At 40.1% G+C, this 126,177-nt stretch overlaps 2 protein-coding genes across 3 annotated transcripts in view; both read right to left on the reverse strand.

The window, feature by feature from the left end:
* Window positions 1-23,930, reverse strand: part of LIMD1 (LIM domains containing 1) — a 29,708-nt gene extending 5,778 nt beyond the window's left edge. Inside the window, exons 1-4 of the mRNA XM_027892418.1 lie at window positions 22,695-23,930; window positions 12,352-12,453; window positions 1,703-1,770; window positions 383-445 (exon numbers count right to left, since the gene is read on the reverse strand). Of these exons, the coding sequence (XP_027748219.1) occupies window positions 383-445; window positions 1,703-1,770; window positions 12,352-12,453; window positions 22,695-23,829 (1,368 nt within the window). The 5' untranslated portion in view covers window positions 23,830-23,930. The remainder of the gene's footprint in view (window positions 1-382; window positions 446-1,702; window positions 1,771-12,351; window positions 12,454-22,694) is intronic.
* An 11,410-nt stretch (window positions 23,931-35,340) lies between these two features.
* On the reverse strand, window positions 35,341-120,957 carry LARS2 (leucyl-tRNA synthetase 2, mitochondrial). 2 transcript variants are annotated; one of them, XM_027892429.1, is made up of 21 exons: window positions 120,885-120,957; window positions 117,741-117,991; window positions 115,837-115,965; window positions 106,558-106,649; window positions 103,070-103,130; window positions 95,310-95,399; window positions 91,834-91,977; window positions 80,889-80,996; window positions 79,247-79,406; window positions 75,800-75,904; window positions 72,750-72,865; window positions 71,651-71,934; window positions 68,333-68,431; window positions 65,371-65,508; window positions 56,980-57,083; window positions 55,629-55,811; window positions 52,462-52,631; window positions 51,495-51,572; window positions 49,472-49,583; window positions 41,003-41,130; window positions 35,341-35,704 (listed from the first exon to the last, which is right to left on the reverse strand). In XM_027892429.1, exons 2-21 carry the CDS (start codon window positions 117,972-117,974, stop codon window positions 35,525-35,527), a joined length of 2,715 nt encoding a protein of 904 aa, XP_027748230.1. In that variant the 5' UTR covers window positions 117,975-117,991; window positions 120,885-120,957; the 3' UTR covers window positions 35,341-35,524. The 2 variants fall into 2 exon arrangements, with proteins under 2 accessions (XP_027748230.1, XP_027748240.1); XM_027892439.1 differs by lacking the exon at window positions 120,885-120,957 and adding an exon at window positions 120,497-120,607 and having other exon boundaries at window positions 35,348-35,704.
* Between the last annotated feature and the right edge of the window lie 5,220 nt (window positions 120,958-126,177).

Raw genomic sequence — 126,177 nt, forward strand, 5'->3', positions numbered from 1 at the left:
AAGTGGCTTCAGCCTGAAGGTACATGGGAAGAGAGGCTGAGAGAGCTGCACTGATGCCTCACAGCAAGGGAGCACTGCTGGGATTTCAAATACACTGTCCAGGGCAGCCTGAAAGGGGATGAAAGAGCTCAAGGCTCTGCTTTTCAACAGGCACTGAAAACAGGCGGAGCAAAGTCTCTGCACCAGGCACAGCAGGGTGCCAGCTTCACTTCCTTGAAAAAAATCAACAAAAGGCTTAGTGGATTTCCCTTCTGCTACCAATCTCACACTAGGCAGACTACCAGATGATAACTGACAGTAATGGATATGAATATATTTTGCTTTTGATGCATTCTTCTAAAAAGCTGTGGGAGTTTTTTCTCCTGAGGCAATTATCACTTACCATGTCCATTATCAAATGACCACAAATGAAACACCTGTCAGCTGACTGCTGGAAACCAGAATACTGCAAGGACAAAGAAGAATTTGCTTAAAATTTCGCAAGGCCAGTCAAGCATAAACAACAGCGTATTGTGGGGTGTTATTTGCATATGTGTTATTGGTCCTTTTTTCGTGCTCCTGACACAACCTAAACTTTGCAATGCTTTTTTCATGATATGAAGGTGTGGATGGCTCCCCAGAGGAAATTCTATAAACACACCAGACTGCCCATGTTCAGAAGGAGTATGAGTTCCTGTAACTTCCAAGCCTGAAATTTAAGTTTATTAAGCAGAAAAGTAAATACCATAAATGCAAATGCAAATAAGGCATTTAGTAATAAGAGTTATTGCATGCTTATTTCACCACATGAATCTCCAAGCCAGGAACCAACTTGTGTTTATCCCACATTCATACCACAATATCTGTATATATAGGCTTGGAGAGCCAAATTCTTCTTTTGATTAGACCATTATAGTGCTATTGAAGCTTCTCTGAGGTCAGTGGTATTGTCCTAGCTCCCTGTTAGGATAACAATCAAGTTTGGCAACTTTTTTGCTGCTGCTGCTGAGATCTATCAGTAAGGAACTGTCTGTCGTGTCTATGACATGCACCTCAGGCACAGCACATCATCTGTCAGAATGGTGGAAGTGCAAATTTGAAAAATAAAATATTATAGATACATCAAAATAATCTTTTAATTTTCAGCATGTGTAGATATAATGACTAGAGCAAAGGTTAACTCACCTGTCTCTGATAGAACTACACCAATAAGTAGGCAAATACGACTTTTTCAAGTCTCAGTGAATGCTTAATCTATCAGGACTCGGAGGCAAGGACAGGATTGTGGGTTTGCTTCATGCTCATTTACACCACACAAAATCCATTGAGGGCAACAGAAAGATGTCCATTAAGTTGCCCAAGCAAACCCAGTCCACTGAAAAGGGAAATTCACTCATTCATTCTTCTGCAGCCATTTATCTTGCTTCTACTTCCACAGGATGGCCACAGAGACAAGCTTTTGAAGGAGCCATCACAACAGATTATGGCTTCAGCCAGGGGCTCTGCACCACAAAACCACGGCCTCTCACATCGATACTTCCAGCACTACATGTGGGCAGCCACCATGGCTGGCACTGGCTCTGGGTAAATGTTGGAGCAGAAGGGCCAGGCAGGATGCTGGACTAGAATTATGTGAAACACAGGCAAAGCTGACAGGCAGAATGGCTGCATGTCTGCTGGGGACACTGAGATGTGTCATTACAAGGGTCAGCTGGAGGCTTACCAGGAAATCTTCTTCACAGAACACCTTGCCATTGACAAAATAAAAGGCTTTTCCTCTCAGCTTTCGACCTAAGGGAAAAAAACCACAGAGATAAAAGAAAGGTCAGCAGAGAACAGGGAGAAAATGTGAACAAAACCTGGCTGCTGAGAGGCAAACAACAATAAAGACATCCAAGGACAGCCGCCACACAGCTGGAGAAGCACATCCAACCCCAGCACAGGTCTTCCCAGACTCCAGCCCCCATCTCCTCTTCCACTGGTGGCAGCTGATGAATCCCAGTTGATCCAGACAACAGTCCCACCTCTGGGTAGGAAGTGGTAGCTTTGCAAGCCTGGACCACCTCCTGGCAGATTACCACATGCATTATAACTCTGGGAAGACTGAGGATACTCTGACTCACACTGGAGAACACCCCAGGAGACAAAAAGGAGGAAAGCAGAAAGGGCACGCAAAGAGTGACCCATGCTTGACTTAATTCCTCAAAACATCACAACCTTGCTGTTTCACCGTGAGGTGCCTTCAATCAGCAGCTGCCAGACAAGGCACTGCAATCCCTGACCACCCGTTCCATCCCCAGCAGAGTGCAACACCAGAGCACTTAACAGGCTTCTCTGCTCCCTACCAGCACATTTGTTTCTGCAGCTGCCAACAGAAAGTTTTGAAACCATTAAATTTTTTTTTTTAAATCAGCATGTCGTAACAGAGACAAGATGACAAAGTTTTTCCAAGAAAGGACTCTAAATATGGAGAAGATTTGTATTTTACTGAAGCTTTTGTGTTTATGCCTCACATTCACCGTCTGTTTTCAGTTCCATGTAACTATGGCAATGTATGCTCACGCCACCACCACTCCTAAGCCCTGCCTTCCTCCAAGAGAAAAGGGCTAGGTTTTGTTTACTTATAAAAAGTGGCTCCTACCTCACTGAAGCCCAGTTTACCTACTCAGTCTGGGGTTTGAAATGCAGCCTAGCACTGGAACAGTTCTGTACTGGAGCCACAGGCGTGTGCCAAGAGACAGCACCCAGGGCAGAGGGAGCAGCACTGCTCGGGCACAGCCTGAGCAGGACCTGCTGGAGGCTGGTTTTGGAAGGAAACTGGATCTGAGACACTGTGGCCCAGATGCCTCCTGCTTTATTTGCTGCACATGGCCAGTACCAATGAAAAAGTGATGATCAGCTGCTGTGGACAACACATGGGCCTGGTCTGGGGGTCACATCTTGGTGCTTTATGGCAGGCACCTACCCGGCAGCCCTCGGCAAATAACCATGCTGGCTGCAAAGCGTTAAGAAAAGGAGGAAGCCAAGTAAAAGCACTTCAGTAAACTAACTACAATCTTTATCGTCTCCTGCAAACGCCAGAGGGCACTCTCAGGCTGGGAAACGACTGGGGAAATGGAGATGCTCCGATGAAGCTCTACAGTTCTGCCAATGAATTTAAGACCAGCATTTCACCAGCAGCCCTTAGTGCCCTGCCCAGGTTTCAGCCAGCGAGCCAGACGGAAGACAGGTAGAGGAACAACCCCGGCTTGCATGTGCAGGAGCTTGTTGGTTAAACCGTAGGCACTGCTCAGTCCCGTGTTTACTGGGCAGTGTAGGAGTCAAAAGCACACGGCTCCAGCACACTCGTTGTTCCCCATTCTCTTCTAATCCTTGCTGGGGACAGCCACATAACCTGGAGGCCAGAGATGACCCAGGGCAATAGCCCATCCTTGCACCAGTGCAACCACTGGATAGTACATGCGAGAAAACCAGACAAACCTGAAAGCATCCCACTCTCATTTTTCTTACCCTCCCTGATGTTGCCAAGGTTGCTGACACCAAAACATGACTCAGCCCAAAACATAAAGTGTCTAATCTTGGACATGGTATCTTTGTGGCTCATAACCCAGGGCGTGTATTTGTATGATAACCCCTCCTGTGTGTCTGCCTGTCCACAGGCAAGCCTGGTACATTCACCGGCAGTCGCAGGGTCCCAGTTTCTGAGGAGAGAAGGGAGAGGCATGGGGACACCTGAGATTTGCAGCAGCTTTGTCAAGAACAGTCCTAAGCAATTTAACAACAAGCCTAATGCAGCAAGAAGTACTCCTGAAAATCTCCTTCTGATTTAAATACAACATTGGTATTTGGCTCTCCTAAAAATGAAAAAAAAAAAACCAAACAAAAACATTTAATTTAAAGTATGCTGTAGTGTGAGCTCTGCACTCTCTGTTTAGTGCAACAGGAGGTGCTCAAGTGACTTTGCACCTGTATGCAACATCTCTCCTTAAAGGCAAGTTGAGAGTGGTGAGGAAAAACATACATGTGGGGCCATGGAATGAGGAGAGGCTTCTTTGAGAAAAGGCCCTGGCTGGTGCACGAGCAGCAGCCATTCCAGCAGAAGGGATGAGGTTTGGATCACTGCCACAACATCATTCTTCCACGGTGACAAAAAAAGCATTTACCAGCCATTCTGCACCCAGTGTATTTTTAACTCCGTGACATTAGCAGGTTAAGATTGATGGCAACAGACCTGCAGAGTAGGTGCCATTGCCAGCGTGCTGTGTCTGGGCTCCTGCTGCAAGCTCATTCAGCAGAGGGATAAACCTCTTTTATAAAGGATTTGTAAGTTGGCATTATGTGAGTCTGTGCAGAAGAGCTGACACCAAGAGCACTTCGAGGGAGGGCAGGGATGATTTAATTACTTTTTTTAGGGAAGAGGTGGGCATTTTAACTATTTTTATCTCCTCTCCACGACTCTCTTTAAGCCCCTGGCAGAAATGTAAAAGGAAACTTGCAAAAACCACAAGCGATCGGGTGCTCCTGCAGCCACCCTGGGAGCAGTGCCTGCAAACAGAGCTGATGTCTTCCTCTGCTGTCCTCAGCCTCTCCCTGCCCACTTAGAAATGGACTTCTCCCAGTGCGTCTTTGAGGTGAGGAAGTACCTTCTCATCATAAAACTGGGGAAGCAAGATGCAGGAAAAGCTCACTTCCCCAAGCTGCGCTGGGGACTGTCCCGGTGGAGCTGGGAAATGCATGTTCTGGCTGCGGCCACAGCAGTGAAAGAAACAGCACTGGGACTGCCCCCAGCACAGAACAGAGTGGCAGTGGCTTCTGTCCCTGTGCTGAGCTCCCTGCCATGGGACAGTACCTTAAACTAAACAAGTCCATCTCAAAAGCAATACTTCTGACTGTGCCTGCAGAGGCTGGCACAGGTTTCACTTGAGCACAGAGACGCTGTTGTTATTTTCACCAAAAGGAAGAATTAAGAACTTAAACGGTATATGAGTGATCACATACTGATCACTGCCTACGTTAAATATGCATCATGAAGACTACAGAGAGGATATCTTTTGAAAAACACAGGAATATTAATGCGTGGCTTGCTGCTTTCAGGATCAGTTGCTCTACGACATGTCTTAAACTGCTGGTTCCTGACTGTATTTCACTTTCGCTTCACCCTGAATTTAGCTAATCTCGCACCTGATAAAATTCAGACAATCAAAATTCTTCGGCATTTCAACCTTAATGTCGTCACTTGTTGTTACAAGATACCTTGTTCATCTCTCTAACAGAGTGTTTGAGCCCTGAGTTTTTATGTACTGCTCATCCCTTACACGTCTGTCTAATCTGTTTAGCTGTGAAACCTTCAGGATGACCTCAAGGTCATTTCAGCACCAATTTCAAAATATTTCAAGCTTAGTCACTAGTGCCTTTGTGCTAAAATAAACACACTTTGCTTAGCAGCTGATAATAGGCACACCATCAGGCAGCAATCCCAGGATGCTGATGCCTCTCTCCTTTTGAAGTTCATACAGAGGAGGGATTTACCAGGGACTTGCATTGGCCCAAGGAGGGTCTAGGGAGATGCATGATTTACTTGCTGGGGAGCTGTACTCAACTTTCTAAGCTGCTTTTCTATTTATTTATTTAAAGGACAATGGGATCACAAACCCATGTTCAATGACAAGAGATAGCTCTAAATGCCTACAATGGTACAGGGCCACATCCAGATCCCAGGGCTCTATAAGGATGCAAGACCAGGGCCCTGCATTGCTAGGGAGGCAGTGTGAGGACCTCACTTATCCCTTATCTAAGCACCATGGAACACCCTGTGGTATCTGCACAGCAGATGGGCAAAAATCACTGCTGACTGGCAGCTGCTCCCGAGTCCCTTACACGCTGACAGCCCTGGGCCTCTGTCGTTACAAAAATCAATCCTTTTCAGAGTACCACAGAAATTTGAGATAAATTTGGACATATGATTACTGATTTGAAGAAGCTCCTCCTCAGTCCTGAGTGGCTCAGGCTCAAGCTACAGCCCTTCCCTTGGTTTTCATTCTTCCCATGTGAATCTGTGAGGACATGGACTGAAGAACCTGCTCTGCTCCACGCACACTCTGCAGGCAGTAAAATGGGTGCAGCCAGAGCCCAGAGACCTTGGCTCCTCCCTGCCATCAGTCCCTGATGCCCTCAGTACATGAGACCCACCAGTTTCTGGCCAGCACGTGTGCTTTTGGAGCCTTCCATGGATACCTTGCTGACAGGCAGGGCAGTATGGTGTCCCACCATGCACTGCAGACCAGGCCAAGTATCAGAGAGCTCTACTTAATTTCTACCATCTGTCACTTTTCTGTTGGCCACCATTAAAGCTGGAGGCAGCACTGAGGCTGACACAGAAGTGTCAATACTTCCAATCTGGTCTTGAACTGGGCCTGCACAAAAGGGTCCCTTAAATGCCTGCACATCCTCCATGCTTATTCAAAATCAGGTAAGCTCAGACTGTGATCAACCAGCAGACATCCCAGGACAGACCACAGTCTTGGTGAAAACATGGGCAGGAGGATAGGATATCTCTGAGAAGAAACTGTGCTAGGTCACAGTAGCTCCACTACCATGTAAGATGTTCAGTCTGTCTCTCATCTACATCAGCTGTACAGTAAGATTGCAAAAAGAACCCTCTGTGCTCTTACCATACACTTCAGGCAGTAAAAAAAACAAACAACCCAACCAAAAAAACAAAACTCTGAGAAAAAGATCTAATGCCTGAAAAAGCCAAAAATATGCTCTGGCACACATAAGAAAGGTCAGCTGCCGCTAAGAGCAATACAACCCCTGGTGAGCAAAAACGGATCCCCAGAGGGAAACACACTGCAAAACCACAGCACACCACACAACTGAGCAACAGCTCTGCTGTGCCGGTGCCAAACCGTTGCAGGAAGATATTCAAGAGTTCTTTTTAGAGAAAACCCTTAGAAGCTTCAAAATTCAGAGGTAAGATACAGTCACCCCGGGACAAAGCAGTGCTACGATCCAGGATGTCCCTGAAGGAGTAACTGCTTTTCACCCCAGTGCTCAGTCACTGTGCATCACACCTGGGACTGCTGCCCCGTTCCCCAAAACACACCAAAACCAGGTGGCCATTAAAGCTGGCCTCTCACCCTGTCACCCAGTGACTGCCATCGAAATGCACAGAGCCTCAAAGGAGGAAAGAGGGTGTCTCTGTGATCTTGGTGAATGTAACTCTGCATTGAAACTACAAGAGGGAGCATTTTTAAATTTCTCTAGGTATGGAAGGGGCCTCAGTGATTGCTGAGACATTACTCAGAAAATTACTCATAGGTACCATTGTAAGAAACCTCCTAAAAACTTTACATCATGACTAATCTTAAGCCTGTTCTTAACAGAAAACAGTACTTTGAAGACGACATTATAAAATAAAAAACCGAAAAGACTGGAAATTTATTCCACTGAAGTTTTCAACTTTTTTCTCACACTGTCCTAACGATTTCAGACGTTTTATCCAGCACTAAAACTCATGCAACTGACTGCAACCACTACCATATTGATAAATCCCTGACTGCATTCCCTTGTGAGAGCTGAACACTTGTACCTTTCCATCAAGGGTATCTACAGAGGACACCTGAACCCACGCCAAAGTCCCTTCAGCTCAGACCCCAAAACACCGCTGCCCTGAAATGTGGCCAGGAGAGGAACAAGTACTGTCATCCTTCTGTAAAACCTGCCCTGCTTCTCTCATCTACAGCAAGCACTTCTTATGAACAACAGAATTTTCACCAGTGAGCTGAGAGATGGAAGATAAAAAGTCAGCAAGAGCATAGCAGCCAATTTAGGTTGAGGAGGGATTATTGGCAATGCTTTGCACTCTCCACTTTGAAAATCTACACATTCCTCAAGCATGTCAGTTGGTGTAGTAGGTTTATATCCAATGAAAGGCAGTAAATTCTGCCTCCACTAGAAGAGATGGCAGTTTCTGCATCTGAAGATAAGCATGCACATACATGTGCCACGAGGAAATTCACTTGGCAAGGCTGGCTATCCTGCTATCTGGAATTAAATCACGTGTGCAGAAAAAGGTGACTTTCTACTTGTAGAGTTACTTAGAGGTGCCAAAAAAACCAGGGCCTTGTTGTTCCAGGAGTTACATAGCAATTCAGGACATGCTTATTCAAAATAACTAGCCCAAAGACAACAAGAAGTGCATTGTTTTAAGTAGCCATGCTTTATAATCACTGCAGCAAGACTAATTAGTCCCAGCAGAGGGCTATGCTTGCAGAGAACACCGCTTCAATAGCTTAGCTACCTAGTTCAGTAAATGACCCTTGATACCTCTACACACAACTATGTTGTGAAATGCTAAATAAAAAAAATATATACCCAGAGGGTGGTAAAAGGCAGACAGTTATTTCAAGCTCTGTCACCAAAACAGCAGCCTGTTACCCCCACACAGACATCAACATCAATCTGAGCTTACAAAAAATAAAAAGAAAGTAATGCAGTGATGTTGACAGGTTAAAGGTTGAATTTGGTAATCCGGCAAACGTGCAAGGTCTCCAGCTCTCCGCAGTAAGGGTCCAAAATCTGGTCCTCACTTCGGCCCTTGTGCTGCAGCTCAACATCAAACTTTCCTTCAAACCACCTTGCAATCAGTTCTTTCTTTCTGATTTCCTTCCTTGCCTTCTGATTTCCTTCACAGCCATCTCTGACACTTCCCTTGCGCTTTTTTAGCTTTCAGATTTCCTCTGAGGACTAAGTAGTTCAAGTACAAGTCCCTCATACTCTAAATTACACTGCTAGGAGAGCTAAAAAGGCCTGTTTTCCAGACAACCTGTGGCAGTCAGATATAAGCCTGGCTGAATCCTAGAGAAAACACTAAAACACCCAAGTAAGTTAGAGTGATACTTGTACTTAAATGTAGATAATTTATAAGGTCTCCTTACTCCGAAACAGTAAATAACGTCTGGAAATATTTGTATATGTTGTGTTCTGAGGAGGTATAAAGTAGTTATTTAACTTAAATAGTTAACATCTTACAAACCATTTGACAGCTACAAGTGTTTTTCCAACAAGCTATTAAAAAAAACCAAAAAACAAAAAAACAAAAAAAAACACCCCAAAACTCAAGACGGAAACAGACACTTTGAGCTTGCAGGAAACAGTTGTATGTGTTTTGGGGCCTTTTTTTTCCTAACCTACTTTCATGGCCCTCCTGTAAAGCCAATATCATTTATTACTAATCCTGCAGAAAGAGCCTGAAGTTTTTTTTCTCTCCCTCTCTGCAAAAGGCTGCCTTGTTTGTGCCTCTGCCCTGTAACAAACAAGAAGATAAATGAGACGTTTATGCCAAAGTAATAATTCTAAATCTGTTGTTTTGACCTCTAAGCCAAATTTCTGCATTACATGCCATGGGCTCAGATAAAACAGTACATTTTTTTCCTGCCAACTGAACCCTGTAATGTATGCACAGCTCTGTTCAACAAATTGCTCTATCATTTATCTCTGAACATGTGTATTGGGAAGCAGAGGGTGGAGGAAATTTGGTACTATGAGGTATCACTCCCCCCCACAACCCCTTGCTCCTTAGACCTTCTTGGTTTTCCCTGTCAGAGAAACCAATACACATTTGGACACAAATCCAACTACAAGCAAAATTAGAAATCCTCCCTAAAATGAAAACAGCAGGACAGTGGTTATAAATATCTGGAGGACAATATGCTTTACCTTAATAGGTAATTTTGTATATTTTATTTATTGGAGTAGAGGCTAGTCAGTGTTCCATCTGAGCAGAAATTTTAGGACTGAAATCATGAGCAACCTTGACTTCTCAAAGTCAAGTTTGTCCTGGATGGTGTCCAAGATGAACTCCACTTGACCTTAAAAGCACTACTTACTTTTTAGCTAGAAACCAGAGTTTCCGCCAGACAGGCAACACTGTCCAAACAAATATTTATTTTTCTGGCAGATAAAATGGTCTCATCACATCTACTGCAGCGACACAGACGACAGAAAACCTGCAGAGAGGCATGTGTTCTCCCTGGGTGAACGACAGAGCTGTGTGTCCTTTGTGCCCACAGCAGCTGATGGTTTGTGGGACTGGGAAAATTACTTCAGTCTGCAAAAGGGGGGATTCCCCTCGGATACATTTCCTCCCTGAGCGCAGGGCAGGACGGCATGTACCACCCCAGGCATCATGAGTCAAGCAGCCACAGTGCAGAGGGGCTTGATGAATCAGAACCAGCCAGGCAGCAAAGCCCTGTAGCAACGGGGGCAGTGCAGGAAACTACCCCCAGCTCTGGACCGATTCTTGCAAGCCTTGCTGCCCATAGAGGTGTGTGCACATGAGGCAAACACCACTACTGTGGGGGCCTCCCTCCGGTGACACTCTTCTGAGAGTGCTGGGAATGCCACGCCACCACATACCCTCCCCTCCATCCATCCATGTCACCCTGCTGGCTACCGCTGTTTCCATCTTGGTACAGACACTGCCACAATGGGAAGGTGGTTGCTGGTTGCTCTCCTGCACATAACAAGCTGAATTAGGCTCTATCTTATCGTCCCATGACTTCCATTCCCCTTTTTTATTTTGTATTGGAATACAGTATTTTCTACTCAGAGAAATATTATTATTGCTCCAGGTTCCCCAACCTTTTTTTCCCCTCCCCACCATCTTCCCTAGCTTTATTTTTTAATTCTACTTTCCATTTGAAACCCTTTGTCCCAACACATCTACTCAGCACATTTCTCAATTACAGCCTAGGTAAGAGAGAAAATGGACTTCGCTTTGCTAACCTGAGCTTCTTTCCACCTTTCTACATCTCACCTGACATCCACACCTTTTTGTCTTGCACTGGAAACCTTTTGGAAAGGGCTGACTTTTAGGATAAGCAGGAAATAGCTGTGCTTTCAACCCACCTCATTAGAAATGGGATTAAGCTAATTTTTAACCAAATACAGACAAACATAAACAGAAGTAACCATGGATACCTCTGCAATCACAAGTACCTTTCTAACACTGGTCTCCAAATAAAGATTGTAAAATTCATTCTAAAAGGATTGAAAGAGTTTCTTTCTAAACCACCAGTTGCACAGTAGTAATTTTAGAAATTTAAGACAGCTCGAACCTGCTGCTGGATTATTTTTAACAAGAGCTTTGGGTACAAGGGCAGCTCAGAGGCGTCCCAGCCATAGAGGGTGAGAGGTCCCTGAAGCAAAGCCCTGGTTGCAGCCAGGAATCCTCTCCATGGCAGGAGATTAATGAATTAAGTTTTAATTAATTTATAAGAGAGGACAGAAGAGTGAGATGCTGACTTCCGAGCCTTTAGGAAACTGCCACTACACGCAGAGACCACTTTTTCAATTTTTGGCTGGATGATGGTGAAGTGCTATACTGAAAACATAGGTGAGGCAGGGCAGCTGGTGTTGGACAGCTGAGCACAGTTCAAGGTTCAGCTATTATTAAAAAGCATACACATCTTTCTATATTTATTCCCACTTTAGAGCTCCAAATAAAACACATGCAGTCCTGATGAGTTTACAACTCTAAATACAACCCAGGAGAAAAACCCTAAGCCTCATCTGGGAAAACCAAACTCATATATACAAAAGCAGCAGAAGATTATTTTTTTTTCTGCCACCACATATACAGATACATTTCTAAAAATACGCTACTAGAGCTGGAGTTAAACATAATGAAACAGAAAAAACACTGTCTTACAAACACAGCCACGATTTAAAATCAGGTGGCCTGTTCCTAACCCCAGCTCCATTACAGACTTCACTGAAAAGCCGCTCAGGAGGATCCACACATTGCAGCATGCTGTATGCTCCAGCAAGCTTCACACGGGGGTCTGACAAGCAGCAGGGAGGTCAGGAGGGCCACCTGAACTATTTACTCTGTTTCTTGGGTAGATTTCACAGGGCCCATCATCGCTGCTCCCAGCTCTGATACCTCTGCACAATAACCAGTTCCACCGGCCTTCCCTGGGGTCCTCAGACTGAAAGGCCAGAGTGGTTGTGAAGAACCCTCTATGTGCTAGCTAAGGCATATTCACTGCCACTTTGAAAAAATACTCATGTAAAAAAAAAAAATGTGGTTATAACTGAGAGGCAGAGGAATGAAAACAACCATCCCCCATATCAGAAGGCAGAAGCCTGGCACAATCCAAAATATTTTTTCTACGTGCCTCGCAACAACCTGTTCAAAAACAAACAGCAACCACCGCCAACACCAAAACAAACAGCTGTGGCAGACTCCATGTGGCACGTAATTCAATACCCACCTTCTTTTTTCCCCCCTCTTTACACCAGAAAAATGTTAAGCCCGAAGAGTTAGCTCCAGGGCCTGGCCCCGTGGCAGTACCCCCTGGTACTCACTGCAGGCTCCGCAGGTGAAGCAGCTGTCATGGTAGAGGTTGCCCATGGCCTGGCAAGCCTGGTTTGCTCCATACACCCCTTTGCTGCACTTCACACAGGTGCCTGAAAGAGAGAACAGGGAGACAGAGGTCAGAAGTGGGACCCAAGGGGGCATCTGGGGTCACTGGTTGGGTGACAACACATGTAGTTCACCGTGGTGGCTTGACAGCTTAGGACCATGTGGTTCACTGAAGCCACAAGATGCAGGAGACACCAGTGGTACCTGCCCTGAGAGACACTGTTAACAGTGGTCACGACAGTCATCAAACCTCCACGGCGTAAGACTCTTGCAAAAAAATAAACGGCACAAGAACAGCCCTGTCTGGCTACAGTGAAATCTCCTTCCTTCTCCCATCAACCTTTGTACACATCTAACCTTGTTTAAGGACCCTCACAAAAGCCTGGGTATTAGTAAGTGGTGCTCAGAGCTGTTCACAGACCAAGAGTTTCTGTTACTTATTGTATAAGATAAGCTTGATGGTTGCAACTGATGTGAGGAAAACACACCTCTTCACGTAGCTCCCCCAGTCGTGTCTGCTGAAGGGTCTACAGAAACAGAGCTGGACTACATGACACCTCTCTTCCCTCTGTCAGTCACACAGGTGCTATCTACAAACCACCCGTCTGCAGACATTCCTCTCGTCTCCGGCAGGACAAGGCAAGAAAAAAGTCAGTTTCAAGGAGAGGATACCTGCTGGTGGCAGCAGCAGAGCAGGGCTGACTCTCAGGTGGCCAGTGGGGTGAGGGAGAGCCAAGGAAAGCACAGTCAATCAACTTCTGGCTATAAACTGTCCCAAGTGCAAGCTCAAGCTGTTCTTCCCACTCAGGCTTCCCTGCCACCACCATTACCTAAAGACCAGAGTTAGCTCTGGAGCTCCAGAGGAGGGAGATGACTGTGCTCAGCTCAGCTTCTTCCTGGCACCTTTCCACTAGCACCCACCCTGGGTGTGGGGCTACAGCCCAAAACTCAAGCTGGGCAGAGAGTATAGGATGAGGATTTCCACCTCACGAGGAAGCCTCTGGGACACTCCAGGCCTACCTGGAGGGGCTGGGAATAGAAGCAGTGGAGCAGATGCGCACAGGGGATGGTGGAGAGGGACTGCAGGGAGAAGACTTTAGCACTGCAGGTTTGCAGAGGTTGTTATGTGCTCACCTGGGACTTCTCAAATCTCACCGCAGTTCCACGTGAAACTATTTTGATAACGGAGTAAGAAGCAACAACTTTCATGCCCCCTATGCAGGAAGGATCTGCTCCCTCCACCTTGCAAGGAGAAATGCAGTAAGGGCACCCAAAACCACTAATTTGCCCGAGAGGCAAAGTCAATTACCAAGGAAAATGACATATCAAGCCCACTTACTGACTTCAGCATCAACCCGTGATTGTGATAGATCATTTTTAGAGCAGCATCACCCTTTAACTGCACCTAAACAAGAAACGTTAATTTGTGTTCAAGCAAATAAACACTGATCTACCCAAAAGGGGCAGTGTGAAGGAAAAACAGATGATGTGTTTCTGTCTCTGGTCCATGACAACTCTGATGTGACTTCACCTCTCGGTCTCTCCTTCCACTGCTGACTCTTAAACTCCCTGGGACAAGGGACTGTTGGTCACATCTTGCTCCTACTGGCCCAAGAGGAGGGACAGCATCATCTTGCTGCAGATCCTTAGTTATGCTGTGGTTAATAAAACATGGCTTCTTTTGGGGCACCACAAGCTCCAGAGTAATTGGAAAGGTCTGGAGAAAGTCAGGAAGAAACCCAACATGCTTACGACACTGCTGCAAAGTAACTCCCAACTCTGCCAGCACCACGCTGGCACTCCCAGGGTGAGTAACAATTTCTTCCTGCATCCAACAGCCATGGCCATCAGTTTTCACACTCCAGGGATGAAAACACTCAGGAGTCCTTTGCAGTAGCATACACACGGCTGCTGGAAAGCAGACACTTTATTCTCCTCCATTTTCCCCGAGCAGACCTGGCTCTCTGTGGTGCAGCTGCCTGTGTGCATTCAACCAGCACGCTGAAAGCTGTCCTAGCGCTCTGCCAAGCCCCACTGCACTCGGAGCCAGAGTCCAAACTGACACAAACCTGGACAGAAGGCTGCAGAGAATAATTAGTTACTTTGTTTTGTCCAAATCCAACCCTAACTGAAACGCTACCTTGGCTGCGGGCCCACCCCAGTACACAGACTGGCACCGAGTGAGCAAAACTTGCTAGTTCTTTTTGAACCAAGCAGGTTTATCTCATTTATTGAAAGAAACATTTTAAGAAAGCAAAAGAAAAATCATGCAGGCACTAAAGAAAGATTAAAAAATAAAAAAAAAGGCAAGGTAAAGATAAGAAAATTTGCCTCTTCAAATGGATGTGCTCTCCCAGCAATGCACACATTCAGCAGCAGCCTGAGTTTTTGTGCAATGATCTGACACAAGAACTAAAGACTCAGAAACTCTCTCTTAACTACAGCAATGCTGAGCGCAAAGTTTCGGGACCAGAAAACCAGCCAATTTTCCATGACACCCACCAAGCTTTCCACAGAGCCAGTGTATTTATTGCAGTGCAAGTGCTGCATTTTCCCCTTCTCCGTGCCAATGAGTGGCTGCTCCAGAAAAATTCACCAGCGTGCTCCTATTTCCTCCTTTCCACAAAGCACCCGGGTGACATGGCTATGGATGAGCAGCGAGAAGAAGCAGGAGGCAGAAGGCACAGCGCCCAGTAAAGATGTTGGCAGTCATAAGCCACTACGAAATACGCTAATGCAAACCCCCTGGAGGGCAGAAATTGCCTCTGCTGTCTCCTGTCCATCCCATTAAGCTTCAGAACCTAGGCACTGCCTCTGTGGGTTCCCCAGTGGGATAGATGACAGTCTGGCCAGGCTCCCACATCCATACCAGAACCTTCCTCCACCTCTCAACCCTACACCAACCCCATCACCCTTCCTCCTTCCTTTCGGTACGTACTCCATTTCATACCCTGATTAACTCTTTTGCCCACTTCTTTAAAAATTTAGGCCCCTAAAACATGGGAAATAAAGTAACACAAAGAAAGGGCTTTTAAAATAAATCGACAATGTTGTCTGTAAAAACTATAATGTGATAAATTGCTCAACTATGTAGTAACCAGCCATGCTATAAATATTCATGCATGTCCTGTGCCAAGGCTGACAATTGAAAAATGGCATTATGGCACATCTGTATCTAGTTTATGTTCTTGCATGTATCTGCTAAATCTTATTTGAAAGCCTATTAAATCTCAGTAGCAAGTGGAATTACTCTATAAAGAAGTTTTTGCTTTTTCCAAATACAATATTCTAAAGTATTTTATGCAACATACTTGAGCCTTCATCTCTGATTCTCAGCACACCTCTCTGAAAATGCAAAAAAAAAAAAAGTTGATTTTTATCGACTTTTCATTTCCTTTTGCCTTTTTTTACCATTCACTCCTGCTGTCACAATGATCCCTTTTTTTGGCTTAGGCTCTGCAAGGGAAAAGCAGTACCTGTTGCTGACGGCAGCCAGTCGCTGAGCTCAGCAACACGTGTGTGAAGCCAGCCTGATGGAAGGCGGCGCAACAGGGGCCACCTCCAACCCCATCCCACTGCAAAACAAGCTCTGTGCCCTGCTCCACGCCAGCTCCAGCAACTATTTCCCGAAACAGTGCTGAGTGTGCTTTCTGCTAGCCAGGGCGTAGTGTTAAAATGTCAGCAGCATCAGTCCAGCCCCACATGCCACCAACACTAGTCAGCAATTCTGGGTAATTTTCTTGGCATGGAGCAGCTTTTAGCAGGAACTTCTGTCCTCAGCTCGAAGCAGAGCGATCCTGAGTAGCCACAGCTTAGCAAGATGCCCGATTCCTGTGCTCGATAACTTTGCCACACATAACAGGAGTTCATGCAAGCGTCGATTTGAGCAGATATGCCCTCTGAAATTACAGGTTTGAACCTTAGACGACGTTATTAAGAAGAAATGAAAGGTTTCTCTTTTACCACCAGGATGACAAACCCAGAGCACCACACATGCACTGCACCAGTAGATTCATGCCCGAGTACACGAGCAGAATGGTAGCCAGATCTGGAAAGGGAAAGGGATGGAAACTGCTGATTTCGGTTCAATTTCTGCCGGCAGGGCAGCCGGGCCCCGGACAACAAAGAAATCTCTGTTCCCTTTTGCATCATGCGGCAAGCAACCGCCCGCGCTGCAGCTGAGTGTCTGAACAAAGGGACCTTTGGGGCAGAGCTGGGACCGAAAACATGCCCTGTAAGCCACTTCCCGGCACTTGCCATGCTCCATCTCTGCACTGCAAACCAGGAGGGCTGACACCAGGAACAGCCTCGGCTCACGTGACCAAACAGGTTTGATGCAGACCTCAAGGGCTGTCAGAAATGAAAGTGAACCTGGTGCTCAGTCTGAAATGTCAGTCCCACCCTCAAAGTTCAACAAGCGCATTTCCATTTACCACCAGACCCTAAGATGCTGGAGAAATTTTTTCCTCCAAGTGTTGCTATTTCACACTCAACAAAAGGAGCTCAGTTACTTACTATATCCCACTCACTAAAAATTCAACATAAGCCATGATGAACAGCAGCATTTTCTGGGGCTTGTTGGTAGGATTTATTTCCACATGCCAGACAACATCGATCTACAAACCAAGAACACAGCTGTGGGTTTTTCCAGCAGCACCCCTCTTCTTTTCAGCAGCATCCTCTTCTCAGCAACACCCAGTACATCCCAGCTTTCCTACGCTCCTGGTTGGGTTTGCTAAGGCTGCTGCTTAATTTTGAATGGCCAAATGCAATGGTGTGCTGCTCCCATGGTGAGATTTCCTTGCCATGTCAATTTGGTCCCAGATAAGAGGAATGCAGCAGCAGGATGATTGTGGTGGTGTGGGTTTGCATACGTGGCTAATCCAGAAACAGCACTTGGAAGAGTAAGTCTGTCCTACCCCTTACACATACTCCATGCGAGCCCCATTTCCACAATCAGATTGACTCTTCTCCAACAGATGTAACTGCCTTTTCCCCCTTCCTTACAGAAGACTGGATTTATACTGAAGAACCTGCCAGAGACTCTGCACACAAATACCTCTGGTATCACCATTCCCATCTGTCCACAGCTAATCCAGTAGACTCAGAAGCTGTGCTTTTCTAGGGTCCTCCCCATTAGGATGCTGCTCCAACACTCTGACAGGGAGGACTCTGTGAAGACACAGCTTCTGCATTTCCAGCCTATCTACTTACCCCAGGAGAACCAAACCCTCCACTTGTACACACGTTTCAAAGACAGCTGAGAAAAACCTTCACCCTGTCATACACAGTGTGATGCTCAGTTCTGGTTTTACTTCAGAATTTATCCAGAACCTGAACTCACCTCCCCATGGCTCACCATAACCAAGTAATTTCTGCATCAAATTCTAAGTTACACACATTGCATGCCTTGCTAAGCTGTTATCCACTGCTGTGCCATCGCTCTTGCTGGAGAGGTGATTTCAAGGGGATCTTGAGGCCCGGGTGAGATGAAGTGCGTGGAAAACCTGGCAGTTTGGTTCTGTTCACTACTGTGAACAGTGGTAGCAAAGATGCACAAATACTCTCTGCCCAAAGAACCACAGAGTTGGTAAACACAATTTTTCTGTACCTTTTCTCATGCCATGTTCTTGACCCCAGACCTTGCTGCAGACCTTCATGTACACACTGCCAGCGAAGGACGAAAATGCCATCGAACTCACGTCAGTGACATTTTAAGTACCTTACAGTGCCATCAGAGATTATGATAACTCCAGTGCCACATGAATGAGGCTCCTTATTCCTTCCAATTCCCACTGCCACAGAATCCTGGTTGAAAGACTGACTGCTCCTCTGCCTCAGCTTCTTCCTTTTTCTTTCCTTCTGATATATTTTTCCTTAGCTTGCAAACTCAGCTGAGCTCCCCAGAGGAAGGGAGGAGAAGTGCATACTGCTGTAATCTTGAAGAACCATATTCCAGGCCAATCCTTATTTGCTTGGTTCCTTGCAGGGAGATAAGCTTTGCAATCCGCACACACCCACTAGCCCAAGCGCCGCGATCCTTTCAGCTTTCCTTGTTCCACCAGGAAACTTTCCTTGTCCTCACCCTGCCTATCCCCCTCCTCTCTGCTGCAGGCAGGCATCTCCTCTCAGCTTTGGTATTCTCCCAGGAGCAGGTAGCGAAGGATGCCTCTGCTCATTCCTGGTGGAAATGATGCCTTTATCATCGCCCATTACATACAAAAGAAACTCAGAGGAACCTTCATTTTAACCAGAAAATTCTCCACTTGCCAGCCCTGAAATGCCCTGGTTGCTGCTGAAGCATCCTGGTTGCAGCACCACCAGCAGGGTTCCATAAAGTCCATGGGTGTGTTCAGCCCTAAAGTTAAATGAGCTGCGGTTTCAGCAGTGGTGAAACACAGTGACTGTGCACAACACTCTGAAAGAGCACTGCTGGCCTTTGAGCTGCCCACACCCATTCAAAGGTGCTGGGGCTCCAGGTCTCCACAGGGTTGAGTGATGCAGCTACTGCTCTGCTTCTGCCAAGGCAAAAAAAACAATCTGCAGACTTTGCTGTGAGACCTTCTGTGCCCGACTGTTTGGAAGCATCCCAGTTTTTCACTCCAAAACAAGATGCCCAGGGCCCTCCTAAGAAACACCCACAGCTTATCAGTTCTGCTCTAAGTACCAAGGAAGCCAGAATTCAACACCTAACAAACACTTATAACAAGAAAAAATGTTTTTTAAAAGAGTTCTTGGTAAGGGTGTAGATAATCCCCCATCAGGTGGAGATTTCCATCTCGCCATATGAAATAAGCACCGGTCAAAATGCCATGCAACACGTTACGCCTCTAAAAGCACCCATCTGTGCCTGCAGACCAAGGAACTATGTGGTGCCATGGGATCTGCTGAAACAGTCAAACCTCCTTGCAGACCCCAGCACAGCTCAGCCAGGCCTCTCCTCTAACAAGGAACTTCCAGGCAGTGCAGGCAGATGCGTGGTTTGGTTGTGCACCTGTCTGGCTCTCACCCGAAAACTCATGCAGCACCAGTCCTTATGGTAATGCTTCACTTAACTAAACATCTGGATGGTGCCTAGTGCAGCCGCTGCAACTCTGCCATTCACTCATTTCAGTAATCTTCCATTTCGCCAAGGGAAGATGAAGGCAGGTTCACCCAAAGTAACACCATGGAAAATCAGTGGGATTCAGGCACCTCACTCCTCTATGGTCCCTGAAAACAGCACACCAAAAAAAAAACTGAATAAATCCTAAGCTGGCTTCCAGCAACACCTCCTGGGGACACGGGGCCCCTTCCCTGCATGGGAACCAGCCCCTCCAGGGAGCAACTTCAGGTTTTCCCTCCCCAAGCTTAAGACCTGGATGATACCTGAGACTCCCTATGTACTCCTTGACAGCCCACATAAATCAAGTCAGCACTTCAAAAGCCCTCTTGGGGAACTCAAATTCCTCCAGAGACACGTGAAGCCTATGCAGCTCACACATAGGTCACTATTTAAAAAAAAAAAAAAAAAAGAAAGAGAATTCTTGGCTTTGTTTGCTTCTTTCCTTTCACTTATTACACATACTCTGAGCAGCCAAAAAGCATTTTGCACAGCAAGCTGGTGCTGACACACAACCAGGCTATTTCTCCTCAGTGGAGCATCCTACCTGTATAATGCCTAGCCCCTGGCTTATCCTTTCCTAGGCTTTCATTTACAAACACACATTTTAACATAGTGAAGGAAAAAGCAGCGCCCTTACTGTGATCAGAGTCAATTGTTCATTATAAATATCTGGTTCTGACTGAGACAGACTAAAGGACTGTATGTTAACACAGCAGACAATCTCATCTTCAAAAAAATCTCCTTGTTACAAAAGCAGCACACAAAATCAGGAGAACTGAAAACGTTTTTGATAAAATTGCATTTTTCATTTGCACTTCAGTCCTAGTTTAATTTCCTGGCTCCAGTGTACTGCAAAGCTGCTGCAACAGACTTCCCTTCACTGGGGGAAAATTCTGCAACAAAACAAACTATTGATCCTTTTTATCACTATTACATAAAAGTATTTATTTTCCATCCTAAAGTTGCTTGCTTGAGGGTAGGGCATAGCAAAAACAGAGTCAGAAGGCCAGCTGGGCCCTTTATTCCTACAGAGGAAGTAAGGTAACTGCAAAAAATGAAAATAAAAGTGAGAAAGAGAGTGGGAGGAGGAGGCTCAGAATTAAAATACCTCAGTACTTGCCCCTTCCTGTTCCTTGGTCCTCTGCAGGGCAGATCTGCTGAGCCATCCCCCACAGAGCTGTGGCTCCACAAAACTTTATTTCTTCCTCTGCCATGACTGCATCGTTTCTTTTTTTTCCTCTCCCTCTTTTCCTTCCCAAATTTCTCAGACACTACATTCTGGTGCAAAAACCTCCTGCCAGCAGGATGCCAAAATACCTCACAGCCTCCATCCCTCCTCCCTCCCTAGGGCTCACGGGTACCTCAGCTGCCTGACCAGCCGGACTCTCTGTGCTGCCAGAATTACTCCTGCTTCACTATAAACTGCCCATAGGACAAAAGCCTCTTTTTGCCTCTAACCCTTATTTTGTGGCAAAAATGTAAAAATAATATAACCACTGACCGGGCTCCCCTGCTTCCTCACCCAATCCCCATGCACATTTTGGATGAGGTACGATCCAGATGGTTTACTTGCACCGTGAAGAGAAGACACACGCAGCAGGCTTTGTTGAGAGAACCCTGACACGTCTCCAGCGGACCTGAACGCCACTACCTCCAGAAAACCATTCCCACTTTTGAGCACCGCTTCTCACAAGACTGCTGTCCCAACCCCATCTCCTCTTTGTCCCGGTATTCAGTTGTCCCACTGCCCCAAGGCTCCTTGAGCCCATTCAAACCGCGCGCTGTCCGCACGGAACGGAAAGTGCCAAAACACGTTTCCAGGCCAAAACACTCTAAGTACAGCAACTCAACACATCACTTTTCTGCGACAGGAAAAAATCTGTGCCTGCCCTGCCACGGGGCTGAATCCACTCTCAGATACTAAATAAATAACCCCAGCACAACCCTCTGTGGGCAAGGACTGCCGCCTGATGCCAAGAGACACATTTTGTTACGCAATTTGCAGCTGGGCACTCGGTGGGCCCTCCAGCTACATCCCCAAAGTTTGGTGTGAAGCCCTTGTGTGGCTCAGACTACTGCTGAGCCACCCAGTGATCCCACTGGACAGAATCCTGTGTAACAGCCCCTGTGCAGCCTGAGGTACAGACCCTTCCTGGGCACCAAGATGGAGAGTTTAATCCGTCCCTGCTTCTACTTCTGTGACTGGCAATCTAAAACCATGAGGAAAATTCATACACTAGACCTGCTCCTGTTGTTTGTTGAGCTAACTGTGCAGTTCTTAGCCTTCCCAGCAACTCTGGATTTCCCTCTCCCAAAGGCTGAACTATTTTATCTTCTTGTAAAGTGGCACAGAAGGAAAGGAAACACTGAATTTGCCCCTCACCTTCTGCCATCCTGGCAGGACATTTAATATTTTAACCAGGAGACCCTCGCAGGTAAGTGGTCCCTTTTCACTGCCAAGTGCCAGCGATAACCTCTGGTGGTGGTGTGGACTCCTCGTAAACCCAAGAAATTAGGGAAGAACATGCCACCACCTGTTTTTCTGCCATTTTCAGGATGCACCCGTCCTTTCAGTGCTGATGGGAACAAGTTGCCAATCCTGGCAACTTCGGGAAACCATGACTCTTCCCATCCCCAAGCAACCCCTCTTGAAGAGATCCCCTAAGCATACAGGGCCGTGGCCACCTCAGTGAGTGGGTGGGTGCCACCAAGCCTCCCCTGAGCTCTGTGCCCTTCTCCACGACTGCAGCGCGCACAGGCACAGCTCTTCCGCAGGCTGGATGGCTGTCTTCCTGCCCACACGTGCTCTGGCCACATCCTTTTAATACATGGAGAACCAGGAGTAACTGTCAAGAAAAGTTAAGTGCCTCCCTGCTGGCAATGAAGGGCACTTCAAAATATAGCTGCTCTAGCTTCTTTCTAGCACTGTCCTTCCCCAAAGCTGCTAAACTACCTTTGCTTTAAAATTAAAGAGTTAGGATTAAAGAGAAAGGTGTCACAGGAGGAAGAGCTTCCAGTCCCTGTCATAAATAACAGTTAAATAACAAACCCTCCCTCTGGGCAACTGAAAGAGCACAACCAAGCAGAGGTACAGGCAAATGGCAATCCTGCGGGTCCAAACCGTGCAGCGACACTTTGCAATGACCCCTCCTCCTGCCAACAGGTGTTCTGCCTCCTTACCAAAGTAATCGGCCTTTGGCCGAGCATCCATCTCCTGCTCCAGGCGCTGGGTCAGTGCCTCCAGCTTCAGCTCGGCTGCCGACGGCCCCTGCTCTGGCTGTGGAAGAAGGGTCTGGCAGGGCAGCTTCACCTTTGCTGCGCTGGAGCCATCCAGGTGCCCGGAGTCTGACCGTGGCCCGCTCACTCCCTCCGGACAAAGCGGCTGTGGAGCATTTGGAGCCGCCAGCCCCCGCGAGGCCAGGCGTGAGGAGCCCGGCTCTGGGTTCACGCCGCTGCCATTGGGCTTGTGATTCTGCCCGTGGGCCACGAAGTGGCCCCCTGGGCTGGGGTAGGCAGCGGAGTGCTGGTAGTCCGCGCTGGGGGCAGCGGGTGCGGAGCTTGGCGGGTAGGGCAGCGAGACACCCTGGTACCACAGCTGCTTGCCGTCTCCTCCGGCTTTGGGACCACAGGGCTCAGCGGGGCATGAAAACCCCCGGGCGGGCTGCACCGAGGGCGTCGAGAAGGACGAAGACCGCGGCTGTGGCACGGCCTCCTCTGGCCCTGCCGAGGGTGCCGGGGCGGTGCGGGCGTTCGAGAAGGAGGAGGATCTCTGCCCGGCTGGGGTCGGGTCACGGCCCCCAGCACCTCTCCGGCCCTCGCCGCCGTTCTGCTGCCCGGGGCTCCCGGGCTGCTGCTCCCCGCGCCCCGCGCCAGGCTGCGAGCACCCCGCTCTGGGCATCCTGTCGGGCTCCGCTTCCCAGCCCCGGCGCCCGGCCTGGCTCCCGGCGGCCTCGGCACGTGTCCCGCTCTCTCCGAAGCCGCGCTCCCCTCCCTCGTGGGGCCTCGCCCGGGGCCCCTCGGCGGCGGGGGGTGGCTTGGCCCCCCGCGGCACCGGCGGGCTGGGCCGGGCGGCGTGGAAGGCGGCAGCCCCTCCGTTCATCGCGGCCATCAGCATCTCCTCCTGCTGCTGCTGCTGCTGCTGCTGGAGGTGGATCTTGGCCATCTTCGTGGCGAAGACCCGCCTGGTCTCCTCGAACTCGGGGTTGTTGCCGGCAGCTTTGTCCACCCGAAAGAGACCGTCCTTGGAGGCCTCGTACATGTTGAGGTCCTCGATGAACTTGCTGGCTTCCAGACCCAGGTCGTCGTACTTATCCATCCTGCCTGGCTTAGTGGGGCGACCCCCGCCTACCTCCTCGTTCTCCTCCTGCTGCTCCCGTTTCCCGCCGGGATCGGGGCAATGCCGGCGGCGGCGCCCACTCCGTCCCGCCGCGCTCCCGCCGCGCCCGTCCCCGCGTGGGTGTGGCCGTGGGCGGGGCAAAGAGGAGGGCTCATCACGCCACGCCCTCGGACCCGCCTCCTGGCCACGCCCCTCCCTCCGCGCGCGCTCGTCCCAGCTCCGTGGGGGCCGCGCGTGCGGGAGATCCAAGGGCGTCACGCGCGGCTCCAAAGACGTCAGAGCGTGTCAGATCACGCTTGGGAAGGGGCCGGGTGAGGCAGCAGAGCTGGGAAGGGGGCTTGGAAACCCGTGCACGCCGTGGTTAAAGTCACACAGGTGACCTCGTCCCCCCCCCCCTATAGATAATATTCCTTTTCTCACCCTGCCAGCCCCGAAACCCTCCTGGAAATAATTTGTAAAAAGTCACAGCTGCCCGTCGTGAGGGAAACCAGCACCGCCCCCCATGAAAAACTGTGAGGAAAATCTCCGTAACTGTTGGAGCAATTAGTCTGTACAGTAGGAAATTGTATGAATTTTCTTAATATAGATACACATTCTGTGCTGGATAGTCATGCCTAAGTGAGCACGCCTGAAGGACCTCGGATCGTTGCAAGGAGGACAGCCCCTAACCTGAAGAATAAAGGATACCCCTGGATGCCCAAGGTAACATTGGCATCCCAGCTCTGCTAACGCCTTTGGGAACCTCCCCACCCTATTATCCAGCATCATAGACATGTATCTGCAGCAAGACCAACTCCAGGGACATTAAGTCAGGAAAGAAGCAGATGGATCATGACGTCATAAATTTATAGTAGCTTTGCAATACAGTGGCCTGTGTGTGTTACTTAGGGATGGGTCAAATCATGTTGTTTGAATGCTTGAAGGTATAGGAACAGGGTGTAAAAGTGCATTCGGGGTGCCCCAACGTGATCGGACACCTCAGGCACATGATTAAAGACTTACCCTTGTGATTCTGCACTTTGCATCTCAGGCTCCCTCCTCCGTCAGCATGGGCCAATTGCAAAATTTCCATGGTAAAACACAAGCTGGGGATGCCCAGAGGTCAGGGGAGGAGGGGGCTACAATGGGAACTTCTAGGCTTGGGAGAGATGTGTGTAGGGAGCTGTGGTACCTCCAAGTAAATTTACTAGTGCAGTTGATCCTACGGGCCCAGGCACGTGTCCTGCGTTCCCAGAACTTATTTTTGTAATTCTCCCCCAGGCTCCAGGAGGTAGGGCCAAATGTTAAGGAATGTGGAAATTCGCTGCCTTTAATAATTGTGAATTGGGCTGTGAGCAAAACATGTCAGGGGAAAAAAAAAAATCTTCTCCCCTCTTTAGCAGTTTCCTTACAAAAGCACTCCTGAGTGACTGAGGCCAAATCTAAAATATCCTGACTCGTCCAGTGAGTTTTGGCCCAATGTGCTTAAAAATCATGGCATTGTGAGCCCCTGGAAAAGGTGCCTGTCTTCTTTCAAAGCAACCTCTGAATTGGTTTGGTGCCTCCAAAGAGGATCCGTGCTGGACCGAGGGGCAGGAGGCTTGTCCCTGCAGCAACAGCTTGAGGCTGGAGCTTGAGCTGGTAGGCTGATAAACTTTGGACTCACAAAAGTTAGCCCGGCCACAGCACCAGGTTAGATAAGCGGGTTTATGGTTCCTAGGAAAGAGAGACAGGTGGCTAGCAACCCCAGCACAGGGCAAAGCACAGCAGTGGCGCTCCCCCACTCCCCAGGACCTGGAGAAGAGGGATCTTAGCAAATGCTGCCATTAATCATAGCCTGACACTTTTTTAAAGGATTTATGGTGTTGGGGCTTTTCACAAGATCGGGGAAATGTCCCAACTGTCAAGAAATCCCATCTATCAAACTTTTCCAAGCCTTCCTCTGCCCTGGGGGTGAGGGAAGGAGGGGTGTCACAGCTCCCTTAGGCTGATCCCAACAAGCTCTGTTTCACTTTGGGAGAAGCTGGAGGCTAAATGTTGCCTTGCACAAGCCCTGACAGCTCAGGAGGGTTCAACCTCCATCTGGACGTCTGTCATGCAAAGAACAGCAAGCCCCTGCCTGTGGCAGGGCCCTTTAGACCGGAGTGGAAAGGGTTTGCCTCCCATTTTTGTGGCTGGGGGAGGCCACAGTGGCCCCCAGCAGCTGTTTCATGCCAGGCAGGTGTAGGGTCGAGCCACCAGCTCACTCTCACCAAGAGTGAGAGTGCGGGACTTGACCAAAACCATCGAGTTCGAGGTTAAGCTCAGCTGGGGCAGTGAAAGCCAAAACAGTTTCAGTGTCTGAAGAGCATCCTCGGAAAGGTCTAGTTCAGGTCTGGTTTTGCAACATCCTGGGCTGATGAGGAGAACCACAGAAAGGGGCTGAGGTGTGGGATGCCGCCTCCCTGGCTTCAGGCTGCTTTTGGAGACCAGCTTAGCTGAGATGGTCTGTTTTCAGTATGGCTGCTTTCATTTGAAATGGGGAGGGTCCAAAGCTAAAACAATAGGCAACAAAGTTGGTACTGAGCCATGGGTTGCTTGAGTCAATATTTGTATGGAGAATGACAGAAAGGAAACAGAGCAGCAGGTAGATAAGGATGGGAGTGTGAGCACTTTACTCACCGGAGAAATCTGCGACCTTAGTGGACAAAGAGCAATTGAAAAGGAAATTACACATCGCTCTCGCACCTTCTCGCATCTTTCTCACCAAAGGATGTAAAGTTAATCAAGGGGAGGCACAGTGTGATCCAGTACATCAGAGACTCAGACTTGTGTGTCTGTTGGAGTTTTTTTCTTCAAACACACAGAGATGAGGCTCTTCATCCCTCTAGGAAAAAAACCTTTGGTGTAACAGAAGTGTTTGGGAATAGACGTCTCTGTTTTCAGCTTTCAACAAACAAACCAAGGAAGAATCTGTAACTTCCCCTAGATCGGGGGGTTTTTCTCTGACTTTCTTTTTTAAGGGTCACGCATGCATTTTGTGCTATTACTTTTTATCTGACATCTGTAAGTCCTTTTCCAGCCCGACCCACAGGAGTTCACCACCTTGGGGCGGGAAGGAGCGGGGGGAAGCAGCCTTCTTGCCAAACAGCCGCTCTGGATGCTGCTGACCTTCACCAGCTATGTAAAGTACATTTCCTTCCTATGCCAGAGGATCAAATCAGCTGTCTGCAGAACAATGCTTGTGCGGACGACGTGGAAGAGGCTGCAGAAGCCCTTCGCACAGGGAACCGTCGCGCTGGGCTTGGCCTCCTTCCAGGCTCCTCATGCATGAGCAGACACTTTGATGGCAAGCGCCTTCGAAGGGGGATCGGAGCCAAGCAACTCAAAGGCATTTTGGTGTTGAATTCGCAACGCTTTCAGTGAACGTTAGGCAGCAAAATACCTTTGAAGTTTCATGCTCAGATTTATTCTTTCTGTGAGATTTGGGCCAGAGCTATTCCCGAGTGAGCGGATGATTAACTTGAACTTTCTACTAGACTGGAGATGTAATACTACACTGACTTGCAGACCCTTCTGCTGCGATTAGATATGGTCCCGCATTTTTATAGTTCCTGTGACTTTTACAGCCCATGCCTATTAAGAAATTAAGGGGTCTGTGATTGCTGTTGTAGCACAGGACCAAAATCTACATGCCAATTTGAATCGACTTATTCTAAACTCTATCCCCTGAAGGAAAAAAAAAACACACATTGCTCATTTAATCTGTTTTTGTTCCTGTGGGCAAGGCTTACACACTGCATTTACTCATGCAAAATAACGCTGACAGCTTGTAACTCAGTCCCACTCCACGTGGCAATCGCAGCTGCCCGTGGGGCAGAGGGAGGCAGTGATTTGGGGAGAAGCAGCCCCTAGTGATGTTCCCAGATTTCAGCCCTATCTCAGTGGGGGTGCCGGGCACATCACCACAGCCTTGTGCTGGGGTGGCAAAGCCCTCTAGGGCTGGCAGGCTGGGGCAAAGCACTGCCTGCCTGGGTAAACAGGGAAGTTGCAACTGAGAGCAGGGAGGGGATCATCTGTCTTTATTTTTTGCTGCCACGTTGGGATCCGGACTCACATTGCAGGGAGATGGAGAAAACGTGGAGAAATCCACCCCCCCACCCCCGATCATTTTTCTGTGAGAAAACGCCCTCAGATTTTAAAGCATGACAACAGCCTGGGGCTGTATAGTTTATAGAAAAACACGATTAGGAGGTGTCTGGGTGCCAATTTTTAGCTAGATCTCTCTCTCCCAAAGCAACTATTGCATACTCTGGCTGCCTATTTGCAACCCAACTAGTACAAGGAACCGGCAGCTGGCAGCACACCAGTTTCTTTGTGGACATTTCCAGGTCTAATCCCTGGTGCCTGTGTCTCCCCAGGGACATAGCTGTCCCAGGCAGGTCTTTTCCCACAGGAACCTGGACTATGCACACCACTCTGCAGTGCCTGTGATACACACTCTGTGTGTTTTAGCAGGAAAGTAACAAGGGCTTCAGTGCTAGAATATAAACAGAGTGAGCAATTTATAAGGCAGAAGTATTTCCAGGATGGAGCCTGGCTTGGTTCTTGCAGGAGCAAAGGACTTTCTCAGCTTTTTGCAAGGCAGTGCCACAGCATCTCTGAACCCTCGAGTGAATCACAGGGGGAAATGATGAACGTTCCTTCCAGCTTTCTAACAGAGGTTTTCAATAAATGTGCCATTTATCTGCACCAGCCAGGTGCTCTCTACCAGGAGGATGATGCATCTGCAGAGCTGAAGGGCAAATAAGAGGGTGGAGGAGTAGGGAGGGATGGAGCAAGGCAACTGTAGAGGTGAGCCTGGGGGCTGCAGTGGGTGGGAAAGCTGGGCTCAAGCCGGGAGCCAGGCTGCTGGCTGGGACACTGTAGAGGTGGAGAGGCCAAACCTCAGCCTCTGCCTTCCAAAAGGTTTTCAGGAAACCAGCAGGGCAGGGCTGGGAGATGTTGTTCCTCCCCATGGCTACCCCAGGGGCCCCTGCATTCCTCCAGGAGGCCTGCCCTGCCTGCTGCCTGCTCTGCCAGCCCTGCCTGCAACCTGCCTTGCCTGCTGCCCACACATTTAACCCCCAAGCTGCAGGGGCTGCCTGGAGGCTGGGGGCAGCCCAGGGACCCACCGTGCAGCCTGGGTTGGTGCGTACCCTGCCCCGGGGTGAGGGCAGAAGTGGGTCTGTCCAGACCTGGATGTTTTGCTCCTGCTGTGGTACAAGTGCCTACTACAGGGCATGATCTCTACAGGGAATTATGCTAAGAGTATTAATCAACACTAATTTAATTAACAGTAAGGGCACAGAAGGGCCAAAGCAGTACAGGGACAGCTTTCCACTCTGCTTTTCAGAAGAGGTGTGGATGCTTCGCAGAAAGATTTCAGGGTCACATTCCTTAAATAACTGCACTTGCAAGCATCACTGGAGTGCTGTGGGCCCTGCTCACATGTGGGTAAACTGAGGCAGGGAAGGGGGTGACCTAGCAGGCCACACCCTGGGAAGGTTAGAGGAACCATGGGGAATCACTGAGATCCCAAACAGGAGTCCAGGAAGCAGCACAGAGAGAAGAGGCTGCAGATCCCCAAGCTGCAGCAGTTCTATCTCCCTGAGGAAGGCCAGAGCTGGGTGCCAAGCACTTGGCTGCTGCTCTAGGGCAGAGAACAACCTTTACCTTCCTTTCTTCAGCTTCTCCATGTGCCATCAGTGGTGGTGGAGACACTGCTCTCCCTTTGCTGTCACTCCATGGTGCCAAACACTTGCTTTTGGTGGCTACAGAGCTGCACAAAAATAATTGCTCTGTTGGTTTTCCTTACCCTGCTCAAAAGAATATGGAATGTTTTGTTTTCTCCATTTTCTACTGAAAAGAGGCTTTTATCAGAACAAGAATTTGCCTGGAGAATTTTCCAGCTCTGTTTCCCTGCCTCTTTATCAGTGCATTAACACAAACAGCACTGTGACCTTTTTAACCAACATATGTGGCCTTCAGTAATGCTGGGCTGGAAGCACTCCACAGGTCAGACGACATCCTGCCATCAGTCATCGGCCTCACGTGGCTTGGTGGACTTCAAGTGGGTTTGCCAGATGCAGTCAGTGCATCCACCCTGTTCTTCTGTGCATGTCCTAGGAGAAGCTCTCTGACTAACAGATGTTTTTAAATGCTCTTTCACATGGGAAAATTGGGAAGTATATGTTTTTATTGCACCCTTGCTATTTCATCCAACCACGTGGATCTCCAGGGATGCAGACGTACTTAAGAAAAATATTCACTTTTAAAATCTTCCACAGACTTTTTTTCCCCCAATACTTTTTTGGCTTAGCCAGCCTGGCAATGCACACTTGTATTTCTGTTTTGTGGCAATTAGTAAGATTTGCTAATTACACCGCTGTGTGTTTAAAGACAATTGATTTCCCTTTGTAGCAGAAAACAATTTCCTGTTATGCCAATTCTCTTAATCTTCATCAGAAACGAACCCAGGCTGCTGTTGCCAATAATTTGTCATGTTCCTTTATTAAATCAGTCTCTTCTCTGCCCCGGTTGTGTGTCCTGTGTTTATTATTCCTGATCAGTGGACTGGATCACCTACAGCTGTTATGACTGTACGTATTTCGCTTCACATATTGTTGGCAACAAACAGAGTTATTGAAAAGCAACTCCCCTTGCTCGGCAGCTTGTGTGTCTCTTCTGGCAGCGGGAAGTGGGTGTGCTGGGAGATCCCTGGACCTTTTACGCTCAGTTTTGGCACGTGTAAAAAACTACTGGCAGATAAGGAAGTTCAGAGCCTTAGATGTGAGTATGGGCCGTCCCCTTGCAGCCAGCCCAGAGAGCGTGCCTGTATCTAAGAGAGCAAGCACAAAGGCACACATTTCTGCTCACATAAATGTACAGGTTCTGTTTAGACTTATATTGAAGAAGACCAGGCTCCTCAAATAAAAGAACTTCTTATGCCCAGCACAAGCAGAACGTGAATATTCAACTCATTATACTTAAGCCTGTTCCATTTACATGTTCCTTTGCTGAGTGAGCAAGTCGACAGCCCAAAAGGGAGACCAAATTGGTGTGGCCCAGGCAGGTGAGCATGCAAGGAAATGTCCTCAGTTTTCAATACTGGAGGGTACTTTTTGAGATTAAAACCTCTCACAGTTTTGGGCCATGTTCACCTGTTGACTTTGACCCGAGTTTGCAGCGTCTCATTGCCAACGTAAAGGCTGGCAGAACAAAAGCCACGAGGACTTCTTACTCAAACCAAGCCTGACTTGAGTGAGAGAAGTACCATGAGACTCAAAGGTTGTGTGTGATTCGGAGCCTCCTGGGACAGACAGGGTTAGTGCATTGCAGACTGCTTTGTGGTACCGGAAAGTCACGTTATTCAGGAAAGGGGAAAAAAAATCCCACCTTTACTCCACACATCAAGCAAGATCTCTTTTATCATCTGGACTGCAGATGAGAGCTCTGATCCTGTTCCCTCCTGCACAGAGATAATATTCCAGTTCAGTTCTCCTCCAGCTATGGCAGTGATTTGCTAAAATCTCCCTCTGATCTTCTGTGATCAGCTTCATCCCTCTGAGACACAAACCCCATTTCCATGAAAAAAATTCCAAAACCCACAGTGTAGTTCCAGCAGCATTTTTTGAAGTGAAAGCAGATGTTACCTGGACTGACAGAAGTCAGCGGGCTAGTGAGTATATTCACCGCTCAGGTTCCTTGCTGAGAGACCTGGCTGAACATTGAACACTTGTCCTACAGCAGTCCTTTGATACAAAATCAGCTCAGGTCATAAAAGGAGAGGACTGAAGTAACACAGAATCAGAAAATGCATCCAGGAAAACCAGTGTATGTACTCTTCCAGTCAGTAAATATACATAAATAAAGCAAATCCTGTCTTTGTAAACTGCAGTAAGTATTGCAAAACTACAAAAACCCTCCTAAACAAACAAAACCCAACTCTGTACTCATTTTATAGCCAAGCTTTTAGAAAAATCTCATGTCCTGCAAATCTCCCTAAGAAGGAATGACCAGCAAAGCACTAGTTAACATTCTTTCTGGTTCCTGTTGATTGTAAAAGGTTTAGAGAGCAGGAATAGCTTTTTGTGAGGCTTTACACTGAAGAAGGAGAGGGTGTATGACCTGTATTATCTGTGGAAATTCTCCCTCCAGAAGAAACAAGGAGGCTTTTCAAAGTCAGATCAGAAAGAGCCATCATTAACCAGAAGTCAGTCCTGAGGCATTACTTTAATCTGGTAAGAGAGCTCACAGAGCTTATTTCGCACCAAATCTCCATGTTTGGGCTCTGGTGAAGGACATGAAAAATACATGCCTGTAGAGCAACACCCCTGTATAGGTTTTTTTTTCAAAGCACAGGCGGGACAACCTGGCTAGAGAACTGTCTCAGCTAGTGACCTCAGCTGTAACAGTGCCTGTTAATGTGATGTAAAAAGCCCCACTGCCTTTGCTGTAAAGGAGGACTGGTGTGTCCATGTCACCTCAGTCAGTGAGGATGACTATGAAGCACCCGTGACAGATAACACATTCTTCCACACAGTGGTGTCTTTCAGCACATTTCAGTGCCCCCATCACCCCAGCATCTGAGATCCTTTCTCATGAAATCAGTGGCCTTGGAAAAGTACTTGGTGACCTTTCAGGACTTCGCCAGCTTTTGTTTCTCCAGAATCAGTATCTGAAGGCTGGACTTTCTTGAAATTTAGGAGCATGAACAATTTTGGTTAGAAAATGTGGCAATAATTATTTTTTAAATTTGAAATTACTTAAAATAGAAATTCAGTGCCAGTTGGACCAGTGCAATGACCAATCTTCTATCACCTTGAGCCGCAGGATGATGAAAATGCCCCTTCTGTGTCATGGATCCTTTTCTTGCAGTAGTTTGTCCTGGGTCTATCCCACTGGGTTTAGCAAACCTCCCACATCATCTTTGGCTCATGATTCCATGGAATAAGGTCAGTGGCACCAAGTCCTTTTTAATGTGTGCGATGAACACACTGCAATTCTACTGATCACCCGCTGGCACCTCCCTTCTCACTTCTCAAGTATCCCCCTCCCAGATTTAAAACTCCCATGCTATTTACCCCCTGAACTCTCCAAGAGGACACAATCTGCGGTAACGCCAAACACCACCTTCAGCATAAAGATGCTGTGTGACACAGGTAACGACTGTGAAATAAATGAGACTTCTGTGATAAGTTATTATACAAAGGCTTAGTGACAGGCTACAGCCTGTGTACGATTACCGGGCCCATCTAGGCACAGAGCAAACCTGTGAGTTACAATTATTGTAAGACAAATGGCAGTCGTGCTTCAGAGCAGGTCAACCCTGTAAGAAATGTCAGCAGCTGCCAGGACAGCTCTGCAGCTGGCACCTCTGCCGTCTTTCAAACATACACTTACCGGGGGATTAGGCTCTGTCACACTGCCTGCATCATCTCTCTCACCCACTTTTTCACCGCCTTTTTTGTATCCTCTAGACCACACTGAATTACAACTTACTGTAAACACACTGGCGTGACTTCTGACCGTACACTTTTTGTGCCGTTGCTGTTCACACTACCTTTCCTTTTTTAGCCTGTAGAAATCCATTCCTTATTTTGATTTTTGCCTGAATCACCAAGTGACATCTACAATTCACTTCCTCGGGCAAGAGCAAATACCCACAAGTGCTAACAGCAATCAACACTGTGGGCTGCTGCCCGGCCCTGCAGTGACTGCAGCTTTTGTTTAAAGGCCCCACAGGGCTGCTGGGCTTACAACATCTTTCTTCATCCTTGTAAATTTTAAAAGTTTTTATTTACACCAAACATGTCACCTTTTCCCCGAAGAAAAACTCTGTTAAAATGGTTCCACAGAGTGTGTTAAACTTTTATACAGAAAAGAAAAAAAAAAAAAAAGAGGACTGTGCTGTGCCACAGATTTTACTTTAAAGGATCCCTTTCATAGTCCTTTTAAGGGCTTCTGAACAGGAGTTTTATGAATTTATAACAACATATATGTCAGGCAGACACTGGAATTCAAATTATTTTAACTCCAACTAAAGGCCTGTGTTTGAATGTCTGAATGCATTCCTTTGTGGCTCAGATTTCTGGGTCTTAAAACTGCAAAGACCGTATCTTCATTATAAATATTCCATTTCTTAGTCATTCTTGTGTCGCAGGACTGCTGGAGAGAAAATCTTTACAAGTGTGGTCCAGGAGGAAGCAGAAATCAGAAGGGTTTTGTTGCAGAAGTAGGGATGCCAAATGTGCTTGCTGAGCCTGGCATCTCTGTTATGTAACTACATCTTTGGTACCAAAAATGCATAAAAGCAAAATGAATATTGGCATTGCTTAGCTAGTACCTACATGCGATCTGTCTTGATCCTAGTTGCTTAGGATCTATTGCACTTATTTACTGCTACGTGGGAGATTTTTGTTGGTTTCCTTTTAATCTAATGCAGAGTCTGGATGCCTGCTGGGCTGGAGGGTTACGACAGATCTCTGTATTTGCCTAGCTGGTCATTGCTGCTGACTTCTTAACTGTCAGGATGGCTCATAAACGGCTGGCTTATTGGACTAGTCAGTTTAATGACTGTTAAAGAAAAGACATTCTTTCACAATGAACCCCGTAATTGTTTCTTTGCGAACTCTTTTTCAAGCATTTGCTAAATACAATAAACATTTCCATGTGGATATAACAGCAGTGCAGCGTACAAATAACAGGGTTGGAAGGTGGCATGAGAATGGCTCTGCATTTTATGAAAGTCTGATTGATTTTTAGAGATGCTATTTTCACTTCATGAACCCCTCAGAAAAAAAAAAAATCAAGTTTTACGAGGTAGGCACTACAAGAACTAGTAGAGGCAAAAAGCACACTGTCTGCCTTTCCTGCTGCTGCATTTCTAGCAGCCAACTCAGCCCTTTCTTGAATCCCCCTAAAGTCTCTGAGATGGCTCATGTGTGGGAAGTAACTTTAATTTCATTCCAGGCAGAAACAACCATCAGCACTTTGCTGAAGCTGAACCTTGCATGTATATGCCAACACAAATATGCCAGTTAGGAAGGAGAATCCTGGCAAAAGCAGGGCTTGGCTAAATAATCTGACCTTTTTCTTGGCTTGGCTCTGAAATTTGTGAGAAATGTATTAAACCACCCCATTCTGGCTACCTGCTGTGCCCAAGGCTATTGGTCAGTGCAAAGAAATTACTTTTTAAACTAACACACTGTACTAACGTTTTCTTAAAGCTTAAAATGTTAGTTAAGGGGAGGGTACCCAAACATGAGATACAGGGAGCAAAGCACACCTAATATTTGGGGTAGCACAGACTCATGGCACTTGTTTAGTCCTGGAATCATATTCATTCCAAGCCAACTTTCCAACAGGATATATTCCTGAGCTGACACTAGCCCCCATGAGCTTTATATAATTTACATTCTGTTACAATTGTTTAGTTCTTCTGCACTTTCTTCACATTCTCCCAGAGAATATGGACAAGCAGCATCTTACTATGATACAGTAAGAAACTTTATTTCTGCACGTTTCTCCGCATTGAAATGAAGATTTAGCAGCAACCTGATTTTAATAAGATTTCTTCCCCACCTCTACACGAGATTGAAATAACCATAACTGGCATTTTTGGTTTCACCTCAAAAGGTTCCAGCTTCCTTTTGCAGCCCAGCAGAAACCTTTGCTATTCTTGCACTAAGAAGTTGATGAGGGCAGTTCTGGGAGACAGAAAAGCCTTTTTAATGGTTCGTCCCTGGAGATGCTGGAGTCCAAGTTCGCTTTGAAGAACCAGCTCACGGACTTCTTCAAAATTGCGGGCTGCTTGCTGAGGCACAGAAACTTTGCCGCAAGCTTTGTTATTGATCTGAAAAGCAGACATGAAAACAAGAAAAAACAGAAGTTACTAGACTGATTTCTACAATTTCATTTCCTGGATCCAATCCCCCGTTACACAAGGGGGAAAGTGGAATAAACTCTCTCTCCCTCCAACACCACACTTTCTGAGTAGAGGATAAAATTCTTCCTATCTTCTCTCCATCTATCGTAAAATAAGAAAATGAAACTCTGACTCATGATACTCAAAAAAAAAAAAATTGAAGAAGTGGCCACAGGAAGTCTTAGTTCTGAAGACAGCATGCAGCACATGACTATGCAATGCAGTGATCTTTTAATTTTAAAAGCGTGACAGTTATATAAGCTGGATGAAATGGTTTGTCCGGTGGGAATCCTGGTTTGTACATCCTTCTAGGCAGCAATTTGGATTCTTTACAGCTAAGAGGTGCCTTCTAGAGATTCAAATACAAAATTGATTATTTTTAGAAAAATAGGCTTTAACTTGTTATGTGTTGCCCTTGTACTAAATGCATGACTCATTAATTCAATACCAACCACAAAGATGTCAACCACTCATCAAGTAATGCTTTCCTGGGCTGGGCTGGTTTTCAGAGCAGCTTAAATGCTGGTTTTGCATCAGCAGGGCAGAATCATGGAAGTAAAACTAAGCAAGGCCTTCAGTGGGAATTACCTTAATTTATCAAGCGGTTTTATAAATCCTTTCTGTCATCCAGTAAAAGAGTAGATAATGGACAGAGACTACAGAGCCTGACTGAGTACCTATTTGCAACTGGTGTGAAATTAATTATTACAAAAGCTTTCAGATTTACATGGACTATTTTTAGTGCATTAATGAGAAGAATATCAATCCCACATTTTAGAAAATGAAATAATTTGAATTTTTTAATCTGGTAATCAGATTACTTGCATAAAAATCTGCTGTAGGTACTGCAGATCTCTGACCTTTAGGCATCATTGTAAGGAATTTTCAACCATCTGAAAGAAACATATGTTGCTTCATTCAGCTTGGACATAAAAACGTACATGGCTTGGTTTTTATCTGGATTTTTTCTGGGATACCTGTATGCAACGTATGATAGGTGAGAGAGACCCAGTTCACTTACCTAGTTTGTATTTTATTGAAAATAAAATAATCTGTGCAATTCTCTGAGAAAGGAAGTTGGGACAGATTTTTAAGGAACAAGAAGTCTCAAATGCAGCAGGGATGAGTTACTTCTGCTTTTTGACTAGACCTGACCTTAATTTGTGGTGATAACGTAGGTAGACTTTTTAACTGTTCCTACATGTATCCATAATGTGACATTGTAAAAGGCTGTCTGTCTTAAACTTTGCCTTCAGCACCTGCTGCAAAGTAAAACCCTTGAAAAACACATAGGAGTTCATTTTTAAAGCTTTTTGTGAAAAAGAAATACTAGTAATTCTTCAGAGAAGAAATGCACTCCACAGGAAAAAAAAACCCAGTAAAATCCAAACAGATCCAGTTTTGGTGAGAATATAAAGCAAGCTTCTCAGCTGGCTGCTAGGACACGCAGTCTGCAGTTCAAAACTATGCCTGCTTAGTTAAAATGTCGTTCACTGCCCTCCATCATGCAAATTAATATGTCCCAGTGGATGGATGTTGGCAGGGGGAAATTTTCCACAGCTAGCCTATTTGGTGCTGTTCTCAACAGAAAAGCCAAGCGGTCTAAATCAACTTGGTTAATAAATGACTGCTAGTGGTTGTGTTTTCCTAGAAAGGTTGAGAAGCCTGGGCGACCTGGCACTGTGTACCTTCCCACAGCACGTCTCCACCTTCCCACAGCGTGTCTCCTGATCTTCCCACACTGCCCCGTGAGCTGAGTCTGAAACTCCAATCAAACAGCAGGTTGGTTACGATTTCACCACATTTGCAGCACGGCTTTCATTGCATTGTAGATACCATGAAGCATTTTAACACTACTCTTAAAATAGGCTTCTGCAGATGTAATAGCACGCTGTGTGTAACAAGCATCCTATTCACATATCCTTTCAGACGAGGGCTTAGATTCTCAGCAGGACAAATCCCTTCTGCTATACCTCCATCTCTCTCTCTGTATCTCACTAGACCAGCATAACCCTCAGCACTTCCAGATAAAAGTGGCAGAACAAGAAACTGATTCTGGCAGTTGTGTTTCTCTAAAAAAACATGTCAAACTGCAAGAGGATAAATACACGAATATTTGGTCCTTTCTTCCCCCGAGGAAGGAAGCTGTTGCTTTAGTCTTCTCTTCTTTCCCCTCAACTTTTTTTTTTTTTTATTTTTTAAACATGTGACATTCTAGGCTATTCTGGATCTACAGGGAGCTATTAGGAACTAGAGAAGTTATAGAAGATGAAATAACAAGAGACTGAAAAATAAGCACCTGGAGGCTGTAGAGAGGAATTTTTAATTCAACGCAAATATTTTTTTACCACTGATGCATAATCCTTCTGAGAAGTAAAAAAGAAAATAAATATCTGTGCACTGTTAGGCCTCCCTCATAGGCTACAGCAAAGAAAATAACACCAACTTTTTTTTATTTGTAAAAATATCAGTTTTAAGACCACATCTGCTAACAGTTCTGCACCACCTAGAAAATGCAAGGAATGCTAGTCAGAAGTGTGCTCATAGGATGAAATGCACACTACATTCAGGTCAGATTTTTCACAGTATTAATAACATACAGTACGATTAAAAATACTTGACTTTGCAGTAACATTTAAAGTAACAGATACTGCACATATCCAGTGAATTTAAATGCCTTTCTTGTAGGCAATCTGTATTGTATCAGCCAAGGATACAATGAGTTGGTTGCTTTTGCTGCTTTGGGCTAAATATGGAAAGAAATAACTCCAGCACAGACAGGAAATAATGAAGTATTTTTTGTGAAGAGAAATAAAACCAAAATGCCTCAGCAGGCAAATCCTTGGCAGCCTGAGGCAGTTTGATGTCTTGAGAAGAATAGGGTTGTGGCCCAAAGACTGTACAGCCTTGTGAAAAGACACTGCCTCTTTGCAACTAAGAAATCCCTCCATATGTGGAGTGTTCCTTGGTTTAATGAGGGCAATTTAGTTTTGCAGCCACATAAAAACCTACAGTGTCCACAAGACTTTATAATATTCACATTCCCTGCTCCCCCATATTTCCCTTTTGCCTTGCTCTTACAGTAGAAAGCCAGGCACACTTTGCAGGCACTGTTGTTAGAATTATTCCCAATTGAAAAAAGCAACTTGTCTCTCTAGTCTTCCAGTCACTTTCTTTCTCAGAACTAAGGAAGGTATTTATGTACATCACATTTTTCTATGAATATATGACCAGAACCCAGGGGTTGCTTTTATTACAAGACTATTACACAAGGCTACAGCTTTGACACAGTCAACTAGAAAAAGAAACAAAAGTAATTTTTTGTAATGGCCATTTAAAGGAAATTAATCTTTTTTCTGGTTTCTACTTTTGAAAAGGAAATTTTAATGTCAGCAGAAAAAGTATCAGTGAAATGTTTAGGCATTTTCATGTTTGGTTGTGTAGTCTTAAAAACATTGAGTTCAGAGTCTTCCCTGTATTGTTGCAGTTGTTATTTCAAAGATATATTTAATAACATGTTTGCTTTAACCACAACTGCAAAGACGTTTCTATAATTACACGATTTCTCATACATGACTTCCTTATAAACCGAACACTGGAATTCAAGATGTTTGCTAGCTGTGCTTGGATGTGAAGGTTTATTTAAGCTTGAGCAAAGTGATTATACCTCAGTGAGGATTTTTACCGGTATAAGTAAATGCTTATCACTTAAAGAAAGAAAGAAAGAGAGGGAAGGAAGAGGAAAAAACCAGTTCATCCACAGTGACTGTAAGGCTAAGTCTGGTACTAACCCCAGCTGGCAATTGAGTCCTTCTCCTTAGTTTGGGAAAATATGCCAATTGAAAATTTCCTTCAGAAATACATACTCTATGGCCTCCTTGAAGGGTATATGTTTAATGTTGGAAAAAGTGGTATTTTAGCAACATTTCTCATTCCATTCAAATAGGCTGAGAGATCTGGCAAGATGTGAAATTATTTGCAAAGATACTTTGATTAAGGAAATCTACAGAAACATGACTTCCCTAAATTCAACCAGTCTCCTCCCTCCTCAAAAAACTCAGTTCAACGAAAATAACCCAACTGCCTTGCTCCTTCTCCCAAAGGAGAGAACAGAATAAAAAGCAACTAAAATGCATTGCTTCTTTTTCTCTTACACACATAGAACATGGAGTTTTACATGCCAGTGTCCAGAAACACAAAAAGTGTTCAAGTTGAAGCATTTAATTTAATTTAAAGCATTTAAGTTTAGAATGTCTGCATGGTATATTAAAGTTTACTCTTTGGTGAGCAGTGGAAAAGGCAGGAGTCCTGCAGATCTAATAGTATGCAACTATGTTAATTATAGACTATCATAATGCCTGAACACGAAGACCTTAAAGGCAAGTCAGCTGATGGAAGAGCTGCTTATGGATCCCACACACTTGGCTCCAGGCACTCCCTCTATGGCCTGCAGTGGCACTTGTTGATACTGTGCACTACCTAATGAGTGAACTAGAGACAAGGGAAAAAAGACAGTAAACTACACTGTGCATGGGCACGTAACACATGCCGGAAAATTACAGGTTAACTAAATGGAGTTATATGTCCACTCTTCTACTGAACTGCCAGCTCTTTCCCTAGACCACAAAGGTGTTTGGGCTCAAAGAGAAATTGGAATGCAGTTATAATATTCCCAAAGATACTTGTTTTTCCTCAACCTCATTCCTGCAAATATTCTGAAATGTGCCAGAGATTCAGCCTAAGTCAGATGGGAAACATGGTTTGGCAAAAATCACAGCAACTTAACCCAGTTTATTAGAGGTTCTGTTAGGCAACCACAGCATTACAGTACCACAAAAAATGTCACCTAATTATACTTTTTTGCACAGGGCCGAATTAATAAATGCACTGTCAGGCGAAAAATCTGGAGGGACCTGTATTTTGATCATAGTTTTGACTCTATTGTCCTTGCCCGTGGCTGTTCATTGGTCAGATCTCTACAGGTACTAATATGGAGTCACTCTGAAAGGTTTATCCTTAAGTCATATCCATTTTAGACTTGCTACATTTTTCATTTAGGAAACCATTTTAATTACTCAGCACAACTATAATTGCAGCTTCTATTCTGAACTTTTACTGAGCCATCTAATAAGGGAACTGACTTCCACAAGAGCGGAGACTCCATCATCTTCTGAGCTCATAAAACATTAGTTGGCCACTACTGAAAATCAACCAAAATGCTCTTACCAGTACAGACATCTCCACAACATCTGGTGGCTGAAGGTACTCTGGGTCTACTTTGGGCCAGGACTGATGCAGTACATCAGCATCCCAGTGATGATGAGTACAAAGTTTATTCTGCATATGTGCCAAACCTGGAAAATGAAAACAGTCAAACATTCAGTGGTACAGTAACCAGAACATTCGATATTTGGAATTTGTTTGACAAATAAGATCAGGATAAAGTTGACTTTAAAAGCGAGTGTTGTAGGAGGAAATAACATTGTTTAGATTAGCATACAACACACTATAAACAGAAAGATATACATCTTTGAAGTGTTTGTTTTATACCATGCGTAGGAACGTTAACATGAACAATGTGGGCACATTGTAGATTTGAGTTAATACTCCATAACATTGCCATAAGCACAGAAGACCACTGTTTATTATTTTAAATTGTAATACTGCAACAGAAGCTGACCTCTACTTCTAGAAGTCAATCATAATACTGCATTTATTTTCAGTAATGCCACCAGTCTGATTAAAATTTTACTAACAACTCAGAATGATAAACAATTATGGCCTATTATTTTACCACCTGTAATATGTTGGGTAGTTTCTAAATTTGCAAGTCAAGCGATTTGTAAGATTTTCTAAATTTTGTGAACTATACTTTCTCACAAATTAAAGGTGATACAAAGGAATGCCTTGCACAGCTTACTCTCATTCTTATGATTTTTACATTCTGAAACACTTTATCCTTTGATTTTATTTTTAAAAGCTCCTAAAATGGGTATAAATTATCTCCTTTTATTAAATAGACTATGCTCTTCCCAAGATAATTCATTCCTGATTTGTTTAAGTAATGGGAGAATAGGATGCGAGTAATTTTGAAGCTGCATTCTTTAACAGAATAAAAGTTCCTGAATGGGGTTTATGTTGCTGTTTACTCCAGCTGTACAAAAAAATAAAAAGTTTCACTTAGCAAGAGGCTGTCAAATATCATCAGTATTGATGATGATTGCTCTTGCAATTTTCACAAAGCCAGGGGATTGTTAAATTAAAAACATTCTCTGCGTATGAATAAGAACACTAACACTTTTTATAAGCACATGCTTAGTTCAGAACTGCAAAATGTATGTGAAATCTCAGCTGGTTTAGGGAAACTCCAGCAAAAGCATAAAGAAAACCCACCAACACAAGATTCTCGCTTGATTGGGACCGAGGTACTTGAAGCTGTTCAAATCACAGCACGACGACAGACACAGGAGCAAACCCAACCCATGCACTGTGCATACATGTATTCACTTGGGTGGATTGTTTAGACTAATACAGTGAATAACAGCAAACAAGGACATAAAGAGAATGCAACTTCCTCCAGAAAAATCCACCAGATTTTTGTCAGCGCTTTTTCAGACAAATGGCACAGCCGTGCTATTTGCTGAATGACTCAGAAAGAGGCAGTGGGGCGGGCCGATGGGAGCTATTTCAAATGACAAGCAGAAATGAGCACATTTCCTATTGACAACAACTATTTATTAGGTAAATAACCGATTAAAACACTTCAGTGGATCTGGTTTTGTGTATTTTTTTTCTCTTGCAGCAGTAGCTCAGAAAATGAGAGAACAAAAGGTAGGAACTCAAGATGAAAAAAAAAAATCTTCACATTGATGATTCATTATCACACTGACTTTAAAGACAACAGCTGTTAGATTCTTTCCCTTTTGGCTTTTGAACATCCAGATGAGCTCATTTCTTTCCAACTGATCACATGCCTTGTGGCAAAAGCATGCACACTGGCCACTCCTTATTTTCCTGTTGAAGAGGATTCTTCAAACTATTTAAAACTCACTTTCTAATATAAGAGCTTCTGTCTACAAAAGCAAAACCAGGGTCACTTAATTCCTGTAGAGGCTGTCAGTCCTAATAAACCTCCCAATAAAAAAATAATTAAAATGTATTCTGAAGCAAAGTGTTACTAAGCACAAAGTCAATTTTTTGGTTCATTTTCTTGCTACAAAATGAGCTATGAGTTCATCCATAGAAAAAAGAGAAGTACAAAAGTCAACAGAACAAGTTTCAGAAAACAGTTTGACAGGAAACCAAAATGAAAGTTTTAGTTATGTTGCCTGTTTGGTTTCCTGCCTTAATGCACATTTTGTGAGCTGTAGAACATGGGAAACACAATGATTTGGTTTGTATTTTCAAAATTCAACACTCCAGACCAGAAACTTCATAGGCATGATCCAGAATGGTGAGGACCTAGACAGTATCCTTCTCCAGCCTTCCCACTTGATTCAGAGACACTAGACAAAAGCACTGTTTGAGGTGTTAAAAACTGACCATTTTCCAGATTTTTATTGTGAAAATATGAAAAACCCATTTTGTTGTCTTACTGTACTGGAAACTGTCTAGTGAAGTGCATTTTATGAAGCGACATGCATTTCTCTTCATATTTTTTAATGTATTTTGCTTTTATGGCTACTGATTCTCCTGCAGATGTAGGACAGAGAGCCAACTGAGTACATTTTAATTTACTGTAAGCTGTTTACTTATACATACCCATCTGTACAGGACAGATCAAAGACAATATTTGAGGCTCAATCTGAAGCCCTGATCCTGCTACTGGATCTGCTTCGATGGAGTTCTCCTGACTAGCAAGCTAATGCTAGAACAAGGTTTCCCTAACCAGTAACTCACAGCACTGGAACACAATTTAAAACACCAAGTTAAACGTGTGCTATACTACTGTAAATGACTGAGTTGAGAGGAGGGGATGGACCAGTCTAACAACTTTTCAGCTCAGGGCAATGTTTTACGAGCATTACACGAGTATTTCATAAGCATAATACTTCCCTAAGGTACTACTTGGCAGGGAAGAGCAGATTCTCATTTTAAAAAGATTTAAGAAGGAATACGTGGAAGCAATTGTGTATCAGCAAGGTGTAAGGACAGCCAGGTAACTCTAGTGTTACAGACAAAAAAAAGCACTGTAAAAAATTATCTGTAAAATTCTGGCAATTGTTCAGCTATGTGGACACAAAATTATGTAGGTCAGAGGAAAAGTTGTGATTATGAAGTAAATTGAGAAAGAGCTGGCATGGGACAAGCACTGGCACAGGGAGGCTAAAGCAGAAAAGGGAAGGAGGATAAAAGCCTTAATGGTTGATAAAAGGAAGTTAATGAAAGCATCTGAAACAATGACAGTATCAGAGTTTAGGACTAGGGATTTTCTAACAGAAAATATAAGGTCAGAGGGGAAAGTATAAGGTAATAATGAAAGCACATTATCCAAATGCTGCTAACTTTTGGATTTAGCTAAATCAAAACAATAGAAATCTGTGTTAAGTAAAAATCCACTGGCAGACAAGTAAAAAAAGATTCTAAAAAGCTCAGATCAGGAGTGTGTAAGGGCAAATGGTGATGCATTCCGGGTCAGTGTCTTACTCTACTCTGCAGCCTCTTTCTGGGATTGTTACCATGATATTTTGCTCTTGATATGCTTTTTACTATTTAATGAATCTCCCTATTTGGCAGATTCAGGCAAGCTGCATATCTGAAATACTTTTTTGCAGCTCAGGAAGAGTATGTCTGTCAGTCATATGTGAAACAGTCTGCAATCTCAAAGAAATGATAACAGCTGTTTCCAGACAGCTCTGAGAAAAACTGTATCATACTACTGGTATATTAGTACAGAAATAGGTTGTGAAAAGCCTGGGTTACTATAAGCTAACTCTAGAATGTGTTTTCAACCTAGCAAACTCCACATGAATCCTTTTAAACTTCTAAAAAGGATCTGTCCTCCTCCATTTGATGAAATTGCTATAATTCCCTTTGGGTTATTCTCTTGGAGGAAAAAAAAAAGTTTTTAAAATTCCAAATCGTGTTCCTTTTTGGATTTGTGATTTCCAACTAAAATCCACAACATCAATTAGTTTCCACTCAGCTCTATTCTTTACAGAAGGCTTCTTGAGCGAGGACTGAATTCAAAGGCATTCTTGCAGAAGAGCTGTCATAGTGGCAGTTAAAATACTGCTAAGACAATTACATTATTACAAATTCCAAGAATTATCTTTCATTTCAATATATCCTAAGAAATGTTTATCATCAGTGTACATATCTTTCATGTCCCTTCTCTAATAAAAGTTTAACAACTCACAATAAGCAGTTTCATATCCCTGTCTGAACAGCAAAATATTGTGCTACTACAAACAAACTAAAAGAAAAAGTCTCAAATGGTGTCTGTATATTCCTTAGACACAAGGTTTCAGGAAGGAAACTGATTTCCTCATCCTGTTAGTATTCATAAACTGCCAAGATATCAGCCGGATGAACTCTTCCCACACTGAGGGGTTACAGTTGCTTTTTATGTTATTAAGCAATAAAGCAGTGTATGCACTGCACAGTTAAGACCATTAGGTTGACACACCAAAATACCAAAAACCGTTCCTTCTCTAAACAGGAGAAAGAACTCCTTCACACACATCATGTCAAAGCACTGGGTTGCTACTGTACAGCTGCTGAAAGGTGATGCACTTAGGGAACAGCACTCAAGCAGTTTTTCCCTCATTCAAGCTGGAAACGTTTACTGCCAATGCTGAAGTGTGCTCTTCAACTTGCTCACCGGACTCCTTGTTTCTACTCGATGCATTTAAACAAGATGGCCACATATAAACTAAATCCCACGGGAGAACAATTCTTCAGATGTAGATGAGCAAAAATTGCTGTAGGTGGAAGCTAATTTTACTTTAATTATACTTACAATTTGCACATTACATCAGAATCATCCTTGGGATATCAGACGGCAGTTCTAAGCTTGCAGTTTATCAACAAGCTAACAAAGAAAATACAGTGGACTGAAAAGTGAAAATTTCAAATGAACTTGGATGCAACTCCTGAAAAGCAGGATGGCATCATTACAATAAAATTTACTTATATCACTGATGCTAGTCATTACTTAAAATGTCAAGTAAAGCATCTTTAATTAACACCCTAAAATAATCTTTGCAATTTTCATAATATTTTCATTAGTTGGTAATCATTAAGGTCAACTGATTTGCAGTTAAATCTATATGTAAAGAATATTTTTGCTAACCAAGATGATAACTACATACTTATTTATATACTTAGCCAAGTTTTAATTTTTACAAGCTGTTGTATTAGAAAATATTGATTTATATTTTTATTTTTTACATTTTATTGTGATATGTGTCAAATAGCTTTTAGATTGAAATGGTAGTAAATTATCCAGCATTTTTTGCTGTTTAAATATAAACGCATTCAGAATGCAAATATTTAAGAAAATGTGTCTGATACTTCAAATTTATTGTATCATATTTTGCAGTTAAGCATTATTTTTTGAGCAAAAGGAAAATCTTTTATGCAATTACTGAATAAAAGTATCAGATATTTTTGACATCAGATCCTTCAAGATTTTAATATTTACAGATTATAGCCTCTTTTGCCTAGCTTTCTAGTCCAAAACTAGGAAAGGAAAAAACACAATGGTTAATATTTTTCAATTTCCAGAATACCTGTCATTTAAACTGAAATATTACTATTTGCACCTGCAGAACAGATTCCAGTTGTCAAAAATAATTTTATTACCTCCACACAGTCTCATTCCAGGTTCTTAGCCAGAAAGTTCTATAATTCTGTGGTTTAATTGTCTTCAAATCTTTGGCAGAATCAATATAATAAAATACATTAAGTCAGGGTTTTATTGTAGGTTGTCATTATTTCACACTTAGTTTTAAATTCTATTGTATTTTCTTCTTAAATATATCTTGGCCATAATCAATGATCAGAAAAGAGAGAGATTACAATGCAATTGTAGAAGTATTATTAATTCTGTGACATACAACACAAACAGTAAAAATTATCGAGAATGCTCTTTTCTTCTCTCTTTTAAGATTGTAGTAAATGAGTATTAAGCTTATCTCACTATGGACTCAACACTTTCTAATGAGAAACACTAATAAGAAAGTAAAATCCTTTTTATTCAAAAACCAAGCTTGAACACAAGGAAGTGTGTTGTGGTTCAGAGTTAAGACATGTCAATGTTCCTACCAGCATTCCTATTCAATTGCAAAACTATCTGGTTGACATTAACTAAAGGGCTTCCAAATTTCCCAGTTTCATTTTCCCCTGTAGAAAGAAAAAATGCTGCTTGTTTTAATTACTAAAATGTAAAGAGTTTTAATTACTAAAATGTAAAGAGTGTATACCAGTTATTTTAGAATGAAATATCAATTTTTAGTTCTAAATAGTTTGCTTATGTGTTATTATTGGCATTACAATGGCAGATACAGGCTTCCATCAAAGAGTGAGGGTCCACTGCTATAGGTGCTATTTATAGAGCTAACAATATACAAACTCCTTTTCCTGACTAATTTACAAGACAGGAAGCAGCATTATCCCTACTTTTAGATGTGAAGCCAAGATACAAAAGGATAGACTTACTCTGAGTGTGTATGGAGAATTAAAGCACAAAAAACCCTAAACAGAGTACTTGGAAACCTTAATTTTCATATTGAAATTATTTAAAGTAAGAAAGCATCATTACCTATACATAAAGTTTAAGAAATTGGTTACATCAGAAGTGCAACAGGACTTGGTTGAACCAGAATGCAATTCAAAACATGAATCGGGGAAATCTTTAAGACTATAGTTGGGTGTTTTCCGCCAGAAATCCCAATTCCAAGGCAGATTGGCTACACGTTGGCTATTTCAAAATAATATAGCCTTCTTACCACAATGCAGCAGTTAAATGTGTATGTTCTCCTAAAAAAATTGTTTAATAACTTCTATATAACATAATGATCACCATGACAAAAGAGATTGTGATTTTCAAGTTTAGTAATAAAATTCTTCAGGCAATAATCACCACATGATGATTTTTTATGACTGCTGCACTGAATTACAATGCATAGTCTTTGGACCACACAAGTAAAATTATATCTTTAAATGGAGACAGAAGCCAAGGAGAATACACTTCCAATTTTTTTTAAGCTTCCTTTTCATTCTGATACCACAGGGAGATCCAGAAAATCTTTATCATTCTCATTCTCCAGCGATTTGATTAGTAAGAAAAGACTCCCTTATCTAACATTCAAAATGTTACAGGATTAAGCTTTATGTTTGACAAACTGTTAATTAAGACATCCTAGTATTCTTTGTAATTTTATCAACCATAGTTGATAATTCTGCCTTCCCTAACACATTCAAGTTCAATTCGAGTTCAGAAGGCACTGTATGTGTAAGTAATTATCCTGGATCTCTTCCTCTTCCATCTCAACCAATGTGGAAAACAAAGTCGTGCTAATTTCATTTAGTAGTATTGGTACTTCGCAGTGTAAGAGGACATTGACCAGAAGTAGCTTACTCCAGATGGATCACGTCTGATGCCACTCTTTATTCTAAACACTTAAGCCTCTATGAAGACATTTTAAAACCACTGGAAATGAAAACGCACAAAAAATCCTCAATCCACTCTCCCTAATATATCCTGCTGATTCCATAGTCTCTGCCTCTGTGTTATTGCTCTGAACAAGAATAGTCTTTCCTTGGCAATCAACGTTATTACAGGGCCACGCACAACGCTGAAATATAGTCAGTTTAGTAACACTGCTTTGCAAACACTTGAATGCACAATGTTTTAGAATGACTGTTGAAAATAAAACCATTAAAACAGCATCCAAAAGCTAATATTAGGTCCAAAACCACATAGCAATTTGTGGCCAGCCATAATGCAGAATATAGTCCTATCTTCCCACATACATCTTGGGACTTTTCCCAATAAACCTTAAAAGCAACTGCTGAACTCTGGCATGCACGTCCCTTATTTCACAGGCTTTAACTGTAGCAGCACCACACAACTTAGCCCACTTGGTATTCAGACCTGTACAACCGTGACAGATCTTAAAAAAGATGTCCTGTCTACCATTCCCATTCTTCATGAGAGGTTAATTTGCAGCATAACGATCCTCAGTCTCTGCAGCATTCTACAAGAGAGGGTTTTTATTGAGCACTCCTTTAGTCTTTTTAGCATACAGCCCTCAGACATGGTTCTCTTTGCCTGAATTCCTGAAAGAAAATATTTGTAGTCCAAAGATTCTGAAACAGTTGTTTGAAAAAGGGCTGTTTCTGTCCTGGTGTTCAGCTCTTAATAATGCCATCCATATTCAGGAGCAGCTAGCAGCTGACATATAAATTCCTCATGCAAGTCCTGTCTTGAATTTTTTTTCCTTCTCCCTTTCTCTGCCTTTCAGGGTTTCAAGAAATCCACCTTTGTATGTGAGGAGAAAGAAACTAAAGGCAGAAAAGAGAGATCTGGGACTGCCACAAGTTCCAAGTTTGTTTAGGAATTATGACAGAAAGTGACAAGATAAATGAAGAATTTGGGGATAAGTGACTCATGTACTAACTTGAAGACATTTTTACAAACTTTTTGTATTTTCTCCTGAACATCACTATAAAGTTTATTTCTATAAATACCTTTCCACATTTCTGATGCAATGTGTGGAGCCATAGGTGCAACCATAATGCAGAGGGAAGCCAAGGCATCTTCAAATTCAGTGCTGTGGAGAATAAGAGGCCGAGGAGCTTGCTAAGTGAAAAAACAAGGAAAAGAAAACAAATTATTAACATTCTGAAGTGTGGGGGGGAAGTAGTTTAACTAAGAAGAAAATGCAGTAATAAAAACTAAAATCAATGCCTTGCTTAGGACAGTGTCACACAAAATAAATTGGACACTTATGAAAAGTTCTGGAGAATTAAAATCACAGCTCTTGGTGCTCTCTAACACTTAGAAGCTAATCCTGAAGTGGCTGATGAAGACCCTTGGGGATCTGCTCTAGCACAGGAGTCTGAACACAGACTCATGTGGACAACAGTGGTCCTCAAAATCATTTTGAGTGCTTTCATTTCTAGAAGTGCAATCTTAGATAAAACCAGAGCTTGTATAAGACAGTCACATAGTGCTGGATGCAGCAAGGGTTTTGTTGGGATAAGGTTGGTTGTACAGGATCACAGAGTGGCTTAAAGCTGAATTTAGTGACAAAGTGAGGTCTTAGAGCTGAAGAAAGCTTAGGGAATGAAAAGAACAGCACACTCTTTTACTGTTTGATGTTCTAATTGTTTTAGTAAAGCATTGTTCTTCTCTAGTACAAAAAAACGTTCAATTTCTTGGAAAAGGTACTAGACTGACAAAACTTGAATCTTCATTCCTCTATTGTGACTTCAAAGAAAAGTATAGCACTAAAAGTAGCTGGATGAACTTTTTCTTTCTTTGAGTGAGAGATTACATCCCATGGTAAATTCAGCCACTCCATTTACTTTGTAATCCACCCCTCTAATGAAACAGCACAGAAAAATGTCAGTGTATGTCAGCTTATGAGAATTATTTGGTGGGAGAACACCCATTCCTGTCTACTAGCAAATTGTCCAAAACCAGTGATTTGCTTGGCACAAACCACAAATGTTGTCAGAGGGCATCTTCTTATCACTGATGCTAACAAGGTCAGTGCAAACTATATTTAAATAAGCTACTATCTGCTTTCTGTGTTTAATTATTGTCCACCTCCCCACTTCCTCCTTTCAACTGGGAGTGAAAGAGCAAGTTTCAGTATGCTATATGGAAAGTTGTTCTTCAAAGATACTGCATTGACTTCTTTGGTCAAGAAATATGTCAGTGTTTAAACATCTGGCTGTCTGTAGGACACCAAAAACACCAGAGTATCCCAGGCTCAAGTTATCTTAGTACAGCAGTTATGCAAAATCTACTTAACTTTTTTTTAAGTTTCTTGATTTTGCCAATAACCTCCTTGGAAACCATAAGGTATAAAATGGTATTTCTATAAAAAGTTGAAAGTTTCAAAATTATATTTAATTTCCGTTCTAAATCAGATTACCATTATTTGCCTGAAAGATTCCTCAAACAGATCTGAAAGTATTAACAAAGTAATGATAATAGTTTATTCCATTTTATATATCACCACTGGCTGATAGACAACATAATCTAAATTAAAAATGCTAAAGATTTAGGTTACTTTTACATCTGTTTTAAAAAGAGGAATTTGCAAACTGTCTTACTTGCTGACAGTTCAGTGGTATACACTGTCTTTGAGGAATGTAAAATTATGTGTGATTTTCCTTGCAAAGATAACCCTTCTAAAACCAGAATGTTTGGTAATTCTTTAATATACTATACAGAGCTACCTATGCATCTAGAACAGAACTAAACAAAATGTATCCTTTTGAAATTACAGGATGCAGATGCAAACATCAGAATCTAGTGGCTCTAATATCATCAAGGTCCTCCTGCAAAACCATATATATTTCAGGGTTACAGTGACACTAGAAAGTGCTGCTTTTGAACTGAATGATTCAACAAGGCTCTCGACTCAGTACCATTATTTATGAGAGTCAATAGTTTATCTATAGTTCAGAAGGCTCCTGCTTTGTCCTAAGAGGAACAGGGTGTGAGAGAAAAATACATTCATGAATGCCACATACTTACATGGAGTATATTAGTGAGGCTCATCAATCGGGAAATAGCTGCATTGAACAAATGGTCCTTCGTGAAGTACTCAGTTACCTTGAATCAGAAGAAAAGGTCTGTCACTAATTACTTAAAATTCTAAAACATGGAATATTCGCTTTTTAAATGAAAAAGTATTATTGATAATCAATTTCAATTTGTGATATATGTGCCTGTTACCTCTTATGTGAAAATCACTTTGGTATGCAAACACATTGTATGACAATTGCATGTGTGCTTGGGAAAACAAATCATATAGAAATTGAACTGATTAGCTTCCCCTCAGTTTCAGAATTTTAAAAGCTTCAATCAATGCTAATGACAACTATGCATTGTTCATAGATTGCAAGATTATAATTCTAAAGTCTGTTAAAAGATCTGGAAGGTCCCTCACAACAAGGTTTGAGTTGGTAAAAGTTTTCATCCATAGAAGAATATTTTAAGTTAATTTTGCTGGGTTTTATGTCTCCTTCTGAGTCTTGGATAATTGAATTGACGCTAATCACAGCAGGAGACAACAGATGAGCAGAGATAAACAATTGTTTCATTATTTTTTTTAGGATACCCTAATACATTTTCATCAAATAATTCTATAGGGAACAGCAGACATAATAATGAGGTCTGAAGCAAACAGATCAAAAGCTTTCGTTAGGGATAACCTCCAGCACTCACCTACAGTTTCGCTACTGGAAATGGAGTTACTTGAATACCAGATTGATAACATTTTAATGCTGTAACATTTCATCCCTTAAACAAGGTGGATATACTTTAAATAAGTTCTGTCCCATAAAATTTGTGGGCACATACATTTATACAGAGAATAATTCACTTAAAAATAATGAGCTAGTCATCTGGGGAAAAAGTTTTTGGCTCTGTAAGTCAAACGGTTTTAGCATAACAGTAAATTATTTGGTTAGTTACAAACTATATAAGTGTTTCTTTTAACCTCAGAAATCACCAGATTCTTCTGCTCCCAGATATTTTTCGCTTCAGCCTTCTCTTTCTTACTCAGAAGCTCAGGATTGGGCACGGTTCCTGAAGTCCTTGCTTCAATAAGTTTGGTTACAAGTGCCCAAAGGCGCACCTGCCATCTCTGAACGCCTGGCATAGCATCAGCTGAGATGAAAGATTTCAGAAACAAATTACAGTTAATGAATCCAAAACTTTGAAGAAAAGGAGAAAAGACACTAAACATTTTTTTTTAAAAACCCTGTATTTTAAATGAAAGATGTCAATGCAATTAAAAATGCCATTACAAGTAATTTTGGGCTGCTTTAATGAAAAAAAAACAGTAAGATAAAACAAAAGTATTTTTCTGCAAGACTTTAAAATATATGTATAGCAATAACATAGCATTTATAGCAAAAGTATTCGCTACAGTCTGTAAAATAATCCAGTGTTATGCCAGTGTTAGAATGCTCATCTCGTGTTTTAATGACTCAACAAACGAGTTGTACGTGGTCTCATTTTTTGAACTTATGGAAGAATATAAATATATATATACACACACATGTATGCACACACATACTTTTCAAATTGAGAAATTTCTCTTAGAATTTGATTTTAGAAATCACATGTACTTTTGTTGCTACAGAGATCCTACTCTGCTAATGACTTAAGGCTCTGATCCTTGGTACTGCCTTTGGACACAGGTTAGTTTGGAATGTGAAGATTATAAAGCTGTTCACCATGACCTTGAAGGCGTCAGTCCCACTCTGTGGCTGCTCTAAGAATGTGTTTCTGTGATGTTGGGATCGTACTACAGAAAGGCCCCAAGCTATTGCTGCACACAGTCACGTCCTCCCCGTGGTGTGGTGCAGAGACAGCAGTGAAGGTATGCTTGAGGTGTGGCACTGGTACAGCTTCTGCCCTCTCTTCCAGATGTTCCGTGTTTCTACTGGACTGTGCAGCACTACATCACACTGCATGCACAGTATCAACATATCCTAAGACATCCCAGCTGGCAAGAGCTTCCAATTCTGCTCTGGCAACTGCACTTGAGAAGCGCCTGGGCTACAACTAAACTGGGAGAAGACATGGAAGTGACTCCAATACATGTGAATTATTTGTCTGATTGCACTAGATTAAAGACTTCTTGCATTGGGAACAGTAAAGCTGATTGACTATGTCTGCATGATCTTCATGAATTCTCACAGGTGGGACTGGGATAATGATGCTGTCCCCAATCTTCCCATCTATTCATACCAGAAGACCATAGATCATCTAGACATGATAGGCTTGGAATTACCCAGACTGTAGTAATGGTTTAATAAGCTGCTGGGTAAGTTTGACCATATCTGGACCTGCAAAGTCTGGGAGACTTCTTCGCCCACATCAAGGCAGAGAATGACACAAAACCACGCCTTGATGTTCACCACTGAAAGTACAAGGAATTCAGTCTGAAGGGCAATCATCAAAAGGCTATCAAAATACATCCAGTGAAGAGAGGGATCACAACAACTGAGAACCAGTGTTTAATATTCTCTGAAATAGACAATTTTCTGTATTGGGTTTGCATGGCAAGGTTTTGGTAGTGAGTGGCTAAGAGGAGTGGCTTCTCTGATAAGCTGCTAGAAGCTTCCCCCATGTCCAACAGAGCAAATGAAGCTGAGCCCAGGAAGAAGGGAAGGGTAGGGGGAAGGTGTTGTAAATTTGTGTTTATTTCTCATTACTCTAATTTTAATTTGTAAGAAATTAAACTAATTTCTCAGTCGAATCTTTCTTCCCATGATGGCAACTGCTGAGTGATCTTCTTGTCCTTATCTCAACCCATGAGCACTTTTTTGTACTTTTTTCCTCCCTCTGTCCAACTGAAAAGTGCAGAGTGATAGAGCAGCTTGGTGGGCACCTAACAACCAGCCCAAGGTAAAACCCAACACAACTTGCTTGGTTTCTTCAATTTAAACATTCACAATTTTGTTATCATTAAGAAATTCAGACCAAAGCTTAAACATTTAAGACATGATTTTCATCTACTTTTTGTTTTCTTCTCCCATGGAAATATCTTGATGCTGCTGAAATCTCATTTTGCTCACATTTTCCAATACTCTCAACATGACATGAATCCAAAATCTTTCTTTGTATTTCTCAAGTGGTAAACAGGTTGGTTTGACTGACTAAAGCCATTTTTGATAGTATGTGCTAAGCTTCCTTAAAAAATGGATAACCATCAACTTCTAGTAGGCTTTGCAACTAGGATTTTCTACACACTATTCTCTCAATAACATAATTATCCATTTTCAAGATCAAAAAATTCAGCGAAAAGATTGTGCATCACTGAATTAGCTGCTTCAGCTATGTACTGTCAGGGATGCAGCTGTTAAAGCTTGATTCCAAGTGGTTCATTCTTTTTAAGAAACCTTTTCATACGCCTAGCTCTCTACTGTTGCAAGTAGCAAGACGACGACACATGAAGGAATGAAGAACTACACCTTTTCAAACCAGGGGTTAAACCAGGAGTGTTTCATTAAAGCCTTATGCAACAAGAAAGCTAGATTTAAATGAATGCATAAGACTACATTAAAATGCATGAACCACAGTAGATAAAAGAAATCAAGACCTGTCAGTATGATAAATTGCCTGATAGCAGTAAATAAGTGCACAGGAGAAATAATCCCATAAAAATGCCATGCCTACAAATATTAGTCACTAGGAACTCTGATTATGTTCTAATGAGATTCTTCTGAAAACTATTTCATAGTCCATCTTACAAAAGCCATTGCATGTGTGTAAATAAACGGAAATAACAAAATATTGTCAAGTTTTATCTGTAATCCGATAGGATTAGAAAAAGCTTTTCAGTTGATCAATCATCGCTAATTAAAAATAAAAGAGAATGAGGTCCAAGATTGCAGAAGAAAATACCACTTAAATACTTTTCATATAATGCCTTTAGCTTATAAGAGGCAAGCTGCTTGCAATGATCTTGACAGCTTTGTGACTCCCTCTCTTTTAAAAGAAACAAGGGATAAAACCTGTTTATTATACTTTATTGATTAATTTGTTCCAAAACTTGGGCATCAAGAAGCATATTGATTTTGTGTTTAAAATATAACATGCTAGGGAAAAAAAACACAACACAACAAAACAAACAACAGAAACAATTTGACTTACTTTTAGCATCCCACAAAATATCTTGTTCTGGAGGAGCAGCAAAGAGAATATAAAGACGTAGGGTGTCAATGCCATAGTCTTTCACTAATTCTTCAGGGTCTATTCCATTGTACTTAGATTTGCTCATTTTTTCCCAAGTAACTTGGAGCTTCTCACCAGTTTTTAGGTGAACTGGTTCAGTTCCTAAATATTAAGATATTAAAAAAAATATTAAACCAAATTTTTCTTACGTGTAACAGCAATTCATTTTGTTCCCTAAGCATAAGAAGAGACAACTATTTCTTGTGTGTTTTTTTTTTCCCCCAAAAACAGCTTAAAGAGGATAAACACCCATTCTAAACACTCTCTTCCCTCCCAAGTCTTACCTACAGTTATGCTTTAACAAGGGTAATATCCCAATGCTTCCATCACATTATGACAAAAAGTCTTGTAGCATTTGGAAGCTGTATCTGGCTACCTTGAGAGCCCCCGAGATCTAAGCATTGTTACAGTCCTGACATTTAAAACCTCCTAGGTAAGTGTACTGATTCGGTACAATTCTGACTTGCACTTAGGTTTTACAAATACCAGATTTACAGGTTTCAATTGCAGTAAGTTATCCTGAAAAGAATGTGCCTTCTGTTGCGTGAATTGAGAGACAGAACGGGGCATTTACACTGAAAAAGGTGCAACTCAGCAAAACCATCTACTACAGAAAAGCCCTACATTTTCTGGAAAAAAATAGGATAGCATGCAGTGGAAAAAACTGGGAGGGTTGTTTGGTTGTTTGTTTTTTAACCAACTTACAGGGTTTGTATGCAGGAGAAGAACAATGAAAACAAAGTTGCAGAAGAGGAGTGCTTAAGGAAGGCAGATATGACCAAACCACTTTTGTTGCTTCAGGTCCCATAGCCAGGACTTGCCGGTCCAGCTTATGCAGTGAAGGCTCTAGAAAGCACTTGAGAAACACCATTGTTTCCTACGTCCTTTACATGCCTAATATCTACTGCATCTGTGTTAGCTTTGCCATGATGTTTTTGTAGGTTGTCTGTTTACTGGGACTACTGGCTCCATTCAGCAAGCTGCTGACCATTGTCTTAACAAAACTGACTTTTGATCTTTTGGACTATACTGGAGCTAAAATAATAACATAGCACTGTTTCTGTGTTTGGAAGCAATTAAAAGCTGCTGGATTAGTAGGATCTCTGTGCACTCAGCAGTGCATATGAATCCAAAACTCACTGAAGTTGCTCACCAATTTAAATATTATGAGAATTCATTTTCTCTTTTAAATTTTCCCAGCGCTAAGACCTGTACACTGAAGAAGTCCCTGGATGCACCTATGTCGATTTTCCCATGCAGTTTCTCTTACCAGTGAGATCAACCTCCTCTCTCTTCAAACACTGGCCTGTTGTTGTTAGTCTGAATGTCTGATTCTTGATAAGACCTTGAACCAAGAGCTTATGGAAAGGCTCCCTAAGGACGGAATGAAACAGAAACTGTTAAAAAGAGCTATCAAGAGCATACTTTCTGATAAGCCTCAGGTGTCAGGCCAATCAGGCACAAGCATTTAATGAAACAAGAATTTCAAGCTGACTATCATAAACAATTGTCATCTTAGAAAGAGTACTTTGTGCATTTATTCATGGTGGCTGACTGGCAAGTATAAGTGTTTATTTGCATTCCACACATATTCTTGCACCCTGATTTAGCACTAAGTTATTCTAACGTCACTTTTCAAATTAGCATATGGATAATACACAGACGTTTCTTGGCCAACTGTGCAACTTCCCTAACTTCAAGCTAAACCTCTTATGTAAAAGCATTCAAGTACCTGGCCTCACTGTCTTACAAATATTTAGTTCTAGCTTCTCTCTGAGGAGCACAGTATTTTGAACAAATCAAAATGTTGCTGCACATTTCTTTCTACAGAGATAAGATCGTTTCTCTAATATAAGCACTTGCATGCCTTGTCCCACTGCAGAACTAGCCATGGAGGCTAGCTGTACGAAAATAATACACCAGAAAAAGTGTATGCAACGCTGGAAAGTTTGTACATTAGTGCATCAGTTTTTTAGCATCTTGAATGTTGAAACTTTACATTTCTAGCAAAATTTACATCGGGGGAGTAAACTGTCATCAAATGCGTGTATGATAGGGCTAAAAAGAGCCTTGAAGGGCAGTATTGCACTCAGCAAGAAATAAGCTCAAAGTAAACACTGTTCTGGTTGACAGATATGTTATAGCAGCCACCTCCTTTAATGATCTTGCATTTCTAATGCATTGAGTCAGACGTCTGTCCCTGTTTTCACAGAAAAAAAGGCAACGAAATTAATCTCTAGAGCTTTTGGTCCCCACTCAATAGGCCAGGAAAGTAAAGCAGTTCTAACAGCAACCTCAAGAACAGCAGGGGTCAGGAAGGAGATATGGAGCCAGTCCCAGAAGGCACGCACATTCTGGGAGCCTTTTCATGGGATCCTCCAGCACAGAGACATCAGTGACCATCATTCTGGAGGACACGTTAATCAGCACTGGGTACTCCTGACTTGCACCTCCTAATGCCCACATGTGTGCTCTACTTTAAGCAATCTGAATTCTCCACACTTGTACCTAACAGAGCCTCAAATACGTACAAAACAACTTATGAAAAAGGATGTATCGCTCCTACTTCTGAGTTTTTAAAAAGTTAGAATAAATCCTCCTAAAGAAGAAATAGTAAAAGCAGATTTCCACATTTTACTTCACATGCACAAAAAAGTCATAATCCAAAACACTACTCACTTTAAAGGAGTTATTTTAGTATTTTATATAATTAGGAAATACAAATGATATGACAATTTATCTCATGATTTAAAACACAGTAAATTATTTAATAAATAAAGTATTATTAAATTATATAACTAAAGTATTATTAAATTATATAACTTTCATGAATGTTTTCACCATATTAAAGCAGATATCTTCCAAATAGTAGTTATTAAACTAGATGACTGATGTAAGGATATATCTGAAAACAAACCCTTAAACTGGGAGAAAGTGACAGGCTTCATATTTTATCTTCAAAATATTCATGTTTGAACATGAGTTTCCTTCCTTGCATATTTCATATACTTCTAAATATTGTGCAAGTGCTGGTACATATTGATGTCAATTTGTCACAAAGAAGTATGAGTCTCTGCCATGCCACTTGGTTTTATCAACAATGTTAGGTAAGAGTAGAAATTAAAACATCTCTTACAAAGATTTTCTAGACAATACTTCACATTTTGCCTGAAAAATCTGGTTGTTTAGAAACAAAGTAAAGGAACTTTAGGAGATGAGAACTAAAGTCAAATTTAGACAGTACAAACAACAACAACAACAAAGTATTTTAAAAATAGGATGCAAAAATCATCTAAAATTTCAAAAAGTTATCACAAGTTATACAAGTGAATTGGAACATGAAAATTTGGAGCAAAAACTTTGCAATTATATGAACAAGGGTGGGAAATTGCTCAAGGATATAACAGTTCAGGATAAGTTCTTTCTACAAACTAAAGACATTACACCAAGGAAAAATAAAATTAATTTCCCTCTCTATCATTCAGTACTTCAATCTGTTTAAGATCTCAAACAGTTATTAAAATAGCTACACTTCCTGCTATCTAAAATAAAGCTAATGAGGTAGCCAGACCATCCAAATCAGATAGGGCTTTCCACTGGAAGTGATTTTTCAAGGAACACTTCTTTTTAATGACAAAGAGTTAGTTCAGATCATACGCCAAGTTATTAAAAGCTGAATGTGGGAATGAGCATTTCTTATTTTTGTTTATGCTGACAGAGAGTACAAAAATGCAATACAAAATACATTACCAAGTATGGGGAACTCCCCCCCGTGTTCCTAATGGGAGACCGCAGGAGAATGGAGACATGCCCAAAATGAGAAAGCCAGAGCCCATCTAATAAACACAGGGCTCAGGAACAAATTAAGCCCTTCACTGAATGTCTCCCGAAATGCACAGTGATTTTGCCAGTGTTGTGGTGGCTCCATCTCATGTTCACATGCAGAGTTACACTCGGATTTACATGAATAAAACCTCACACCTCAAACCTTCCCCTCTGAAGACAGCAATGAGCTGCCTGGTTACGGAAGGGAACTGCCGAGGGGCCACAGCACAGCAGGTGTGATGAAATTCTGATCTAAATACTGCAGCACCCAGTCATGGCATCATAAATACCTCCTGATCCAAACCACTGTGAACAACGAAAATTAAGCCATCTTCAGGCACATTGACATCACTGACACAGTAAACAAAGAGGTGTCTGGAGTTTCTCTGAATGTTTAATCACATTTCAGATTGTCAGTATGCTGGAATGGCATAAGCCTTCAGCAGTCTGTGAAGTTGGTTTGTGCTCATGCTGAAGTGTGAGCACAGAGACCTTGGTCGTGCGCAGCTTTTGATCATGTTGTATGTCCCACCTGAACTCTGTCTGACACTTCTGAGAAGGATCAGCTGTGCTTGCCATGATGTGTGTAATCCATCTTTTCCCCTTCTGTAACGTTCATGTACAGGTTCATTTCTGTGATAGACTCATCCCTATATAGAGGACCCTGCAATGGATAGTAGGGCAAGTATGACTGACAGATCAGGAACTCCTGCTCAGTGCCATGTCCTCATGCTCTTTGCTTTGCTCTGTGCAAGGCGAGCAGAACTTTCAATCCAACTACAAATGACCCAGCTGGAAGGACTCTGTGGAGCCTGCCACAGTTATAAACAGTGGATTCAGAAGAGGGGATAACCCTAGCAAGGGCTCACCGCATGTTATTTGCACTGTGCACCTTTAGAAAGGCCGAGAGAGCCTAATGCTGTGCCCTGGAGTAAAGACAAGACCTTGGTCAGTAACTATCAGCTGAGTTCACGAGGCTGTGAAACCTGATGTTAGATCTAGCTGTAACAACACAGCAACCTCGTGGAAGCAATTGGAGAATGTGGAAGCTGATCGTTTTAGGCAGAAAGAAGATGATACAATATTGAACATTCAAGATTCTACATAGTCAACAGCTGAGTGCTTTTACTTAAAATCAGCACTAGTGATAAAAGTCCCAAATGAATGCAGAGCAGCTCTAACATCCTTCCTTCACAGAACAAGCTATTTTTGTCACACACATATTTTCTTTTATTTCGTAATGCATTATATGAAAAAAGTGCCTTCTTACTCAGCAGATTTGCTCTCTATCACAGTCAAATCTGCTGACTTAACAGCAACAATAAACGCTTTTATTGCTTTAGAATCCTTCAGGGAGAATGTGCAAGATTCCATTTCCAAATTATGCATCAGACAGAGCTGATTACTGAAGTCTAGGGAAGGACCAGATTCTGTGTAACTCGTATTTGCAGTAATACAGTTGAGCAGGTGTAACCGAGTGTGTCAGCACACACTCACCATGGTGGATTAAGCTGGAACAGATGAGGAGTTTGCTGGCCCCAGCTGCCTACCTGGCCCCTCTCCCAGTGGTGGTCACAGCTGGGAGGGCTCACTGGCTTGTGAATTAATTATAGAACCAATGCACTTTACAGACCAGACTGCTAAAACAAATTGACATCAATTTGGCCTTAATCTGAGATCATGTGTACGAGTACCCAGAGGGTGCCATTTATTCTGCCTTGTCATTACTGAGGAAATGAGCAACAGCTTCCACCATCTTCAGCCCAATCCATTAAAAAATAAAATAAATGATTGTGCCTCATGTTCAGAGGATATTTAAGCTACATTGACACCTTTACAATTTTAAATGCCTACAAACACTTAAATTTCTTATGAAAGCATGTGTGATTTCTGTAAATGCCTATGTTATTATCCATGCTGCCTGTAATATTTCTACAACAATAATCATTACATCATATTTGAAGAGATTCCTTTGAAAATCTACACTATAGATTTTTAATATCTGTTTGCAACCACGTTATTATGTTAATAGCCATTAGTACAGAATTAAAGACTAGCAGGAGATATTTCAATGGATTTGAAAGTCAGAGGACAGGAGCCTAACAATGAAAATTTCCACGAAGAAAACCTATCAAAATGAAAAATTACTATAGAGAAATAGGGGAATCATAAAAATTTGTAAGGATGCTAGATAACACTTTAAATAGTGGCAGCTCTCATTAACCAAGATATAGCAGAATTTTCTTAATTTAACCAGGGAACAAGACCTAAGCTACTAGAGAAGGATTGAAAACGCACTAGGGGGCAGTGTTTTTTAACATTTTAGTGTTTTCCCCCAGAGCTGTGGGTTTCGAAACCAAGACTTTTGAGCTTCCTAACGATAAGCCTGTTCTTTCTAATCACATTTTTCCAATCTCTGAGACTAGCCCTTGAGCAGTTCAAACAGAAGACTGAGCAAAAGTGGCTTCTGACCAATGCTAAAACATTTAAAACACATGGAAATATTTTTAAAGCAGTTATAATTTCCATATCAAAACAAAATCCTAATCTGACTTCATGGCTTCAAAGCACCTAATGCAGTAACTTGCACAGAGCTAAAGCAAGCAAACATTTTTGTGCATGAGGATGAATTTGTTACAATCATCCTAATTGAAGCAGTTCATACAACAAACCTGCAGGGCAGTGCTGTAACATATCTTCACATGTGCAACAGTTCTTGAGATTGTATATGGCATTAAAGTAATTCTTCATAGTCTTGCAAACTGCTTCTACAGAAAGCAATTTTAAATTTTTTCTGCTGTCACTAGATTTTTTTAAAATTAAAGAGTTTTTTTTCTGCAATCTACCATATTTAGACCAGTCTACAGTACACACACAGCTTTTGTGCTACTGCTCTGCCACAGCTGAGGGTGAACAAAACACATTCCAAATTAATACAACTGCAGAATCAGAGAGTCTTTAAATTGGAAGTCATTTGATGCAACTCTTTTCTGACATCACACCTAACTTCGGGTTGTTCAGGGTCCCATCGGGCTGAGTTTTAAAAATATCTGATGATGGAAATGCCACAATGTGGTCAAATCATTCCAGTCTCATCACCTTCATAGTCAAAACTATTTTCCTTCTGTCCAGCTGAACCTTGCTGCAGTCTGTGACTGTTACTCCTGTCCTTTCTCTGTACATCTCTCAGTCTGGTTCTATCTTATCTATAAACCTCCTTTAGGTAGCAGTAGACTGAATTACATTCCCTCCTTAGGCTTCTCTTCTCCATGGGGAACACACCCAGCTCCCTTTGACTCTCTTTCTCTGCCATATGCTGCACTCCCTGAATATCTCAGTGCTCATCCCCAAGATCCAGTTTGACAATGTCTCTCACACTGGGAAGGGGGAGAGGGGGGGACAGCTCAAAACTAGACACAGTATTCCAGATGTGCCTTCCTGAATGATGAGCAGAGATAACCAAAGCTGGACATGGTTTTGCTACTGCAGTGGAACAGACTGTCACGCTGACTCACATGTAACTTCCTGTTCATCAGGACTCCTAAAACCCTTCTCTGTTGCAATCCTCCCCAAACAGATGGTACAGCCCCAGTTCTGTGGGTAATCTGCTCCATGTCCAATCCAGAATCTTGTCTTCAGATTTCTGACCTGCTTTTCCCCTCATCAAAGTCCTCGGCACAGCATGGCTTTTCTCAGTGTGCAGTGATAATGAACCTGTTGAGGGTGAGCACTTTGTTGCATTGCCAAGGTTATTGCTGAAGATGGGAAATATAGCTGGTCTCAGAGGAATACCACTTGCAAACAGCTAACTTTGAACATTGACCCTTTGAATCGGATAGTCTAAACAGCTTTTTCTATCCATACTGCAGTCCACCCACTCAGCCTGTACCTCCCCAGTCAGACTACAAGGATGCCATGGGAGAATTTGTTAAAAGCCTTGTTAAAGTCATAAAAGATATGCACAGCTCTCTCATCATCCTCAGATGGAATCATCCCACCATAGAAGGAAAGCAGATTAAGTTGGACATAATTTTCTCTTGGTAAATCCATGGTGGCTGCTCCCACTCACCTTGTCATCCACGTGCCTAGAACTTGTATGTGTCTGGTTTACTTAAGTGATCCCTAACTTGATCCTACTTTACAGTGGGGAGTATCTCTCTTCTTTAAACTCTCCTGCTAAGCACACATCCTGACAGGAAATGCCAAGGCAAAGGCTGTTCTTTGCTACTTAGGCTCTTTGATTTTGCCTCAGGCCGACATTTTCCTTGATGTATCTGCAGAAATCTTTTTTACTGCCTTCACGTTCTTCATCAGTTTCAATTCTAGATGAGCTATGGCCTTCCCTAATTCAACTTTGCCTGCCCAGTCAATGCTTCCACATTTCTCCAGTGGTAGCCCATCCTCACTTGCACTTTCCTTGCACTGCTTTTGGTGCTTAAGGTTGAAAGCCTCCCTATTTTGTTGCACACCAAAGTGGACCATTTACTTTGCAACAACATTTCCCCCGCTCTGTGATCTCACTTTATATTGACAATATTTCAGCCACAGCTAATGTCATTGGGAGAGTCGGAAGTATTCGGCTAGCAAGAGAACATTTTGCTGCTGTGTGTTACAGCTCCACTAGATGGCTGATGGATTAGGATTGTAAAGTCTTTTGTAGCATTAATAAGCCTAAATTTTCTTGCAAGGGAAAGCTCTGAAATTCTCTGCTTAAAGGAATGGTGCTTCTGAGAGAAAGGGTCCACTCCATGAGAAGAACTAGCCTTCCTGCTGCAGCTGCAGAAGCTGGAGGCAACAGAGGGAACACAAACAGTCTACATCCAAAATTTCAAATACACTATTCACTGCAAACTGTTTGCAGGCAAGAAGGAGTCATGAAAACACCTTGTCTATTTTCATCAAATTATTATGAAATAACTTGGGGAAACAGTCTGCTTGGCTCCACTAACTAGTCCATCTTCTTCTGGCTCAAAGGTGCTTAAATTCTTGTTTTGGAGCAAAACTACTGCATTTGAGCAAGTTCAGTGCCATATATATGTAGGCTCCTCTTTTACATCAAGTTTTTAGAGGGAATACTTGTACAGAATGAACTTATATGAGTTGCCAGTTGAGAAATTACTGAGCAGTTCTTCTCATGGGGTCACTCATATTGATTCAATTTATTCAATCCTCTCTACGTTTGGGAGAACAGGAGAGAGCATGGGGCAGCATTTCATTGTTCTGACATTAGTATCCTCCAAGCTGAGGCATTCCTGGGATGACATTTTGAGGTACAAAAGGGCAGAATTTCAGTAGCAATGGGGATGTTAAGCTAAGAACCTATCCAAGAGGCCAAAGAACAGAACAGATGACTCACCTTCCAGCATCAAACTTTACCTCTAAAACAAATTGACAGCAGATAAACATACTGCTTTTGCTTATCAAAAGGTGTTTTGCATTGTTCAGCTCCAATGCTACAGTGAATTATAGAAGTGCTTAGTTTCCTACATATGCATGGTTCCACTGAAATGAATGGTATTACTGGCAGGAAGTTACTTAATTTGAAATAATAGCACTAGTCAGAATCCCTAAAGTTACTAGTTTATGCATGCTTTTGCAGGCTGAACAACTACAGCAGCATTTTATCACTTGCTTTGAGCCAGTTAATACTCTTGCAATAAAAATGTTATGTATGTACACATACAGAAATTACAACTGACTATGAGAAACCAAGTACTGACAAAGTAGGAAAATTCAGGCTTATTCAGTGTAGTCCTACCATTGCAACAATGTTCACTAATACTCTCACTAGTCATATGTAATATGGAAGACTTTTACAGAATTATATAAGGCTTACTTGTGTTTTGTCATCTTTAGATCATGGCAAAAATGGCTGAAAAACCTTGCATAGAATAAGTGCATAACTGCATGCTCCTTTCCTCCGATGTACAAATCCACAGGCATCCAGTAGTCTGCTAAGTCACTATTAAAGGGCCTGAAAAAACAAAATTACAGAAAAAATACAATGTAGAAAGGAAAGACCAGTGCTACCAAAGTAGCTCATCATACTTGACTAGACAACTCTGTTTGCCAAGAGCAATACATATGTGATAAAACTTTCATTTTGCTATAATGTTTTACAAAGTGAAATGCTTATTCTAGACAAAAATTTAATTTCCACTGAGATGCAGTTCCACGAAGAGACTATTTTCCTATATTTCAGGTGAGCAACTAAGACTTCACATATATTACCTGAGAAAGTGATAAAAAGATTTGCCTGCTCATTAAACGACTTTTTAAATAAATACCCTGTGGCTAGCTTTAAATTTTTTAGCATTTATCAGGTTATATATACAAATATATTAGAGTGAAAGACAAAAGGCATGTCCACTCAAAAAAAGTTGATTTTTTTAATCGGAGGTTTGCACTGTTGCCATTAGGGGGCAATGGCGCAGTTTAAGGCGGCAGAACCCCCATAGAGTCAGTTGGGTCACCGCACTCCAACTGAAATGCTCGATGAAATGACAGTAAATTTGTCATTTACAGCATATTTATTATGTCGTTGGAGATCACCTGCATGGTTTCCTAGCATTGCTTACTGCTTCATTACATACTGTCATGTCTCTTGTAATGGGCTCTCGCCTCAAAAATACCATTTGTATAGAAGTTCTTCTCTATGACCCTGTTCTAACATTTGTATCTACTTGTTTTGTCAGTCTGTCTAATTATTTCATCTGTCATTTTTGTAGTAGCAACACGTTTTTCCTCACAGATCAGCCCAGAAGCAAATAATGGACCTGGGATTCATGTCTTTAGAGGAACAAATCAAAACTAACTTGTTCATAGCGTTCCAAAATCAGTAGAGTAATTCTTGCCAATTGCAGACCAGTGAAATACGGCTCATGGAAATGAAGGGTTTACATGTGCCTAGCTTAGCTAAAAAAACTAACTAAATAGATCAAATGCAGGTAGCAATTTATTGCAGTAGACCATATAAACATTCTCATTTCAATATAAACCAGATTTAGCTACCCTAAGCTGTTACTTTGACAGCTGAATGTTACATCTGACTATTTCTTCTTCAACTTCTGGAAAAGTCCCTCTTGTCCGCGCACAAAAAAGTATTTTAAATTGTCACTGGACAGAAAGCAGTCTGCCTAACTCAGTAATAATAATATATTCATGCTATCTAGAGAATAATTAAAATTAGCATGAAATAATAGTATTTGCAAAAGATTTGTCTTTAGTTTAACTAAACTAGTGCTGCCAATATAAAAAAAATAATTGGCCCAGCTATATTAAGTCACTGGGTCTGTTCTCAGACACTGCTCTGCACAATAAATAAATACTCACCCAAACAGCCCTTCATGTGGTATCAATATTTTAAAATGCAACTCTTTTTTGTCTTCCACAAACCACTTAATAGGGATGTTACACTAATTCCTCTTTGGCAAAAACAAAGCTATCAAGCAGCGCTACTAAAGGCAGACTATGAAGCGGAAAAACAGGTAAATAACTACATCTGCCTTCCCACACTCTCCAGCCACCAGTGAATAGCACATGAAAAATCTCCTTTTGTTAATTTGGCATGTAGTGGAAGTGCTGACACAGCAGGAGCTTGCTGTGATGCCACTTCACTTGAGGTCTGCTCACAAGGAAGTAAGAAGAGTCATTGGAATTTGAAAGGAGAAAAATGAAGGTGCTGTTCTTGGCAGCTGGATGTTACACTGGACTATTCCTCTTCTCACCAGTGTAACAGCACTGTCTGTCCACACACTGAACTGCTCAGTGCATTGCCAGGGAGGATACACTCCATGCAACTTACCACAGTCTCAGAGAGTCATGGCAGGCCGCCTGTTATTCCTGATGGAACCCTCCACTAAGGACTATTTTCAGCTCCTCATCTGATTATTTCCTCTGTGCCCTGCCCCATAATGTGCTTTTGTGCAAACTTCTGCCCCTTGCCCTGTAGCTCCTGTGCTTACACAGTAGCGTCTACACATCCTGCCCTTGTACATCTCCTGGCGTGGGAGCAACCAAATGCCACATTTTTAGACCAGCTCCTAGTCTACTGCCCTGGTTTGGGCTGTGATAGAGTTTATTTTCTTCCTACTAACTGGTACAGAGCTGTGCTTTGAATTCAGTATGAGAATAATGTTGATAACGTACTGATGCATTGATTGTCGCTCAGCAGTGCTTCCTCTAAGCCAAGGATTCTCAGTATCCCATGCTCTATCAGTGAGCAGGTGGCAAAAGAAGCTGGGAGGAACTATGGCTAGGACAGCTAACCTGAACTGGTCAAAGGAATATTCCATACCCCAGGCAGTCATGCCCAGTATATAAACTGGGGAAGTTGTCTGGGAGGCGCAGTTGCTGCTCGTGGAAGGGCTGGGCATCAGTCAGCAGGTGGTGTGCAGTTGTATTGTGCATCACTTGTTTTTCTTGAGTTTTCTCTCTCTCTCCCAATCCTTTTTATTACAATATTTTACTTTGTTTCAATTACTAAACTGTTCTTATCCCAGCCCATGAGTTTTACTTTTTTTTCTCCTCCTGATTCCTCCCCAGCCCACAGGGAGAGGAGGGGTGAGTGCGTCAGCAGCAATGTGGTACTCAGATGCCAGCTGGGGATAAGCCACAACATCTCCCCTGCGCTGTGCTCAAGCCAGGGGGCAGGCACATAATGAGGGCGGTGTGGGAGTTTACATCCTCATCTGTAAAGGCATTTAGAAGCTGGAAGCACCTGATTATCTGGTCTCTTCCTTCCCTTCTTTTCTGTGCAGCAGGCTTGCCCCTGACGGCCCTGTGCCTGCAGCCCTCACCTGTCTGTGTTGTGAGGGTCGGTGTACCTCAGGTAGTACCAAGCAGAGTCAACAAATGTATCCATGGTATCGACTTCTCGCCGTGCTGCTGCCTTACACCTGAGCAAGAGAGAAGGAGAAAAGCTATTTTTAGGTAAGTGACAAGCTTGGAAAAAACCTGCCACAAAGACGTTTAGACTGAAAACTGAAGGGGTCTGAAACGGTCTGAAAAGTGACATGTTCAGAAAAACTCAACATCAACAACAGGGCGCGCTCCTTCCCTCCCCCTCCCAAAACATACAAAATGCAAACCAAAAAGAAGCCTGAATATCCATCATATCCAGCAATAGCAGAAAAGAGCACTGCACTGGACAGCCCTCTTGATCATATGTTCCTGGAATTTTTTAGAATTGCCATTTTAAAAGAAACAAAGCATGGACAAGTGTACTCTGCCATAAAGCTAATGGGTACTGAATATATATCACATTAGTTAGGTGCCAGCAGACAAATAACTTTATAAACATTTAGCAGAAGGAGCAGGTGGTTGCCTCTCACTGCTTGTCTATACAAAAATGTCTTTGCAGATTCCATTTATTATCTCTAGAAAAAATTAACTTAGTTTAATTTCAGCTTTCACTGACATGTAGCAAATCTCTCCTAGACCTTGTAGCACAATTTTAATTTGTGATTATATAAATTAATTTTTTATTACAATTATATTGGCAGCTCTAAGAAAAAGTTTTAAAATAGATTTTAGATGCTCAAGTTACTTTCTGGTAATTTCTCCTTGAATATTAATTGTTTGCAGAAGCCAATAATCACATTTAATAAATTTCCATTTGTTGTAAAGCATCCCTTGTAAAACTCTTACTGTTAAAACAATGGGATTATTCTAATTTCAGTGGAACTTTGTAACCTGTGACACTCATATATAAATGCCATTGGCTGCATGTAGGAAATGTATGCAGTTTATAATTGTATGTATGTGTGTGATAAGTATACATAATAGATGGGGACTGGCTATTTAATATTTTTCAATTGCATATTTAGTCTCTGATCAGGCCTGATGACTGAGCTGCAACATGTATCTGCCTGTCTGTCTCAATCTTCAGCTCGGCTTGCCAAGGCAAGTTTAGAGAGAGCATCACCACTTAACATTTTTCTTCACTTTCTCTGCCCCTGGTCCTTCTCTACCAGCAAGTTCTTCTTTCAATGGGAATAGTGCAGTAAAGGAATTTTACTTCTAACTGCTTTTTAATGTAGAATAATAATTCTATTAAATTGTACATATAAGCAAAGACTTGGCCAATGTAAAAGAATATTGTACTGCATTGAAAAAGAATGGCTTTTCAGTCAAAAGCAAGAATACATTAACTGACCCATAATTACATCTGCTTCATGCCTCTGTGCTCTAAATGGACATGGTTCACTAACACAGAGACAGCATGAGCATCTTTCAAAGTTTATACAATTTATATCAATACTGTGATTACAAGCACAATACTGTAATCTCATTAGACAATCTTCAGACGACTAACACAATTACCTGGACTTGTATAACAATGAATAACTTGGGCATCTCTCCCATTTATGATTGCTAACATTATGGTCACTTAAATACTCAGACTGTTGTATCTTTCCAGCTGGCTTTCCTTATTAATTCTAGATATTAAATGCAACTAATAAAACCCCCTATTACTGGAGAGAAGGATCAAAGGCAGGGATGATGTAACTTCTTAGAGCAAGGAAAAGCAAGGATGACTACGCACACAAAAGCAATAGCTCAAACGATTTGAAACTGTAGCAGACGTGGATGAGCAATACTGAAGATAGCTGTCAAATAAATGAGAATTAAGAAGTCAAATAAAGGTGAGAATTTAAAAAAAAAGGTGGATTTCATCAAACTATCACATTTTAGGCTGACAAAATAATCCTTTATTTCTGACTCAACAAATGCCCTTGACTAACTTCTAAGTAGGGCAGCCACAATAACTATACAGAAATCATAAGAATTTGCTATCCATCAAAAGTATATTACTGACTGGTAAATAACAAAATAATTTTGTAATTAAGGTTGTGGGGGAAGCTAAGAGTGCAGACAGAGACTTTCAGTCACATCAGGAAAATTTTTCCATTGAAATTAGAATTGTAGACCAAGGCATTTCTGGGGGTTTTACTAAACCTGTGTATCTTATTTAGTAAGGTTTCACTGCAAAAGTTGCACTTTAAAATACATTACTATCTGCAATTTCAATAGGCACATCTGAGAAGAAATTTTCTATGCAGAAATGTGGGAGTAAAATGTCTGTTTTGCAAAAAATACATCTTATCAACAAAAGTCAAACTACATGTTCCCAGAAAACCATGGAAGTGCTGTGCATAAGCTACCTAATTAGAAATTAAAACCCTGCTGATATTCTACCTTTTAAATATTAAAATGAAGTTAGATGTTATGAATCTGCTGCGTTACGAAGAGAGACGTATTGTCATTTTAATGTCTGATTCCCCTGCCTGGCAGCCTGGTAACATACTTCTCATTTGGTCAGTCTGTTAGCAGCAGCACTGCATTACACTGCTGATGAAAAACGTCTCTGATACACCTCATGTTGTACCAGTTCCTTCAAAAGAGTCTTTATGCAAACTTCAGCGTACAGAGTATCGAAGCAGCTCTCAAGATTACACAACTGATTTTCACAACATATCTTTCACTACTTAATTTAGGTTGTTTTATTTCTTAAAAAGCTGGACTACATACAAACAATAAGGCTTACAGCACTGACAAGATGCATATACTTACTATCTCCTTCAATCTGAATTATATGCTGTTATCTGTAATGTATAATGCATGTAATTCTTCATGATCAAGATTTATATAGCTGAGGGAACTCTCTATTGTTGGACTATTGCAAGAAAATGAACACAATGTTCGTTTCCCTAACAAAAGGACATAATTTAATAATCATCATAAGCTTCACATGAACACTGGTGGTGAAAGATAATTAAAATAACTGTAGTAAATGAAGTGAGAAATACTGTTAAGAAATGGGAAGCAGGGAGAAAATCATTCAGGTTTTCCTTTTTCCTTTCCTCCAACTTAAAACCAGTGAGTTTTGCTTCAGCTTGTTTATGAAAAAATAGCCGTAGGTGTTTGTGTTGCAAAAAAGGAGTTTTACAGAGTACATAGGAAAAAAATCCCTATGCCGAGTCAGACTAAACATCATTCTGGAGCAGTCACCTGTCTCAGAGCAGTCAGTCGCCAACACTGAGGGGAACAGCCCAAGAAACAGGCAGGTGCAAAGCGATCTCTCCCCAACTGCAGCAAATGCAGCACTGGCTTACCTTGGACAGGAACAGTTCACCCAGTCAAGAGCACTTTCTAAAGGAGAGGCTCCCTTTCCTGTGAAGGTGGTTACATTGGGCAACACCACCGGTAAGTCTTCATAAGGTACGGGAACGGTGCCGCACGCCTGGCAGTGAATGACTGGAATAGGAGTTCCCCAGTACCGCTGTCGAGATATTAACCAGTCTCTTAATTTGTCACTTGTTAGGTCTCCACCTATTCTTTTATTTTTGGCCTGCTGAGTAATAGCTTTCAAAGCCTCCTGCCGAGTCATGCCAGTGATCTGATTGAGAAAAGATAAAAAAAAAAAAAAAAGAGAAGCAGAAGAAACAAAAATTTATCCTTGCTGTCAGTGAAAATGCAAGAACAGACAAAAAAAAGTCATAAATGCAACTTCCAGAGTCAAAGTTCATGAGCATTATAATAATTTTCCCCTTCCCACAGCTTAACATCATCCTGTACAAGAGATTATTCATATACCAGCTATGCTTTTGAGCCCTTGTGCTAAAGGATAATCTTGATGGGCTGAATAGAATAAGGCTGAGAAAGCATCGTGTAGATGCCTTCAGCGTCTATTTGCAGATACTTGCATTTACTGTTCATATCTTTATCAGGTGCTGTATACCGAAACTCCCAGAATTCTATTACCAACATAAGGTAGAAACTGAGGAAATGCAAATGTTAAAATGGTTTGCTTTCTCCTATGCTCATTTTAGGTTTTTCTGTTCTTGCTTTCACAAATACCTTAACCACTTAGATCCTACCTGGTACGTAAGAGAATATAAGCTTTGTGTCTGCTATCAAACACATTTTTTCAAGAGCTATACCTAAAGATAAGATTTCCATGCCACTTGAGGTATATACGTTACCATAAAGGCTGAAACACTTCATTTCAGTGAATATGTGGAAAAAGGACTAATGTATCATTTAACTTGAAAATCTATTGAGAGAAATTTGGAAGCATAAGTTTGGCTTGATTCTAAAAAAAAAAAAAAACAAAAAACCCCCCTTTAATCATACAAAGTATTTGGCACTCCTGAGAAAACAGATTTAGTTTATATTGTTAAGTTGGAAAGGACTCCATACTTGTATACCCACCTCTGCAGAATTAATGACCTTCTCCAAACCATTTGGCAATGTCTCAATGACTTCAGTGAAAGAAATGCCCAGATTCTTAGCTACTGCAGCATCTTCTGCACTAGTACTAGGAATTCCTAGGAGGGATGAAAAAATAAATCAGTTCAGGAATTGACTAACATGGATATCAATCATCACTTTCAGGAAAAAAACATTTCATTTCTATGACACTCTCTTTATAATGACTTACGCTTGCCTACAAGAGTTAAAGAAAAATATCTAAGAATAAAAATGTTTTCATATTCTTTAAGCAGTAAAATTCAAACAGCAATAATTACAAATGCATTTCTCAGTTCCTCTGTAATTCAAATGTTCATCAATGTCCTACTGCTGAAAAGGCTGAAAATTTGATGGTTCTGAAAAAACTAAAAATAAAGCTACAAAATTTGGACAGAATCACAAAATTTTCAATACAGTTATATTATCTACATATATTTTAAAAATACAAATTCTAATTCTAAATGCTAACACGACAACCAAAGAGTAAACAAACAGTTAAAATAGCCCTCCTGTTTCAATAGTAAATTCAATCCCTTTCTAATTTCATAGCTTATTAAAATGTACCACAACATAACTGTCTCTAACATCACTATCCCTTTAACTTATTATCAAAGCCATGATTTGTTTATAAACTCAGAAAAACTATTCAAATAACATCAATTTTCTATTCGGAATATAACCATTGAGAACACTTCTTACAGCTATTCAAGTCAATTGCAGAAGTCACAGTATTTAGGGCCCTTGATGCTATCTTTCCTGCTGCATATTATTATGTGTGACAGTCATCCATTTTAGTTCTGGTCTGGAGGATCACCTTTCACATTTATTAAACTCACCTTTATTATCCCATGTATTCTGAAATAACATTGGGATACTAACAGATTTATTATTTCATAGAATCATCATAGAATCATAGAATAGATTGGGTTGGAAAAGACCTCCAAGATCATCAAGTCCAACCCCTGATCCAACTCCAATTACTATAGCATGGCACTAAGGGCCACATCCAATCTCTTTTTAAAAACCTCCAGGGATGGTGAATCCACCACCTCTCTGGGTAGGCCATTCCAATGCCTGAAATGTTCCTGTTCATTTCCACAGAGCTACATCTTCCTGCATATTTTTCCCTTTCACTGATAATTTTATTATTCATTTGACCAATCTTGCACAACTGCTGTCATCCTTAAAAGGCAAAGAACCTTATTCCGACAAGCCAATATCAACACTAAGTTGGTGAAAACTACAGACAAAAACTCTCATAATATTGGCTGAGCACATTAGAATTACTAACATACAAACTGCTTCACTTAAAACTGGTTTAACAATCCTCTTTGTTCAGGGAATGAAATGCCTGCTATACATTCACTCTGTCAACACGTGGAAGTTTGGAAGCAGATAACTAAAGAAAATCAAGCGAAACACTCCTGTAATAAATAACTCCTTAAGTAGCAAAATATGGAATTGCTATTTTATCTTTCCAGCAGATGCACACTCCTGCCATTTCAAGGCTCTGTTACAAAATAATGTATGTATCTTAATTTGACAATGAGTCCTGCAGCCTGCAACAGGTGGCTTCACAATATGCTCTACAAACGGAAAAAAAGCAGGTCCCACTTTTTCGTTTGCCTTCTTTGGAAAAGATGATGCTATTAATGTACATTGGCAAAGCTCAACAGCTGGCATCCAGAGCTTCCCAGGAAGAGCTGGGCTGTTTCCAAAAGACATAAGACCAAGGTATGTGCCAGTGAGCAAGCTGGAAGCTTTTAAGGAAAAATAAGATTAGGTATCTTAGTTATTTGGCTTCTATTACAAGAGGAAAGATTCTGTTTCTCAAAACCAGATTCATGTATAAAGTGTAAGATGCAGGCATGTTATAAGGAAGGTATGCAAGTAGATAATTTCCATTAGCCCTCTGACATTTTTGCACAGTCAGCTGGTTTCATTCAGCCCAGTTGTCCAAGAATAGCCAATATAGGGAGTGGTGAGAGCAGCAGCACCAGGACAGGAAAGAAGTATCAGCAACAGGAAGGCAACAAAAGGGACTTGAGGGATAAGGAAGGTACTGGGAAAAGGGAAGAAGAGATAACTATTTCTTATTTGGACTGGCACAGAACATTGTCTCCTCAATGCAGCTGAGATGAGACCACGGCAAGGCACAAGAGTAAACAAAAAGCTCAGTGGGTGTAGATTAAAACAGACACTGGTTTTAAAACTTAGTACTATTTCTAATTTTACTTATAAGGACAATCATTATATAAGCATATGTACTAAGCTGCCCAAGTTGGGGGACTGGGCTCCCTGTGCAGGAAAGGAGCCAGACAGGCAGCTTCACAGGACAACTTCGAGAACAGAAGCCCACTGCAGGCGATTCAGCATCCTTTAGCAACGCCCCTCCCCTGCCATTTAGGGATCCTCAACTCTAAATCAGGTACCTTAAATTATGGGAATGCCTCCTTTAGAGATAAAGGATCCAAGATAACTTTCCAAGACTACCTGAAAATAACTATTACCTATCCTGAACTATTTTACTGGCCGCAACACAAATATTATCAGGTAAAAGTCAAACTTGGAAGCTTTGTACATTTACTGTCTGAAACGTTTCTCTACAAGAATGCGCATAATTTATGTAAACATAAGACACAAAAAGTCAGAAGTTAGGGTTGTTTGTCAAAAAATGGTACAGTTCTGTTTTGATTAAGGATGGTGAGAGACAGCCAAACACACAAGCATTGTGGATAATCAATCTTCTTAAGATATGCAGATCCTCAAATTCAGCTCATTAAATGCATTAATTTTATAATATTTCCATTTAAATTTATCATCCTGTAAGTCTCTTCCCCCAGACGGATTCCACATAGCTGCTTTTCCCTTCCTTCTTCACTGATGAAGAACAGAATTACCAAGTCCAGGAGAGAGCCTCTGAGTTCAAAGATTTATTGCAACAGTACCTTGTGCTTCAACACGGCAACTGAAAACTATACTATTCCACTTACACATTAAATGTAACATACCTATTTTAGTGTCAAGAAAATTATCAAAATTGGTTTTTGCTGAGATGACTATAGGAATCTCCTGATTGGTAAGCAAATTCACAGCTGTCACTGAAGTGAGTGAGTCTGAAAACAAATGTAATGAAATGGTAAGAAAAATATGACAGAAGATATACTAAGAACATCACTTACCATTAGAATGCAGGTTATCTGAAACACACATGAATTTTAAATTACAATTTTCTTTTAAAAAGAAATAAAATGAAAAAATCATATTTCTAAAAAGCTCAGATATATTAATATGTTCAGTTAGTCAGATTGACAAATTTTCATGATTAGAAAACGTACTTATAACAAGCACCTGAGTAAGATCTGGATTACAATAAAAAAATTCAGCCTTTGACCAAAATTCAGGCCTTCTGCAAACTTGTATTAATTGGCTTTAGTAAGCCCTGATTTTTACACCAGCATACAATATTACAAAATTCCACCAAAAAAATCAGATAAAACAGTGGAACATATATCCTTATGACTAATTTCTCACAGAAGGACTACAAAGCATGTGAAATACTGACAACTGTTAAAAAGCCACCTAAGTAACGTACTGATTTGCAAACAGAATATTCATATTATTATTAGAGATGAGGAAGCCAGTGTCCACAAGGAAGGGGAGAAAGGAGAGAATCAAGGGTGAGAACTGTAATAAGCTCAAAGTGATGTACAATGTGCAACTTGGGAGGCTCAGCAAGAAGCAAACAAAATCTAAATACTCTAAGTTTTAAGGATTCAAACCCCAGATCACACTTTGGACCTATTTCTAACTTTTTCAGTGCCTTTCAGATGATTTAACAGATTTCACAGAGTATTCTGAGTTGGAAGGCACCCACAAGGATCATCAAGTCCAACTCTTTAGTGAATTGACCATATGGGGATTGAACACATGGACCTTGGTGTTCTTAGCACCATGCTCTAACCAACTGATGATAATTACAGTAATTAAAATATGGGCTGCTAAGAGCTTACTTTCACCTATTTTCACAGCTAAGCCTAGGAAAGTCTTAGGTTTGTATTGCAATGCATAAAAGTTGCTTGAAGTAAAGTAACAGCAATTTTGAGAACAGGGCTGCTGTATCTCATCACTCTTCTTAACACAAATGATATATTTATTTCTTTCTAATTAATAATTTTTCAAGTTTCAGATGTCTGAGATATTCCTATTATAAAGAAAATTTCCACATTCAAGCCACTGCACACAGCTCTCCTCCTCTGTTTAAAAAAGGTACAAAAGGAGTAATTCCATTCTCTAAAAGCAACTAACCAAAAAGCGTCATGAACAGGAAGCTGAGTGGGTAGGACAGTCTGCTTTTAAAAATAACTTCTCTCTTCTACCCAGCAATAATTTTGATCTATTGCTGGAACCCAGAATAATAACTCCAGTTTATGAAGGTGCTCTTTCCTGTGCTCATTTGCTCACATTATTATCATGATAACTGAAACGAGATGATATTACAGTTACAAATGTAAAAGAATCCATATTTATTGAGTATTTTATTGAGATAATGAACCACGTAAGGGTCAAATCTTTATCTCAGACACCTCATACCTAGAGGTGTCAAACTAGAAGACTTACCAGATTCTAAATTAACACAAATTTTTCTGGGCAAAAAAACTGAATGTTTGAAAACTGGTTGCTCCCATCTATTTGAATAATAATAGCCTAAAATACGCACCTATACTCCAAAAGTAAAGGTATTAGTTTTTATTAGTATTAATTTTCAGTTACCTAGTGAGAAAACAACTTTCTAAAATCTGCTCTAAAATATAAAAACATAAACTCCTAATTATTTAAATGAGAAAACAGTGAAGAAAGGGATTTACAAGACTATTGCCATTGAAAACAATTACACTTCATTAAATTAAAAACTGTAATGTTACTGGTGAATTTTTTTAAAAAATCTTGGTTAATGTGAAAATACGCTCTATACAAGGCCATCCAAAATTTCTTTTTATTTAAATGGCACCACTGGCCTTTCTTATGTACCACGGCTGAAATGCAAGGCTGAAAGTTCACGTAGGAATTCCTCTCCTTTATGTTCTCTTCTTTGGAAAATATCAGTCTGTGCCTCAAGAAATAATAAGAAATATTGGCCAATTTCAACTGAAGAATACATAGAAGTATATTTACAAGTAGCAGGTGTACACAAAAGGAGAGTTATGATCCTGGAATTGTTCCCCTCGAGGACTTATGGCCGTCATTATCCCAGCTGAGAGTGTCTTAACTTAGCTCAACCAAAAGGTTTAAGTTTACCGGTAACAGACACAAAAGAGTTTTTACAAGTATTTCCACTTAAAAACCAATACGAAAAGTATACTGTTGTCCTTATCAAAAGCACATTGCACTTGTGTGGTTTGGCTTAAAGCACAAAAACCAAGGTACAGGCACACGCATGGCTGTAGTTTCTCCAGTTAGTGCTTTCATTTGGCTCAACTGCAAGAACTGCACATTTGTTCTCCAAAATTCTCCAAGCTTTGCTCGCCTCTGAGACAAGGGCTCTATATACGCAACAAAATCAGGCTCTGTTTTGTTGTTTTGTTTTTTCTACTAGCAAGCAAACCTTTTCAAGGTTATAGAAATTAGGCACTCAAAAAAAAAAAGCAGGATCTGTGCAACCAACACATTTTCTCACAAGATTCCTGCTTCACCGCTGTTGACATCAGATGTTATACAGACAATGAAACCAGTAGGGGGGAAAAAAAATATTGACCACCAGTCTGATGTAGAAACAAAAAATATTCAGTATACATTGTATTTACTCTTGTAATTTTCAGGTTTTCCAAACAACAAAAAAATACTATGCCATGGATGCTAAATGCAGGCAGAAACGGTGGTAGGAGCCTTCAGAACGCAGTTAACAACATTAAAGAATTATCACTTATTTGTATCCTCTGTCACTTATTTGTATCCCCTGTACAAGTCATGAATAGGGATATTCTGAATTCACTCCATTAGTCTTGTATTAACTAAGGATCTGCACAGGAGAGCATTATTTTGCTGTCTATCCATGATCACTCTGCTCTGTATTTGCAATGTATTGCTCTCTTCATATTCCCCGTGACAGGAAGGAATCATCGTTGGTGCAAGAGTTGGTTCTGCTGTCTTTGTGCTAATGACAAATTACCATATAGACATGAGATTTTCCCATGGGCTGACACAGTCAAATTTGGACTATTCATTTCTGGTAAAAGCCTTACAGCCATTATAAAAAGAAGAATTCTAGCACAGCTGCTCTCACCACATCTGAAGCCAGGACAGGCTGGTGTGACACTGTGTGACATATACCAAGAATCAAAAGACCTGCTCCTTCTCAACAGGAACAGCTCCTGCTCAGCTTGACACACATTCTCTAAAGATCATTCTCCAAAACGGCTGCTCTTCTACAACAAAATGCAGTACGAGAAAAATATCACCTTTCCCTGCGATGAACTCCTTCTGAAAGACTTCCTTGAGACTGCTGTTACCATGCAGCAGCCTGTGAGTTGGTAAGATATATAAATGGGAAGCTCCATAAATGGCTTCAGGCGTATAGGTGTAAGCTGCTAGCTTCTCTCCTGTTACTTCACCATTAACCTGAAAAAGAGCAGAATAATTCCCACTGGAAGTGCAGTGGTTTTAGATTCCCCTTCCTTTTTACACAAATAATGAGTCTACATCACCTGTTCTGAATACTGAAGCCAGACACATTCCCACTATAGGAATTTTCCAGACTCAAACCTTGACAAAACTTACTTTTAAGGCCTTGAGGAAGTTACTTTACAGTCTTGCCTCAGTTTATCCAAATATATCTATAAAAATATAATACTGAATTCATATGTAATATGCATTGTGCTATTGAGCTAGATTCAACCCCTGGCTAAGCAACCTGGAATCCTTCTATTGGTTTTTAATATGTATGCCCTGTTTCCAAGAAATGAGATGTTACCTTTGAAATCTAAAGAGAATTTCATATTTTTTCAGCCACCATATGGCTTTCCACCATATGAAGTCAGTGTTGCGACTTATGTACAGAAATAAACCAATAAGAGGTGGCACAACATTTAAACAACTGGACATAAAAATTAGTAATAACCTTCAAAGACTGCTTAAGAATTACCACCTGGAACTATCAACAAGGTTTATATCTTAGGTCAACTAACTGCGGAGTGTATGGGGGTCTTAGAAGAAGATTTTTTTCTGTAATAAGCATTAAATTTTCAGAAATAATTGATAAAAACAACCTAAATACAAAAAGGCACCTTCTAGCAGGGTGCAAATCAGAGGTATTTAGAAGGTTTAAACTATCTCAATTTGAAGTTCCCAAAGATGCAGTATTTTAAAATAAGAAGTCACTTTTAAATGCTAGAGCAGAGTAAATTAGCACAATAAAGCTTTGAAGCACAAGGGCTGAAATTTGATCAGTCTCTGAAAAATCTCTCCTGTCACTATCATATAAATGAAACCTTTTGCCTCTCTTCAGAAAAACGGGAAAATCTGAAGTCCTTCTGAAGACAATTATAATTTTCTTCAGGTTTATTTTTCCTTCACCTTCTTTCTTTTCATCTAGACTTCTTTGTAGCTCCACCACTACCAAATGGTGTGTTTTTCTTTATTTTTATTATTGTATATAGTAAATTAAATAATCGACAAATGTAAGGAAAATAATTTGCCTGAGGTCAGCCTGGGCCTGACAGAGAAGATGCCGTGCAGAGAGGAGCAAAAGTCCAGCTAGATCCCAGCTGACCTGTGCAGTTGATATTTGTCTTGGCTCTGCTCCCTAAGTGTCCTGGCTTCCAGGAAAGCTTATTAATTGGCATGTATTTTGGCATAAATACACACAGCCAATTTGCATCCATTTGAACACACAAACCCATTCCTAAGGAGGATAGCGAGGAGTATCCCTTCAACCCACAAGCGGTGTTCTTCAGGAATCTGTCCTGGTCTGGGCATGAATATTGTAATAACCTTTAGCAGGTTTCAAGCTTTTGATACCTGAAAATCCATTCCCACCACCAAGCATTTCAGAGGTTACAGTTAGCCCAGCCAAGAGAGCAGCAACTGAAATTTCTGACTTACCTTTAGCAAGAAGTCAAGCGAGCAACCAACGCAGTCACCTATCCAATTTGCTTGCATTTCTTTGATACCATACCACTCAGGGAGATCAGACAAAGCATCAAACATAGCCTAAAGCAATAAAAGGAAGAATTAGGAAAGAATTCAGCTTTTATAAGCATACAAATTAATACTACAGGTTTAGTTATAACTACAAGTGAAATGGTAGGGTGCTGGTAGAAGAGGAGGCTCAGGGGTGACCCTATCACTCTCTACAACTACCAGAAGGAGGTGGGCATTGGCCTCTTCTCCCAGGTAATAAGTGACAGGACCAGAGGAAATGGCCTCAAGTTGTGGCAGGGGAGGTTTAGGTTGGATATTGGGAAAAACTTTCTCATGGAAAGGGCCGTCAAACATTGGAAAAGGCAGCCCAGGGAAGCACTTGAGTGACCATCTCTGTGGGTATTTAAAAGGCCCACAGACACGGTGCTTAGGGACAGGGATTAGCGATGGACTTGGCAGTGCTGGGTTACTGGTTGGACATGAGGATCTCAAAGGTCTTTCCCAACCTAAATGATTCTATATTATGCAGCAGAGAAGAAATTAAGTGGTGTTTCCTTCACTAGCCATAATTCCAACAGCCAACATATACTTCCACGTATATTTATACTCAACAAGAGATGTAACTATATATTTATGTGCTTTCTAATGGGTGGCATGGAAGCATAATGGACTATTCCAAATCAACTAATGTTTGTCCAAACAATTTGATTTTAATACTGTCCAAACAGTATGATTTTAATAAATTAAATCTATAAACAAGTAAAGGAGAAGACAAAGGGACAGATAACTCAAAGCTCATCTCATTTTTCACTTCATAACACTTCACATTTTTGTTATGACTGTCCAAAATCTTTACTTTGGCAGAAGTACAGCCAGAGGCATGAGTCACTCGGACAGATGGTGAATATGCTGAACTATTACAGTTAAAATCTAAGAATAAGGCAACATGTTGAATAATTTCTCCTTCAGCTGTGACGCCCAACATCAAATGTGCAAGCTCTTTATTATCCCATTAACTGCTAACAACCTGCAGGGATGGACAGTAGCTCCTATGTGCTGCTCCAGCTAAACAGTAGGTAGTCAGATAATTAGTGAATGTAGAATCTTTTTCAAGAACGTGTTTCAAGTTGTGTTTTAATGACATTCTTAAATAATTTCAAAGTGAAATGCATAAAAGATACTGTAAGAATTATTTTCTAGTTACTTCTCTTGTATATCTATCATTCAGAACACAACAAAAGGCATGTCCTTCGTAAATCATAACATCACACTACCACTTGGGACTATTATTGCTTTCTACATCTTTAAGAATCAAACTGATTTATTGATGATTTATAAATAAAAGAATGGTAGAGTTTTGGAAGGGTTTTTTTTTAATAAAGTTTAACCAGTTTTAGCTCACAGTTGCAAGCATACCATATCACAGAGAATTCCAAGTTCTCAATATTCTCACTAATTGCAGTATTGCTACAGAGACTACTGAGCTTTATCTGCCATGAACCATCCATGTACATATATACATCTACCAAAGAATAATGAGTAGCTAGAGGTATATATAGAGAGAGATACAGACACAATACTTGGATATATTCATTGCAAGATTTTATGCATTTTAGAAAGAATGAAATTGTGCCGATGCATGCAGAACTGGCTGGACACATCAGTACATTTTTATAAATCCTCCTGCTTGGATATTCATTCAAATTTACATTATATTTTGCTGGCAGAAGCAGCCAAATGTGCATGTGCTCTGCTGAAACTGTATAGTCTGTAATTGCTTGCCAGCAAAATTTTCTATATGTTTTTTCACTGCAGGATTAATACACCAAGATCATCAATACTAGTGTGATAATTATTTTACTCTAATTCATTGGCCTTATTATAAGCCACAGGCCACAGTTTAACTTTGCCCAGTTCTTCTCTTGATAATGCAATTGCTTGCTGCAGCAAAATACAGTAAGAGCCAACTTGACTTCAACTCAATGAAGACAACTAAACTTATTCTGTGTGATGACACAGCCTAGCAGGGTTTGCAAACACAAACCCTTCACATTCTAATTTGCACATAAACAGTAGTATAGTGTGATACAAAAAAAAAACCAAACCACACAAACAAAAAAAACCTTAAAAAATTTTAATATGGAATTGTGTTTCACAGTTCTTCACACTCAATGCATTACTTTGGTCTCTTGTAACGGCTACAAATAGCAGACAAAGCAGAAAACGAACATGTAAACCACAAACACTTTAACTAGTGTCACAGAGGCAAAAAAATATAGAGAATGCATACTGCTAGCATATTAATAAGTGTTTCTGAATGGTAAATTAACCTAGGATACTCACTAGCAGGAAAGTAGAGAAACATTAATTCTTACACACATGAATGCCCTTGTACATTCAAAATTCATCCATGCAAATTAGGAGCTTTTAAAAAATCGCTTAATGAAAACCCTTTAAAAAAAAAATTCATTTTCAAATCCAATTGCACCCTGCAAAAATAGAAACCCATAAATATATGTTCAAACTGTTATTAATTTTAAAAAATTGCAGGTTGACTGTTTGGGTATATGAAACTCTTGACCAACACTAGCATAGAAATTCCTGAATATCACAAACTAGTGTTTGGAAAGTAAAATATTAACTCCATGAATTTTGCTTCCATGTTCTTTTTTAAAACCCCTGCCATGTTTGGTAGAACATCTGAATCATTGAATTAGCCCCATGAATTCTGCAATTTGCCAACCCTGGCAGTGTTCAAGGACAGGTTGGATGAGGCCTTGAGCCACCTGGTCTCGTGGGAGGTGTCCCTGCTCATGGCAAGGGCTGTTGGGATTAGATGGTCTTTATGGTACATTCTAGCCCCTCAACATGTTTCCTTAAACAAAAATTCTGATCCTTAATAACATGTATATAACTCCTAGTTATCATGCCACAAGTTTATTAACCAGGTTTGTTAACACAGAGAAGACAATCGACAAGAGGATTCCCAGCACACAGGAAAATAAATTGAAGTAAAACCGTGTTGGATTGTGGAGGGGCCAAAGAACAGCAGCAGCATTACGATCCAGTAAGCAGAGAGTGATAAGATTATCAAATAAACTCAATTTTCAAACTTCTGATGATGACTTAATAGTGAGAAATTTGGAAACATTAGGTAGCATAGCCCTTCTGCTTTCATTTTTCATTACTCAGGAAGAGACAAGAACACTTCGAATGCAAATGTCTAATTACAGGAGAAATTACTCCCATCTTAATTAAACACAAGTCAGGGAATAGCATAAATACATTTTGGCAGTCTTTCAGATCTAAAGATAGACAGGTTGAGGAAAAAGCTAAAGAATTCAAAGCTATGTTCAGGGATGAGAATGACTTCAAGGCCCTAATACTTGGAGAAGAAGAAGATTGAGGATAAACTAATGTTTCACAGGACCGCTTTACTCTTTCAGAACACACAGAAAATTCTGGCACAGCTAGAAGATGAAAGTCAACCAGCTCAGATGATCAGAAAGTCACAAAATCAAGACAAGTTTGCTGAAATTTCATCACAGACGATGATGACCAAGTCTGAAACTAGAAGCAACACATTTGCACGTGGAAAACTGATCTCACATATCGAGCTGTTTAGTCTGCTGAAGATTACGCCAGAAACAGAACTTCAGTTAAGCAATCTTCAGGCAAAAAAGTGTCCATAAAACCCCTGCTTGTAGTTCAAAGAGGGAGGATTCTGCTGAGCATCTAAAAAATTCAATCTCTGACTTTGTGAAGTAAAATTTTTAGTAGATGAATACTTGCTATGATTTCATAGCGAGAGTATCTCAACTCTTCTATAACTGTAAATGAAATAAAGTGAAAAATCTAAACATAAGCTATGAAGTCAAATGTATACTCTTTTTTCAGTGAAGACACTTTAATGAAGTTTGACACATTTGCAAGAAAACAAGACTAAAATAAAAAGGTCAGCAAAAGGTTGCATTTCAAAAGAATTCAATTCATTAGCAAAATAAAATTGCATTCTACTGTATTACAATAAAATTAAAAAGTTTTTTTTCTGAGGAAGAGTCAAATAAATATGCAAGCTCTGTTTGGATTAAAATTAAATTCTTCACTTTATTTGATCAAACTCCCAAAAGAGTAACCAAACATTAAAATAAAGATTACATGAAATCATTTAATACAACTTAATATATTACCTAAAGTAGAGAAAATAAAAGTTGGGCTGCCCACTGTTTTATTTTGCACTCTATTGCACAGTTCCAACTGTGATTATGCGGTACAGCTTCTGCTGGTATTTAATCTCTTCTTGTTTTATTACTCTTTTTTCCTCCAGTATTTTCTGTCTGTACTATTGTAGGTCACTCTTGACTTTTATTTCCCATGTGTGAAGAATACTGAAAACATACATTAAATAGGAGCAATAACACAGATAGTGTTTATACTTCAAATTCTTTCTCATAAATGCCTGGACTGTCAGCAGTTTTCCATTTCTTTACCCTAAAATTTATGGGCAACAAACACCTCTGATTTGGTTACGTAGAAGTGAGGCAAATAAATGATTCCTCAAAAGTGAAAAGCAAAGCCATCATTATTCTCCAGATTTGCTCTTCAGGGCTGTTCTCTGCTTAAATTACCAAAGTGAAGACACTCCCTTTTCAATATGATGAACGGTATCTTTGTGATGAGTAATTGATTTCATAAATAAAAAAGCTCTTTAAAAACATTTGTTATCATTTTTAGTAGTACTGAGCATTCACTGTTTTGATTTATCTTATACCAACAGGAACTTAAATTGATTTGATGATATTGCTGTATCATCAAATGAGATGCTGTGTTTAAACAAAGGTGGAAAGACCAGCCTGGTCTGGATGTCCACAAACAACTTTCTGTCTCGCCAAGCTGACAAAATAGGTGTCATTTTCTATTAATGAAGTGTTAAGCAAGCTGAGGAGCCAGTGCCCTTGGTCCCTGTCCAGAAGAGAGCTCTCAGCCTGACTCAAGAGGAAGAGTTTCAAAGTGAGGTTTATCAGGCCTGTTCTGCTGGAAGAAGACAACTATGAACTAGATCCCAAGGGTAGGAAAGGAATAAAACCACACATAAAGAATGAAAAACTAACGAGCCAGCATTTCAGTTCTCAGTGGTGAGGCATTACTTCATGCTATGAAAAAGCCTAAGTTCTGACAAGGCTCTTAAAATCCTAAAATGCAGTAGTTCTATTTCATTACATTTCATTACTGTTCTGCTTAGTATTAAGAAATAAAATAGAAAATTTAAAAAAATCAAGCAAAACACAAATATATTAAATAATTCCAAATCTATTCAGACCAGATACAGCACAAAGCAGAGAAAAGCTGGAGAAGAACTGGTGGATCATTTCTTCTGTTCCCCTCACAGTCAGCACCATGCCCAACACCCATGTTCCTGCACTCCACAGAATACAGGATAGCTTTGTCTCTAAATGTCTGTACAAAAAATATTATCTAAGAAAGGGTACTACTTATCTGTATGGCAGCTGTAAATTACAACAGCATAATTTTGTTGGTCCTGTTACGTTCCCCAGTATTTGAATTAAACATGCTAGGCTGGGCAATAAAGGGAGATGAGTTAAGGCAAAACTTGCAGTTTTAAAGTTGTTTCTATTCAATTTTCTTCAAGAAAAGATTATTTTCCAGTCATTTGGATGATTTTTGTGAAGTGAAATATGTTAAAACAGAAGAACAGAGACTATAATAAGACTAACCTTACTGATTCTGATTTGAGGGCTCAGCTGACCATGCCTAAAAAACCCCATAATAGCAACTTACAGGTACATGCAGAAAATACTAACATTTACAGATAGATTTTCCAATGAAAATGCCTACAGATTCAGCTGGGTAACCATAGCAACTAAATGTTTTAGCTTAAACATCTTAAATGCACAGACAACAATTTGAATAATAATGCCATCAGTTAAGGCATAGGCATTATACTTTTATCAAAGAAATCTGTCAAAAGAAAAATAACAATTAAAATGTTCTTTAAAAATCCGTAAAAGCTGCTAGACCATTTCATATGTACTTTACAGTTTAAAAAATGGGTCATGATTACTTTATGACTTTACATAACGAAAATGCTTTCTGCTAAGCATTTAAAAGCATGGTCAATATTTTTGCTCTTTGAAAAATATTCATTGCTGATAGTAAATTGCCATGTCAGCCAACACTGCTTTGTTTGCATTTTTTACTGCAAGGAAGGAATATGAGCTGGTGCAGTAACAATAAGGAAATCAAAGCAAATCCACAGGAGATGATTCCTCTCAACAGATCAGACATCTGAAAAATAGTGTGTGTAGGAATGAAACACTGAGTCCTGTAACACACATGACTTCACAGCCCATTACTGATCATGTAATTCCTTGTTGTTATTTGAAGCATTACAGATGACGATTACTCTGACTAGTTTTTATTTTTATTAAGGTTGTGAGACACAAGGAAAACATCAAATGATAAATGGGTAAAAGAGAGAAACACAGATAACTAGAATGATTATCAATATACAGTATAAATAGGCTGAATAGTTACAACAAAATAATTTGTGGATGTTCCAAGTAGAAAATAAGTTATATCCATACATATTCAGTCATTATTGCTAGCTGGTAATTTGCAGGATGAATTAAGGGATAGCAGATTCATTAAATATCTCTTAAATGGAACTCTGTCTACGAAACAAGGTTATGAAAGAAAGAGTTATATTTTCCTCTTACACAGGAGAGGAGCGAGTTACCAAAACTAAAGATATTTTCCAACATACTTTCCTACTATGTCAACTTACAGAAAACTCAGGTATAACTTTGGGAAGGAATAGGGAACAGATCTGCAGACAGCCTTGTTCCAGAAAAACGACAAAGAAGGTGGTGACATTTGGTCTCCAATTTCTGTAAACTTTTCAGAAAAAATATTAGTCACTATTGAAGGTGCAAGCAAAAGGTGATCAGAATCAAATGGCTTCCCCCACGATATACCAAAAGCAAACAAAAGCCTCACTGTAGAAAGACAAGTGGGACACTCATAAAATACTAACCCTCTAAGTCTGAAAGTAGCCAAAGTGGGGAAAAAAAATACTTATCTTCCCCAAAAGGTGCAAGGATTAAATCACTATCTGATAATTTCTTGGTACCTTCCAATTTTTTAATTTCAAAATAAAAAGTAGTTAAAATTCAGTGGTTAACAGAAATCTAGACATACAGCTCACCGAGAGCCTGATCCACTTAGCTCTCTCCTTTTTCCCAAACGTAGGAGAAGCATCTTGCACAAGGAAGGATTAAATCTGCTCTGTGCTCATGAACTTGTCCAACTTGTGAGAAAATACTGAATGATTTTGACCACACTAATCTGACACCATCTTGACCTTCTGGACACCTTCTAAAGAAGCAGAACTGGATGAAAGTTGTTCAACGGCCAATTGACTCAGGGAATAAAGAGCTCAGGGCAAGACAAGTTCTGGAAGGGCAAACTTCTATTTCTATTAGTGTTTTATTGCAAAAAAATGTCAACTGTGAATTTGAAATCCCTAGGCCTGCTACAGATCTTTATAATGTCTTCTCAGATGTCCCTTTTACAGGGGTACAGGTATGCCAGGAGTCTGGCATATCGCTTATCATAAGTAACCTTCACCATATAAGCTTAGCTTGGATATAAATGCTCTGTACCAGCGCAGCATCCTAAGCCTTCAGGAACCTGAAAATAATTGCAGCAGAATTATTATACACATATTCATGGTGAGCCCCAAACAACTGACAAAAAAAGGGAAACAAGATCCATAAAGAACCTAAATGTATTTATTCATCATGAGAAGCACAAATATCTGAAGTCTCTGAACTGGGAAGAATTTCAGGAAAAGAAAGTTGTACTGGTAGTGGTTCTGGTCCATTACATAAGCCAGGAAAATTTCTTTATGGAAGTATGTGTCTTCAAAATCAGGAGACATGCTGAAGTGAAGGTATCATCACCACTAATGCTATCATCCTGAAATCTTATTAGTGATTAAAGATCTTTAACTTTTTGAAGTTAAAGAGATGTCTCTACCCTTCACACCTACTAGGAGTAGCTCCATAAAATCTGAGCCCTCCACTCCAAGACGAAAGGCTCTGTAAACAATAAAGGTAAAGGAACATCTCCCTCTCAAAGCCCGGTCTCCTGGCAAGGGCTTTTGAAAAGAGGTGAGGAAGAAGGTTTAAGGAGTAGGCTAGGAAAATTGATTGCTGTAACCACGGTGTTCAACAATGTAGGACAATGCAGATTCAAATCAACTGTCAGCAGCCTGAATCCAAAGAGAAAGTAAACAACAAAAACATATTTGGAAGGAAGGACTCATGGCTTTTACCACTCCTTGAAAAGTACTGGGGTAATTGCCATAAGGAATGAAGAAATGTGTACAAAGTTGAGTTTCAAGGATAATTAGTCAAGACATTTGGAAAGAGGAGCCAAAGCTGTAGCATTTAAGATCTGTTATTTGACTTCTGTCAAAATTCTGTTGTGAAGCTTCCTGATTATGTCAGTGTGGGCACAGAGTTTCTAAGAGATTGAAAGACTTAGCCAGTATTAGCTCAGATGTGGCCTCCCTCTGAGGGATTGTCTTTAGTTGTGGCTTGCAGTTCATGGGCACTCAGTGCTGTATGGCCATAAGAGTCTTCTTCAGAAAGTAAGACACAATATGCTATGTTACCTAATCTCTTGTAACTTGAAAAAAATTAAAACAACTACAAAAAAAGGGAATTTATTTGTCCTAACCTTCCAAGAATGAAATACTTCTAATACCAGATATTAGACTTTGTATAGCAGAGTCCGGTAATCTGCTCTTCTTATTTGAAGGTTTGGGAATTAAAAAAAAGTAATACTTCTCCCTCTACAACCAAATGTTTTAAGCCCTTGCCAAAAGAAGCAAAGTGAGACTGAAAGTGTGCCAGAACCATAGCAACAAAAAATGGGAGTCAGTGGAGGGTGAGTAAAAAGGAAAATCCAAACCACCTGCCGATACTTGGTAGCATCTGTCACTGTAAAAGAAGTGGGAGAACATGAAGGCAATGCTTGCCAAAGCACTTGAGCTCGAAGCAATATGGCATCATTCATGGATCTGGCTGTATCAGCTAGCATAGACCCTACAGAATACCAGCCATGAACAGAACAAAATTTTGGGAAACCTTTACAGAGAACTGTAGAGTACTCAACTGTCCTCTGTAGCAATGCTTTAAGATTTTGTAGGGGTTTATATAAAAGTTCACCCCCAAATGAAAAGCAGAAGCAGCTCTCATTCCTGATACTACTAAAATGGTCAAGAGCAAAAAGGTCACTTGCACATTTACCCTTCATGTAGGCAAAGCATATGGTAGTCTCCTGAGGTGACATCCTTGGCGGGGAAGATGAGGGGGTGTTGTAGAGGCAAAAGTTCCTACTTATTAGAGGGTGACATGTTGGAGACGTGATAATTCCAAGGGATGATGCCTTTCCTGTACCAGCATTTCTAGAGGGTGAATATTGAGCAAAGGCAATAATCCTGTAAGCCAAGGGTATTTTCAAGGTTACTGAAAAGCTCCTCAGTCTTGTCGTTTGGTCGTGACGAGTAAAACTTTATGGCTGATTCACTCCTCTTAGAGGGACATAAGAAGAGAAAAGTGATTTGGTGTAAGCATGGATACAGTCCAGAAATACCAGTAATTACTTCCTACAACCCTTATAAAGATAATAGACAGAAGATAGTAAAGGTAGAAACTCTAATGAAGCTCCAGCCTTAAAATGAGGCAAAAAGTGACTCGGTGGAGACCCTGAACTATCACAAAGGTCATAAAACATAAAATCTGGTGGCAAAGGCACCAAAAAAAGCTCAGAACATTGTGATCATTTTGTGATTGTGCAGACAAAATCCATTTTTCCTTCAGCTATAGCAAATGTTCCCTCTTTACTGCCAGAACAGACAGCACAATCAGAAAACATGCATCTCAAGTACCTCTCTGTGTATAAAGAATCAAAGCACCACACAGGATATCTAAAGTTTTTCTCTTTTTTTATGAATGGACCTAGAGTGAGACATTCTTCTCTCTGGATGAGTGGAAATTTATTTTCTTGAATATAAGACTCATGAAAAGGACCAAAGATGAATTTTTAACATTTTCCTGGGAATAACTTTCTCAATCTGTACTTGAAGTCTTAATACACAAAATACTCAGATGGAATAGAAGCTTCACCCAGACAAAAGAAGAAGTTGATACTTTCATCTCAGAGAGTATAAAGTCAAAACTTTTGTTGAATTCATAGGTGTGGAAGTTATACTGTCCCACCACAATCAAAATCTGAGCTCAGAACAAAAAAGGGGATTTAAACAACTTGAAACTATACTTTTTGAATTACGGATAATCAACTAGAGTACACTATGAAGTGAAGTAAAATAAAAGGTCCAGGTGAATCTTCAATAAAGAGAAGGAAACCATAAAGAACTATGGTTCAGACATAGTTGGAAATGAATGCTGGGTGACAGGCTGTACTCAAAGCCCACAGGTCCAATAAGCCAAGTAGGCAAACAGTTTTCCAGTTCAAAAGACTGCACAGCTTTACACTCAAAATATACAGAAAAGCACTTGGTAAACTACATCATTGTGTGAATTCAGAATTCATTCACCTCTAATTTATACTTTTTGATTTCTTCAAAACTTAATCCCACACCAATTACCAATTCTTCAAGAGGTGAACAGAAAGATTTCAGGGATAAGCAATTTTTATATACACACATACACAGCAATGGGTCCCATATATTATTATACAATTATATATTACACAAACATGTATATGTAAAAGACCCCACTCAGCTTGATTAATATTTCTGGATGAAAAGTCACCTCTTTAAGTGCTACCATCATTTCCAAAAACTGTATTCTCATACCTTTGCATAAGCAGTTGTCTTGATAAACCACTGTTTGAGGTATTTCTGTTCCACCTTTGCTCCTGAACGCCACGAGCAACCATTGTCATCCACCTGTTCATTAGCTAGAACAGTCTGATCCACTGGATCCCAATTAACCAAGGCCTAAAAAAAGTTACAGGAAGAAAAAAAAAAACATTTTCAGCACCTCTTTAAAAAATAGAATCATACTTTTAAGATACCAAAAGAATTATCCAGAAGTATACCTCGGACCTCTGAGTTTTCTACATTTTTATAGCATCCATTTAAATCAGCAACATGGATTCAGCTGAAGATGTGTTGAATATTCATCTTCTCAGAACTCAAAAGACCCAAGAATGCAGTTGGCAGCGTTTTTCTAGTCTAATCCAGCTAGCAAGAGAGGCTGACACTTGACTGCTTGGCTGTTAAATAAGTAAGTGTTCCGATTGACTATAATGCAAATGATATAGTCTGATGCTTAAAAGCTCTTCACTACCAATCCAAAAGTGTTGAGTCAGACTGAAGGGGATTAATAAAAAAGATGTCCACTTTGAGAAGACAGAATCACAAAGAGGTTGTATAATGGTCAACTATGTTTCAAGTGAAAGAGTTGATATTATCTGCACATAACTTCTGTCCGCTGTGTGAATTACTTTTGGAATCACCTTTCCTTGTCAACACAAATGCATTACAGAAAAGTTAAAGTGCAATAAATCTTAGTGTTCAACTGCACAAACCTTGTTTTTTGAGCGTTAATCAAAATCCCAGACATAGTATATTATTTATATCTTATAGTATAACCTGAGTATATATATAGTGTTGAACAATTTAGCTGATCACTCACCATAAAGGATATAAGATCACAAAAGAATCCTACCAGTCATTCCAAGAGTGTTGTTAAATGTTAGACATTAAATTTAAAAAGTGAAGAAAAAACCTATAATCAAAGCAATAAAGAAGAGTAATCCAGTATACTGAGTGTTAATTAGTATTTGAGCTAAATCAGACTGACTGAAAAACAGTAGCTCCATAGAGTTTTAATACATTAAACATCTTTTCAAAATCTCAAATGCACTCTTTGGGTAAGAAAAGGACTTAGTATCTCAATCAAAAACTAATCACTGTCCTCATATTGCTTACGTTACATTTTATCTATCACCTATCACCTTCTGAAGTGCCCCATTTATGAAATCAGTAGCTGAAAGGTCTTGTCTTTGAATTTTTAAAGTTACATTTTGTTCCTTCCATCTCTCACAGACTTTGGACTAATATCTAGAACCTGGCTAATAAATTAAATCTTTAGTTCCTACTTATACCTCACAAAGGCAACTTCTTGACAATGACAGCCTCTGAAACTATGACCCCAGGAAGCTGCTGAAAGTCATCTACACAAAGAAGGCACAATGCAAGAGTGTACAGAGCACACCAATTATTTCAGTCTCCTCGCTATGCCAATGTAGACCATATGCTTTTAAGATAGGATTTGCCTCGTCCAACTTCAGGTATCTACAGCATAAGTATCTCCAGGCTTGGTGTCTCTGGGTCCACAACAGATTACAGGTATCTAATCAAAAGCACAGGGTCAGGGCAGGTATTATCCTCAACGAGACACCCACATCTGGCCAGGTCAACATTCTCTACAGAACATTGACTAGATCAGCACTGCAGGAAAAAGAAAGAGAATTTTGCTACGGCAAATAAAGGTGCCTTTTATGGATGATGCAGCACCCAGACAGACTTGTTAATCCTCCATAATTGCAATTCCTGGACATACTGAGTCTGTGTCTCCCTGCCAGGGTAATTTCTGGTCAGACACACATACTCCTGGCATGGAGTGTTAACTAGGCTAACGCTCTACTTGTCTTATTCTTATTGTCCCAGTAAGGCTATGAATTATTTCTTTGTACCCAAAATGAAATTGTAATAAAGGAGACTTAAAGCTGTGCAAAAGTACTGCTTAATATATATTGCAGATAAACTGACAACATGAGATTAATATATGCTTTAAGTATATATGACTGTTCGAAGAGACCCAGGGTTATGGGCTCTCTCTACCATCTGTTTCCTGCCAAAAAGCAACTGGTTCATATCCACCCGAGATTATATCCCCTACAGGTTGACAGATGCTGATTTAAGTCCTCAAACTGATCCTTGACTTGAAAGCAGATGGAAGTTGGAAGCAGATTCAATCACTGGTACCCAAACACCTCCAGGATCCCACAGTACTTGGAGCCTACATGCAAAATTTATTTTGTATATCATCACTGCTTGGAATGAAGCAGCAAGCCTTGTGCTTTTCAGATTCACTTGGGGTCACTTGTCAAGCAAATAAATTTACATATAAAAATGTATTTGTTATGGCAAAGACGGGTTTAATTTTTTTTATTACAAACAAAAATAATTACACAAGAAAAAAAAATAAAAAACCCCAACCAAATCCATCTTGTTAGTACATATCACATATTGAGGTTTATGGCTGGTTATCATTTACGATCTCTAAGTACATCTTGCCTATGCAAATGGGAGAAGTAGCTCAGTAACACCTTGCCATCTTAAATGCTACCTTTCACCATCAGTGTCTTTCTCTGGGTTCAGAGAATAATTACAGTACATCCTTAATTATATCCTATGTGGTTTCCTGGTTTCTATAAAATACAAATGAAATATCAAATCATATTTAAAAAATCTTAGTTCCCATTTTAAGTTAGAAACATTCACTAAATTGCTGCTTTGTTTAAATGCAGCTGTTCAGGTATTTTGGAACTGCATTGCCTTGGCTATACAGTGAGTTCTCTGGACTACTCATTTAACATCTTTGTTTAACCTCCTGCCTAAGAAATGAACTGAACCCTTCATTTTTCAGATAGCCTGATACATGTTATTTACAAAATATTATAGTTTCTTAATGTACTGCTAGCAGATAAACAGCTGTGATAGTCTTATGGCATCTAGCATTTCTGTAATACTTTAGAGATCACAAATAGGGTTCAGGAATAGGACAGCTATGCACCCAATCTCCAATTGTCATATCCAACCCCATCAGTTCTGAGACAGTGCCACAATAATGTTATACACATAAATAATCTCACTGCTGAACAGACTCCTAATGATCACAATGTCATATATTTTCATGAGGGAAGTTAAGATCTGTAGAAAATTATATATTAAAGCCAGGAAACAAACTAATAAAAGCTATAGTCTGATCCTGCACATCAATGCAAATCTCTGACAATAAACACTTCTGATTTGACTTGTTACAATGCCCATTCATGTTGGTTTATTAGTTAGTTACATATAAAATGTGTTACATATAAAATGTAGTTATATATAACGTTATTTCTATTTTGAATGATTTAAAGTTAATAGAGCACAATCCACTGAATGAATGTGAATGGACAATCTGGAAATGTGCCACTGACACAAATAACTTAAATTTGTGTAGCTGCAAAACATTAAAGTTCAAAGTTTGCACCTACCTCTTTTTGATACACTATCCCAGCTTCAAAAAGTTTAAGAAAGAGATACTGTGTCCATTTGTAGTACTCTGGCAAGCAAGTGGTTACTTCCTGTAGAAATTAAACAAAATTAAAATTCCTGTATTTTCTTACATTGTTTTAACATAGACAGTTAACTCAAGAGTGTATAATATATTCCACAGAGAAAACATGACTGTTTCTTCATGTGTGTGTTCACCTACAAACCTCATTTTTGTAACGATTACAATTAGTGATATTCACCTGTACACGAACCCAGAGAACACAGGCTCTCTGTGGGTTAGATGTGCAAAGAAAAGTTCCCCTCTTAACATGGAATATAAGAATCCTGTAACATTAATGCTGATAGATACAAGAACAGAAGATGAACGGAAATGGGCACAGCTGCCTGAGCTGGGAAACAGATAAAACCAGAAAAAAAAGACCTCTGTCAAAGAAGCCATCCTAGCCAGGTTGCCTTTTCCTTCTGTTGCTCAGCGATGAAAAGCAGGAACAGAGCCTGCTGACTGCTCAGAGGCAGCTGGGAGCTGCTGCAGTGAAACGAGCAGAGCGAGGAGCCTACAGCCGAAACACTGGATGGGGGAGGATGGAACAACAGCGCACAGGAACCCGGGCTGACGGCAGACAGAGCATGTGGGGCAGACAGGAGGGAATACAGGGTAAGATTCTAAACTTCAAGATGAAAGACTTGCAAAGGGTATCTTACATCCAAAGGTCAATAAGCAACTCCTTCTTAAGTCAAGGCAGCTCAAGTTAGGAGAAGGTTCTAGCTTGAAGGATGGAAAAAATGAGTCATAAAAGAAGTCACAAATGAGGGGGACTGTTAAGAGGGAAATAAAGACAGAAAAAAATAAAAGACAACATAAGAAGGAGGAATAGGAATTAAGAGAATAGCAATTAACTATAATGGATGGCTTTTTCAAAAGTCAAAAACATTTTCTAAGTTTTTAGTGAAATATAATAATTGAAAAACAACCTACTGACCAACTGCTTACGAAGTTCCATATCTGAAATGTTTGTTCTTAAAAAAACAAACTGCATTTCAAGTAAACATCATAATATGCAAAGATGACTAAGGGATTCCATCATTACAGACTCCCAGTTTTCTCAACACAAACACAGGTTTCACAGGCACAATGCAAACCCATATGCTTGCACCCACATACTTTAAATTTTGGCCAAAGTGAAAACAACTGAGTAACTCAGTATTTAAGCTCTCATTACATCTTTAATATGTACCAGTAGAGACCAGATTTCCCTTCCTAACTTCTTCTTTTTAACATGCACTTCTTTAAAGAAGAGACATTTCTACTAACTTTCTGTTTGACCACATTTGTACATATTGAAGTGGAAGATGGTTGAACTTCAACACAAACACTTCTTGATTGTAGCGTTACTGATAAAAACTTTCTCAGTAAGCCACTGATAAAATTTATTCCATTTGCAAATAGTTATCAAGTACCAGGAATAGCTCCAAATGTGAAAAGTCTTTCACGTGGGCTTTCCTATCATCTAAGCTTCCCACTACACATAACTCCTGCAATATCATCTGCTACTCAAATGACATCTAAAACACTGTAGCATAAAATTTTAATTCTTTTTCTACAACTTTATATTCTAGTTGCTTTGAACTTTATATTCCAGTGCTGAAACATTGCTTTTAACAATTAATATGACCTTTGAATAGATGTGCCTCAAAAGTGTGCATAAGAGGCTTTCAAGATCAGAAACAGACATTTAATGGCAAGTTTTCAGCACAGCATGTGAAGACCTAGTAATGAAAAACAGTTGCTTGATTAATTCCCTGTGCTCTGCACTGAAAAAAACCCCACTTGATAAAAGTCTGATTTTCATCTCTCCAACTAAACACTATCCATTTAGTAATTCTTTTCTTTTTCCCCTGCTTCTTCACACAGTGACAACAGTTCTTCTGCCAGTGTGATGCCACTACAGGCAGCAGAGTTTCACCACTGGAATACTGAACACATAAAAGAAGAGAGGCAATCCCATCCAGTGCTATATAAGACTACGCGGGTAGCAGATAAACAGGTAGGACAACAGAAGTGTGTTGTCAAATAAAAATTGTAAAATGATTGGAGATTTGTCCTTCTGGCCCTGAAGGGCAGATTTGTGCTTTCTGAAACAAAAAGACTACATGCCCCTATCTAAACAAGCACGTTACAAGCCACACAAGCTTGAGCTATGAGATACAAAGTAACTCCTGGGAACAGAATACCACGTATGTGGTCTCTCACAAGTTGTAAATTGACACTTTTCAGAAAGAAATGCAGCAGACTGTGTCACTGGAAAAAAAATCTGCTGTGTGGTCACTGAGGTGCAAAAAGATCACTCAAGTTCATAATTTAACTTTAAAACCATGAAGGTTTGGAGTAACATTTGAAGTTAATGAAGAAAGAGAAACTACATCACTACCAAGTGAAATGAGCTGCTGAAGGCAAGCCAGCAAACTCTTGTCAATCCCAAAATATGTATTGGGTCTTTTTTTTCCTATCATTTAGCACATTAAGACTTACAGTTAAAAATAATTTTCTATGTATTCCAGTTACTGATCTTGATTAAATAAATGATGTCTGGTAAAAAGTTTCCATTATGCTGCCATCATGCTTAAATTAAGGCGAATGCTAATGTTTCTATTTATACTTTATAAGCATGACAAAGATCTGCAGAGCATTAACAGAACTAACTTAACTCAGAAATACACAAAAGGGTTTATAAAAAGGATTGAAAAATAGCACGCTGGAGCCATTCCACCCTACCAAAAACTGTTCTTTCTGCTTCTCATTTGTGATCTGAGCACTAGCATAAACAGCACACATATAGAACCCCAAATCATAAAACAGTTCAGTGAATATATATAACATGATATTAACATATTTTCTCCAAAAATAAAATACCTACTAAAAATCAGAACCCTTTTACAAATATGTAAGATGCTGCTCAGCTGTCTACTGCACTTGCTCTTCAGTGCTCTGTGACAGATTTAGTCATCACCCATTACCTCCGCTTTTCGGGCGGTAATATGAAATGAGAGGGAAAGCATCTCCCTCTTCTCCCCATCCATTTTCCCTTTTCCTCCTGTCAGCTTCAAAAAGTATGTCATACTCTCACCAAAATGCCTCTTTATCCTTGGTTACAGTCATCAAATCAATTAATCACAACCATTAAAACAAACCACCTGTAAGAACAGTCTGCTTTTAAAAGGACAGGTACTGGCAAGTCACAGAAGAGAAAGACCCCTACCCTTACTAAAAACTACCTTGCTTAATCCATTTATTGCAGCACAGAAATCTGTTCCTAAGAAATACCACGATGGAGGGGTTGGTATTCTGCAAATAAATTCTCAGTTACCGATTAAAATGGAGTATTACAATTCAGATCTGATAGCACTGCAAGTGGGAAGCAATAGATCCATGTTAAGGTTAAAGGGCCATTCATTATGAAAAAAACAGGTTTAAGAAAATCCCTTTCAGCTACCAAAAAATATGGGAAAACCATCAGGAAAGAATCTACATTAAAAAAAAACTGAAAGAAACCAACTCAAATTGGATGAAAGATTTTCGAGTTTTTAATAAAAGAATAACTAATTTTCAAATACTCTGTTTTAAAATTCATTATTTTTTCTAAATCTGCTCGTTCTACTATGAATCTCTGACCTTATAACCGGTTTTTGCTAGTATTTTTAAGAAGAAGGTTACATCTTCAAGCTTCTTCCATGGCTTTTTTTTTTTTTTTTCAAATAAAAGGTAATATTTACAGGCTGCATGAAAAGATTTATTTGTTCTAAGATCCTCCAGGCCTTATGAATAACGTTTAACTGGAGAGAAGTAATGTCCTAGTTTATTGCCAATAATTTTTATTTTTACCACAGTCCTATGCTATCTTGAAGATAGGCATGTTGCACTTATTTAAAAGGGGACAAGGAAAAAAAAACTGAGCAGATTCTTTTCAAATTCTATTTGGGAAGATTAAACAGTTTAATCAATTATTTGCCTATTTTGGTTTTAAAGGGCATGTAACACCTCATCTGGAAGTATAATTATTTGATTATCTGAGGTTTAGAGCTAGACCAACCTACATTTCTAAATTAATTTGAATATTTGTATTTCAAAGGCCCTTAGTTTTACGATTTATTAGCTACAAATACGAATGTCATTCAGTGCCTACATTTTAGAGCATAAATATCTTTCCTTGATAAAAAAAAAAATAGCCTTGTATCAACAGTTTTCTTTTCTTAGTTTATTACAAGTACAGTCACTGATTATCAGTGACATGTGGATGAAAAGGAAATTTCACAGGTAATGCTCTATGTACTATTAGCTTTATGCATGCTCAGGCAGAACACAAGAATGACAACTTGAAATCTAACCAGCAAAATATCTGCACGAAAAAAAATCTACCAAAGATTTCGTCTTTTTTAACGTACAGAGCAGAAGGGGAACATTACTCTCATGCAAAATAAATATGTCACTTGGAACACAGAAATTGAAATGCAGAATGAGCTACTTTCTGTGACAAAGTTACAGATTGATAGTAACAGGAGTGGTGAACTGATAACTTGCTGGGAACATGCACTCAGTCTGATGGCACTCCTGAGCAAAAGAAAGGAAAAATGTTATACGCTCTCCATTCCTTGTTGCTGATGACACGAATCTTTGAAAATTATATTGTCTAATTCCCTTGAAAATCATGTTTAAAAAAAAGTGGCAGGAAGATTGCTATGCTGTCTGAGGTGGGTTTTTTTGAAAAATCCGACCACCAGGAATGCTCTGATTATTGTTACCTTAAAATCAAAACATAACTGCAGTGTTCGAGGTTTTTTAATTTTGCAGGTGTTTTTAATGTCTCTTAGAGATATTTCTTCTGTGCTGAAACTTCAGCTTTGTAACCTTGCATCTGAGAAACATAAATGTTCAGAATAGAAATGCTCTCTCTCTTATTGTTTTTTCTAAATATCTCCCCAAAATCACACCATTTTCAAAAGTGATTTAAAAATATAACATTTCTTACTTGAGGCACTTAGAATATCTCATGTTTCAGGTCAAAAACTTTAGGTTACTATCAGTATTTAAAACTACTCTAAAGCAAACTACTTATAGTTATTTTATGCATTTAATTACATTTTTTGTTTGCTTACGTTTTCTGTTCAGAAGGATAATTTTAAAGTGTCTTTGTAACCTGACTGTCCAAAATCATCTAATTAGCATTTAATAATGTCTCATTTGTGGTGCCTCACTGATTAAATAATTTTACTGACTGCTACAACAGAAATATATTTGCACATTTTGATTTGTAGGACAGAGAACAATAAAAAAAACCCCACATATAAATAAAAGGAAATTTCTACTATTGCAGGTGCACTGAGATTTGTTCATAATAATTTTATCAAGCAAAAAAATTAGACCTCGTCTTCATATTCCTCGACAGGAATTTCTTGACCACCAGACATGACTTCATAAGTAGCCAGATTCTTCAGCACAGCTACACGCACTAGGTATTCCAAATGGACTTTCTCCTCCCCTCACTTTTTTCCTTTACCACTTTTAAAATGGTAAAATTTATTTAAGTTCCCATCACCTAGCCACATACTCTAAGCTGGCCACAGAGGACAGGGACAGTTAACATAAAAGGTTCACACTCTCAAAAGGCAATTCACCACACACTACAATAGGGATCTAAGTCAGGAGAATGGGCTCCCTACAGCATGTACTTACTTAGCACTACGCTCTAGCACAATGGAGGGGCAGATTTAGGCAACACCAGTGAAATTAAATTAAAAACAAACACTTGTTTTGTATAATGGCTTTGGTTAACTAAACTAACACGTATATAAGGTGTCTTACTTGGATTTTTCATAGGAGTCACTGATGCTAGTGGGTTTGTTTGCAGTGTCAGTGTTTTGTAAGCCCCCTGATTTAGAGCCATACAAGTAGAGAACACTAACAAAAGTACTCCTTACCTAAAAGAGCTCATTTTTTTGATAGGTGCCTGCACAGCACAGGGCTTTGCTGTGCAAAGATGCTTGAGTTACCCCAGAAGCAGTACAGTTAAGGCAGTAAGATGCTCTGCCCAGCCTAATTAGCCTTGCAGAGAAGCAGGTTTTATCAGTCTGGATAACACATTCTGCTACAGCTTCTATTTCCACAGGTTCTTTCACAGCTAGCTCAAATATCTGTGCCTTTGGAGATCACATAACATTTCTTGCAACGAATAAACATACCTATTACTAATGGCTACCATTCAGATCACTCTTACTCCAGCTAGTAACGTGGGCTTTCTACTTAAAACTTAACTGATTATCTAAGGAGCGAAAACTCTAAAATGTGTTGTGTTTCAAGAAACACTTTTTAAAATCTTACCTTTCAAAACCACAAACTACGTGTCCCTAGGGCATTACAGAGTATTTCAATTACACAACAGTTCAAGTGGAGTGCATTGTAGAGTGTCAGAGCCCCTTCCAGAAGTATTCAGAGACTCCTCAAAGTTCATTAACCAAAACACTTTAGAAAGTGAGGGTAAGCTTCAAAGAACAGACACGGAGATGACAAATGATTTTTCCCTGTGTACTTATACTTCCTGCCATGTTTTTCAGTACTGCCAGTTCTCCATCTGTTCTTTGGAATGGAAGGGTTAAACAGAAGTCCATACACGGAGATCAATTTTCTCAATTTTCTTGATCCCATCAGTTTTAAATATAAGAAAATAACTGTCAAGCATGTGTGCCGTGAACCTTCCACAACAAATCTTTTATTTTCAGAGTAACTTTCTGGCTACCAAGAAAACAAAAACCTTACTAAAAAGGCTTATACTGAAAAATCTTGCCATATATATGACACGATGAAATATGGTTTTTTAGATGTAAGACATACAAATAAACAACTTCACCTTCAAGATTAAAGAAAACAGATGGCATGTCTCAGACTGTCAGAAAGTAATGTGTTCCCTTTTCAGATGTACAATACTGCTATAAAAATCCAAGATTAGCATCTCCATCGCTCTATTCAAAATCATGTTAAGGTGGTAACAGTTATTGCTGAGAATATAAAGGTAGTGACTGACTGATTCACTGGTAAATGCAACAGTCTTACAATTGCTTCATACATTAATTTCTTTTTTTAACTGGAAAATGACATTAGCTTATGTCTGATCATGTTTGGCAAGTTTGTTAAGGTGAACACCTGATTCTCAAGCATTAGTGTTTTAAATAAAATTTATGTTTTCCAAAATGATCACGATACGAACACCTACAAAAATGCAGGCTTATGCTTCAAAATTTGGAATATCATAATCAAGCCTCCATTTTAATTTACTAGCCTTAAGCCCTTGACATACACATTGAGGAGAGCGCTCCTCAAAAAAAATACATACCTTAACACAAATACACTGCTGTTTCATAAATAACTGTTTAGACTATTTACTTCTAACACAGAAAATCGATACTTCAAAGAGACGACAGAGCAGAGAGAAAAATTCAAATGCAAAACTAAAATCACTTAAAGAGTCTCCTAAACATTGATATTATCAGATGATATCAGTAGCCAAAAGTGAGGTAAAACTGACAAAAAGCTCGATTTTACAGTTTAACAACTTCAACTGGTCACTACCAAAGACTTTTACGTTGTCATAAATAAAATGGTGAAATTCCATGGCTTTCAATGTTCCATCATACAATAAAATAAATAAATACAATAAAATAAAATATCTATTTAAAAAGAAAATCTTACCCTTTCCCATGTAAAAGAGAGACCTAGTGCGTCAAACTGTTCCCTCATGTGCTGAATATTACTGCAAAATAATAATAAATTAAAAATTATTAACTTAAAATATTTCTATCATGTGATCATATTTAAAATCAGATGTTTAAAAAGTTCTTAGAAATCAAAAGCACTAGCTAACTTCTAAGCACTGTGATCTCACCAGTAGTAAAATTCAGAATTGTCAGAATACTGAATTAATAATTTTAAAAGTCCCTAGAGTATTCTGGTCCAATTTTTCATGGCTATACAAGACAGAATTTTTTTTTCTCTTGATTTGAAAGCAACTTAATAGTAAACATGGCACTGCGGTTTGAAGGAAGCATTACTGAAGCATCACTTCTCATTATTTTTAATTATCTGCACTGCAGCTGAGCCAAAGGGCCTTCTAATATCTTGATGCAGTAGAATGCACTTCCACCATCAGCTTAGTCCTGCTCTATCCTGGCAATGCTATCCTGGCTGTATTTTGCTGTGGCTCTGGTGATCGTGTGCCTATAGGATGACTTGAATCAGCTTACCCATTCAACTGAAGACAAACCCTACAAAAAGTTTTCCAAAAAAAACCCCACCAGTTTTCTTTCTTCCCTCTGAGCAACAGACTGATCAAACCAAGGCTGTGGGCCACAAAAACAGCTGAGCCAACACAAAGGAGGAGGTGGGAACATATATCCTGGGAGGCAACAAGAAACTCCTAAACTTCTGGTGGCAGCAGAAAACCTAAGCCAACTGTGAAACTGTAGGGCTAAATAGGGCGAGATGTTGTCCCAGATCAATAATATTGCAAATGTAAAATAAGACACAGCAGAATATACAGTGAAGCTTTAGTTAGAAAATGTAGTAAATATAGTTTACCAAGATACCCACAATTACACAACACTAATTAATGACCTGGTGTGAAGTCATTCACACACTGTAACATTGGTTAAAATTTCTTATGGACTTTTACCTTTCTACTGAAATGCATTATGTCTGATAAAGCAGTATCTATCCTCCCACAGTGGCTAAGTTGACAGTCATGAAATCAAGCATTTAATTCTGATCCAGAGCAAACTTGCACTGCTGAATAACTGAGTAATGCAAGTATTTAGTACCTGGAAAAGGCCTGCCTTTTCTAGTAAGCTCTCTTTCCTGTTTGGATATACCAGGAAATCCTCTTATGGACTCATGGCTTTCACTGGAGGAAACCACACTTTCAGTAGTGCTGCTTTAATTAAAGTCCCATTCAAAATTAACAGTATTGATTGAAAAAAAAAAAAAAAAAGAGTAATTTTCACAAAGTTTCTGCTGCTATACTTACTCATGCCAACAAAATTTTCTGCTTGTATAAATAACTCTGTCTTCAATTTGTTTTATGTTTTTCCCTATCTTTGAGAATATACCAGTAATAGTCAATTTAAGTTAATTTGAAATCACCCCTTCAGAAAATCAAGATGCTCTGAAATTTGGTTCCTTGCTCCTGAAAAAAACAAACTGAAATGGTTAGTGTGCCCTCTTTTACAGGGGCAGCTGTGTCTGCATCAGGGATGACTAAAACATGTCAGGTTGATGCCACAGCTTCATGTTCAGTTCATCCCTACTGCAGGCACGAAAAATATTTGGGACAGGGACAGTGGAGAAAATGGGAGACACCAGTTACTTCAGTGGTCAGAATTTAAACTGCCTGTATGATGAACCAAATCCTTTCCTTAGCATAATCCAAAAAAATTGGGTATGTAAATAATCTTTCTATTTGGATGCTGCTGTAATAAGTTCCAATTATGATGTGCTACCTTTTCTCAGTTTCTTTGTTATATCTAACTCTGAAAACTAGATAATTGCTCTTTTCAGTACTAAGGAAACTTTCCAAGAAAAACTTTTCTCCAGTATAAAACATCTTGTCCTTGCAACTAACTAGCTGAATTGCTTTAAGTATATGGAACAATACACACCTATTTACAACAAAAGAGAAAAACAGAAGAGCACAGAAAGCAGCAGAAGGTAAATCAGCTCAGGCTGTGCTCTGACACATGCTTTTTGATGTGAACTAGACAAACTGCTAAGATGAGACAGGCTCAGCTGGTACAGTTCTTTGCTATTGCACAAGTCTCTGCCCCACATGCTCGCTGCTTTTCCCTTGAGCCAGTTCAACTCGGTCAGCTGGCACGATGGCTTTCCTCTGAGCTGGCAAGCTGAGTCACTTCAGCAAGATGCCCTTCGAGTGCCAAAGCCAGTATAATAGGTAGACCATGTAGCAGGAAGAAGGGGAAAACACTAACCCTTCTGCAGTCAGCAAGTATTTAATGTCAGCCTCGTTGTCTCAAAATGACAACCTCCGCTTCTCTGTGCCTCGTTTGACAGGTAGGGAAGGATCACAGTAATGCTCTATCTGGTGAAGTTTCCATCAAGATAATTGAGGTAAAAATGAGACACTCATGTAACAGATAACGTAGGTTTGTTTTACAGCTGAGCTTCTGTAGGCTTATTGAAGGAAGACAGAAATCATCGATTTACTGACCGTGCTACAATATAACTGATAGGCCACAACACACTGAGGGATTTTTCAGACTCCCTCAAATGAACAAAACCAGGTTTTTGTGTCTTCATGGCAAATGGTTTTCAGGCTTACTCTTTCTAAATAATACATAAAGGCAATTTTAAAAAGGTAACACAGAATTTGAGTGTAGTGCCCAGATCCATTCTCCCAAAGTGAAATCAGTTGCCATCATATTTTGGCTGGAAAAGTATCAAGTATCTTAAGATGGGACTAGAAGGATGGAAAAAACCCAAAGAAACAGCATTATCAAGGAAGGAAATGGATCAAGGTCTAAAAAGGTACCACAGCTAGATTACTGCATCCAGAGCACAACAAACAGCTTCACTTCGCAAGATTGGTTTCCAAGTTACTTACAGAAAGTGTTTACTTATATAACCTTTTACTAATTTTAAGGAATATTAGGGTAATATAACACCCAATTCTGTAGTCTGAAGTCTAAGATGTTCACAGAAATCAGCAGCGATAATGGCTGCTTAGCACTTTCTAAGACCCAGTCTGAAACAAAAAAACCATCTCCTTCCTCTTTTGCACGGTACTGAAAACTGCTAGTAAATCTAACCATGTAGATTAGAATCTTTAACTGTGTATTCTATACTAAGATTTACCTCACCATAATGAAATTCTGATTTATTTCTTACTAACCAATTTGGTGTTTGGGAAATGTTTCTCTTTTGATACTCTACCACTTTACAAGTCCTTGAGATTAAAACCTTGAAAATCATTGCAATATATTTATTTTTCAAAACTGAATCATCTCCACAGTCCCATAAAATGTTGTCAAATAACTTTGGTCCTGGATAACCCTGATTCTTTCTGTACTGTCTTCCTTCTACACTGTTTTTGCTCTGGTTTGTTGGTTTATGGAGGCCACAGTACAGGTATCCCCCATGGAAATGTCATATTTCAATTCATTAAAAACTACCTTTCTGTCCAGCTTGCAGGATGAAGGCCATGCTCAACTGCGGCATTTTCTGCTGGTAAACCAAATGCATCCCATCCCATTGGATTTATCACCTGTCAGCAAAAAAGAAGAAAAACACAATGTTATGCAACTTTCTGGAATGGCATCAGCAACAGACACAAGACTCCAAATAATGAACGATGCTTTGCATTTCAGCAATTGCTTTGTCTGAGTTGAACCTTTTCCAAACCTGCCAACTAGGGCTAGCTTTGCTTTAAAAGATGACCATGAAGCATACTTGCTATCTGCAATGAGATGTTAGAGGGAGCTTGAAGTATTATGCAATAAATCCTCATGACTATTTCAACACCAGGTTAATGATGAAAAAAATGAACCCTTTGTACATTTTTGTGGTGGTCAAAATCAGCAGTTTATGCTACTGCTAGACAGAATCAAATATTCACTCTAAAAATGAAAGCAAGTAAAAATAATTGACTTTTTTAAATGTACTTGACGTGTACCCTATTATTTTTTATTGTGTTGAAGAAAAAAAAAGAAAAATACCCTACAATAATCTTAAATGCACCAAACAAAATTAAGATGATGAAGAAAACAGTTTTAGTCATATTTTACTAAAATATCTTTTGCAAAGATAGACTACAAACTGACAAATTGTATTTCATGACCACAAATAATGGGGGGGGGAAGTTTACCGTAAAATGTAACAGATTATTTCTGTTGAAATAGAGATATATCTTCCCTATAAGCATGAAAATTATTTTGAAAAATAATCTAACAATACAGTAAGCATTCAAAAAACTTGTTTAGCAACCAGGGAAAGAAAGGCCAGTACTTAACATGCTGTCAATAAACACATACATATTGGATACCCGATAAAACCAATCCTATTTCTTAAACATACAAATGTGCTATAAATTCAAATAATCACAATTTAAAGTTACACAAGTTTAACAACAGCAAAACATGACTACTATTTTACAAGTTGTAAGAAATCAAAATTTTTACCCCTTAAAATATGTACTTATATGAAGAACTTGTTCCTTAGTGACACATAAACAAAGAAGCAATAAAAAAGCAGTCTCAGCCATACTAATTTCGTAATCTACCTTCATGTGAAAAATCTGCTTGTTTAGGAAGCATAAGAGCTCCTTTTTTCACTGGTTTCAATTATTTTTATTCTTTTTCACCACCACCTTCTAATCCTCTGACTTAATGTAATCATTCATAAAAAATATTTTATATATGTGTTTATAAAGATGCCCTAGGCACCAACAGAGTGTAAAAGCAACAGGATTTAACAGATATGACTCCTCAGCATTCTTGATTCAACAGTGATCTAAAACTAAACCTGCTGTATATCCTTACTGTACTGGTGCAGCAACAAAACTGAAGGTATTAACCTGTGATCACGTGTGATCCAAGCCAGCACAAGAAGGGTCCATGCACAGCACATTTTTGATGTCTAAATCGAACACAAATTAAACTGCTACCCTGTGTTACAAATTTTCCCTATTATCAGTCAAATTACTGTTCCTCAAACCACAGTATCCGAAAATACGAGTCCTAACTTCCTACTTCCCTACATTATAGAGCGGGGAATGTTACATGGTAAATCTCAATTGGAGCATAAACCACTTCTCAACACCATGTTGAAGCACACCTCTCCCCATATCTTCTCCTCCCCAGTCCCCCAGCTAGCAGTCAAAACTACTGGTATAGAAGAAAAAAAAAAAAAAAGGCAGGTAAACTTTACATAAACCATAAATCTCAACAGATTTTTTTAAGGACACATTAAAATACTAATTATGCAGCTCAGTTCTTTTTGACCACTACTATTGCTGATGAGCTGTCCCCCGACAGACATGATGAAACAAACCAGATTTTTTTTTCCGTGTATAAAACATATTTTCTCTATTAATCCCCTTTTGTTGATTCTGCAATCCCTACAACTGCCTTCTTTTACTACAAGCTGATGCACATTAAATGAGATTAGAAAAAACACTCTTGGGTAATTTTTGTAAAATTTGGCTTCTGAAGACCTCCTAGATATAGACATGCAGCCAAAAGCAAGGCAGAATCTCATTTCTCACACTCACGAGCAAAACAATATGAGAAAAACAACTTCACTACCAGCTACAAACTCCCCAAAAGGGCTGACGGATGCTCCAGACAGTTAATGTGCAGACATTTTATCACTGTACCATCAGGGCTCGAAGGAGTAACCTGTGCACACAGATCTTCCAAATTTTAGCATTTATTAAAAATATCATGTTCACTCTTCACATTCAAAAGTTCAATTTAATGACCAATAATGTTCCTCAAGTTAAAGGGCTGAAGAAGTATGCTAATTCAAGTTTCACTAAGAAAACGGAATTCAAAGAGACATTAAAAATATCCTCAAATTAATCTTCAGGATAGATCTATTTATGTAGTTGCTATAGAGATGAATGTAACATGCACAGTGGTTTAGAAAATTATTTCAAGTTTATTGTCTCTTTTACTTCTCTGTCATGAATGGATTTGAAAGGTTTGGGAAATGCATTTGTCTAAACAACAGGTCAGCTCCTTCTGGCTGCAACCTGCAGCTAAAATGCCACAGGCTCTGTGCAGCATTTGGCATTACATCTTAACTCTACTAATCCAACACAAAACATGTCAAAAATCTCAAGAGGCACGGAAGAGGAAAAGAAAATATACAACTAACATGTCAAAAGTTGGCACAAAGGAAAAAGGAACAGCTCAACTGTTCAAAACAAAAATAGGAAGAAAAAAATAGAAAGCAATATTGAAGACCAAAGGGTATTCCTTGCAGCTCCTTGATGGGTTGGTCATGGGCTCTAACTAGCAGAAAATATGGCTGGTGCCTCTAGCATTACAGATGAGAAGAAAAACAAGTTATCTGCTTTCTTGAATGCTGACTTGATTGCTTCTGACAGCAGCCTCTAAACCTTATGCAACTGAGAGATCAATTCTGATCACCGGAGTGACCGTTTTTCCAAACATCACTTCTTTGTGCAAACAATATTTTCTCTACGCCTCAAGGAGAAAGAAAAATATTTAATGACTATATCTAGTAAAGCAGGAGGCCTGCATAAGTCTAAGGATGCCTATACCTGGCAAAAGAAGGCAGGCTACAGTTTCAGCCAGATTACATAACTTAAGATCTTTAGAAGTTCACATGATCAGGCAGGTTCAACTATGAACGAGGAGCATTTTCTGCCACTTACCACGTTTTGCACAGGAACATAAAAAGTTGCACAGAGACAATTATACAGTGTGTGGGGAACAAAATGTTCAGTAACTACCACACCGAGTGCTCTTTTCAGACACAGATTATTAAAATGGTAAACAGTTGCATCTTGAAATATTTTAGATCCTAAAGACCGACTCAAAATTAGCTCCAAGCTTTGCTTAAGAATCATTTCACAGCACAGCCAAAAATCTGTTGATAAAGATGGCCAGAGTTCTTAATGTGAGTGTGGGACCAAGTTGAGGAAGACACAGTAACTCCATTAATTCATTTCTGAGATCTCAGCTCTTCCTCTCAGAGGATTTTCATCTCTTCACTGCTGTGATGATCAGCTCATCACACTGACAATCAGTAGGTGAGATCAGTGTGCTATATAATATAGAGCTGACAATTATCTCAGTTCTAAGCCTCCATCAACATAACTAGGACTGGTAATTCAGTGAATTTTCCTTGATCTTTGTAAGGAAACAAAGAATGTGTTTGCTCTCATGATGTGCTCAGTATGTCTCAGAACTATGACCAGGGAGCTGATGCATCGTTCTGACATCCAGATCAATGCATTCTAAATTTTAAGAAAGGCAGCAGAATCAGTGTCAAAAAGCCCTCCAAATAAAAATATTTATTTTAGAGAACGTGTCATAAAAAAAGACAACCACAAATGAAAACTAAGAGGCTTGCTGACAAATTAGTGATGAGGACAGCTGCTCCTTCCACTGGCTGCCTACAATTGGGCTGAACTTGTTGAAAATATGATTTATAAATTGACATATTACAGATATAACACATTTTAAATACAAGACCTCCACCTGAATCCAGCCTCGATTGTCTTTTAATTGTACCAGGTAATAAATACCGTTACACAACAGGTAAAAATTACAACCACCAAACAAAAAACAAAAAAGCCCAAGCAGACAAGGCACACCTGGATATAGATTAAAGTAATTAATTTTTGACCAGTGTGTACACTCTATTCTATTTCAAGGACTATTTCAGGACTTCTCTGCAACACAATGCTGCATATTAGCATTCTGAAAAGGCACTTCCAAATTAAAAAATAATCAACCCACATAGATTTCTATCAAAACATTAAATGCCCTCATTTATTTTTTTATTCTCACAAAATAAAAAATACAGGAAATTATTCTATGTTCACACACTACCATAAACATTTGGAGAACAAAGTTGTCTCTTGCCTCCTAAATCTCACACATTCTTGTCTAACATAATTGCATTTAAAATTACATCTCGTTTTCTCTTTTTCTTTCAAAAATGAAACAGTGAGCTCATTAACACCTTCAGTACTTGCTACAGGAAAACTGAAATTTAATAAGACTCAATTCACACACGATACTTGTAATATTTTCCACTTGATTTATACCACATGAAATAACCTGACAAAAGGACATATCAGCCTCATGTAAAAAAGGTGGGGAATAGCAGCTAATGATGATCAGAAAATGGATCTGTATTGAAATAATTCATCCTACTGATGAATTAATTATAAAGTTTTAATTAAACTTGCCTGTCTTCCATACCATTCACTTTTGCAATTTCAAGAATAATAAGATTCAGTGCTGAAAGGGAAAACAATTAATGAAAATACTTTCAATTTAAAGAAGAGATGTTATGGATAAAACGAAAACGCTCTAAGTCATTTGGGGATATTGTGGAAATATCACTGACAATATTCTAATCCCATCTATCCAGACCAGTTTAAGTATAAATTAAGAAATGCGATTCCAGCATGCAGGAATGTCACCCTGAATTGTCTAATGATTATTCTCATTTCTCTACAACTCTCACATGTGACCACCCCCTGTAGTATCAATTTCATTAAAGACATATCACAAGAACTATTGAACTGAATCACTCTCTGTTTACTGATCGCTAAGGGAATTATTCTCAGTCCTCTGAGAGGCACAAATTATCCACTTTGATATTTATCAAAGACATGATAATGATAGCATGATAAAAGTAATGGTAAATACTTGTTCCCAGAGCACCAGCAGACTGGAAATCTGCCATAGTGAAAATCATCATGAATATGTCTATAACTTGTACACAGCACTCTCAAATAACGAATAGGAAATCTCTTAACTTCTCAGAAAACTACATTCGAATTCAAAACATGCATAGAAATTCACATGAAGAAAACACCACCAGAAACTGCACAGTATAGTTCTGGATTGGTTTATTAATAGATACAAATTTGTAATTTAAAATGTACCAATTACTTTTTCATAGCATTTTTTAAGAAATACAAGAAATCTTTTCAATAAGATCTAGAACTCTCCATACACAAAAAGTGTTTTAATTGTATTTCAAGAAAAATGTCACCCTTAACACATTTTGGAAAGAGCCTAGCTATGTGAAGTAATCTATATGGCTTACATTTCCCACGCAAAGACTTCAAACTTCATCTTCAGTAATCAGAATGTAAACAAGTTATCTTATAACAGATGTACTCTACAAACCATTTATCCAGCAACTCAATCCAACTGCATGACGGTTTTGTTTCCCATGCACTGCCTACAGGTCCTTGAGGAGTGCTGGAACAAGACAATGCCTCGCAATGCTTTCATCTACAGTTTTATATTGCAGCAGTATTTCTTTCAAAAACAAGGTAGGGAAAAGAGCAACAAATATTTATTCTCCCACTTAAAGTGCTGGTGAAGTACAGTTTTCTGGTGAATATCAGTAGATTTCAGTGTGTATTGCTTCTCTAAAATAGTTTAATTGAAACAAAATCAGATCTTATCCAGCTGAAAAAATTGAATATTAACGTTCCATTTTAGAAAAGAAAAAAAAATTTCAAATTATTTAAAACTTTCCCAGTGAAACCTACTATTCCTAACCTACTCTTTATGTGTATATACATATATACACATATATATGTGTATATATGTATATAAACTACCTCCAACACGAAGAAACTACAGAACTTCATTCCAAAGAAGTTCTAAAGGACCTCTAATCCCTTTGTAAATGTATTCTAGTTTATCCTTGCTTAAATATTACAAAAAATAGGCCAATTCTTGCCTGTTCAGATTAAATCGATATGAAACTAATTACTGTTTTCTCATTAAGACCTCCACCTTATTCAACATAAATTACTCAACCAAATATTCTGAACTATGTACACACCATACACATTTCCCCTCCCTGTTTATTGAATAACAAACATACACTGTAGCCTGAAGTTTTCCCTGGGAACTGAAAGTCTGAATGGTTTTGCCTGTAATTTTCATGGTGACAGCCCATCATTCCTCATTACTTTACACTTTCAACCTGTCTGCATTGCTTCTAGCACAATTTTTACAACTTGCTAACCAGGGTGAGTTCTACATCTCTGTGTAGAGATTCTTCCCTTTTTAATTTGAAAATGATGGAAACAAAGTTTAAACACCATTGCTACTCAGAAATCTTACCCTAAACTTGCCTTGAATACCTGAAATGGAATCACTTCTACTTTCTACTTAGATTTTTAACAGAGGAAAAATTAGAAGTCCCTGAGCTTTGAAACATGCAATGCTAAAGCTGAATTTTGAGAAAGAAAATCAATGGAATAACTTAAAAATTGTGCATACTAACAGTTTAGTTTCTAAAGCATTCTCTTCTTTTATGCACTGAAGAATTCCAGTAATTCCTTGAATACAGGGAAAAATAATTTTTCTTGGGAATATCAAATTTTATTATATAACCATGTCATAGCCTACAACCACCACAATAAAGGAATCTTTAACAGATTGTAGAACTGTGACAAAGGGCAGAGAACACTTCTAGAGGCTCATAAATAAATTGCAAGGAGAAAATCAATTATAAAGGGTTTAATGCCAAGTGATACAGTAATTAGCATGGGTAATGAAGAAAAAGTTTTTTTAAGGTAAGTTTCAGCAAGTTAATGTACATCACTAACATAGTATCTCTTACTCCAACATACTCAGAAAATCATCTGAGAGATTTTTAATGTCTCTTAATCGTAAATGAAGGTTAAATTCTATGGCTGCCCACCTTCAGTCAAAAATAGATGTTCAAACTGGTTAACATAACAGAAGATACAAGTATTTATAGAAATCCAGCATGTTCTATAGGCACTCTAATATACTTCAAAGTAATTTTTACATGAAACATAAAAATAAGCTGAAATGTAAGAAGTAAAAACTTGAAAAGTCTTTCAAAACTTTTCTAGAAAAAAATGGGCAAATGTGGAAATAAAAACTTGTTTGCACAGTGGCTCTTGTACATTTTCTTTTTACTTTTCTCCAAAGGTTTCTATAACAGGTGCTTACTTACCTTATATTTAAAAGCTTACAAGTAGAACATGCCACTGGATGTAGATAATTATTTTTATTAGTAGTACAAGAGAAAGCAAGTTTTCATTTTTCATTTTTCTGAACAGAAATGTAGTGGCTATCTTCACTGCTATTGATAAGACATGTCTGTATCCTGAAATGACATTTCATCAACGGTCTTAACATAAAGCAAGAATTAAAAGTCCCTTCAAACGCCTCATTAGCTCATTTTTTTTAATGGAGATTCAAGTTCCTGTTGTTCAGAGGAGTTAGGAAAGATTAGTGTTAAAACAGACATTATTGTTTTTTTCCTCATTTAAAGTCTAAGGCAGTTATTTCTTTTTCCTGTAATTTTGAAAGCATAAGAATGCATTTCTCTAAAGCAGTAGCACATATTCAGTACACGGTATGTTCATGCCTGGCATAAAATATATAGTATTTGGAAAGCCAGCACACTGAATAATTCAGTGACGATACCTATCAGTCTCATGGAGGGTGATAAATCCAGGAAATGCTACACTTTTACAGCATTTGTGGCAAGGAAATCGCACTTAGTACCTCAACCAGCAACTAACATTACTTTCTCCATTTCATCTTCTTTGTACTCTTATGAGGTTGATTCTTATCATCTTGAGCTGCTCCTTCTCTCTTGTACATTTGAGAAAATTCCTTAGTGTGTCATCCTAGATTCTTGCCTATGGCTATTTTTTTCCTTTTACTCCCTTCTCTTTCCATATTCCTCCTTCCTACTCTTTCCCAGATTCTTAACATTTTCCCCTTACCAAATGTCTTTCTTCTGTAATATGGTTGTCACTTAGACCGCAGTTTTCCCACACCTTCCTTACATCCTTCAAATTCTACCCGCCAGCCTTTACTGCAGAACGCCAGTTAGGATCCCACTGCAGACTGCAGGGACCAGGCTCTCAGCTACACCTTCTACGTAATGGAGAGACAGAAGGGAGCGAGCAAGAAACTATGGTAGGCATGGACCAGACTGGGAAACAGAGGAATATGGAAGGGAAAATGGGATTTCTCCTTGCAGATGTAGCAAGAAAGTTAGGCTTAGGCTACCTCATAGACTTGCACCTTCAGAGGACAACACTTCGTATATATGAGCAAGGCTGAAATGGGCAAGCCAAGGAGTCAGACGCTACAGAACAGAAACTTCTAGTTACACCCGCATGATGTGACGCGTGACATGATCCTGTTCATCTGACTCGTGGCAGTCAAGAAAAAGGGTTTCCCTCCCAGCTGGCAGGGTGCTCCTCTGAGTCTGACAAATGACATCAACTGGTTCTCGGGAGCAGAAGAGGTGAAAGCAGTTGCCTCCTGTGGTGTCCCAGTTTTCTCTTGTCAGCTACACCTCTTCCTCCCCCCGAGTCCCACCCGGAGGGCAGTAGGGTCTGCAGTCTCCTCTCACAGAAGCAGTGTGGCCCACACTGCCCATCGACACTGTGCCATACATCAGCAGGTTCAGGTAACTGATACAGCATCAGCTGTATCATCTGAGACAGCTTCTAACCATCTGCTACCAGTAGAGTTTTGAACGCCACCTGTTTAAGTCTCAAATTTCAATATTCAAAGCTTCACGAGTCATCTTCTAGGCATCTGTAGCATATATTCCAACTAAACCTTCACTTTCATAGATTTTGGAAAATAATCATTTCCTGAGCAATTATAATATTAAAACATAAGTCCCCCACCCCCTCCCTGGTCCTATTGCTGATCTATTCTTACCTGCATCCCTCTCATTTTCTGGAACCGAGCTACTGCATCACTGATGGTGTAGACACGAACATGGCCCATGTGAAGCTTCCCAGAAGGATATGGGAACATAGAAAGCACATAAAATTTTGGTCTTGATTTCTAGAAAGAAATTTTTAGAAACTAGTAACTACATGAGTTAGCATTTCACTTGAATAAATACATGTACACATTATAAACAGCACAGTATGGAACTGATCCAAGTGAGCACTGATAAAGTTCACTGGATCAGTTTCTTTGGGCTCTAAATGGAGGTGTTTTACCAGACTTCTCCATCATCTCATCAATTCCTATTCACATTTATATGGCACTGGGATGTTATGAAAATTAATTAACTTTTACTCAACAAAAGGTATATTAACAGAACTGAAACTTAACCGATCACCAGAGTACCTGCAACTGATGATCTAAGTGCTCTTAATCTGCCTCACGAAAAAAAAACACAACAAAGCAGATTAAATTTTCTTCGTAACAGTTTAAATAATTAATTACTAGCTTATTTTGTATCTGCAACAAACACAGAACTCACTCCCGGCCAGTTATTTCTTTTCAGTTGAACTGCAGTTAACTCAGAGTGACTAAATCATTAGCAATTGCATGAACATCCACTAAACTGAAACTGTTCAGTTTCACTATGTAAGCTCAGATCCAAAACCATCTTACAAGCAGTATCTTACATAATAAAAAGAAAGTAAAAATTTCATTTAGTTAGGTTTGAGTAAAATGACAAAACTTACAAAGAAATCAAACATTATCTCTCACATCAATTATTCCTAATACATCTTGACTACTACTGATTGAATTTATCACTGATACCACTGATGCTTGGTAAATTCATAGATTATCCTTCTTATGTTACTAATGAAAAAAAATATGGGCAGCTTTTACCATTCTGAACAAAATTTTATTCATATTTATCAAATATTACTTCTTTATCACTTTTGCCCAATCATAGCAAAATCAGAAACAACCTCAATACTTCACTGCAGCACTATACACTATTTGCCTCTTAATATGAGATGTTATTAAATCTACTTCAACTGTAAGGATAAAACAAAAATATAATTAAAAATAGAACTTAGCATATGTATCCTATATGTGATACCTACATACACGTGTATAACCAGGTATCAAAGACACATGCCTAAATTAATGTTTTCTCTGCTACGCTATACATGCACACCATTTCCATCTCAGTTTTCTTTCGCAGAAAAAGAAAGCTCTTCTCTCTCTTCAACATTTTAAAAGAATGATTTATCATTTTAAGATAGATGAACAAAAAACCATGAAGGGGCAAAAAACGTTTTTAAAGCAACATGACTGAGCATGACTGTGAAGGCAAAAAGAGTCAGAGACTGAGAAACCATTGTTTTCAAGATCTTTTATTGCATGGGAAAACTTTTTTCCTGCAAGTCACTTATTACTCCTGTGAGATGTAAAGCAGAAAATATTAAAACATATTTTTCCCTTAACATAGATTTTAATGAGTCACAGTGTGTAATATAATAGATTTGTCTTAACATTGGGAACAAAACCTTAAGAAAATTGTTTTTAAAAGTTACAAATGTAGAAGATTTTTTTTAATACTTTAAATAATTAATTCCTAAATATGATACAATATACAAAGAAAGAATTGATCACTCAAACACTTGCTAAATTTTCAAGTTCATACTTTGCTTATCACTGCCTTTTTCTTCAAGATTTTAAAATTATGTTTTCCACCTCTTTCAACAATATTTTTTAATAATCTACTATCACATAAAAGTATTTTCCCCTGAAATTGAATCAGTGTAAGTCAACTGTACTGTTCAGTTAATTTCATTCTAAGAAAACAAAAATATCAAATAGGTAATCTCCAAATTTTCCATAATGCTTACATCAGTTTCTGAAATTCTGCAGAACTCATCCTTTATTCTTGGGAGCCACCAATTTTCAACTCTTTTTCTTGTCTCCAACCCATAATTTTTCTCCCATTTCCCCGTCTCACTGTAAATAGTTCTCACACAAGCAGGAACCAGTCTTCTCTGCCATTTAATTAATCCCAGGAAGCCATTTAGTTGTCTCTTCAAACATGAGGAACAAGAGCCAACTCTCTGACAAATCGACTGCATTCTTAAGGTTATGATACCTGAAAGGAAAAAAATATGTATTTCAGCCTGCAATATATAACAAGAATTCAGTGATTATAATTATACAAAAAATGGGTAGCTAAGAAACATATTTTAGCTTGACTTGAACTACTTGCCTGTTTTCCATGGTACTTGCATTGTATTCCTGAATTACAAAAGCATGTATTTTTTAGCAGAGAGAACTAGCTGTGGCCCTTGCATGGAACAAAACTGTTGTGTTAAGATATCTAATAAAATACAATTATCGCACTCAGTTCGCCATAAAAGCCGAATCAGTCAACTGAAGGTTCAGGAAGCTCAGTTGCCTGAATAGAAGATGGTTAACAGGGTGTTAGTAAAAATTCAGAATGAAATAGAGAGAAGAGGAAGTTGGATGAAATTACCCTGTAAAAATACTGAATTTGTCACCACTGAAAAGAGATGGGGGAGGATGACTATAATTAGTAGATTTCAACTAGATATTCTGAACCGACTACTTTGCTAAGGCATTCTCTTTCAACTAAAAATCCAGTTAACTCCTCATATGCTTTAGAGCAAATCTTCTAAAACTACTCAGATGTGAGAAAGATCAAATAGTCCACATATTTGGGGTCAGTCTCAGTAAGGTACGTACCGATTTTACTTCCTACAGTAGGAAATACAGCGTTAAGAGACCCCTACTCTGAGATTTCTTCCTCATCTTGACCCCTAATTATTTAAAAAAAAAAAAATTGAGTTTTTTTTAACATCAGTATTTCCTGTCCTCTATGGCTGTTTCTGGTGGGTTTTTTTCTTGGCTTGTACCAAGATAGCTGTTTCAGTCAGTTCATAACTTTCCTTACAAAGTTACACCACTAAAATCTCTCATTTCAGTGAGATCACTAAAATCTCACTCATGCATTTCCCATAAGATAGCAATGTTATCAGCAGAAATAACTGCTATACCACCTAATTCAGATCCCCAGTAAGCTAGTGGGAGTTGTACTTCCTTTGACATTCAGCATATATGCGTACACAAACCCTCACTGCCTGTCTCATTAACTGTCTACAGAATTGCACCTTTCCTCTCTTTCTTACCAAGCAGACTCTTCAGAACATTTTTTCACTTATGTCACATCAGTGCTTTGAATTTTTGCTAATCTCTAAAATGCCTCTCATTTGTAGTAACAACACATCCAGGACGGTACTCAGGATTCCCTGTGCAGGTGCACATGAGTCATTCAGAAGACACACAGTTTCTCCCCCCTCCATAACATTACACTCATCTCAAAATTAGCCTATCAGTACTTCGCAGTTTTTTGCTTATTTTTATTAATTATTTCCTTATTACTTATGTCTTATTTCTATTACTTTGATTTAATTTACAATGGAAAGGAGTGCTTCGTTATGGAAGGAATCAGCTTTGCTGATTTACAAAATAAGTATTTTAAAGCCCAACAGTTACACCCATGTATAATGCTTCAGTGAAAGGAGATGGAGGGGACATAGTCTCAAGCTGCACCAGGGGAGGTTTACACTGGACATCAGGGAGAATTTCTTCACAGGAAGGCTGTTTAAACATTGGAACGGCCTGCCCAGGGAGTTGGTGGAGTCACCGTACCTGGTGATCTTCTAAAAAAGACTGGACATGGCCCTTGGTTCTTGTGTTCTAGTTGACATGGTGGTGTTCGGTCACAGGCTGAACTGGAGGCTCTCAGAGGTCTTTTCCAACCCAGCTGATTCTGCGACACAGAAAGCACACAGCCCCATGGCTGTGCACAGCTCAAGAGAAGCCCACCAGTCAGTGTCATGCCTGCCAGGGCACTTTTGGGTGACCTTAGGCCATACAGGTCACATGAGCAGGGATCAGAGCAGTGAATGTGAGTGGGAAAGTGGTTGCAGCCATGGTCACAGTGCTAGAGCTAAGCTCATTCAAACACACGTAATTCCAGGATGAGAAAGAGATCCGCAGTGTCCTTCCCGCTCCCAGACTTGCCCCCCCCGCCCCCAACATGGGATGAACAGCAAGTGATGTGATAATCAGCACATCATGCATAGGGCCATGCCAGGACAGAAGACAAACAAATCCAAAGGACGCAGAACTAAGCTGTTTTGCCTTTCCAGGCCTCTGTGCACGGGACCAGGACAAGTAGACTGCCCCTTCCCGCCCCAGCTAAGGGCATCTCAGCCCAGCACTTTGTGGGCCTTACAAGGAGTAGGTTACAAGCCAAAACTGCCCAGCTCCGGCAGGTGTGTTGAGAAGGGAGGAAGGGGCTGGTCTGACAGAGGAAGAAATCACAGAACCATAGAATATCCTGAGCTGGAAAGGACCCACAAGGATCCTCGAAGTCCCACTCCTGGCCCTGCACAGGACACCCCAAGAATCACACCATATGCCTGAGAGTATTATCCAAACGCTTCCTGAACTCTGCCAGGCTTGGTGCCCTGACCACTTCCCCCGGGGAGCCCGTTCCAGTGCACAGCCACCCTCTGGATGATGATCCTTTCCCTAACACTTAACCTAAGCCTCCTCTGACCCAGGGAACTTTGGGAAAGATGCAGTAACCACACGGGAGACTGAATTGAGGTGCTGAGAACCGCTTGGCGAAGGCCAGCACGTTCCACTCAGCCCTGTGGGGGTGTCCCGCCGCTGCAGAAGAGAGCACGGGGAGGGCAGGGAGCTCGCTCCGCAAGCGCGAGTGACGGCGGGAGGGTCGAGGAGAGGGGGGAGCGGCGGCGGCACGAGGCCGCCGGGAGAGCCGGCCGGGCGCGGGAAGGGCAGGGAGACCGATGGAGCGGGCCCCGGGAAGCGGCGGGAAGCGGCGGGAAGCGGCGGGAAGCGGCGGGAAGCGGCGGGAAGCGGCGGGAAGCGGGGGCGGCGGCGGCCCCGGCGGGCGGGGGGTGGGGTGGGGGGGGTGGGGGTGTAACCGTTACCTGCGCGCGCTCTCCCTCAGCTCCTCCGCGCCGCCACGGGCGCCGCCATCTTGGAGTGCCGGTGTCGGTTCCGCCTCCTCCTTCGGCTCCGCCCGGCGCGGGGCGGGAGTTCCGTGGCAGTTGCTGCTTCCCGAGGTCTGACGTGCCAACGTAGATCAGCAGTAAATTGAAAAAAAAAAATTAAATAAAATTTGTTGTCAGGGATTGATCCCTGTATGAGCTGCAAAGGTCCTGTTCAGCCTCGAGAAGAGGCGACTGAGAGGGGTTCTCCTTGCGTATAAATATCTAAAGGGTGGGTGCCGAGACAAGACATTGGAGCCAGGCTCTTCTTGGTGGTGCCAGGCAATGGGACAAGAGGCAATGGGCAGAAACTTACTCACGGGAACTTCCACTTGAATATGAGGAAGAACTGCTTTACTGTGGGAGTGACGGAGCACCAGGACAGATTGGCCGGAGAGGCTGTGGAGTCTCCCTTACTGGAGATGCTCAAGAACTGTCTGGATGCGATCCCATGCCATGTGCTCTGGGATGACCCTGCTTGAACAGGGAGGTTGGACCACATGACCCACTTTGCTCCCCTCCAACCTGACTGTTTCCATGTGATTAATCTTGCTCCCCTCCACAGCATATAGAGATAGCCTGGAAAGTGGCCATATAGTTTAGGGCTAGGTTTCAGTAGCTTTTTACCCTCAATAATTTCATTTCCCATCTGTACTTTTTTTTTTTTTTTTTTTTTAAGGCAGATTCTGAAATAAAGGCAATAATTTTTTTTGTGTGGTGTCTTTTTGACTAATGAAAGGAAAAAGCAGAGGTCAAGAAATGCAATCTAGCACAGCGTAATTAATTCTACCTCTGCCTCTACCTCAACATCTTACCCTGTTGTCAACAGCATGCAGTTCAGAGTTGGTTTTAATTACTGCAAGTAGCTTATAGTAACCTCCAAGGAACAAGAAATACATTTTTTCTTTTTCCTTTTTTTTCCTTTTTTTTTTTTTTTTTTCCTGGTGGGTTGTGCCCTTTTTCTGCTGGAACTCTTGATTGTTTTCATTTTTAGACCTTTTTCTTCACTGCTGGGTTTCCAACAGAGTTTAAATATGCAGCGCAATGCCTACAGTGAAGTCAACCTTTTTGTACTAGAGAGGTAGGAGCTTCTTATGTAACTAAAAATAAGTACTTACTGAGTATAAGCTTTCTGCTTGGTTGTGTGTACCTGTCAAGGATACTTAAATTACAACCTTTTCACCATGAAAATGAATGGAGAGCAGCCCTGCTTATATAAACAAGTACAGTTTCACCACAACTATGCATAATTTTTGTTTGCTTTCCTGTTGATCTCCCTTTCAGCAAATGATTGTGACTTTGCTTTATCAGACCTTCCATCCTAAATCTCCCTCTGAGCTGCTGTATGAGTTCCTTGGCTGAGGGAAGATGAGGGAAAATTTTTGTGTGGGGGAACAGGGAGGGCAGTCTTTGGCTGAGACCCTTCTCCAGGATAAATGAGATAAATGAAAGCTTGTGACCAACGGGGACATGTTTTCACCTCAAAGTATGATTTCCCTCACACTGGCCGTAATCCCTGTGCTCTCCTGACTCCTGTCTGAGTGAATTATCCCAGAGGTGTTAGCAGACTTGGATGAGACCACCGAAAAAAAGTCAGTATCTGATTTTGGAGGAAAGCTTTGGTGTGCTTTTGGCTGTCCTCTTCACAGCATGGGACAATTAGTCATTACCATTTCTGGGATTTACTGGTGACATGGGATCTTCATGTTTTTGAAGCAGTGATGCCAAACAGTGCTTAACAGTTAAACATCTCTCTACTACTTCTACCACAAATAAGCCCAAATGCCAAAAAACAATGTATGTCTGTATTATTTTTGATCTTAATGGATTTTCATACTACTCAGAATACCTTTGCTCTTCTTGCCTTCTGAGTATGTTTCTATTTGGTCTCAGTTTTTCTCACCTAGTTTCAGTTTCTGTTTACAGAAAATCTTTCAGCTTGTTTATCTTCGTTTGATACTGGTTACCTTCCTCACTATTAGAATCCAGACTGAACAACAAGCGCCAATAAAGTCAATGGAAAGGGACACAAGATTTTCGTATGTTCTCAGAGTAAGTTTCCAGTAGTATCTTGACAGAAGTTATCGACATGTTCTAAGTAACACACAATTCAAACATGTGTCAAATATGCTTGGCTTGTTTCCGTTAGCAGATAATGAAAGTCATACCAGCAAGTCCTTCCAGAAGAAAATAAGGAATAATAGAAAATGGTTTGGGGGTTTATTTTTCTCTCATTTATTTTTAATGTTTTATATTAAATATTTCATTTTATATTAATATTTTGCACCCATAGCCAAGACTTGGTAGAATACTTGGTTTATAAACCCCTCCCAAAAGCACCCATTTCAGCAGAATCACAAGCTACATCTGAGTTTAACCAAACCTAGTTTAGGTTGTTGGTTAATATGGTGAACAGAGGAGAGCTGGAGGCTCCAGGTGGGCCCAAACCTAAATGTTCCTCAGGTATGACAGATCTACTTTTGTGTATAGCATCTACCTAACTTTCTAGGAAACATTTAAGATTGTGATTAATTTAGTATTAATCTAAACAGATTATCCTCAGCTTCAAGTGAATTGAATACATAAGTAGATTGTCAGGATGAGAAAGCAGTGTTTTATTGAAATGAATGGATTAAAAAGGTAAGGCAAAGGTCTAACTACTCAATCAGCTATAATCTTGATGGCAGAGCTTGAGAAATGTAGGTCAATATGTTTAATGTCAAATAATTCAGCAGTCCAGACATTTAAATGTATTTAAAAGAATCATAACTAAATTTTAGACAGTGATTGGACTTTCAAAATGTTTTCAAGACAACATAAAATAATTGTCTCAATATTTTGCTACTTCCACTTACTCTGAGCTCTATGTTGTTATCCTCAGTTGAGGTGAAGAGCACTACACACACAAAATAAAGAGGTTTTCATTTGCAAGCAAAGACATCAGGTCCCTTCTTTTTGAAAGTGGAAAACTCTCATGTTCCTGAGCTGAATCCTGCAGGAATCATGAATCAGAGCTGTGAGCTGCACAGCCCACCGTATGAATGAAAATGTAATTCAACAACACCTTGTAGCTCAGGCAGGGGTTGGAGACACCACTCACTCATCTGTCTCTCCCCTATTAGCCAGTAACCCCTGCATGGTGCGGGGAGCAAGCAGGGACACAAGGCCTCAAATGGCGCAGACTTTTCCAAACAGGGTACCTCCCCCACTATCCCGTGATTCCCACCTTCCCCACGTGGAGTTTTGCTTCCTAACCTGGGCTGTTTGCTCAGTTGCCTTTCATTATGGGAAATTAATTATATAGTGACATTTGTATTTGCCTTAATATTAGTAAACTATTTTCCATATGGCTGATACTCCCTGATTTCTTTTTTAGACTTCCCACTAATATGTTTGTTATCATTTTTGTTAATCCAGTAATCAGGTAATTCATTAGTTCCTGTATGGGAAATGTGCAGAAGTACCCCAGTTGCCTGTTACTTAAATAGAAATGCTTCCTGCTTTCCATACAAGTCTAATTTTGCTTTTGCTGACAGTTACCAGAGTCGCTGTTTGTGTTTCCCAGCATTGCTATTTTGTTCCTACATCAACAATGTGACTAGTATTTTTTCAACCTCCTACAAAAAAAGGATTAAAACCCAGCATTTGGAATAGAAAATAATTTTTATTGCCTTCATACTTCAAATCCCAGCACCATTTCACGTAATTAAAAAGTTTGCTTGGTTATTTTTTTCCACTAAACTTCTTGAGTGTTGCTTTTGCTTCTGAGTTTCCTTTCGCCACTGTTTATATATGCGTGCATTTAGTCGTTTTGTTTTAAACCACAAGGTCAGATAAAAAATGCAGGTGATTGGATTGCAGGGAAGAATGTCCCTTGGGAATAAAAAATCAAGTAATTAATAGACTAACTGAAAGAAAGACCATATCCACCATCTGAGCCCATATCTCAAAGGGAAGAATTCCGAGTGACCTCATGAAGATAATAGAAGCTTCACTTTTGCAATAGATTTTATTTTACAAGCACTCAAATATTTTGGTAGTGGAAGAATTAACTCTTGAAACAGGTAAAAGAGGTAGAGTATACTTTTGGGATAGAAAAGAACGGATTTGGGCAAGACTGGTTGCATTAGTAGGAGTAGAGTTTAACCTGTAAGTTGTGAGTTATGTAAACTAATTAACAGGTTATTACCTGATATGGTTGACACCTGCTTCAGCTGGGGACTGGCCTTGATGACAGAGTGCGTTCTTGTCATGCAAACCAACACAGGTTCATCATTCCATGGCTTGACAAAATGAAAAAGAACTTTCACAACACATCAGTGGGAGAAGAGATCAGCTGTATAGGAAGTCAGTAACCTGCTCACCCTATCCAGGGGTCTGTGCTTGGTCACCAGGAGGGCCCTGTCTGGTTGGATAATACCTGTGCCTCTCCCTGTGCCACTCATTAAACCACTGAATGATATGGATGAATTTTGAAAACATGCGAGATCCAGACTCAGTGGAATCATATTTACCCAGCATTGTTTTAGCAGGCTGATGTTGGTCCCTAAGCCTGGAGCTGGGACATGGGACTGAGTCCTTCCTGAGACCTAAGTGAGCCTAATTCTGATGAGATTTTATGTAGTACTTGTATTGTGTTGGGTATTTGCAGAGGGGTGCATCTAACCCCAAATGCACATCCTCCGTGTTCTACTGAAAGGTATTAGACCAGTGTCAGCAGCTTATTACTGATTAAGACTAAAGCGTGTGAGTAGATGTGTGCATGTAGGTGGGGAGAAGTTGTCAGAATCAATGCACATCTGCTTTTTTGCCTTTCATCAACATTTCAGTTTTAAAAAAAACTAATCAGTGCTGTATTTTTGTCTTGGCCATCTTCTTCTAATGCCCTAGCACAATTTTGCTGTTGGTTTGGACTAGTTATACACAGTGTTGAGCAAAACTACCCCTTTGTAGCATTCAAAATTGATGAAATGGGGGGTATTAAAATGCCCATTCATCCGACCCTGCGCTCATCTTGCTTGGGAAATAGACACGTACACGCGTGTTACATGTCCGGCAAAATGGCCGATTCCTTTATTAGCAGGATGCTTATATAGGGGGGGTATAGAAGATTCTAGGACAAGGGAAGGTTTTGAATTGAATCCACGAATCTAGAGGGCTTCTGATAAGGGGGGTGGAAGACATTGGTTAGGGGGATATGTTTATTCATTCAGGGGGAAGGGATCGCCAGGGG

This window comes from Empidonax traillii, unplaced genomic scaffold (assembly GCF_003031625.1).
Source record: "Empidonax traillii isolate 1590-97213 ecotype Southwest subspecies unplaced genomic scaffold, ASM303162v1 scaffold14:size4059594, whole genome shotgun sequence".
NCBI lineage: Eukaryota > Metazoa > Chordata > Aves > Passeriformes > Tyrannidae > Empidonax > Empidonax traillii.

Excerpts from the sequence above, each read along its gene's own strand:
- LARS2 (XM_027892429.1), bottom strand. The coding sequence starts at position 117,974 with ATGCAGTCGATTTGTCAGAGAGTTGGCTCTTGTTCCTCATGTTTGAAG. Across the intron at positions 65,509-68,332 it reads GACCCTCACAACACAGACAG|GCCCTTTAATAGTGACTTAG; the intron begins GTGAGGGCTGCA and ends TTGTTTTTTCAG. Across the intron at positions 52,632-55,628 it reads TATTTTGTGGGATGCTAAAA|CTGATGCTATGCCAGGCGTT; the intron begins GTAAGTCAAATT and ends CTTTCATCTCAG.